At 45.7% G+C, this 107,525-nt stretch overlaps 1 protein-coding gene across 2 annotated transcripts; it reads left to right on the top strand.

Moving 5' to 3' along the window:
• Positions 1–17,817: 17,817 nt before the first annotated feature.
• On the top strand, positions 17,818–85,520 carry PDXK (pyridoxal kinase). 2 transcript variants are annotated; one of them, XM_068155167.1, is made up of 12 exons: positions 17,818–17,953; positions 50,388–50,442; positions 61,697–61,801; positions 63,685–63,768; positions 66,276–66,322; positions 68,883–68,968; positions 69,810–69,855; positions 72,620–72,731; positions 75,695–75,831; positions 76,590–76,656; positions 77,422–77,539; positions 84,644–85,520. In XM_068155167.1, the coding sequence occupies exons 1-11, from the start codon at positions 17,861–17,863 to the stop codon at positions 77,532–77,534; spliced, it is 945 nt and encodes a 314-aa protein (XP_068011268.1). In that variant the 5' UTR covers positions 17,818–17,860; the 3' UTR covers positions 77,535–77,539; positions 84,644–85,520. The 2 variants fall into 2 exon arrangements, with proteins under 2 accessions (XP_068011268.1, XP_068011267.1); XM_068155166.1 differs by having other exon boundaries at positions 77,422–85,520.
• Positions 85,521–107,525: the final 22,005 nt, after the last annotated feature.

Here is a 107,525-nt window from a genome sequence, read left to right as displayed (position 1 = left end):
TTCAGAGCTAAGTCCTGTAAAAGCCACATTTTGTTAGTATGTTTTAAATAACTGACATATTTTGGTTTCTGCTTGGTGGTACCTGTTGAGGGCCACAGTGAAAGCATGCTCAAGTGCTGCACGTGCTTTTCTTCTACCAGCAGGCAGAGATGCACGTTTGTAGTTCAGCTGTGAGGCCAAGTACCTGTCCTAGGTTAACACAGCCTGTTCTCACAATCTCCCCACCCCTGGCAGAGATGAGAAGATAAAGAGCCCAGGAGGCAGAGATGGTAGTTTTGATAAGGACAATTTACTACTCTATTGCAGGGATATCAGATTGCACAAAAGAAAACAAAATACCAAAGTATGCAGCAGGGGAACCAACAGACCTCAAACCTGCAGCAACCACAAAACAATGAAAAGGCAAGGGGCACAGCCCAGCCTGGAAGCCAGGAGGCGGGAAAAAAGCCCCACAAACTCAGAACTAGCTATAGAGTATACTTCAAGTCCCGTAAGTCCCAGTGAAGCCCTTTCTGTCATGCAGTGAGCATAATGTTAGCATGGTGTAGAACAAGGGCTTGCTCTGTGCTTGTGGTGGGGGGGCAGGGTAGCCCCATCCCCTGTCCCTTCTAGTGGAGCCAGTCAGCTTAAACCAATACAGTACCTCATGCCACCTTCACATTGCATAGGCTCTTACTCTGGTGGAGTGCTGCGCAGCCAAGCTTATAGTGCCTGCCCTGAAGGTGCTATACAAGACATGGTAAGATTCAGCTCCCCTCATGGTTCTTTATGGGATCTATGAAAGCAGGTGGGACCTGTATTGGCATTTCAGTGATCCATACTGGCTGGTGTTTCTAAGAAAGCAGAAAGTCTCTGTGCACAACAGTCTGCAAAGTAACACAAGCATGTTTCACATATTCCCCCCATGCAAATCAAGGAGCAATGTAGTGCCTTTTCCAGGACATTAGTTGCAATTGAGTTGAGTGCCTGTGCGTGAGAATTAAGGGGAAGGCCAACAAGGCTGACATCCTGGTTGGAGTCTGTTGTAGACCACCCAACCAGGATGAAGAGCTTGATGAATTATACTATAGGCAGGTAGAGGCTGTCTCAAGATCACCAGACCTCGGTCTTATGAGTGATTTTAACCTGGCAGATACCTGCTGGGAACTTAGCAAAGAGGAGGCAGTATAGAGGATTCTTAGAGCATATGGAGGATAGCTTCTTATCACAGCTGCTCCATGAGCCTACCAGGGGTAGGGCACTTACAGCATGGCCAAGGAATCAGGCATAGCCAGCATGGATTTAGGAGGGTCAGGTCCTGCCTAATCAACCTGATCTCCTTCTATGATCAGGTGACTGCCTGGTGGATGTGGGGAAGGCTGGATGTAGTCTACCTAGACTTCAGCAAGGCCTTTGACACTGTCCCCCATAGCAAACTCCTGGCCAAGCTGTCAGCCCGTGGCTTGAACAGCAGCACTGTGCACTGGGTAGGGAACCAGCTGGAGGGCCAAGCCCAGAGAGTGGCGGTGAAGGGTGCCACATCCAGCTGGCAGCCAGGCACTAGTAGTGTCCCCCAGGGGTGAGTGCTGGGCCCCATCCTGTTCTTCATTGATAATCTGGACCAGGGGATTGAGTCCATCATCAGTAAATTTGCAGACAACACCAATCTGGGGGCAGGAATGGATCTGTTTGAAGGCAGGAGAGCTCTGCAGAGGCACCTCTACAGGCTGGACAGATGGGCAGAGTCCAACAACATGAGGTTGAACACATCTAAGTGCCAGGTTCTACACATTGGGCACAACAACCCCATGCAGAGCTACAGGCTGGGGTCAGAGTGGCTGGAGAGCATCCAGGCAGAGAGTGACCTGGGGGTCCTGGTTGACAGGTGACTGAACATGAGCCAGCAGTGTGCTCAGGCGGCCAAGAAGGCCAATGGCATCCTGGCCTGCATTAGGAATAGTGTGGCCAGCAGGAGCAGGGAGGTCATTGTGCCCCTGTACTCAGCACTGGTTAGGCTGGATAGCACAGGTTTAGGCTGGATGTTAGGAAGAAGTTCTTCACAGAAAGAGTGATTGGCCATTGGAATGGGCTGCCCGGGGAGGTGGTGGAGTCACCATCACTGGAGATGTTTAAAAAGAGACTGGATGAGGCACTTACTGCCATGGTTTAGTTGATTAGGTGGTGTTGGATGATAGGTTGGACTTGATGATCTCGAAGGTCTTTTCCAACCTGGTTAATTCTGTGATTTTGTGATCCAGGGGGCAGTGGTCAATGGCTCAGTGTCCAGATGGATATCAGTGACAAGTGCTGTCACTCAGGGGTCTGTACTGGGATCAGTGATGTTTAATTTTTATCAAAGATGTAGTGAGATGGAGTAGACCATCAGCAAGTCTGCAGATACCACCAAGCTGACTGGTGCAACTGACATGCACTGGGGATGTGATGCATCCAGAGGGACCTGGACAAGCTCAAAAAGATTAATGAGATTCAACAAGGCCACGTGCACACTGGTCAGGGCAACTCCCAGTATCAATACAGGCTGGGGGATGATGGGATTGAGCCATGAGAAAGAGGACTTGGGAGTACTGGTGGATAAAAAGCTGGGTGTGAGCCAACCACATCCTGGGCTGCATCAGAAGTGTCCAGAAGATTGAGAAAGGTGATGCTGCCCCTCTAATACACTCCTGTGAGACCTCACCTGCAGTACTGTGTCCAGCACTGGAGTTCTCAGCAGGACAGGAAAGAGCTAACAGAGCAGATCCAGAGGAGGGCCACAAAAATGTTCAATGGGCTGGAACATCTCTCTTGTGAGGACAAGGTGAGAGAGTTGGAGTTGTTCATCCTGGAGAAGGGAAGACTCTGGAGAGACTTTGTTGTGGAATTTCAGTACTTAAAGAGGGCTTATGAGAACGATGAAGACAGACTTGCTAGCAGGGCCTGCTTCATCAGGACAAGAGGTGATGTTTTAAACTAAAAGAGGGTAGACTCAGGCTAGCTAATAGGAAGAAATTTTTTTACAGTGAGGATAAGACACAACAGGTTGCCCAGGAAGGTGGTAGAAGCCCCATCCCTAGAAGCAATCAAGGTCAAGTTGGATGGGGCTCTGAGCAAGCTGCCATAGTGAAAGATGTCACTGTTTAGTGCAGAGGGGGCAGATTAGCTGACCTTTGAAGGTGCCCTCCAACCCAAACTATTCTATGACTCTAAATTGAACTTTTCATCTTTTTCTCCCTCTTTTCCCTGAAATTGCTCCAATTGTGTATTCTCTGTTGTAGGACACAAGCTCAGCTGTTTTGCATGTATAGAAATAGAGGCCAGTTTGAGGAGGAAAAGAATTTGCATCTGCAAAAATAGCTGCAATGTGTTGCAAGTAACACAGTGAATTACTGTAAACAAAATCCTAGAGATGGTCAAAAGACTTTTAACACCATTTTGTGCAATGGTTTTCTTAATATAGGCCCTTTACTGGCATGAAGGGGGGCTACAGGGAAGCTGGAGAGGGAATATTTCTAAGGGTCTGCGGTGCTAGGACAAGGGGCAATGGTAGAGTGAGACTGGACAGCAGGAAGAAATTCTTTACTATAAGGGTGGTGAGACACTGGGTAAGAATGAGTTGCCCAGAGAAGTTGTGGACACCTCATCCCTGGAAGTGTTTAAGACCAGGCTGGATGAGGCTTTGAGCAACCTGGTCTAGCAAGAGGTGTCCCTGCCCATGGCAGATGGGTTGAATCTAAAGAATCTTTATAGTCTCTTGCAACTCAAGTCATTCTACCTTTCTATTATTCTATGCCTTTTATTAGATTCAGAAGAGGAAAATCTTCAGTTCTCTAGAATGCCTTGTCAAAGAGGGCTTAAGAAACTTCCCAAACCTGAGTTTAGCACCATGTTCCTATTATCTCGGGAGCTGCATTAATTTACAGAAATTTACTCTCAAAAGAGATATGCCTGGCTGCAATCTGTAGAGCTGCTTACCTTCCTGAGAGGTAAGCTTAAGGTTTTAGCACCTCTCTATCATCTTTCTGATACTGACCCCAAACCAGGGGGAAAAAATACAGAAAGGTTAAAGAAGGTATTTGTGAAATTCTTTCCTACATAAGAAGTAGTTTGGTCCTTTCTTCTTGGAGAAGTGCTGTAAAGGGGTACTGGGGGTGCTGGTTGATGGTAGGCTGAACATGAGCCAGCAGTGTGCCCAGGCAGCCAAGAGGGACAACGGCATCCTGGCCTGCATCAGGAACAGTGTGGCCAGCAGGAGCAGGGAGGTCATTCTGCCCCTGTACACTGCACTGGTTAGGCCGCACCTTGAGTCCTGTGTCCAGTTCTGGGCCCCTCAGTTTAGGAAGGAGGTTGACTTGCTGGAAGGTGTCCAGAGAAGGGCAACAAAGTTGGTGAGGGGTTTGGAGCACAGCCCTATGAGGAGAGGCTGAGGGAGCTGGGGTTGCTTAGCCTGGGGAAGAGGAGGCTCAGGGGAGACCTTATTGCTCTCTACAACTACCTGAAGGTAGGTTGTAGACAGGTGGGGTTCGTCTCTTCTCCCAGGCAGCCAGCACCAGAACAAGAGCCTGCAGTGTGCCCAGGTGGCCAGGAGGGCCAATGGCATCCTGGCCTGCATTAAGAACAGTGTGGCCAGCAGGAGCAGGGAGGTCATTCTGCCCCTGTACAATGCACTGGTTAGGCCACACCTTGAGTCCTGTGTCCAGTTCTGGGCCCCTCAGTTTAGGAAGGAGGTTGACTTGCTGGAACGAGTCCAGAGAAGGGCAACAAAGTTGGTGAGGGGCTTGGAACACAAGCCCTATGAGGAGAGACTGAGGGAGCTGGGGTTGCTTAGCCTGGAGAGGAGGAGACTCAGGGGTGACCTTATTGCTCTCTACAACTACCTGAAGGGAGGTTGTAAACAGGCAGAGGTTGGTCTCTTCTCCCAGGCAGCCAGCACCAGAACAAGAGGACACAGTCTCAGGCTGCGCTAGGGGAAGTTCAGGCTGGAGGTTAGGAGGAAGTTTTACACAGAGAGAGTGATTGCCCATTGGAATGGGCTGCCCGAGGAGGTGGTGGAGTCGCCGTCACTGGAGGTGTTCAGGAGGAGACTTGATGGGGTGCTTGGTGCCATGGTTTAGTTGATTAGGTGGTGTTGGATGATAGGTTGGACACGATGATCTTGAAGGTCTCTTCCAACCTGGTCTATTCTATTCTATTCTATTCTATTCTATTCTATTCTATTCTATTCTATTCTATTCTATTCTATTCTATTCTATTCTATTCTAGAGGACACAGTCTCAGGCTGCACCAGGGGAGGTTTAGGTTGGATGTTAGGAAGAAGTTCTATAGAGAGAGAGTGATTGCCCATTGGAATGGGCTGCCTGGGGAGGTGGTGGAGTCACCGTCACTGGAGGTGTTCAGGAGGAGACTTGATGGGGTGCTTGGTTGTGTGGCTTAGTTGATTAGGTGGTGTTGGATGATAGGTTGGACATGATGATCTTGAAGGTCTCTTCCAACCTGGTCTATTCTATTCTATTCTATTCTATTCCATTCTATTCTATTCTATTCTATTCTATTCTATTCTATTCTATTCTATTCTATTCTATTCTATTCTATTCTATTCTATTCTATTCTATTCTATTCTATAGCATAGGCTTAAAATCCTTCCTAAAATCAGTTGTGTTGACTCCTTTTGAGGGCTTAAAGAGAGCAGAGTACTTACTAGCTACATCACAACGATCCTTTAGGATTTGTACCCATTCCTAGGAGACATCACAGTATTTTGGATTCAACACCAGCAGATAAATAACCAATGTCAGAACTGATTTTTCTTAAAAGTAAAAACCTCCAATGTCTTCAGCACAAGCATTTCACAAGGCTCCACATAGGTTACAGTGTTCCTTATTTACACTTCTCTTTCAGATGTTTGTCTTGCATAATCAAAGTAAAGCCCTGGGAGTTTTAAATGCTGCTCACCGTGTGGTTTTGACTGTGGGTACAAGTTCTACAGTCTTGGAAACTGTCTGTTGTTTGCATTCCTGCAGTGTTTGTTGCTGAAATGTGGCTGTTGCTGTCTCTATGGTCCACATTCCTTGAAGACTAACAGAACTAACACAATCTTGAATGTAGTATCACAACCATATGCATACAAGGTCAGAAAGACAAATAATTAGAATGGAAAAAGACTGAAACTGGAGTGCAGGATCTTAATGATTAGAAAGACAAACTTCTCCTCAAAGCCCAACAAGATTTCTGGGTGCATGATCTCTTAGAATTTCCTTCTGCTGCTGAAAGCTTTAGTTTGATGAAGGCTTGGTCAGGCTCCAGCCTGGATCCTTCTCTGTGGTTCTCCTCAGAGGAGATTACAGTACTAAAATAGCTCTCTGTGAAGGAAATCTTGCTCTTTACAAAGTGGTGGGGATGTGGAAGGAATCCCTGATTAAATCCTCTCCCTTTGAGACAGATTTGTGAAAAATGTGGAAGTGCCAAGAGCTAGGATCTCCAGGGAACTGAGGTTCAGGGAGTGGATCTCATTGCTGTCTCAACCCGCATTTTTGTAGGCTTTGCCACTATGGTAAACATCTGGGAGGCATCTGCTATAAAATGAAGGCTGAAACTGTAAACACTTGTATAATTCAATAATGTCTGCTCGTGTCTGCAGAGTAATTTTGTTTCTGAAAAGAAAGCCCTCGGGTCTTTCCTTGCCATTAATCCCTTTGAAAGGAAGAATGGGAATCATTCATGAGGTCTGCACTGCCTCCAAAGAGACTGACAGAAAACAGAGAGTGTTCACCGTTTCTTGCTTAGAAATCTACTCAGGAGTGGCAAGGGGGAAGGAGATTAATGTTTGATATTTGCAGGCTGCAAAACTGACTGTTGAAGGTCTGAACTCCCAACACTGTTATTTGCTAAGAATGGGAAACATTGCATTGTAATTCCAGGCACAGGAATTTGCAGTTGACCATTGGCATGTTTAGAGCTTGCACATGGTACAAAAGTTTTTGCTGATTCCTTCTAAGCAGACAAGGTCAATGATGCTAATTTGCCAAGGAGCCTACCATTGCAGCTGGTAATGACTGGCAGCTCATGTATCTGCCAGGACTAGAAGACAATTTTTAGTCTTTGCCCATCTATCTCATGCAGTCTTCATCTCTTTCCTGTATCAGTGTAGCTTCTTTAAATAGTGCAGTGGTTAGTTGCTCTGGGGACAAAACCTTTGCTAGTAAACCTACCTCTATCTTCCAGGATGTTTTTTGCTATGTGGTGTTGGTAATTTTTATGTGAAAAGTTTTCTCCTCTTTCTTCATTCCCCAGATGACAAATTAGGGAAGATGAAAAGTCCCTTATACTAATTAATCATAATAATTTTGTATGAAGCATTTTGCTTTCACAGAGGTGAGAGAGTGAAATGAGTCCAACAACATTCTGTTTTCTGGCCCTCCCTTTCCAGAAGCCTGAATCCAGATTCTGTGGCTTGCACACAGTTGTGTTGCTCATATTATTCTAACAGTCTGTAGTTTGAGATTCCTCAGTCTGTAGTTCAAGATTCCTATTTTGTCTCTTTCTTTTGCTAGAGTTTTGGGAAGCTGCCTTGGAATTATTGCTGCTTCCTGAGAGACTCTTAAGTTGGGTTTATCTTCAGTTCCAGGAAATAATTGTTTTATTATTCATGCTCCAAGAATCATAGAGTCATAGAATTGTTAGGGTTGGAAGGGATCAGCCAGTTCCAACCCCTCTGCCATAGGCAGGGACACCTCACACTAGAGCAGATTGCTCACAGCCACATCCAGCCTGGCTGCAAAAACCTCCAGAGATGAGGCTTCTACCACCTCCTTGGGCAACCTGTTCCAGTGTCTCACCACCCTCATGGTGAAAAACTTCTTCCTAACAACCAATCTGAATCCACCCATTTCTGTTTTCATTCCATTCCCCTTAGTCCTATCACTACCTGACACTCTAAAAAGTCCCTCCCCAGCTTTCTTCTAGACCTCATGAAGATACTAGAAGGCCACAATTAGGTCTCCTCAGAGCCTTTTCTCCAGACTGAACAGCCCCAACTCCTTCAGTCTGTCCTCACAGCAGAGGAGCTGCAGCCCTCTGATCATCCTCGTGGCCCTTCTCTGGACATGCTCCAGCACATCCAGCTCAGCTAATTATTAATTTCTTCTAAATTTCGTAACTTTGGCTATTTGCATGATTTTTTCTGCTGGAGGAGGGTCTGTGGAACGTAGGATTTTGCTATTCTATTTTATTAATAACCATGGGTGCTAAACTAACAATGTACTAGTAAATACTAAGCATAGCAAACTTAGGATCACTCTCCAACTCCTGATGAAAGTTTGGAATGAAGTCCTGGTCCCATTAATTTCTGCTATTTTTTTCCTACCATTACATCTTTGTACTGAGAAAGAAAAACCAGGAGCCCATCAGAACTTCCTGGCTTGTATTAGAAACACAGTGGCCAGCAGGAAAGGGGGGTGATCATCTCCCTGCACTCAGCACTGGTGAGGCCACACCTTGAGTATTATGTTCAGTTCTGGACCTTTCACTACAAGAAGGACATTGAGGTGCTGGAGTGCATCCAGAGAAGGGCAATAAGGCTGGTGAAGGGCCTGGAGCACATGACCTGTCAGGAATGTCTGAGGGACCTGGGGTTGTTCAGTCTGGAATAGAAGAGGCTGGGGGAAGACCTCATTGATCTCTACAGCTACCTGAAGGGACATTGGAGTGAGGAGGGGTCCTGTTTCTTCTGTTTGGTTTCAAATGACAGGACTAGAAAAAATGGTTTCAAGCTGTGTCAGGGTGGGTTCAGGCTGGATGCTAGGAAATATTTCTTCACAGAAAGGGTTATCAAACATTGGAATGGTCTGCCCAAGTCAGTGGTGGAGTCATCATCCCTGAAGGTGTTTTTAAGCAGCATGTGGACCTGGTGCTTAGGAACATGGTTTAGGATTGACCCTAAACCGGGTTGAAGGTTGAACTGGATGACCTTGAGGTCTCTTCCAATCAGATGTTTTCTGTGATTCTGTGATCAGCTGTTGCTGCTATTCACAATAGTAAAAGCTACCATAGTGGGGAGAATTCTCCCCTAACAGCACAGGCAAAAGCAAGAGCAAATTAGAAAGGAATTTCCAGCCTGGAAATCTCTCAAGACTCCTGAAATCTGTCCTCTGTTATCACTGTTGTGCTAATTAATGAAATGAAGCGAACAGGGAAAAAGCATGTAGTTTGTTTCTGAACTGACTGCATTTCATTCAGATTTTACAAGGTTAACTTGAAGTAGAAAATCTCATTGTGACCACTGAAGGAAAACAACAGAATGAAATTACCATTACCCAGGTAACAGAACTAGAAATAGATGCTGTATTAGTCAACTTAGCACGTTCTCCCCACAGCTTGAACTCAAATGCAAATCTGTTCTGTTTGGAGCGCAGCAGTGGCCTGACTTCCCACTGCTTTGTGTGCACATTTCCCCAGGGAATAAGCTGTGTAGCGACGTAGCTTTGCCAAGCCGATATCCCTAAGCAGTGGGAGCTGAAGCAAGTGACTCATGACTGCAAGACGACAGCATGTGATGTAAGACACGCACAGGGCAAACTGCTGAGGGATTCAGTTCGTGACTGAGAGGTTTATTTCCACTGCCAGGAAAGGCCCTGTTCTTTTCCAGCTGTTCCCATGTCATACAAAACAGAGACATGTAGTGTGGCCTCTCTGATCCAAAATCTATACCAAACAGTCTTCAAGGTTAAGTATGAAAAACTAGCCACAGAAATGTCTGCAAAATCAAAACATTAAAAGCAATGAAGTAACACTGATTCATAGAATCATAGAATACCAGGTTGGAAGGGACCTCAAGGATCATCTAGTCCAACCTTTCAGGGTAAGAATGTAGTTTAACTGAGACGGCCCAGTACCCTGTCAAGCTGGGCCTTGAAACTATCTAATGTAGGGGAATCCACTACCCCCCCTTGGGAGTTGATTTTAATGTCTAATAGTTCAAATGGTGAAAATATTTTTTTCTGATATCCATTCCAAATCTCCCCAGTAGCAACTTGTGCCCATTACTCCTTGTCTTTACTGTGTGACTCTTTGTTAAAAGGGAGTCTCCCTCCTCAGGATGGCTGCCCTTCATGTACTTGTACATGGTTATGAGGTGTCCCCTAAGCCTTCTCTTCTCAAGGCTGAACAAACCCAGTTCTCTCAGCCAGTTCTCTCAGCCTTCCTTCATGACAGGTCTTCCAGTTTTCTGATCATTCTTGTGGCCCTTCTCTGGACCCTTTCCAGCCTGTCCACATCCTTCTTGTATAGCAGGGACCAAAACTATGCACAGTACTCAAGCTGTGGCCTGCCCAGTGCTGAGCAGAGTGGGAGAATGACATCTTTATCCCTGCTTGTGATACCCTTATTAATGCAACTCAGCATCCTGTTGGCTTTCTTTGCCACCGCAGGATATTGTTCACTCATGTTGAGCCTTTTGTCCATCAAGACCCCCAGGTCCCTCTCCACATTTCTTCTCTCTTTCCCCCAAAGTACCTTAAAAATAAAGCAAAAGCAAAGTGAAAACATTTATATGCATTTCTCCAAAGCTGTTATCATGACCACATGCTACATTGTACTGTATTGCACTGGAACTAACTGCACCTCCTACCTCTTTGCTTGCCAGAGCAGGAGTTTCATCTGCTGATAGGAAAACATTGGCAAAGAGGAATGTGCACTTGGTCTGCTACCTCTTTAATGATGATGAATTCAAGAACAGAAAGGGGTAACTGGGATTAATCTCCTGCTAATGAGTACCCATTCCCAAATATTAGGTAGCACAATAGACACAAGCGTGAACATTCAAGCCAAAACTGCTACAGCTAGGCACTGTAGCTCCCTTAGCCAACCAACTATGGTACTATAATGAAGCTGGAGGTGGGGAGATTCAGGCTAGATGTGAGGAGGAGGTTCTTCACCATGAGAGTGGTGAAACCCTGGAATGGGTTGTCCAGGGAGGTGGTCGAGGCCCCGTCCCTGGGGATGTTTAAGACCAGGCTGGATGAGGCTCTGTCCAGCCTGATCTAGTGTGGAGTGTCCCTGCCCATGGCAGGGGGGTTGGAACTAGATGATCCTTGTGGTCCCTCCCAACCCTGACTGATACTATGATACTATGAAATGAGGTTTACTGCTTTGTTTTAATTGACTTAACCTTTTTTGTTAAATGGACACTGGAACTAAAATGTGCCAACCTCAGCCCCAACCAAAACATCTGTGTACAATTACTGGGAACTGTACCAATACAAGTGGCGTTTTAGCTTAGAATTTCACAATGGGGAGGGGGGTTACATTGTTTACAAAGAGTATTTTTAGCATTCTGGAGATGAGGATCAAGAGTGCCATGCTATAGGGTGCTGTTCAACTGTGGCAATTTGTGACAGCGATACAGCATTTTAAAGAGAACTTGTTATCACTGGCCTGTCTCACAGCTTGACACCCCTTGTGTGTTTTCCATAGCAGCAGTTCCATTTGCTTCAATAGAACAGTTCATGTGACGACTTCAGGATTGGGCCTTGCATATGGAGGCATGACCTCCTCCCTGAGGCCTCATTTTGCAAGAATGCTCAGAATATGTGGAGCTTTGGCAACCTGGGGATAGAGAACAGGCTTGAGTCAAGGTGTAAGAGAATGGACAGTCCACTGTTATTCTTCTCATTATGGAGGCCACAATTTTTACTCTTATCTGGTTCAGCTCTGCCACCTTCAAGACTTGTTGAGAAAAGGAAAGGCTATTTTATTTCCTGTCAATGCATAGGATGATTTAGAAAATTCAAATACAACTAAAAAGAATATCTGATTTAAGACCCTTCCTCTATTCATCTTTTACCAAGCTGAGTGTATTCTTGTGTGTCCCATATCTTTCCTGGTGTGCTTATGTAGGAAATCTGAACTTCAAGAGACCTTGGTGGTTGACATTTTCTGTTCTCCCTTTCCAGTACAAACTTAAATATAGCTATCAATATTTATAAGCATATTTCTTCTCCTAATTATGACAAACAAACTGAAGATGACACCAAGTTAGGGGCAGATGTTAGTCAGTTAGAGAGTCGAAAGGCTCTGCAGAGGGACCTCGACCGACTGGACTGATGGGTAGAGTCCAACAGGATGGCATTCAACAAGTCCAAGTGCCAGGTGCTGCACTCTGGCTACAGCAACCCCATGCAGAGCTACAGGCTGGGGTCGGAGTGGCTGGAGAGCTCCCAAACAGAGAGGGACCTGGGGGTGCTGATCGACAGCCACCTAAACATGAGCCAGCAGTGTGCCCAGGTGGCCAAGAGGGCCAATGGCATCCTGGCCTGCATGAGGAATAGTGTGGCCAGCAGGAGCAGGGAGGTCATTGTGCCCCTGTACTCTGCATTGGTTAGGCCACACCTTGAGTCCTGTGTCCAGTTCTGGGCCCCTCAGTTTAAGAAGGACATCGAAACACTGGAACGTGTCCAGAGAAGGGCAACAAGGCTGGGGAGAGGCCTTGAGCACAGCCCTGTGAGGAGAGGCTGAGGGAGCTGGGATTGTTTAGCCTGGAGAAGAGGAGGCTCAGGGGTGACCTCATTGCCCTCTAGAACTACCTGAAAGGTGGTTGTAGCCAGGAAGGGGTTGGTCTCTTCTCCCAGGCAACCAGCACCAGAACAAGGGGACACAGTCTCAAGCTGTGCCAGGGGAGGTTTAGACTTGAGGTGAGGAGGAAGTTCTTCACCCAGCGAGTAATTCATCATTGGAATGGGTTGCCCAGGGAGGTGGTTGAGTCACCGTCCCTGGAGGCCTTCAAGAGGAGATTGGACGTGGCACTTGGTGCCATGGTCTAGTCATGGGGTCTGTGTTGATAGGTTGGACTCGATGATCCTTGAGGTCCTTTCCAACCTAAGTTATACTGTGATACTGTGATACTGTGATAAAATCTCATCCATTTTCTGAAGCAATCTCTTCCTGTGCTTTTCCTAGTCCTTTGCATAACAGAAGTAAACCCTCCAGTATGGACCTCAGTGTATTCCCTTCTCTTCTTCCATAGCTCTGTGTTATATCTATCTGTTGGCCACTATTAGAGTTGAGCTTTCAGTAAGACAGAGAAACCATTTCCTCCTGGGTTGTGTGTCCTGAGCCTTGCATCTTGCTTACAGCATTTTTAATTCATGAAATGTCATTCCAAAAAGTTGGCAGTACTTCACCAAAGACCCCACCAGTACTGAATATGCTGTGAGAATTACTTCACATGTTTTGCAGATTAAACGATTGTTTGTGCAGTCCAAAAGGTGTTTGCCTTTATTGCAATATTGTGACATTGTTGACCCACGTTAAGCTTGTTATTAAGTGTAATCCCACGATTTCTTCATACATAGTGAGCTGGGATTCCAAAGGGTAACAACAGACCTAGGAAAGCAGCAGCCTGTGTAAGAAATGACCCATATAGGTCTTAGCCCTGTCTGCAGCAAAGGAGGTAGGCAAAGATCACAGTATCACAGTATCACAGTATAACTAAGGTTGGAAGAGACCTCAAGGATCATTGAGTCCAACCTGTCACCACAGACCTCATGACTAGACCATGGCACCAAGTGCTACATCCAATCTCCTCTTGAACACCTCCAGGGATGGGGACTCCACCACCTCCCTGGGCAACCCATTCCAATGACCAATGACTCTCTCAGTGAAGAACTTTCTCCTCACCTCCAGCCTAAACCTCCCCTGGCACAGCTTGAGACTGTGTCCCCTTGTTCTGGTGCTGGTTGCCTGGGAGAAGAGACCAACCCCTTCCTGGCTACAACCACCTTTCAGGTAGTTGTAGAGGGCAATGAGGACAAAGATGTGTATCTTCCTGGACTGTGGGCTGGCCAACAGTCATGTGTGTTATTGCCTCAGGTTTGCCACAAAGTGTACTGCTTTTTGGTGCACTGACAGGCTGAGCAGACAGCTGGGGGAGATGTGAAAAGGATTTAGTGGAGTTGTAGAAGGAGGGATCATAGAAAGAACAAAGAGCATTCATGGAAGAAACACTGACAGCTGTTGATTAACTCTGATCTTTCTGAATATCCTCTCTCTTGATCAAATTATGAAAATCTTCTGATAAAAATTAACAATTTCCAGAAAATATTCTGCTCTGACCAAAGAGATCTGGTTTGAGAGATCAGGTTGCCTTGAAAAATAAACCATACAACTTGCTACACCATCCAGTGACAAGGTCAGGAGCTTGAGAAGGTATCATCCCAGTAATACCTCAGCAGTAGCTGTAGTAGGAAGCCTAGGACAGCTTCTCTTTTGTCTATATTTGATATAATCTGGCCTATCCTTTTCTTTTTTCCTAATGAGGTCCTTGGTCAGAAATTAAATGGTTATTTGGAAGAGTACCTGGGAGACTTCTTTTATTATTATTATTTATTTTCAAACAGAATGGCCTTGAGAAGGATAACATAGCCAAATGTATAATGACTATAGAGCTGATGTCTGGTCTGGCAGTTTTTTCTCTGACACACACTGGGTTTTTATGAGGAAAGGGCCTGACTTCTCAAAGAACAAATAAACAAAATCAGTAGAATAACACTGCTCAGAAACCAGGTGCTCACATTTAGATAAGCTGACTTCTGGTAGGGAAGAAATGTTTTCTGGTCTTTGTTTTGCTTTGCAGTAACTTTTTCAGCGTATAAGCATGTAGGCTCCCCCATATTTTGAAAGTGTTGGGGCTTGACACCATTGAGTCACTTCCTTGCTTATTTTTGGTTGTGTATGCGGGTTCTACTTCTTAATCCACAAAAAAGACTTCCATTTTTATGTTCTGCTGGGGTTAGCATCAACAAGGGGTTGGTCTCTTCTCCCAGGCAACCAGCACCAGAACAAGGGGACAGAGTCTCAAGCTGCGCCAGGGGAAGTTTAGGCTCGAGGTGAGGAGAAAGTTCTTCACTGAGAGAGTCATTGGTCATTGGAACGGGCTGCCCAGGGAGGTGGTGGAGTCACCGTCCCTGGAGGTGTTCAAGAGGAGACTGGACGTGGCACTTGGTGCCATGGTCTAGTCATGAGGTCTGTGGTGACAGGTTGGACTCGATGATCCTCGAGGTCTCTTCCAACCTTCGTGATACTGTGATACTGTGAAGATTACAAGGAGTGCTTACCTTTGTTAGACCTGTCAAGTATATTAGGAAGAAGGTAGCAATCCTGCATAGAATGGGCTTATCCACTTGCTCAAAGAAACAGCTTGTGTTTCCCTGTAACAAACACTCTTTTGCCCCCAGCAGCTGCTGAGGAAGGCAGAGCTCTGCATTTGCACACTCTTTGCCTTTCTGCAAAGTACCTCAGCATCGCTACCCACACTGTAGTTTCCTCACTCGGGTGAACAAGCAGTTTGGTATCAGTTGTGCTCTGCGACATGGGACTTCCTTGAGCCTACTCCTTGCTTTGCCTATGTGTCCTATTAGGTGCAGGAAGTAGCAGCTGTTCAAAACCTAAGGGCAAGCATTAACAAGTGTATGAAATGTGCTTTCCTTCTTGGGGAAGGAATGTGCCCCATAGAGAAAAGAAGTGTGCCATTTTCTATGATCTGTAAAGATCATAGAATAAAGACAAAGGTCTCAAGCTGCACTAGAGGAAGTTTAGGCTCAAGGTGTGGATAAAGTTCTTCACAGAAAGAGTAATTGGCCATTGGAATGTGCTGCCCAGGGAGGTGGTGGAGTCCCTGCAGGTGTTCAAGAAAGGCTTGGATGTGGCACTTGGAGCCATGGTTTAGTTGTCATGAGGTGTTAGGTATTAGGTAATATGTTGGACTTGATCTCTGAGGTCTTTTCCAGCCCAGTTGATTCTGTGATTTGCTCATGCTTTAAATTCTTCAGAGTTTTGTCTCCTTTAAAGTAGATTTGACCTGCAGTTACCAGTCTGAACTCAGAACTGCAAATGGAAGCAAGAAGCCTTGCCCTTTTCCTCCCATGTGAGTTCAGAAAATGTCAACCTCAATCATGTTACCTGATTTGGACCAGGGCAAGACATGTGCTGGTTTGGAGAGGACAAGTGGGAATGGGCCAAGGAGTTTGAAGTAGAGGAGGAAGATGAAACAGAAGGGAGGGAGGGAGGGAGGCAGGAAGGCAGGAGAGGGGCAGGAAGGCAGAAGGGAAGGAAGTAGGAAAGAAGGGGGGCGAGGGTGGTGCAGATGGAAAGGGGGAATAGAAGAAGAAAGGATCTGGAGCATAGGTTCAGGTCATTCCCAATGTATATGGTGCAGATCATTGATTGTTTTGACCTTACCTATACTCCAAAGAGATGCACCAATTTCTACAAGTCAAGAAAATACCTACATTTATAGGTGACTCAAAACTGTTGTTAGTAAGGCCTGCCTAGAACAAACCCTATATTTTGTGACTGGAGTAATGACAGAAAAGAGAACACTATGTTCCCCCATTTTCCAGCAGATTACTTATGATGAGGAAAATACGCTTTCAAGTTGCTAAGGAATAATCATGCTATTTCAAGAATCAATTCAAAGCTATCCACTGAGAAGAACAAGAGGCATCAGGCATGATTTCTTGTTGTGAAGGGATCTTTGACTCAACCTGTGATGGTCAGCAATGACAAATGGCTGGAGGTAGATGAAATTCCCAAACACATTATCAAGTCCTACCTCAGCAGAGTCTTGATGTATTGTAGCACTTTGCAGCCAACACATCTTCTTTTACGTTTTGGCAGGCCTCTGAAGGGACTTTTTAAATGTGTGTCAATAACATACAGTTGCAGTCATTTCAAAGCCCAACTGCGGTGGCGGTGCTCTGCCAGGCAGGGGACCTGCAGCTTAGGCCAGGGTGCCAATGCCAGGGCTGCCTGTGGTGTCTGTGGCTTCACAGGGCTTTCTGGGCACCTGAAGAGGGGAAGTGGTAGTGCTTTCAGGATGCGTGCTCTGGGCTTCCCAGTACACAGAGGGGCAGGTGTGGCTAGCGCTGAGTAGCAGCAGGGAGCGCGGAGTGCAACTCTGGTTAGTGCGCAGGACGAGCCATGTGGGAGCGTTGGGTGCCTGTGTCCTAGCCAACGTTTGTGACTGTCTACAAGCACTGGAAGCTCATGAGAGGCATCAAGTGATGTCTCGTTATATAGGCAAGGGCAGGAGAGGCAACAAAAGTGGCGGGCGTGGCGTGCAGGACCGGGTGACAGGTCCACGTGCATGGGCTGCCGGTACCCCATGTGGTGTTCCGGACGGTCTGTAGAGGCTGGCATGTGGGAGCATCCGCCTGTACAAAGGGGCCGTGGTGCCTGCGGTATAGAAAGCCTGTGCTGGGGAGGGGGCAGTGACACTGGGGCAGTACCCATGCAGGTGTCAGCGTGCGCCTCACCGCAGAGCTGGGGGGGGCTGACCGGTACCAAGGTGAGGGGGCAGTCTCCCTGCTTCGGAGGGTGGAGGGGACGCAGCATCCTGCTCGCCAAAGGGCTGAGAGCGGTCAGGCGCGAGTATCGGGGCCGCTCTTTCCTACCGGATGCCGCCGGGGACAGCAGCGCCGCCCGCCGCGCCGCCCGGGGCAGGAGAGGCGGCCGCTGGGGCGCGTGACGGCGCGTGCCGCGTGACGGCAGGGCGGAAGCAGTGGCGACACCTGCAGTGAGAGACGGGGGGTGTGTGTGGGGGGAGGCAGTGGTGAGGAGCCGTTGGCAGGTGCCGCCAGTGGGCATCGTGCCGCGCCGGCTGCCTCAGCATCCCCCGGTCAGTGAAGGCTGTAGTCGGCCATTAGGTGTCCGCGGCCACCGCCTGACGGCCGCGGGGCGGCGGGCCCGCACGCGCCCCGCCCCCCGCGCGCCGGGGGGCGGGGGGTGTGTGTGACAGGAGGGGAGGGCAAGCGCGTGACGCCTTCCCCGCTCCGCCCCCCGCTCCAGCTCCCGGCGCCGCCACCTCGGCCCGGGGCGGGCGGGTTGTGCAGTCATGGAGTCGGAGCGCGAGTGCCGGGTGCTCTCCATCCAGAGCCATGTCGTCCGCGGCTATGTGGGCAACAAGGCGGCCACTTTCCCCTTGCAGGTGAGAGGTCGCGGACGTGCCCTCTGCCGCCGTCAGTCCCGTCGCTCTTCCTCTGTGGAGCGGCGAAGGGAGCCGGGCAGGTGGTGTATCGGCAGGGCTGCCCGGCGGGCGACGGGGTGGTGGGCGCCTCCTGCCAAGTGAGGGTAAGGTCAGGGGACGGCCGAGATCAGCCTGCCTGGGCGCCCTCCCCGCCCTCTCAAGTGCCATAGTGCGGGGCTGGGGCGGGGGGAGCCGGTGGCTGTGACCGTCCCGGGTGTCCGCGCACCCCGCCGATCCGGGGCCGGTGCGGCTGCGCCTCCCTCCGGCTCCGCGCCGCACGGCGCGGCCCGCGGCTCCCGCTAACGTAATTTCTGCCGGCTAGCTTGAGGCTGTGGTACGGCGAGCGGGCTTTAAAACGGTGAGGGGGCGGGGAAGCGGGGCTGAGTGCTTCTGGTGGGTTTGCTCGGATTCATACTGCGGCGCTCTGCGGGCGTCTGTGCCTATCGCCGAGGCATGTGCTCCGGCTTCGGCCGGGCGCCTCTGCTTGGAGGTGGCACCGCTGCTGCTGGCAAGCGCACGCAGCTTGGGTTTGGGTGCCGCGCTGGGGACGGGCGGCTGGGTCTGGTGGACGCACTGGTGGCTCCGTGCCGGTACAAAGCTAATCCTTGTGCTGGAGCTGGTAAACTCGCACCCGTCGTTTCCTGAGGATCCAGGAGAGCTGGCAGAGTATAAGGACCATTTAATGAGACTGTACAAAGCTGGGCCAGAGAGACTGGCTTCCATGGCCCAGGGCTTGAGGGTATAGCTGGATCTTGACCTTCATGGCTGTCATGTGCTGACTTCAGAGTTGCTTGCTAAGGTCTAGCCGACAGTGGGAAAAACATTGGTATGCTTTGGGATGAGACTTTGTAAGTCTCAGCTGTTCTCTCTCGTGAAGTGTCTGTAGCTGTAAGGGGCTAATGTAGGGCCTTCCCATCAGCAGGTGTTTGTTCCTTGACACATGTAGCTTGCTGTCTAAGAATCTCATTGCCAGAACATGATGTGTTGTGACATTGGTTATCTTGGTACATGCTTAACAGCCGATGGTGTAATCTCACTAGACACAGGAGATGGTATACTCTGATAAATTGGGCACCTGAGACTGGGCCTGCAACAAGCTAGTGCAACACCCCTGTATCACCATCCAATTACAATGCAAGCAACTCTCTTGAATGTTAGTATGTGATGAAGGGTGAGGTATATATGAAATCTGTGTGTTGTGAAAAAGCCTATGTGTGTGGAGACCCATGCCTGAAAGGCTGTCATGTTCTGCAGGCCAACTGTCCCTCCTTTCCTAGCAGAATGAGCTCTTAATTGTGCTCCTTCACTTCCTCTAGCTATCTTTCATGGTGGCAGAAGAGCACACGGTAGTACTTATTCCAGAAATCTCCAATCTCTTAAACTGCTGTCTTCATTTTAGTTCTGTGTCAAAGGTTCTCTTTACTTTTCTGTAACTCAACATTTCTGCACCCTGTGAGCCTCTGTACAACTGTCTCATGTAACCTGACAAATCAGTTCCTGTAATGTGTCTCTAGTTCCTTGCTGGTTTCAGTTTAGGAGGCTTTAACTGTGTCATGTTCCTTTAATGTATAGCATATGAAGAAGTTGCTGTGGCAACCCTTAATGAAGCTGTGCTTGCTAGAATCTTACTTAAACCCTGTTTATGCTAGAACATGGGATGTAGCAAGTTGCCACCAAGCAAAACTTCTGGGTTTTATGTTTTCTTGAAACAAGGAAAGGAATTGCAAACTTGAGTCTCTTTATTATATTTATTTTTATATAGGTAAAAATGAAACCTGATGCTAGCCCTGAGAATGGGTGCAAATCCTGCATGCTTATGTTATCCCCCATTCTCTTTTTTTTCCACTTTGGTCTTCTGAGCTATTAATAGTTAAATGAGGCTTCCTTCTGACCTCATCAGTATTGAGTTTGCAAATCAAGATGGTTATAGATAGGTGTGTGTGTATGCACATGAGGTCTGATGGGCTTAAGTCATAGGATCAGAGAATGCATTGAGTTCAAAGGGACCTTTAAAGATTATCTAGTCCAACTCCCCTGCAGTAAGCAGACACGTCCCCAACTAGATCACTTTGCTCAGAGCACTATCAAGCCTGACCTTGAATGTTTCAAAGGTGAGACCTCCACCACCTCCCTGGGCAGCTTATTCCAGTGTTCCACAACCTGCATAGTCAAGAAAGAGTGATTGCGCTATGGAATGGGTTGCCCGGGGAGGTGGTGGAGTCGCCGTCATTGAAGGTGTTCAGAAGGAGACTTGATGGGGTGCTTGGTGCCATGGGTTAGCTGTTTGGGTGGGTTGGATTGGTTGATGGGTTGGACACTATGATCTTGAAGGTCTCTTCCAACCTGGTTTGGTTTATTCTAATTCTATTCTAATTCTAAAGAATTTTTTCCTAATGTTCAATCTAAAGCTACCCTTTAGTTTTAAACCATTGCCCCTACAAGCCATTATAAACAGTCACTCTCCAGCCTTCATGGAAGTCTGTTTCAGGTACTGGAAGACTGCTTTAAGGTCTCCACAAAGCCTCCTCTTCTTCAGGCCAAACAATCTCAGCCTTCTCAGCCTGTCTTCATAGGAGAGGTGCTCCAACCCTCTGATTGTTTTTGTGGCTCTCCTCTGGACCTGCTCCATCAGGTCTATGTCTTTTTTGTCTTGCTGGGGACTCCAGAGCTGGACACAGTACTCCAGGTGAGGTCTCACCAGAGCATAGTAGACTGACAGAATTGCCTCTCTTGATCTGCTGGCCACACTTCTTTTGATGCAGCCCAGGATGTGATTGGCTCATGGAACAGGTCAGGAATCTGCATTCGGACAGCAGCATCAGAACAGAAACCAGACTTGGTTTCACCTGTTTGCAGATTTCTGCAAAAACATCAGTCATGCTTGAATGATTTGGTCTCTGGTGGAAGTCTGTGACATTATTATTTACTAGAAATAGCCAGCATAGCAATGTACACAGCAGAGAACTCTTGGTGTCTCTTTTTTTTTAACCAGTTTGGAATGGAATGGAATGGAATGGAATGGAATAGAATAGAATAGAATAATAAACCAGGTTGGAAGAGACCTTCAAGATCATCGCATCCAACCGATCAACCAATCCAACCCACCTAAACAACTAACCCATGGCACCAAGCACCCCAGCAAGTCTTTGTTTTGTCAGTTTTCCATTAGATGGAAAACTAAAACATTGAAGAAGTAGGTGGTAGGTGTGTGGAAAGACTGTGAAGTATGTGGTAAGCATTTGGTATATAGCATAGCAAACTCACTACCATGTAGTAGAGCAGTTATAATAATGGAAGTAATATTAGCTGAGTAAGAAATGATAGAACCCTTTACACCATTTCAAGTTAAAATACATTTGTTTAAGTAGTTTGAGATTCTGAATTACTTAATGGATCTTACAGGCAACACACCCCTGGATTTTCAAGGTAATGATATGCCAGGAAGTGTCCTCAGCTGTGCTTTGAATTCCGCCTTTGTCAAGTGTTTAAATAGTGCTTCCACTCATGGTTTTATATCTCTTTAGGAGTTCTGAAGTTGGTTCTGAATAGTTACACAATTATTTCACAATTATGTAACCTGAGCAGCTTTTGGTATCAATAAATGGCATGGTGGTTTAGGCTGGGTGCTGGCCTGGGTGCCACTGCACAGACCACACCTGGGAGGTCCCAAAGGGTGGTCACAGGAAACCAGGTATTCAATCCCACAATTCTTGCACCACTATAAAGTCCATGGCGGGGTCTGGCACTTCCTCTTTTCCTTCCTTACCACCATCTGGTAACTGGGGGAGATGTCTCCCGGCCATGGGCCTGGCTAGGCCCTAGGCCACAGGGTGGGGGGATGGGGCATCTCAGATCTAGCCAGATGAGACCAGATGAGACTAGGACTAGCCTAGCGGGGGGTGGGGGGTGGGGGGTGAAGGAGGAGCCCTGAGGGTCTTGGGTGCACCCTCAGGTGGGGATGGGATGTTTCTGGGTCTGTTTTGGGGTTTCTCTTGTCACTATGCTTCTAGCTTTCTGTACACACTCACTGTTCTCTATTTAAACTTTCCACTTTTGCAGTCCATTTGTCTGAGTCGTTATTTCTGCCCATGGTGGGGAGGGGGTTTGCCCCAGCCCACTACAAATGGTTTTAGGACTGTCTAGCATTTAAGAAAGGAAAAGTAGGAGGGTGTATGTTAAGTTAGAGGATTCCCACTCTCAGTCAGAGAAATAGTTTTAAAATACCAAAGAAAGTTTCTCCCTGTTGACTAGGAGTTATCAAAGTTTTCATGATACAAAATAATAACAATTATATTTCCACCATGCCCTTCACCATTACTTTTATCATACATGTTTTCTTCCTAAGAGGCATCTCTTACTTGCTAATTTTGAACACTGTTGTAATTCACCTTTTCTGCCCACCTTCTAGCTAGGTAGAATGTGGCAGTAAGGGAAGGATGCAGGACTGGCAAGCAGAGCATTACAGTCCTCCTCAACCATGGAGTGTATGCACAAGGGCAGGCTCATTTCTGTTCTGCACAGGTACTTAATTTTGACCATCGGGATAATTTTGTTAAGCAGATGAATTTCAAGTTCATATGCTATACCCGTTATAATATTAGTGCTTATGAATTGAGTATTCTGGTCTTCATGTTCAGTCCTTTGGGCTGCTATGAATTTTCAAGAAAGGGTTTGAAAGTAGGAGGAAGGGCAGGAGGAAGGCCCAGTCGGTTTCACCTGGGGATGGGACATCAGAATTTGGTTGCTGCTGGACTAGATCATATTCTCTTCTATTCTACTGACTGCAAGCCAGAGACTGTTGATCTTTTATTATGTACAGGTAACAGTGAAACCCAGAAAGTTCTGTATTTTCTGTTCTTAACCTAGTTTGGTAAATGCTGATGGAACATGATTAGCTGTCTCCTTTTTCATTTCCCCTCCCCACCTCCCCTGCTGAATAGAAATAGTTGTCTGCTCAGGAATTAATAAGGGCAGATGATTCTCATTCCTAGACTAGTCCTCAGTGATTCTCTTCTGCAAAGGAAACCTGTAAGTCTACACTTTCAGGTCTGTCTTAATTGTAGAAAAGATGGGAAAAGAGCTTGGTCAGCACAGATGGTAATTTCTTTGATATTTAAGGTTACTCTTGAACTATATTGTTCTGCCAAAGGTATAACCAAGATCAATCTATCTGTAATTAATATCTGCTACCCTAGAAGAAAGTGTAAGGCTTTTTTCTTTTGTCTTCTGTTGAGTAGCATACTGAAATGGATTAACTGTTGTACAGAAGGAGAGATAGAGAGCTGACTGCTTGTTCTGTTTTTCAAAGCCTACTTATATTGTATTAATTATGTGAGTCAGAAGGATGAATCAGTCAAGTCTGTACAGAATAACAGGACTAAATGTACCTACTGGCTAGTCCTTACTTCTGTTACAGGTCAAAGGCTGAAAAGGCCTAAACCTTAAACAAAAAACTAAATACAAAGATGAAAGCATGTATTTGCGCTTTGTAATGTCCAGAGATTTTCTAAATTACATATTTGAGATGAGAGTTGTAGCTCTAGATTCATGCTTCAAATGAAGCTTGTGGAGGAATGGTTTTCTTCCTTGCATATGTTTTTGTTCTTGTAACAAAGGTAAACAGGGGGCAGAGGGATTTTTAAAAAACCCAAAGTCATGACCACTCTGAGAAGGCTTCTGCATAGCTGTGTAACCTGCCTTTTCTTACTGTGTGGATTTCAGCAGAGGTGACCTCTCTGCAAGATGAGGCCCTGAAAAAGACTTGTAATCCGTAAAGTCCTAACGAGGTAGCTCCCCACCTGGCAGTCTGGATTTCTGTGGAAGGACTTTATCAGAATTTTCCAGAATTGCTTGTCCAGATTAACCCACCTCTGAGGAAAGAATTGCTCTGGCTCTCTAGGAGCTCAGCTGTACTGTGAGAACTTTGAACTTCTGAGATTGTAGGAGATAGATGTTTGACCTGTGTGGTAATTAGAAGGGGAGTGAGAGAGGGGTAAGAGAGGACAAGCAAAACATTGGGATTTTGGGTTTATTTAATAGTAGTTGGCATTTGTATACCACTGTAGTCTAAGAGATCTCATTCTCTCTTTTTTTCCCCCAAACTTCTCACAGAAGTCTCTTCAACTAGTAATGCGAAAGAATAAACATGAAAAATTAGAGTGATTTCAACCTGCCTAAAAGATGTGCAGCTGGGACTGCTGGTGTGCTGTGGACTCTAAATTGAGACAGGACTTAGCAAAGCCTCTAATAAACACAGAGCAGGGCTGACTGAACCATCATCATCTGTGGTTGTGTCAAAGTGTGTGACAGTGGTATGCATAACTGTTCCTACAAGTCACTTGATTGTGGCAACTCCTTAGAACAGCTTTTGTCAGGACAATACCAAAACTACAGCCATGAAAATACAGAAATGCTGAGGGATGTTCCCCACAGGTCAATTGTATATTACACTTGAAAAGCTAAAAAAAGGCACTTTAGAATGCATCAAAACTGTATTTTGCAGTTTGTGTATGAGGCCAGTTGGCATGTTAAACTTTTTACAAATATGATAAATATGAGGAGAGGCTGAGGGAGCTGGGGTTGCTTAGCCTGGAGAGGAGGAGGCTTAGGACAGACCTTCTTGCTCTCTACGACTACCTGAAGGGAGGTTGTAGACAGGTGGGGGTTGGTCTCTTCTCCTGGGCACCCACCAACAGAACAAGAGGACACAGTCTCAAGCTGCACCAGGAGAGGTTCAGACTGGATGTTAGGAAGAAATTCTACACAGAGAGAGTGATTGCCCATTGGAATGGGCTGGCTGGGCAGGTGGTGGAGTCACCATCATTGGAGGTGTTCAGGAGGAGACTTGATGGGGTGCTTTGTGCCATGGATTAGTTGATTAGGTGGTGTTGGATGATAGGTTGGACATGATGATCTCTTCCAACCTGGTCTATCCTATCCTATCCTATCCTATCCTATCCTATCCTATCCTATCCTATCCTATCCTATCCTATCCTATCCTATCCTATCCTATCCTATCCTATCCTATCCTATCCTATCCTATCCTATCCTATCCTATCCACAGTGATTATTATTGGTGGTAGAATTTGCTATCTTTTTCAGTATGTTGGAAAAACTGGAGCTATGCAGATGCATAGAGTGAGGTTTAACATAAACTGGGGTGTGTGCTGTAGTGAAGAAACAGTAGCTTCTTTTTCCCCAAACATAAATGTAATCTTTTGATGTAACACAACACAGCAAAGTGGAAGGATTTTGGAGGACCCCATTTGTTCTCTACAAGGACGTGCAAATATTTGATTTCAGAGCCAGCAAAACTGCCTTACCCTGCTTCACTCACTTCCCTTGGACTGAAAAGAAACAAAGAGTTGTCAAGAAACTGCACATCTTACAGGACTGGGAAACCTTGCCTAAAGGTGGATCTGTACTGTTTGTGTGGAGAATACCATGTTCTTGGAGTCAGTAGCAAGTGTTTACTTGTTTAAGACATTATTTTTTTATTAGTGGGAGAGGTCCTTAGCTTCTATTTTTAAGTCTTAAGATTTTTTTGGCTTACATTCTTGCAGTTACTGTCTTATTTCTACTCCAAATTAAACAGTTGAGAGAATATTATTTGCTGTATGAACAAACAAGGACAGATAATGTAGTAGTGCTCAGATATCTGAAAAGCAGATGAGCTTCAAGTCGAAGTTAATTTCATCTATGCAGTAAAATTTACTGACATGTATTAAAAATAAATATATACCTTGAAATAATGACTTGTATGTATGATGGTGGTATAAAGATACACCTGAGGAAAAAATGGTGCCATACAGAGCTACTCTGAAACCTCCCTTTTAGTCAAGTGTTCCTTTTTGACTTGTGTTCTCTATTGGTATTAAAAATGGTGGCCACCGTTCCTTGAAGAGCATATTGAGTCATTTTCAGTAAGGGATGCAACACTATCCATGGCTGACTGAACACATGCCAGGCAAGTATTTTTAGACTCTTTAGGTTGAAAAGATGCAAGTGGAAGTTCCACTTCACTTGCTTGTGTTGTGTGGAAAACAGGCTTGAGCTGGTGAAGCAGGATTAATGTGGTGAGTTGGACATTAGTCCTGGTATGTAAAATGCTCCTCCTTCTTAAGTTACTCTGTGTGGTAGAGTGTGCAGCTGTATAGTAATCTACAGAGGGGAGGGGGAAAAAAAGAAGGTAAATGATTACCATAATGTTTGAAACATGCCAGGAAGATTCATGTTGGCAGAAAACACATGTCCCAAAAGAAGCCAGCCTAGTTCATCATCTTGTGGTTTGGCAGCAGTGGGGTAACTTGTCATACCAAAACCCATCACCGTGCTGAACTACCTCAGTTGTTTCAGGCCTTTTTTAAGGGCTCCTATCTGTTGATGCTAATTCATCTGTGACACCTCTGAGCTCCAGTTCCCTTAACATCTGGAACAGTTACCCATAAAGCAGGAAAACTGTGATGCCAAAACCTCTTAGGTGATTCATTAACAAAACAAACAAACAAACTGAACCAAATACAATAAACCCCCATTCAGCTTCTGTCAGCCTATGTAAATTGTAAGCATATGGACTGGTTTGGGCCAAGTAGATGTCTGCAAAATGGCCTTCCCTGTGGCAAAACAAAAGCTGGAGAGCCATTTTCTGATCTCTAGATGCAGAAGTTGCCAAAAGCCAGGATTTTTCTGACCAGCAAAACTTTCCCCATTTTATGACAAACTTTCCCCTGCTTCCCCATTGTGGAGTCTGGTCATATTTTACCTCTCAGGAGAGGATCTGTGTGGAAATCTCAAGTGTGGATGACACTTGAGGGGAGGAATCCATGGCAGTCTTCAAGAGTAGCATTTATTGGGCTGAATTTGTTACCATAATTGAAACTGCTAAATAAGTGAAGTGCTGGTCTGTCCCACAGTGTCAGAGTAAGGTAACAATTTTTCCTTAAATTGGGCAGATTCCTACCCAATATGGTGAACTATATTTTCTTTAATACTCTCTTTTGTAGTTATATCTTAATATATTATTTATATATTACAGTATCACTAAGGTTGGAAAAGACCTCGAGGATCATCGAGTCCAACCTGTCACCACAGACCTCATGACTAGACCATGGCACCAAGTGCCATGTCCAATCTCCTCTTGAACACCTCCAGGGATGGTGACTCCACCACCTCCCTGGGCAGCACATTCCAATAACCAATGACTCTCTCAGTGAAGAACTTTCTCCTCACCTCCAGCCTAAGCCTCCCCTGGTGCAGCTTGTGACTGTGTCCCCTTGTTCTGGTGCTGGTTGCCTGGCAGAAGAGACCAACTCCTTCCTGGCTACAACCACCTTTCAGGTAGTTGTAGAGGGCAATGAGGTCACCCCTGAGCCTCCTCTTCTCCAGGCTAAACAATCCCAGCTCCCTCAGCCTCTCCTCACAGGGCTGTGCTCAAGGCCTCTCCCCAGCCTTGTTGCCCTTCTCTGGACACGTTCAAGTGTCTCGATGTCCTTTTTAATCTGAGGGGCCCAGAACTGGACACAGGACTCAAGGTGTGGCCTAACCAATGCAGAGTACAGGGGCACAATGACTTCCCTGCTCCTGCTGGCCACACTATTCCTAATGCAGGCCAGGATGCCATCGGCCCTCTTGGCCACCTGGGCACACTGCTGGCTCATGTTTAGGTGGCTGTCAATCAGCACCCCCAGATCCCTTTCTGCCTGGCTGCTCTCCAGCCACTCCGACCCCATCCTGTAGCTCTGCATGGGGTTGTTGTGGCCAAAGTGCAGCACCTGGCACTTGGACTTGTTGAATGCCATCCCGTTGGACTCCGCCCATATTTGTTACTGTGTGTTTTCATCCTGAATGTTAGTGTTTTTTTTATAGCTCCTGTACTCTCTAATTTTGCCTCCATCTTCTGGAAGAGGAAATTAAAACTAAGTGCTAACAGTATATATAAAATAAAGCCTGCTAAATTCTCAAAGTTTGAAACTGCTTTTGCAGAATTCTGTACTGGAGTTTATGATGATAGATTTAGTAAGGTTTGGCCTAAATCTAGTCAATTAAAATATATGTATTTTTTGTAAGTCTGTATCTTCATGGATTTTTACAGTATTTGCTTTAGGTGGTGACTGCTACTGAACAAGCTTAGGCTGAAGGAACACTTTTCTTTATCCATTCAGCTCTTCACTATAGTTTCTCTCAATTTTCTGGCAAATACAGTCCCTTGTTCCTATAGGTATAGGCACTGCATTACCTATGGTGGAGTCACCATCCCTGGAGGTGTTTAGGAAGAGACTGGATGTGGTGCTTGGTGCCATGGTTTAGTTGATTAGATGGTGTTGGATGATTGGACTTGATGATCTCAAAGGTCTTTTCCAACCTGGTTAATTCTATATTATTCTATTCTATGCAAGCCATCAGACACTCCAGGCAGCTAACAACAGTGAGGAGAAAAAATATGTTCTTTAAATGGTTAAAGCTGAGGCCAGAAGGGGTAGTTTTTCCTCCAGCACATTAACTATTTGTTGTTGCTGTTTGTGGACCAACACAAGCCACAACCTGTGTCACAGCCCATTCCTTTTGTAGTTGAATATTGTCAGGAGCTTTATGATGGGGCACGGTTGTTTCTGTTCTCTCTGTAGTTGATGGAAGAACATTGTGCTTCTGTTCATTCATACAACAGACAAACAAATATATGGCAACTTAGTGTTTAAATTAGAGAGGTTTTATATTGACACTTGTGCTCTAGGGTAGGCTTTTATGCTCTGCTGGCTTCAGTAGCTAGCAAAGCCAGCCTGAAAAATTCTTGTCCTTTGCTTACCAACACCAGCTGGCTCTTCCACCTGCACTGTTTTGCTGTCCACTTCAGCTCTTCAAGGTAAGTAATTTTGTGAGGCCATGTGGTAAACTGCTCTGAGAAGCCATCCAGGTTATAAATAACTTAAGAGGGAAAAGAAGAAAATGTTCATTTATATTGTGAGTCAATTTCCTGACCCAGTTCCCTACACAGCCCCACAGACAGCTCTTTTGGCATAACTGAGGTGCAAGAGCAGGAGCAAGCTCAGGTTCCAGCACCTGGCATCCACTGAAGGAAACATTCCTCAAAGCATGTCCTTATCTAAGGCATCAGCTTGCTCCAGAGGATTTGATGAGACATTTAAGTGTTCTTCAGAAGCATCACTCTTTTCCTGTGATGGCCTTGGTGTGGTCTTTACATACCATGTAACCTCTTTCAGGAAGTTGTTTCCTGTTCCATTTTTCCAAGCATGTGGTAACTTGTAGTTTAGCGTGTAAAGGTTTGGTAGGAGCGAGATCCATTCATAGTCTACTTAAGAAGGCCAAATACAGCTTATGTGCTGCTGGATGAGGGTAACTCCACCTTAGGTGTACACAATGTGCTTGCCACACCTTGCTATCAGAAGGGCAGAGAGCTAGCCATCCAAAATTTGAACAGCAGGACTAAAGGCAAAATAAAAATCAGAGAAAAATAATGTATTGTGGGACTCCCAACCCCTCATTTAAGTCACTAAAATGAACAAGAATTTAAGTCCGTGCCTGTTTGGACCAATTGCTGCTATGTCTGCCACTCCTACTCAGTGTTTGCAAACTTCCTTATGTAACACTGCATGATTCCAGTTGGCAGGAGTTTGCAGTGACAAGTATGGTGTTTTTGTCATGCTACATCCAAGTGTTGAAGGAAGCAGCCTGAAGATGGTGAATGTGAAATGTGCAGTGAACCAGTGGATTTTGAGAACTGCAGTTTCTCCATCTGAAGTCAGTATGTAAAGTCGCCATTGCCTCACAGGAAAGACAGTCTCAAGATTGGGAGGGTATTTTTTTTAGGTGGAAGGCAGTCAGACACCAACAGCAGCACCTTTCTGCTTTTTGTTTGTCCTTTAGTGGGAATAATGAAGGGGGAAATGGAAGCTGTTACTCCCTTGTCTTTCAGTTACCTTAGTCCTTATAATGATCTTATGGGCAGAATCCAGCAGCATGAGATTGAACACATCCAAGTGCCAGGTTCTGCACATTGGCCACAACAACCCCATGCAGTGCTACAGGCTGGGGTCAGAGTGGCTGGAGAGCAGCCAGGCAGAGGGGGACCTGGGGGTGCTGGTTGATGGTAGGATGAACATGAGCCTGCAGTGTGCCCAGGCAGCCAAGAGGGCCAATGGCATCCTGGCCTGCATCAGGAACAGTGTGGGCAGCAGGAGCTGGGAGGTCATTCTGCCCCTGTACACTGCACTGGTTAGGCCACACCTTGAATACTGTGTCCAGTTCTGGGCCCCTCAGTTTAGGAAGGAGGTTGACTTGCAGGGACGTGTCCAGAGAAGGGCAACAAAGTTGATGAGGGGTTTGGAACAGAACCCCTATGAGGAGAGGCTGAGGGAGCTGGGGTTGCTTAGCCTGGAGAAGAGGAGACTCAGGGTTGACCTTATTGCTCTCTGCAACTACCTGAAGGGGGGTTGTAGAAAGACAGAGATTGGTCTCTTCTCCCAGGCAGCCAGCACCAGAACAAGAGGACACAGTCTCAGGCTGTGCCAGGGGAGGTTTAGGCTGCAGGTCAGGAGGAAGTTTGACACAGAGAGAGTGATTGCCCATTGGAATGGGCTGCCCAGGGAGATGGTGGAGTCACCATCACTGGAGGTGTTCAGGAGGAGACTTGATGGGGTCCTTGGTTGCATGGTTTAGTTGATTAGGTGGTGTTGGATGATAGGTTGGACACGATGATCTTGAAGGTCTCTTCCAACCGGGTCTGGTCTATTCTATTCTATTCTATTCTATAAATTGGTATCAGTGTCTTGAAGATCCATCAGCTGATCCCACCCCAGATGGCAATTAAGACCTCCTGCCCACAGAAAGGTTAATAGAGCAACTATGCCACCAAATTTTTGACTGCAGTAAGGCTGATCCTGAATTGAACGGGTGTAATGTATGGAGTAATGTTGATGAGCATGTACATCGTGCAGGCACAAGAGGCTGTTTGTTTGAGCAGCCTATGGAAAAACCCACTGCTGAGGTAGAAAAGGAATTTCTCAGCGCTGAACAGAATGGCCTAGAGGGAATTTTGTTAAAGGCATGTATTTTATGTCATCTTAGTCTCTCCCATTGAATAGTTAGCAGTGCACAGCAATCAGTCTGTTAGTGTGGAAAGTAAAACTGAGTGACCTGGAAATACTTGTTCTGAATAGAATAAAATAAACCAGGTTGGAAGAGACCTTCAAGATCATTGTGTCCAACCTATCATCCAACACCACCCAACCAACTAAGCTATGCAACCAAGCACCTGTCAAGTCTCCTCCTGAACACCTCCATCAATGGTGACTCCACCACCTCACTGGGCAGCCCATTCCAATGGGCAATCACTCTCTCTGTGTAAAACTTCCTCCTGACCTCCAGCCTAAACCTCCCCTGGCACAGCCTGAGACTGTGTCCTCTTGTTCTGGTGCTGGCTGCCTGGGAGAAGAGACCAACCTCTGCCTGTCTACAACCTCCCTTCAGGTGGTTGTAGAGAGCAATAAGGTCACCCCTGAGTCTCCTCCTCTCCAGGCTAAGCAACCCCAGCTCCCTCAGCCTCTCCTCACAGGGCTGTGTTCCAAACCCCTCACTAACTTCGTTGCCCTTCTCTGGACACGTTCCAGCAAGTCAACCTCCTTCCTAAACTGAGGGGCCCAGAACTGGACACAGGACTCGAGGTGCAGCCTAACCAGTGCAGTGTACAGGGGCAGAATGACCTCCCTGCTCCTGCTGGCCACACTGTTCCTGATGCAGGCCAGGATGCCATTGGCCCTCTTGGCTGCCTGGGCACACTGCAGGCTCATATTCAGCCTACCATCAACCAGCATCCCCAGGTCCCTCTCTGCCTGGCTGCTCTCCAGCCACTCTGACCCCAGCCTGTAGCACTGCATGGGGTTGTTGTGGCCGATGTGCTGAACCTGCATTCCTGTGTCATCAAGGTTTATTTGGAAGACTATTTTTAGAGTGTTCTTATCCTTATCTTGAATTTGGCCTTTTTATGCTTCATGTGTATATATAGTTCATATTGCAAGCCTTTTTAGAAAAATCATGAACAAATTCACTTCAGTCTCAGGCTGTTCGAGTAATTTCTGTTCAGATGGTCATGATGTTACAGTTGGATCAGCCCATCTGCAGATCCTCAGTAAACACCAGTTTTCCAGAGCATTTTGATAAAACTTGCAGTCTGCTCTGGCAGAAGAGAGGCATTTGTTTGCTGCTCCAGGCTTCACTATTCCTTTTTGATGTCCAGTGCTGAAGTCAGCTTGTAGTTCCTGAACACTGGTATGCAGTTGCTCAGAGGTGGAAAGGGGGAATTGCTCAAGACACAGACATTAGGCTGAGGTGATCATCATGTCTTGGTTTTGCTGATGTGAAGCTAGTTAGTTTTGGGACAGAGGACTTGTGGCCCTAGAACAACAATGAATCACCAAATAAATGTGACTACAGCATATATAAAAGATCCCAGACTGCTGCTACGCCTACCTACCTTCATCTCATGCATGTTCTTCTGTAGCTGGGAACTACCACACCTGTGCCTGTCTTTCCCATTACTGAAACAACTCTTTTTTGTCAAGACTTTCTTCTTTCTAATTACCTGTTTTGCAGTTGTCTATTTCTGTCCTCACAATCTGAAGTGTCCTATTTGATAGCTGACTGCAGATTAATGAGTCACCAACAATATCTTCAGCACCCCCATTCCTAAGCTAGTTTATCTGCTCTTGTATTTTTACCCTGGCACAGTATCTACAGTATCTTAATGATTTTTCTTTGCAGTGTCTTTTCAAGTGTTGCACTAAAATATAGCTATATGTACAGAGTTCTCATTATCTGCTTGATATGGGTTATTAAAAGCTCAGAAAGAGAAAAAAGAGATTGGGTTAGTCAATAGCATTTACAGTTCAGTTTATCAGCCCACGCCAGCAATTATGCCTGCTCCACTAATTGCCAGGACAGGAGTTTTCTTCTTACCAAGTTCCCTTTCTCAAATTGATGTTCTAATTTCTACACCCAGTACAATGTATGCTTTTTGATTCAGCATCAAAGTGAAGGAGATGCAATTAAGTGAAAGAGCTGGCACACAACAAAAAGGTGCAAGTTGCAAACTGGGAAGTCCTTTCTCCCCTCAAAATAATGTGATTACAGAAATTCAGCCTTTTTATACATGTTTGTGTTCTATGTCCAGAGAAATACAGTGGAGCAATTATATTCACTGGATCTATAATAATGGTTGTGTAAGACAAAGCACATAAACATCAGTATACATATTCAAATGGCTTGCAATACAATGGATAGTGTTTCATGAGCTGAAACAAAAACTTTCTTATTGAAAAGTGTTGCTGTCATTACTTTGTTAAAAAACAAAACAAATAACAAAGTAAATAAACAAACAAACCCAACCCCCCCAAACTAAGCCAATAAACAAACCAAACCCAAATAAAACAACAAAAAACCCACCCCCACAAAACCCCAACATGTCCTGAAGCACCACATCTACATGTTTCTTGAACACCTCTAGGGATGGTGACTCTACCACCTTCCTTGGGCAGCCTGTTCCAAAGCCTCACCACTCTCTCAAGAAAGTAGTTTTTCCTAAGGTCCAATCTAAACCTCAGCACAACTTAAGCCAATTTTCTCACATGTTGTTAGTTACTTGGGAGAAGAGACCAGTACCAGCCTCACTACAACCTTCTTTCAGGTAGATGTAGAGAACAAGAAGTATTCAAACTGTGGCCTCACTAGGGCCGAGTACAGGAGCACAATCACCCCCCTACTCCTCCTGGCTCATGTTCAGCTAGTCATCTATCAGCACCCCCAGATCCTTTTTCGCTGGACTGCTTTCCAGCCACTCTTCCCCAGGCCTGTAGTGTTGCTTGACCCAAGTGCAGGACCTGGCACTTGGTTTTGTGAAACCTCATTCCGCTGGCCACAGCCTGGCCATCCAGACAGTTTTTAATCCAGCCAAGAGTCCACCTGTCTATGCCATGGGCCACAAATTTCTCAAGGAGAGTACTGCAGGAGACAGTGTCAAAGGCTTTACTAAAGTCCAGGTAGACAATGTCCACACCTTTCTCTCATCCACTAGGGGAGTCACTTGTTCATAGAAGGAGATGAGGTTGGTCAGCCAGGACCTGCCCTTCATGAACCCATGCTGTCTGGGCTTGAGCCCACTGTTATCCTTGAACATGCCCCCAAAACAAACTGCTCCATAATCTTCCCCAGTACTGAGGATAGGCTGACAGGCCTGGAGTTCCCCAAACCCTCCTTTCAGCTCTTTTGGTAGATGGGTGTCATGTTGGCAAGCACCTCCCCTGTTAGCCAGGACTGCTGATAGATGATGGAGAGTGGCTTGGCAAACTCCTACACCAGCTCTCTCAGCATTCTGGCCCCACAGACTTGTGAGCGTCCAGGTGGCATAACAGGTCATGAACTGCTTCCTTGTGGACTATGGGGAGTTGATGATGCTCTCCATCCCTGTCAGGAGGCTGAATACACAAAGGGTAATGGCAAAATATTAAAGACTGAGGCAAAGAAGGCATTAGGGACCACAGGCTTTTCCTCATCCTTGGCAGCAGTGTTCCCCCCTTCATCCCATAAAGGGTGAATATTTTCCTTGGCTTTCTTTTTTGTTGTTAACGTATTTGTAAAAGCCTTTTTTGTTATTCCTCATAGCACTGGCCAGGTTGAGTCCTAGGTGGGCTTTTGTGTTTCTGATGTTCTCTCTGCATGACCTAACCAGATCCCTGTACTCTTCTTGAGTTGCCTGTCCCTCTCGCCAGAGGTGGTCAATTCTGTTAATGACTTTCAATTAAGCGCAGTTTGAATATAGACAAAATTTGAAGGGATGGAATGGCTTTGGTTTCTGTGAGACAGTGATTTTGTAGACAAATACAGGTACCACTGGTTAACTTGATGTGTAGATTACAGACATGTTAAAAGTCAGCAGTTTGGGAATGTACCACAAGTTTTCTTGAAAATTCCTCCTGTGTCAGTGTAAGCCTCTGTAACTCCTTTGTTTATGTATGTCTTCATGCTGTAGAGCTTCCAGCTTTTGACTGATGCTTCTGTCAGTGTTACACTGCTTCAAGAGTAATTTTCCTGTTGATGCAGGGCCCACCATATGCAGATCCTGTTCACAGCAATAGAGCCATCTGTGATCTAAATATAGATGAGGAGGAAAGTCCTCTGGGAGGAAATAATTTTGCAGTGGAGCTCTTCAAGCCTTTGGTTTTGTTTTACTGTCACTTACTCTACAATAAAGACCCTCTGAAGTTACCCAGATGTGCCTTGTGTGGTCCTGAGCAGGCCAGCTGTTTGGCTCTCAGTATATACATTGTGGTTCTCGTGAGCTACTGGTTGATACTTTTGAGATACTTTTCCCTTGCAGGGGGCCACCAGCTGTAGTGTACCTGTCTACCATTAGCTTGTGGTTTTTGAACCAGCTCAATTTATTCAAGGCCTACACTGCTGTTGAATTTCCTCATGTTAATTGTATTTGTGGAGACAGAGGAGTAAGACTGTAATTGGGCAATTATTACTTATTTGTTAATTAAAATTCACAGTCATAGATAGGAAGTTTAGGATAAACTTCACACATTCCTAAGCTTAGGAAAAAAAATTCTCTGTGTTCCTGTATTTGTATTTTGGGTTGTGGTGGGTGGAAATTCCCCCCCCCCCCCCCCCCCCCCACATTAACTTTGCCAGACCAGGCCAGCTGGAAGCAAATGAAAGCTTATGTACAGGCAAAACTCCAATCTACAGTGCAATGCAATGAATATGTACAAACATACAACACTTACAGGTACTTACAATTAACAAACAGCACAAGAATCCCCCTGCTCAAAGACCAGGGGAAGCTATTAGCTTCTCCTTTTCTGCCTCCCCCCTACACCCCCTGTACAAAAGAAGGAATGAAAGGACAGAAGCAGAGGGACATTAAAACCAAACCAATGCAGCTAAGCTCAAGCAGAAGCAAGTTACTATCTCTCCTGAGTGAAGAAGTGAGAACTGTTTTGGTACAACCAGGCTTACAGAATTGTTTAGAATGATCTTTAGGTTCTTTTTCACACCCAAAAGTGATTTATTTACACTTTACTACTTTTCTGCTCAAGATCTGTGGAAGAATTTTAAAGGCATAGCCCAAAACTCCCACAGGGTGTATATATTTAAGATGCAGGATTTACTCTTATTAGTTTGTTTTGGTGGTGGTGCGTGGTGGGGGTTTTTTGGCAGCTTTTGTTTGTGTCTGTGTTGTTGAGTTTTTTTGATGTTGCTGTATCCTTTAAACACTATAAATCAAAGCTTTTCCCCATTACTTTGAAAGCTTGACTGACTCTTGAAACTGAGGACTTTTACTTCCTTTTTTTCCCCCTTTCTCTAAAGCCCATAGTCTTCCAGGCTCACTTGGGGAATTTGGTTTTGATGTGTTCTGTGTATGATAAAGCTAACATTTTCCAAAATTAAGAACTTTGAAGGAAGCAGAGAGTTCAGATGGAGGTACCAGCTTTGTGTCATGAAATAGAGATAAGGAACTCTTGAACATTTATTAGGGGACATAAATACTATGGAAGAAACATGTATATAGTTTACAAAGTCTGGCTGTACACAATCCTAAGGTTGGAAGAGACCTCGAGGATCATCAAGTCCAACCTGTCACCACAGACCTCATGACTAGACCATGGCACCAAGTGCCACGTCCAATCCCCTCTTGAACACCTCCAGGGATGGGGACTCCACCACCTCCCTGGGCAGCACATTCCAATGACCAATGACTCTCTCAGTGAAGAACTTTCTCCTCACCTCGAGCCTAAACTTCCCCTGGCACAGCTTGAGACTGTGTCCTCTTGTTCTGGTGCTGGTTGCCTGGGAGAAGAGACCAACCCCTTCCTGGCTACAAGCACCCTTCAGGTAGTTGTAGAGGGCAATGAGGTCACCCCTGAGCCTCCTCTTCTCCAGGCTAAACAACCCCAGCTCCCTCAGCCTCTCCTCACAGGGCTGTGCTCAAGGCCTCTCCCCAGCCTTGTTGCCCTTCTCTGGACACGTTCAAGTGTCTCAATGTCCTTCTTAAACTGAGGGGCCCAGAACTGGACACAGGACTCAAGGTGTGGCCTAACCAATGCAGAGTGCAGGGGCACAATGACTTCCCTGCTCCTGCTGGCCACACTATTCCTAATGCAGGCCAGGATGCCATTGGCCTTCTTGGCCACCTGGGCACACTGCTGGCTCATGTTTAGGCAGCTGTCAGTCAGCACCCCCAGGTCCCTCTCTGTTGGCAGCTCTCCAGCCACTCTGACCCCAGCCTGTAGCTCTGCATGGGGTTGCTGTGGCCAAAGTGCAGTACTCGGCACTTGGACTTGTTGAATGCCATCCCGTTGGACTCTGCCCATCTGTCCAGTGGGTCAAGGTCCCTCTGCAGAGCCCTTCTGTCCTCTGACTGACTAACATCTGCTCCTAACTTGGTGTCATCTGCAAATTTGCTGATGACTGACTCGACCCCCTCATCCAGATCATCAGTGAAGCTGTTAAAGAGGATGGGGCCTAGCACTGATCCCTGGGGGACGCCACTGGTGCCTGTCTGTCAGCTGGATGTGGCACCATTCACCATCACTCTCTGGGCTCGGCCCTCCAGCCAGTTCCCACCACTACCTTTTGGTCAGTGTTCCAGATTTTTCCTCTAACCTGAGCTGCAATACTGCTTTATGATTTTAGTTTCAAACTTGCCACCAGAGCCATAAACCCAGTACCCAAAGACACCAATGTGTACTTACCATGTTGCAGAATAGAGAGGTATTTTTAATTGCATTTCATTCTTGCAGAACTAGGTCATAGTTCTCTAAAGCTGTCTAAATTAAGTACAAACCACAGCATTCTAGTTAAACTGGTTCACTGGTCGTTTAACAGCAAAGGACATGCCATCTTTACTGACAAAGCTAGCATAGTTAGTAGTGCAAACATACTGTACCAGAGCTTTAGGATGGGTAGCAGGTGATGGTGTTTTGTGGGACTGTGCACAGGGAGTTCTGCAATGGGTAAAGTCAAGTTTTCTGTGTACAGCAGTATCATCAAATGATGGAATCACCCAGGCTCAGAGGGACTTTGGGAGGTCCCCAGTCCAGATTCCTGCTGAAAGCTGTCAGCACAAAGTCAGACCAGATTGCTCAGGATGTTGTCCTCTTGGATCTTGAAGGTCTCTAGGGGCATCAATTCCATAACATCTGTCTCAGCCCTCTCTAGACCCTTCTTTATCTGTGTCTGTACATAGAAGGCATTGGAAATTGGGGGTGGGGGTGGTGGGGGTATTTATTTGTTTCTAATGTTTAGTGCCCAAAAAAGCTATAAAACATAGTTCAATTCAGGATTTCATGTAATTCTCAAAGAATGGTGGTCAATGGCTCAATATGTAAGTGGAGACAGGTGACAAGTGGTGTTCCTCAAGGGTCGATGCCAGGACTGGTGCTGTTCAACATCTTTGTCAGCAGCGTAAAGAGTTGGATTCGAGGCACACTCAGCAAGTCTGCTGATGAGTCCAAGTAGAATCACAGAATGTATCTGATTGGAAGTGACCAGAAAGATCATGCAGTCCAACCCTCACCCCAGAACTGAAGGGTCAACACTAAACCATGTCCCTAAGCACCAGGTCCACACGCCACTCGAACACGCCCAGGGATGGTGACTCCACCACTGCCCTGGGCAAACCATCCCAATGTTTGAGAACCCTTTCAGTGAATAAATATTTCCTTATATCCAGCCCAAACCTCCCCTGGTGCAGCCTGTAACCATTTCTTCTAGTCCTGTCCCTTTCTACCAAGGAGAAGAGGCTGGCCCCCTGCTCACTTCAACCCTGTTGAGGTTGCAGAGAGCTCAGCCTCTTCTTCTCCAGACTGAACAAGTCCCTCAGATGCTCCTCATAGGTCACGTCCCACATGCTGCTGCCTAGCCCACAAAAGTAGTGTGGAGTGAAGAGATGCCATCCAGAGGGACCCTGCCCGGCTTGAGAGGTGTGTCAGGAGGACTTCACAAAGTCATGTAGTGACAGGACAAGGGGTAAGGCTTCAAACTAGAAGAGGGTGGCTTCAGGTTAGGTGTTGGGGATCGTTTTGAGCAAGAGGGCATATGGGTCCCAGGAACACCTGTGCAATTCAGGCCTTGAAGAATTCTCTGTTGATAATACAGTGGTGGAGTAGGAGATGTGGGAAAGTGCTGATTGCTTGGCATGCTGAAGTCCAGCTGCCCCTGAGAAGGGAGGCAAGCAAGATAAGGAGGAGGTGAGATCTGGGAAAAAGAGCAATTAGACTGAGTAGGAAAAATTCCACAGAGTTGTGAAAACAATGATGTAACCTTTTAGAGAGAAACCAGTAGTATGTGTTAAATTAGAATAGAATTAACTATGCATAAGATAAGACTATAAATGATGAGTGTGGAACAATAAAGTTGAATGATTACTGTCACTCATATTGAGTGCTGTCATCCCTGTCTCTGTTCTCGTCAGTTAGATACAAGGATGAAATTCTTCATCATGAGGCCATGAGGGTGGTGAGGCACAGGAAGAGGTTGCCCAGAGAAGTTGTGGGTGACTCCAGTCCAGGGAGTTTTTAAAGTCTGGTTGGATGGGACCTTGAGCAACCTGGTACAGCAGGAGGTGTCCCTGCTCACAGTAGAAGGGTTGGAACTATGTCATCTTTAAGGTCCTTTCCAACCCAAACCAGTCTACAGTTCTAATTCAAGTGGCGGTTTTTCTGGCACACTTAGGAGATTTATACCTTAAGAAATGTAGGGTTGGCTTATTTATTTATTCCCCCAAATGTGCTGAGTTTTCCTTGAGTGTGTAATACTTTTGAAAACTTACTTTTTTTTCCCTCCCTTTTCCCAACAGGATCATGGTACAGCTGCAATACAAACTCTAAACAGCAGCAGTTCAGTAACAGCCTTTCACTTGTCTCTAAGCATTTCTCAGAGTAAATAAAATCATTAAATGAGAATTGATATTAATATTTACTCTGAGGCAGAGCTAATCTTTGTAATTAATAGTTTTCTATCTCAAGAGGTGTTAACAATGAATTGCCAAACAGGATTAGGAGGTAAAAGTGAGTGCTTTTGTTTGTCTCCAGACCAGTGGTGCATAACACAGGTTACACAAATGAAAACATAAAGCTTAGCACTCATTAAAACTGGATTTGAGATGCTGCTTTTGCTTCCAGATCTTCCTCTTAATTTTGCTGTGGCTACATTCACAGTTTTCCACAATGTGAAATAGTTTTCTTTTGCTTGTTGTTTTACAATCCCTGTCTGCTTATACATAAAAGGTATGACATAAGACTGACCTCTTGAAGGAGATGTACGTAATCTTCCCTTTTCAGCTGTCTTGGGTCCTGGTTCTTGGTGGTGAAGAAATAGCATGTTTCCATGTGTGCATGACTGAAATGTTTTCTGAAAGGGAGAAGAAGAGAGACTAAATGTTAAATAAAGAACAAATTCATGTGTTAGCACAGTGGCCAAGTGGCATTTTTAGAGGTGAACCAGAACTGAAATCTAGCTATACATATAACCTATAACCTAACATATAAACTATACAGACTGAAGGAGTTGGGGGCTGTTCAGTCTGGAGAAGAGAAGGCTCTGAGGTCACGTAATTGTGGCCTTCCAGTATCTGAAGGGGGCCTACAGGAAGGCTGGGGAGGGACTTCTCAGGATCTCAGGTAGTGATAGGACTAGGGGGAATGGAATGAAGCTGGAGGTGGGGAGATTGAGGCTGGAGGTGAGGAGGAAGTTCTTCCCCATGAGAGTGGTGAAGCCCTGGAATGGGTTGTCCAGGGAGGTGGTTGAGACCCCATCCCTGGAGGTGTTTAAGGCCAGGCTGGATGAGGCTCTGGCCAGGCTGATGTAGTGTGGGGTGTCCCTGCCCATGGCAGGGGGGTTGGAACTAGATGATCCTTGTGGTCCCTTCCAACCCTGACTGATACTATGATGCTATGATATATAACTCAAGACAGTTTCTAGATGTATAGGTTGTTCTACTAGTAAAACAATTGGTGTCACTTGCAAAGTTTGAATCCTGAAGGATATCTGTTTTCTGGCTGGCTGTGGCATGGTGGCTGGACACAAGTTTAAACTCTGTGCTTTTAGGGAAAGGCAGGCTGTTGGTTGAGTTTTCCCAAAAGACCCAAAACCTTTGGATGTTTGTCCCTTCAGTTATTTATGAGGAAGAACTAAGCCAAATTTGAGCTCCTGAGTAATGTTGAAATGTGCCTTTCATGCTAGCTCTTCATTCAGATGCATTCTGCTCCAGTGTGTGTATTTTGATTGACTCTTCCCAATATTTTTCTGAGCTGTGTCGTTCAGACCTGCCAGCCATGCCTTCCACATACAAAAATCCTTTGGGTTTGATGGTTTGTGATTATTTTATTTTTAGAAATGTAACAGTTCTGCCTCATTTGCTTGAAAGTACTTCCAAAGTATTCTGGAATTGCCCGTCTTCCTCTGAGACTTCAGCTGCAGTATTTGCCACTATGTGATGTGATACAGGCAGCCTTAATTTGGGTCTTAAGAATAACTTCGTTTGACATGTGCTTAGTCTGGAGGCTGAGAGATTTAGGATGAAATCAGTTATCTTCTTTTTTTTTTTGCCTTTGAAGAGTGCTTATCATCCTTACCCAAACTGGCCATGGGTTTAGATTTGCAGCGCTGCAAACAAATGATACTTACACCAAATGACAGCAGAGGGAAAGCGTGGAAACCAGAAATTGTACTCTACTGGAGAGCCTGGAGAACAGATCATCCAAAATAAATATATTAATAGCAAGAGGAAGGGCAAGGACAACCTCCACTCCTTGGTGGAAGGAGGTTGACTTGCTGGAGTGTGTCCAGAGAAGGGCAACAAAATTGGAACACAAGCCCTATGAGAAGAGACTGAGAGAGCTGGGGTTGCTTAGCCTGGAGAAGAGGAGACTCAGGGGTTACCTTATTGCTCTCTACAACTACCTGAAGGGGGGTTGTAGACAGACAGAGGTTAGTCTCTTCTCCCAGGCAGCCAGTACCAGAACAAGAGGACACAGTCTCAGGCTGCGCCAGGGGAGGTTTAGGCTGGAGGTTAGGAGGAAGTTTTTACACCGAGAGAGTGATTGCCCATTGGAATGGGCTGCCTGGGGAGGTGGTGGAGTCACCATCGCTGGAGGTGTTTAGAAGGAGACTTGATAGGGTGCTTAGTTGCATGGTTTAGTTGATTAGGTGGTGTTGGATGATAGGTTGGACACAATGGTCTTGAAGGTCTCTTCCAACCTGGTCTGGTCTATCCTAATCCTACCCTACCCTACCCTATCCTACCCTATCCTATCCCAGAGGGTAATGGTAACATAGATAATGTGTGTCCCTGGCAGCTGGAGCCCTGGACACTTGGAGAGTATATGTTGTAACCTCCATTTCCAAAATCAGAGGCAGGAATATCACCACAGGACTCTTTCCATAGGGAGCGGGGCAGTTAACACAGGTGTACACTGTTTACAAACTGATACAGAGAAGCAACACATCCAGGTAGGTTTTGAAGATCTCCAGAGAAGCAGACTCCACAACCCCTCTGGGCAGCTCCAGTGCTCCATCACCCTCACAGTAAAAATGTTCTTTCTCATGCTGAGATGGAAATTCCTGTGATTGAGTTTATGTTCATTGACCCTCGTCCTGTCACTAGGTATCACTGACAGGAGACTGATTCCATCATCCTGACAGCCACCCTTCAGCTATATGTAGACATGGATAAGGTCCCCTCTCAGCCTTCTCCTGTCCAGACTAAACAGCCCCAAGTCTCTCAGTCTTTTCTCATACGAGAGATGCTGCAGTCCTTTAATCGTCTCATAACTCTCCATTGAACACTCAGTACTTCCCTGTCCCTCTTGAACTAGGGAGCCCAGATCTGTGCACAGTATTCCAGGTGAGGTCTAACTAGGACTGAGCAGAGAGGGAGAAGAACATCCCTCAACCTGCTGGACACACTTCTTAGTACACCCAAATATACTATTGGCCTTCTTGGCCAGCATGACACACTGCTGTCCCATGGATATCTTATCACCCAGGACTCTGAGGTCCTGCTCTGTGGAGCTGCTCTTCAGTAGGTCAACCCCTCATCTGTACTGGCATATGATGTTACTCCTCCCAGGGTGCAGGACTCTGCGGTTAACTTTGTTGAACTTCATTAGGTTTGTCATTGCCCAGCTGTCCAGTCTGTCCAGACCTTGCTGAATGGCAGCACAGCCTTCCAGTGTGTCAGGCACTCCTCCCAGTTTGGTATTCCAGCTAAGGGTACACTCTGTCTCTTCATCTAGGTTGATGATCAATGTGTTGAAGAAGGCTGGACCTAGCACTGACCCCTGGGTCAGAGTATAAATTGAAACTGTTGGTATCTCAGTAAAGGAATTTGTCACACAGTGTATGTAGCAAAGTGCTAGTTGTGGCTTCCACTGTGCTTTTTGAGCAAAGTGTAGAAAGAACTGTGCACTTCAGTGAGCAATAATAAACCATGACCAGACTGAATTTGTTCTCTGATGACTGAAAGCCACGAAACTACTGTATGGTTCTTACTTTATATTATGGTGCATTTCACATCTGTGAATTACAGCATTTTAATTGCTCATGAAATAAGGAGCGGCGTTGAAGCAACAATTAAACTGGCACATACATGCATATATTTACTTCAGAAACACAAAGAGACTTGTTTATGCAGAAAAACCATCAGTAATTTAAGTTGATTTATTTTTAAATGCATTAATTAAAATAAGTAATTTAAATGTGTTTCATGTTAACAAGCAGGAACTTGACAGAAATAATTGAGTTTAGTTCTCTGTGGAATTTCTACTGTCTAGAAAATTCCCACAGTAATGGTTGATTCTTCATAGAATGGCTTGAGTTGGAAGGGACCTGAAAGATCATCTAATTGCAATCCCCCCTGCCATGGCCAGGGCTACCACCCGCTAGACCAGGTTGCTCAAAGCCTCATTCAGCCTGGTCCTAAACACTTGCAGGGGTGAGGCATCCACAACTTCTCTAGCAACTTGTTCCAGTGTCTCACCACCCTCATAGTGAAGAACTTCTCCCTAATGTTCAATCTGGAGTCCTGTGTCCAGTTCTGGGCCCCTCAGTTTAAGAAGGACATTGAGACACTTGAACGTGTCCAGAGAAGGGCAACAAGGCTGGGGAGAGGCCTTGAGCACAAACCCCATGAGGAGAGGCTGAGGGAGCTGGGATTGTTTAGCCTGGAGAAGAGGAGGCTCAGGGGAGACCTCATTGCCCTCTACAACTACCTGCAAGGTGGTTGTAGCCAGGAAGGGGTTGGTCTCTTCTGCCAGGCAACCAGCACCAGAACAAGGGGACACAGTCTCAAGCTGTGCCAGGGGAAGTTTGGGCTGGAGGTGAGGAGAAAGTTCTTCACTGAAAGAGTCATTAGTCATTGGAATGTGCTGCCCAGGGAGGTGGTGGAGTCCCCATCCCTGGAGGTGTTCAAGAGGAGATTGGACGTGGCACTTGGTGCCATGGTCTAGTCATGAGGTCTGTGGTGACAGGTTGGACTCGATGATCCTCGAGGTCTCTTCCAACCTTGGTGATACTGTGATACTGTGATCTACATCTCCCCAGCTCTAGTTTAGAGCTGTTGCCCTTTGTCCTATCACCACATGCCCTATATAAAAAGTCGCTCTCTAGCTTTCCTGTAGGCTCTCTTCCAGTGCTGGAAGGCTGCTGTAAGGCCTCCCTGGAGCCTTCTCTTCTTCAGGCTGAACAGACTCAACTCTTTCAGCCTGCCATCATGGGAGAGGTGCTTCAGTCCTCTGATTATCTTTGTGGCCCTCATCTGGACCCTGCCCAATAGATCCACGTCCTTTCCTTCTTGTTTTAGGGCCTCCGGAGCTGGATGCAGTAGTCCAGGTGGGGGTCTACAAGAGCAGAGTAGAGGGGCAGAATCGTCTCATTGACCTGCTGGCCACACTTACTTTGATGCAGCCCAGGATATGTTGGCTTTTCAGGCTGGAAGCGCACATTGCCAGCTCACGTCAGGTGCCTCATCAACTAGCACCCTCAAGTCCTTCTCCATAGGACTGTTCAATCCACACATTACCCAGCCTGTATTTGTGCTTAGGATTGCTGCAATTCAGGTGCAGGACCTTGCACTTTGTCTTGCTGAACTTCTTGAGGTTGGTACTGACCCACCTCTCCAGCCCATCAAGGCCCTTCTGGACGGCATCCCTTCTCTCCAGCTTCTCAACTGCACCACACAGCTTGGCATCATCAGCAAACTTGCTGAGGATGCACTAGATCCTACTGGCCATGTCACCAGCAAAGATGTTGAACAGCACCTGATTCATTGCTGAAAAAATTGTTGATATTCAGTTAAATGCATCATTTGGGGTGATATGTGATATTTTGTGTAATATATGAGAGAGAGACTTTATCTTCTATGTATGATTTATCTAATCCAGTACATTTGCTCTGATCTCAGTTTTTTAGGTCCTCATATATGAAAACCCTGGCTTTCTAATAGGTAGGTTGTAGGAGAAAGCTGGTGACTTTCACTTAAGATACAATAAGTTCTGGTTAGGGTAGAACATTTAAATTAAGTAAGTTTAAACAACTCCCTCATTATCAGAACTTTTATTTAGCCCTGCCCAAGAAATGAAAAATACTTAAGACTTCTGTTGAACATATCTCCTTTTGTAAGCAGGGAAAGAACTCATCATTCAGTGAATCAGGAACTTCAGATACGCAAAGATGATAGTTACTAGGACTCGGTTTTAATTGTGGTTGAGGGAGGAAGCTAACATTTCCTTACCCACTTTAAATGATCAAGTTGTTAATTTTTGTGTAGTTAATTTTAAGACTTTTTTTCCTCCCCCTGAAGCTGCAGGAGAGATGATTGCTGCTATTAGCATTTCAGTATGTATTGGGTTTAGGTTGTCTTCTGATGAGTAAATGCCATGAGGCTTTTCAGTTCAGTTTGCCTTGGAAGCAAACTCACATTGGCTGAACTTGACTTCATCATGCCTTTTGACTAATTTAATGCTTTATACTAAGCCTAGACATTAGCAGCTTAGCTCTCTTTCCAAAGGTAGTACTAATTATGTTTTCTAATTATACTTTGTTCTTTAAATGTCATTTTATGTCTTTTAATTACTCTTTGTTTTGATAAGAATCTTTGTAAAAGGAAAGTTCTTGAAGTATCATAACTGGCTTATTTTGAGGGTTGAATCTGAGCTAGAAAACTGCATAATTGCATTTGTTAGCTTATCATCATAGAGAGTTCAACCCAAAACTTTAGGGCAAATTAGGAACTATGACAGTGGACTAACACCAGTAAGTCATTATTTTGGAGACTTGTTAGCCTGTTTCTTAGTATTCTCATCTGTGTAAATACCAAGCTTCCTTGATGAATTTGAGTTGTCCATGACTTATCCTCAAAAGCTTTATTCAAAAGAACTGTTTAAAACTCTAGAATAGAATAGAATAGAATAGAATAGAATAGAATAGAATAGAATAGAATAGAATAGAATAGAATAGAATAGAATAGAATAGACCAGGTTGGAAGAAACCTTCAAGATCATCGTGTCCAACCTATCATCCAACACCACCTAATCAACTAAACCATGCAACCAACCAAGCACCCTATCAAGTCTCCTCCTGAACACCTCCAGTGATGGTGACTCCACCACCTTCCTGGGCAGCCCATTCCAATGGGCAATCACTCTCTCTGTGTAAAACTTCCTCCTAACCTCCAGCCTAAACCTCCCCTGGCACAGACTGAGACCGTGTCCTCTTGTTCTGGTACTGGTTTGTTGGGGATTGTTTTGAGCAAGAGGGGACATGGGTCCCAGGAACATCTGTGCAATTCAGGCCTTGAAGAATTCTCTGTTGATAATATAGCAGTGGAGTAGGAGATGTGGGAAAGTGCTGATTGCTTGGCATGCTGAAGTCCAGCTGCCCCTGAGAAGGGAGGCAAGCAAGATAAGGAGGAGGCGAGATCTGGGAAAAAGAGCAATTAGACTGAGTAGGAAAAATTCCACAGAGTTGTGAAAACAATGATGTAACCTTTTAGAGAGAAACCAATAGTATGTGTTAAATTAGAATAGAATTAACTATGCATAAGATAAGACTATAAATAATGAATGTGGAACAATAAAGATGGATGATTACTATCACTCATATTGAGCACTGTCATCCCTGTCTCCGTTCTCGTCACTGGTTGCCTGGGAGAAGAGACCAACCTCTGCCTGTCTACAACCTCCCTTCAGGTAGTTGTAGAGAGCAATAAGGTCACCCCTGAGTCTCCTCCTCTCCAGGCTAAGCAACCCCAGCTCCCTCAATCTCTCCTCATAGGGTTTGTGTTCCAAGCCCCTCACCAACTTCGTTGCTCTTCTCTGGACTCGTTTCAGCAAGTCAAACTCCTTCCTAAACTGAGGGACCCAGAACTGGACACAGTACTCAAGGTGTGGCCTAACCAGTGCAGTGTACAGGGGCAGAATGACCTCCCTGTTCCTGCTGGCCTCACTGTTCCTGATGCAGGCCAGGATGCCATTGGCCCTCTTGGCTGCCTGGGCACACTGCAGGCTCATGTTCATCTTACCATCAAGCAGCACCCCCAGGTCCCTCTCTGCCTGGCCGCTTTACTCACTTTTAAAATTGCTTGCTAAGCTAGCCTAATCCTTGGCCATCTCCAAGAGCAGTATTTTCCCTTCTGCTGTGTGAAGAAGATTAACTACCTAAAACAAATGAAAAAGTCACAAAATCATACAGCAAATCTTGCTGAGAAATCAAATGACAGCTAGTGCTGGTAGAGACAGTAAAGAAGGATTGCTCTTTCTGGTGACCATCAGCTGGCAGAGTGCTTATCCATGTTGTGGAACAGCCCTTGGGCATACTTTTCTTCCCTAAAAGCATAAAGTGTAAACCTGATTAGTTAGTAAATCACAGTATGTTCTATAGTGTCAGGCGTTTTGGAGAGGCGTGATCTAAGTATGGCACAGAAATGGATTCACAATTGTTGCCAAGATGTTTGAAGGAAATATGAACTTCATAGGTGTGTTCATCATGGGGATGAATATTGGGTAAGGGTCTGGTTAAAGGCAGGACTTGTTTGTTTCTTTGAAGAGCATGTGCAAACATCAAGGTTAAGGTTATAACATGTTCTCATCCCTCTAATTCTTGGGTCTTTAAAGTGTGCTAAGATGAAACAAGAAAATGTGAGAGTAAAAGCTGAGGTTAATTTTTAACTTGGTCAAACTGAGACAGCCCACCTTTCTATCTATCATTACTGTAAGAGTGCTTTGCTTTCTGGTTAGAGATGAAAGAAGAGATTTCCTCCATGAAGACCTTTGTGAACTGTGAGCTGTGAAATGGCAGAAATCCAGTTCCTGCAGGCAGAGCAAACTACCTGTTACAGTGTGTACCTCCATCTTGTAATGGCCCAGTGTTTGAAATAAGGGCCTTACCACTGAACAACTTTCCTCAGAGAAAGGTCTGGGTTGGAAGGGACCTCCAAAGGTCACCTAGTCCAACCCCCTCTGCATTAAGCAGGGGCATCCTCAACTAGATCAGGCGTTCTTCATGTGTGAGAGAAAGTGTGTGCATAGGGAAAACCTAATGTCTGGCACTACACCTGCAGAGATTTTTAATAGATGTGAAGGGGTTGCCTTCGTGACAGCAAAGGGAGAGGCGTGTGTCTCAGTGCAAAACGTGACTGCCAGGCGCTCTGTTTGTTCCCTTCTCCCTCCCCAGCAAATTGCCTGAAAGTAGATCACAAACAGGGATGCATTGTTACTATTATCTCCTGGTGTGACTCACTGAGCCATATATAGCAGCTCATCTTTTGAGGAGAATTCTTACTCAGAGCATGTAGGTTGTGGAAGCAAATATGAAATGTCAGACCGTTATGTCACTGTTGCATTAGAATTTCCTTCATGGCAGATAACAAGGTCTAAAAATGGCTTGAACAGCAGCAGTGCCTATCTGTATTAAGCAGGTATTGCCAGAATAAAAATCCTCAGTAGTTTTCTCCTAATTCAGTGCTCTTATTTCTATGATATTTAACTCTTTTTGGGCGACAGGATTATGTTCCACTGTGCCAGCAAATTCTTGGCTATTTCAATATGTGGATTTTTGGTAATGCAAGGTGGCTTTTGGAACATGCTTTAGGCTTCTTCCCCCCCTCCCCCCCTGTCGAGGGTTGGAAGGGTAAGGCCAAGAAGCCTCTTCCCTCCCCCCTGTAAAGTAAAGGGAAAGAAAATTGAAGGGAAAGGAAAAAAAAACTCACAGCTGAATTAGCAAAGCAGTGGAGCTGTATATTTACAAAGCAATGTAGGATATGCAGGGGAATACATACAAATTTACAATATTTACAATATATACAAAGATATACAACAGAGTAGCACAGAAATGAGAGTTCCCCCCTCTGCTGAGGGGGGTTTCCCACCTCCGCTCTCCTCTCTTTCCCCCTTTCCCCAGAGTGGGTTAGAAAGAGAAAGAAAAGAGAGAAAAAAGTTAGAAGCAGTTTGTGTTAATTGGAAGGGAGTTAATACAGGCCTTATAGCTTATCGGTTTCAAGGCCGAAGCCTTGGCAGAAAGCCCAGGAGCTGCAAGCTGCTGCCCAAAGGAGAAGCGGAAGCAAGACTGAAGATAGAGTGCTGGAATGCCCAGGATACCCTCCTGCACTCCCAGTTCAGAAGGTGCTTCCTCCCACTTTACCAATGAAATTAGTTTAGATCCTTCTTTTCATTTACCAACTTCCGTCCACCATATTCCCTTTCTTAAGGGGACAGCCCCAACCGGTGACACCCCCCTTCTTTGTGTTTTTGAGACCTCTCTCTTCTTGATAGCCTAATCATGCCCCAAATTAAGTCTCTATGAGTTCTCTCTGTTGTCTTTTAGTTGTAAAGAAACTGCTTGTGACAGCCAAGTATGGCTCAATGTTGATCTCTTTCAGGATTCTTCTGTCTTCCTCTTGGAAATACTTGCTTTCTGGAATACTGACAGTATCCTTCCCCTGGATTTTGCAGTACCTTGGTACCTGGAAATTTAGCCTGCTTTTCTTGCCAAGAAAGAGTAGCCAAGGCTTTGTTCATGACTTCAGTGATGACTGCTGGACCAACTTCTGTGTCCTTATCCTCAGACAAACTCAACTCTGAAGATCCAGAGCTCTTATTTTTCTGGTGCAGTTGCAAATGCCATTGTTGTTGCCCATCTGCTGTTGTAGTAAAGTACTCTGTTGTTTGTTTATGTTTCTTGGATGTTGGTTCAGCTTTCACTTTAAAACAGAGCTCAAGATTTTAAAATATGCAGTGGGAAATAAGAACCCTTTCTCATGTTTTGTGATCTTGGTGGTGTATTAATAAAGCTATGTTAGTAAAAGAAATATTCCTGTGTTCTGTTCCAGGTCTTGGGATTTGAAGTTGATACGGTGAACTCTGTCCAGTTCTCAAACCACACAGGTAAAATTTTACATGTGTCCTCAGCTAGCACTCCACAGTTCCTCAGCTCTACTCAGTGTGTGGCTCACCTCATCAGAGGACAGTAAGAAGAAAATGAGTCTTATGTTTTCACTCACATTTTCAGGATATATGCTGGCCTGCACAGGTGACTGCAGTACTGTTTTGTGTTCATTACTGGCCCTGTGACACTCACATTACCAACCCAAAGATCAGAAGAATACTGAGCTACAGGCAATGTTTCCTGTCTTTGTGCCCAACCAGATGGCTAGCAAGTACTAGTATCCTATAATTAGATTCTGGAGAGAGGAAGTGGATGGGGTGTTAATATATTTGGGTGCATTTACTTGGGTTCTAAGCGTGAACATGGTGCACTAACATAATGCTTTCAAACTTCCTAACACTCACAGTGCCAGAGGACTTTATTTTTCCAAAGAAATCAAAGATCTGTGTCAGCAAAACCTTTCACCCATAAAGGGGTCACAAGTGACTTGCTGGCTTTGGATCAATCATATACTGTCACTGTGGTAGCAGGCTGGTTGAGGGGAGAACTACTCTTGATGAATAAATTCTAACAGTGTCATTAAAAATAATACAGGTACAAATTCTGAGCTTTAACAGCTTGGAAAAAAGCACCAATGTTCTGATTTGGGGGGGGGGGAAGTATTTGAGGTACTTTCCTAGTGTCTTACAGGTAGAGCCCCATTAATAAACTGTTGGTTTTTGGAACAGAGAGCAGACCATGAAGCCTCTGTCCTCTCTTCCTATATTGAGCTCAATTCAGCTTTCTAGAATACATAGAATAAACCAGGTTGGAAGAGACCTTCAAGATCATCGAGTCCAACCCACCAACCAATCCAACACCACCTAAACAACTAACCCATGGCACCAAGCACCCCATCAAGTCTCCTGAACACCTCCAATGATGGTGACTCCACCACCTCCCCAGGCAGCCCATTCCAATGGGCAATCACTCTCTCTGTATAGAACTTCTTCCTAACATCCAACCTAAACCTCTCCTGGTGCAGCCTGAGACTGTGTCCTCTTGTTCTGGTATTGGCTGCCTGGGAGAAGAGACTAACATCCACCTGTCTACAACCTCCCTTCAGGTAGTTGTAGAGAGCAATAAGGCCACCCCTGAGTCTCCTCCTCTCCAGGCTAAGCAACCCCAGCTCCCTCAGCCTCTCCTCATAGGGCTGTGTTCCAAACCCCTCACCAACTTTGTTGCCCTTCTCTGGACTCGTTCCAGCAAGTCAACCTCCTTCCTAAACTGAGGGGCCCAGAACTGGACACAGTACTTGAGGTGTGGCCTAATCAGTGCAGTGTACAGGGGCAGAATGACCTCCCTGCTCCTGCTGGCCACACTGTTCCTGATGCAGGCCAGGATGCCATTGGCCCTCTTGGGTGCCTGGGCACACTGCAGGCTCATGTTCAGCCTACCATCAACCAGTACCCCCAGGTCCCTCTCTGCCTGGCTGCTCTCCAGCCACTCTGACCCCAGCCTGTAGCACTGCATGGGGTTGTTGTGGCCAATGTGCAGAATCCAGCACTTGGATGTGTTCAATCTCCTGCCCTTGGACTCTGCCCATCTGTCCAGCCTGTCAAGGTCCCTCTGCAGAGCCTCTCTACTCTCCAGCGGATCAACTCCTGCCCCCAGTTGCAAGGTGTTTCTATCAAGGAAGAAATTTAGTGTCACCCTGGGGAGAAGAAAGGAATGTTTCAAAGGTAGCTGGAAAGCCACCTCTGCTTCTTGAGGAAAGGCACAAAAGAGTTAATAACTAAGCCAGGTGTGATGGTCTTCTGTAGCCCAGGCAAAAAGCTGCTTATTCTGCTTACACCCTTTGGCACAGTACAAAGGTTCTGTCATGATTTTAAGAAATACCTAGATGTGACCTAGGTATTGAGTTTGATATTTAGTGATGTTTATTTTTTGATAGCTGGGTAAAACTGTAGTAATAATCCAGAAAATAAATAATGGTTTTTTTTTTTCATGTGAAATAACTCAGTGCTCAGCATGGATGAGCACCTGTTGTTAGTTGGCTTTCAGTTTCAATATTGAATCAGCTTTATAGGGTGTTCAAAGAGCTATAGAGAGAGTTGGTTTTTTTTTTTTACCTTAAACAAAATTTGTCTGAAGGCAGGACAATAAAGAAGGAAGATATGGGGTTTTTTAATGGTATCACAGCTGGAGAAAGGTTACCAGTGGTTTATTCAAGTTTGGCAGACAATTAAGATAATAGAAGAAGGAAAAAATGAGCAATACTTCACCACCACCATCCAGAGGGCCTAAATGAACATCCCAAGTCAATGTGCACTTGCAGCCTGGAAAGCCAATCAGATCCTGGGCTGCATCAAGAGAAGTGTGGCCAGCAGGTCAAGGGAGGTGATTCTGCCCCTCTACTCAGCTCTGGTGAGACCCCACCTCCAGGGACAGTGACTCCACCACTACCTCCATGTTTCAGAGCAGCCTTCTATGTGACTTGGCAATTCTGCAGGGTGAATTATAGACTTGTGGATCAGAAATTAAACCTTATTCCAAGAATACCTGGAGTACTGCTTCCAGTTCTGGAGCCCCTACTACAAGAGGGATCTGGAGGTGCTGGAACGGGTCCAGAGAAGGGCCACAAGGATGATCAGAGGGCTGGAGCACCTCTCCTGTGAGGACAGACTGAAGGACTTGGGGCTGTTCAGTCTGGAGAAGAGAAGGCTCTGAGGTGACCTCATTGTGGCCTTCCAGTATCTGAAGGGGGCCTACAGGAAGGCTGGGGAAGGACTTCTCAGGATCTCAGGTAGTGATAGGACTAGGGGGAATGGAATGAAGCTGGAGGTGGAGAGATTCAGGCTGGAGGTGAAGAGGAAGTTCTTCCCCATGAGAGTGGTGAAACCCTGGAATGGGTTGTCCAGGGAGGTGGTTGGGGCCCCATCCCTGGAGGTGTTTAAGCCCAGGCTGGATGAGGCTCTGGCCAGGCTGATCTAGTGTGGGGTGTCCCTGCCCATGGCAGTGGGGTTGGAACTAGATGATCCTTGTGGTCCCTTCCAACCCTGACTGATACTGTGATAAGTCCAAAAATATCTCAATCACAAATCCTTAAAATATTTGGGACTTCTGTTTTTATCTCTTGGTGTTTAGGAGTTGCTTTTTTTTTATCTTTTCCTTGTAATCTTGATTATCTTAGGAAGCCTGTTTAAAAAATCACAGAGATTGCCTTACAACTTCATGATTTTGGGAAGCAGAGCTGCCCCACAAAGAAAATTAAAGCCCCCACAATAGAGTAAGTCTTTGACACTTGCCATATGTGAGTAACAGGAGGTTGCCTTTAGAAGTATTGGTCATTTGGTTGGAAGAGGAAGGAATAGAAAGAAAAGGAAGGGAATGGATTCTCTGTTACGACAGGTCTGGGTTTCTAACACTGCAGTTTTCTGATGAAATCCTTTTTGCCCTTTCTCAAATTAAAGTATAGATTCTAAGCCCACTGCTTTGCACCTCCTCTTCAGGAGAGGTGTGTAGAAACATGTTGGCTTTATAGGATGACTTTTCCAGGCTTCAGCATTAAACACCAGCTTGCACTAGCACCTGGGTATCAATACTCTGCTGCAGGTATTGGAGAACAGAAACTGCCATCCTGGACTGTAAGCTGTCTGGAGCAATGCCACAATACACAGAAATCATATGGGTGAAGATAATGTGGTTTTCCTAACAGAAACAACATCTCATGAAAACCCTTTCTTTGGTCATCATTAAAGATGGTAGGGCAAAATTCTGCTTCAAAAATCTAGCTGTGAACTTCAGTTCCTAAAAGATGGTGCATACAAGTCCAAGTGCCAGGTGCTGCACTTTGGCCACAGCAACCCCATGCAGAGCTACAGGATGGGGTCAGAGTGGCTGGAGAGCTGCCAAACAGAGAGGGACCTGGGGGTGCTGATTGACAGCTGCCTAAACATGAGCCTGCAGTGTGCCCAGGTGGCCAAGAAGGCCAATGGCATCCTGGCCTGCATTAGGAATAGTGTGGCCAGCAGGAGCAGGGAAGTCATTGTGCCCCTGTACTCTGCAGTGGTTAGGCCACACCTTGAGTCCTGTGTCCAGTTCTGGGCCCCTCAGTTTCGGAAGGACATTGAGACACTTGAACATGTCCAGAGAAGGGCAACAAGGCTGGGGAGAGGCCTTGAGCACAGCCCTGTGAGGAGACGCTGAGGGAGCTGGGATTGTTTAGCCTGGAGAAGAGGAGGCTCAGGGGTGACCTCATTGCCCTCTACAACTACCTGAAAGGTGGTTGTAGCCAGGAGGGGGTTGGTCTCTTCTCCCAGGCAACCAGCACCAGAACAAGGGGACACAGCCTCATGCTGTGCCAGGTGAAGTTTAGGCTGGAGGTGAGGAGAAAGTTCTTCAGTGAGAGAGTCATTGGTCATTGGGATGTGTTGCCCAGGGAGGTGGTGGAGTCGCCATCCCTGGAGGTGTTCAAGAGGGGATTGGACGTGGCACTTGGTGCCATGGTCTAGTCATGAGGTCTGTGGTGACAGGTTGGACTTGATGATCCTCGAGGTCTCTTCCAACCTTGGTGATACTGTGATACTGTGATACTAGAGTGACATAGGGGGCAAGGTGTCTTTCTTTCCCTGTCCTCATTTTCAAATGTGGTCTTGTCAGCAAAAGATAAAATGCAGAGAGAATTTATGACTAAGAGGCTTTCTGATGAGTCATTATTGCCTTTTTTTCCTGCCCTGTTTTGGATTTAGTAAGATATTTCTGCTGAGTCCTGCTCAGAATTATTTCTCTTTAGCCTCTGATAATCCTGAAATTTGGAAAATGTGCTTTGAATTGGTCCCCCTGGGAGAACAGTTTGTCATGTTGCTTGGGGAGCTGTTTTTATGATTAGAGTGAGTGACTCACCCTTGAATGGCATCATGCCACCTGTACATATAAAAGAAGCTGTCATGCGACCTACAAAGATTCTGTGCTTTTTATTCTGTTTTACTACATTGTTTGCAGAAGTGTCTCCTTGTCTGATGTAAAAAGCTAGAATGGTTTTTTTATTGTCCTGTTAGTTGTTTTGTTATTGGGGGGGTGGGAGGGGATTTTTACTTCTCCAGTGATTTGGATTTTGGGGTTTAATCGGGCAGTTAAATGATAAGCATAAAATGTGCTTACTTTGCCAGGCAAATCCTGCCTTTGCCACTGCTGCAGCAAAACAGCCTGAGTTTTGGTTTCTGTTCCTTTTTCAGCTAACCACTTTTGAGTTCCACTTAGTGAGTGTGTGGTGGGCGGTTGGGTTGGCTGGGAAGCTTGATACATAAGAAATTATAATTATGTCTTGTTAATGTGCTTCTTCACAGTCTATCACCCATCTGCAGGCATTCACACCTGTGCAGTGTGGGACAAAAAGAAAAGATCTCCTCTGGTGCCTAGCACTGGTAGTGTTTTACTCCCACACAGACCAGCTGGAAAAAAATAATTTAAAAAAAATAAAAAAGGAGACTTTCAAACTGTATTTCTGGTTTTGTTGAAGGCCTCTGTCTCGGTCCGGAGACGCAGTTCTTTTAAATATTCCCATGCTGTGAAATGAGAGGCACAAACGAGGCCAAAGTATCAACAGCTAGACTATTTATTGCATAAATAAAGTGGACATAAGAAGGGGAGAGGGAGAAAATAGAGAGGGAGAGAGAGAAGAGAGAGAGAAGAGGAAAGGAATTATATTACCACACCCCTCACCCCCCCAAGACAGTTTGAGTCTGTGGAGGAAAGGTGCTGCAGGAGATGTTGGGTTGGTACAGGAATGGTGTTGAGGCTCTGGCTGGAGAAGAGCTGTGGTCCTCTGGGGAGATGTTGGGTTGGTACAGGAACGGTGTTGAGGCTCTGGCTAGAGAAGAGCTGTGGTCCTCTGGGCAGCCTCTTTTCTCCATGAGTTGCAGCAGGCAGAACTTTTCCTCCTCAGCGGCATGGTCCTTCTCCTGTGTTTTCCTTCATCTCCGTTTTTCTCCCACAGTAGCCAGTAGTGGCTCCAGTCTTTTATACAGTTTTTTAGTCATTAGGTATGTGTCCAAGTATTGTCCCCAAGGAATTCAGAGGCAAGGAAATCATCCTTAGGTAAATGTCCAGGTATCATTCCCCTGGAAATATTTCTGTGTGTTTGGGCAAGGTTCTGGATGGAGGGGGGGCCTCCGCCTTCTCTGTCTCCATCCAGACAAACCCCCACACTCCTTACACATCAGGAAACAGGTGGTGAATCCATTGTGTCACCCTTCCCAGGGTACTTGATGGGTGGAGATTATCTTGCCCTAAAGGTGTGATGGCTGGGTCCTTGGGTCCATTGTTGTAGTCCAGTGTTATTCACGATGCAATCACAAGCTGATTTGCATCCAGGATTGGTCTTTGCACCTTCCTTCCAGTGGCTCTGCCCAACACATATCAGCAATTGTCTGGGCAAGCAGCAAGTGATTTTAGCTTTGTTGAGCCACACCAAGAGAGACAAACTTTTAGTCTCTCACAGCCTCCTCACAGCTGAAGACCAAAGTCTTGTGTTTAGACCAGGTAGTCTGCCTGAGTTAATTTTGTGACACAGCTGAAATCCGTTTTCCTGTTGATCCTGAGCCTTAAGTGCTAGGACCTTTGTTCCTTTTACCCGTGTGAAATACATGGTTACTGAAGTTGCTTGGAATAGTTTTGCAGAGAGCATCACAGGAGGAGCTCTCAAACCTCAGAACAGAACGTTCTGGGCTGGAAAACAAAGAAATCTTACACGCCTTGCTGTACTTAAATGGTAGCTAATGTTTGGTTTGGGTTTGTTTAGTGAGGATGTTTTGGTTTGGTTTTGTTCATGTGGGTGTGGGGGGTTTCTTTTGTTTTGTTTTCTTCTGATAGGTGTGGGATTTCTATTGCTTTTTTTAACTTGTTTTTGGAAGTAATTAATATGCTTAAAATTATATCAGGTAGTGATATCAGGTAGTGATAGGACTAGGGGGAATGGAATGAAGCTGGAGGTGGGGAGATTCAGGCTGGATGTGAGGAGGAGGTTCTTCACCATGAGAGTGGTGAAACCCTGGAATGGGTTGTCCAGGGAGGTGGTCGAGGCCCCGTCCCTGGGGGTGTTTAAGAGCAGGCTGGATGAGGCTCTGTCCAGCCTGATCTAGTGTGGGGTGTCCCTGCCCATGGCAGGGGGGTTGGAACTAGATGATCCTTGTGGTCCCTTCCAACCCTGAATGAAACTATGAAACTATGAAACTATGAAACTATATTCCAAAGAAGAGGGATAGGGGGGAAATTACCAGGGAGGGAAGGCAAGAAATGTAAATCCATCTCAGGTGCAGTATTAGCTGACTCTCTTGGTTGTGGTTTTGGTGTTTTTTTCTTTGTCATGCCTCTGAACAATGACATTTCCTTGGAGATCGATGAATTTTAAAGAGATAAGTGACAAAAGGCATCATATCTTACCTGCTTTTTCATTCTCATCTGGTAAAAGCAAATGCAATAAAAGACCATAGCACAGATAGGCAGAAGGGGTAGAAAGTAGTTTAAATATTTATCTGTGATTAAAAGTATTACTAAAAGGGAGACTGATTGACTCAGTCTGTGCCAAGAGCAATTTTGGAGAGATGGTATCATGGCTTGCAGCGTTCTTTCTGCTCTCTCAGTTCAGCACTGAGAGCAACTATTTGGTGATTTTGTAACCAAAACAAGGAGGACTCAGCTTTCTTCTATGCAAGATACAAGCCAAGACCTCACTTTAATATCCAAAATAAAAGAGTAATAATTTGATCCAGCTGCTATGCCTAACCAGCTCTTTATTCTCCAAGTGGGATGCAGTTGTTTTGCCATGTACTAGCTTGATACTAACTCTTCAGTTTTCTTGACTGTAGTTCTCATATACTGTGTGCAAGTAGCCACACACTGTGAGGCTTTGTTGGATTGTTGAGTGTCACAGTGGAAATACACTGCAGAGTTGGAGTTACAGCAAGGGAACAGTTACACAGAAGATCTTAAGTTTTCTCTTGCTGTTTTTCAGATATTCATACTCCTAGCATATGAAGCTGGCTTTCTTTTAGGCCTTGCAAGGCAGCTCTGGGTATTGTGTCTAACAGAGGAAAGCAGCAATTCCTGGTTATCATCCTGAACTCCAACCACTTGTGCTTGACTCTAAAGCCAGTTGGATCTCACATATTTAAGGTCACTGTTGGCATTCACTGCTAACCAGTTTTGAGTTCAGAGCTATGCAGGGGGGGATTTATGGTCCACAGTATCTATCTGGATCTTTTGCCTTTCCCCTTTCAAAATAGTCCCTCTTTCTGGGACCCCAGGTATCCATCCTTAAGTTAGTGGCACTCTTTTTTTTTGAACAGGAGTAACTGGCTTTTCCTTCTGTCCCTCTGCAGAATCTACTTTTTGGTTGTATATTCCCCTAGGAGAGTAGAATAACTACAGGGTCGTGGGATTTGCCCCTTGTTCATTATGTCACATGAAGTTACCCTGGGGAAAGGGCTCATGTTGATTTCTGTCTTGCTGTCGGTTTTGATTTTGTTTGTTCCTTCTTGAACATAATTCAGTTCCTAGTGAAACAGTGATTCTCTGCTGAGCCTCCCTTGAGAGCTTCCCTAGGGCTTTTTTAGCCTCCAGCCACCCTGTGATTAGACTTTGAGTTGTGTTACCAGGTAGTAAAAACGATCCTTTACATACCCTTGGAAGTCATTACTACAGAGTTTGGGCAATGTCCCTACCCTCTGTGGGTAATTTAACAATTCCTGGGCTAAGCTGGGCTGTTGTTTCCATATTTTTCCCTATTTCCCTCCCTCGGTGGAGGATCTGTGTGATACAGATCCGGTGCACTGACTGTTTAAGACAGCTTGACATAGGAAGCTTACCTCTTAGTTAAATAGTGAATGTGCAAGATCCCTCTGTAGGAATGGCTCCTGAGAGTGTCTAGATTGTCTGGACAAGCAGTCATAGTTATTTTTTATGGCCATGTGTAAGGTGAATGACTGCTCTTCTAACTGACCTTGATTCTGGGTGAAAGCTGCACTCAGTTTCACTGATGGGCACAATGAGGTAAAAAGGACTCTGTTGTGTCCTTGCATGGGCTTCTTTGCAGTGCCAGTAGAGGATGGGGGAAGAGGAGAAGGCAGATAATTTCTCTGTGAAGCTACAGATGTGGTAGAAAAAGTATTTGTCAAATAAGGCAAATACTTGAGTTGTAGTCCCTCGCAGAGACGTAGGTGTGCCTAGCTGTTAGGCATTGCCATTTTGAGCATCACTGTGTTCTGCAGTGGAACTACAGCCCTAACATGGGAATCCCTCACTTGGTCTGTATCTTCCCAGAGACTTTTAAAAAGCATTTACTAGAGAGAGAATTGTAGTGGCTGATATGAGTCAGTCCCCCAGCCAGCTGGCAGTGAGTTGTGTTTTAGAGGATAGGCCTTTGTGAGCTGAGGAGAGCAAAATGATCCATCTGCTCACCCTCCTGTGGGTGTATTTGCATTCATAAGAAGGAAAACTGAAAAAATGTGCTTATCCTAGGCTCTAGGCACCTTTTGGCTGTTACTCTAATAACACAGTTTAGAGTGATAATCAAAGCCAACAGTTTTCATCACTCAATTTGCTAACTCAAAGAGCAGATGTTAAACAAAATAGCATTACCTTCTCGCAGGGGTAGTGTGGAAGAAGGTGCCTCCCTTAACATTTCACTTGTCCTCATTCCAGTTAGCAAAACTAGAAGCTTTTTAAAAACTCTGAATTGAGGGAGGTTGGAAGAGTTGAATTGGGGAGCCTTAATCTAAAATCCTGAAGGAAGTCTCCTCCTACACAAGGGAATGATGACTGCCTTCTAGATGGGCAGGCTTTGGTGACAAGGTCCGTTTCCATTTTTCAACAAATGTTGAGAGTCTGCCAAGGGTGATTTTCCTGTTTTATTGGTTTTCTTTTTCCACCCCTTGAAACTGGCAGCCATGGGACTTGGCCTGTTGTTTGCTGAAAGCAGTAAGTTCACCTTCTCCCAAGTAACTTTACCTGTACTCTGCACTGGTTAGGCCACATCTTGAGTCCTGTGTCCAGTTCTGGGCCCCTCAGTTTAAGAAGGACATCAAGACACTTGAACATGTCCAGAGAAGGGCAACAAGGCTGGGGAGAGGCCTTGAGCACAGCCCTGTGAGGAGAGGCTGAGGGAGCTGGGGTTGTTTAGCCTGGAGAAGAGGAGGCTCAGGGGTGACCTCATTGCCCTCTACAACTACCTGAAGGGTGGTTGTAGCCAGGAAGGGGTTGGTCTCTTCTCCCAGGCAACCAGCACCAGAACAAGAGGACACAGTCTCAAGCTGCACCAGGGGAAGTTTAGGCTGGAGGTGAGGAGAAAGTTCTTCACCGAGAGAGTCATTGGTCATTGGAATGTGCTGCCCAGGGAGGTGGTGGAGTCCCCATCCCTGGAGGTGTTCAAGATGGAATTGGGTGGTGGCACTTGGTGCCACGGTCTAGTCCTGAGGTCTGTGGTGACAGGTTGGACTCGATGATCCTCGAGGTCTCTTCCAACCTTAGTGATACTGTGATACCTTTCATCCATTTCTCAGTCGAGCATACTGTCTTGTAATTCTTAAGAGATCATTTAAGGATCAGAGTACATGTATATTACCTGTTTATATTGCATTTATGATAATCATTTGCCTCTTCCAGTACCCAAAACTATGCTGTTTTTGTAAGGAAATCTATCAGCTGACATTGGATGTTTAATGAGCATCCATGGCAATATTCTGCTGTGGTTACTCCATTTGTTACATGCAGGTCCCAGTGGGCACTTTATCTGCTGTGTGCAGCAGTGCTGCATGCCTGTCACCAGACAGATCCACAAACCTGATCAGCCATGTTATCTAATTGTCACTCTTTCTATATGTTTTAATAGTATGAAATACAAACCCCCACAGATTATACTGACATCTGCCTCCAGTGAAGTCTAAAATACATGTTTATCCCCCCTCCACACAGGAAAGGGATAGTTGTATGGGCTACATGAGAAAACTTGCAGGAGGCTTGTGTGTGCTCTACTTGATTTGTTGATACATGGACAGTCTCAAACTTCTGTATAGTCACTCTAGATCCTTTGGGAAACAGAGATGCTAAGAGAAAGTTAAGCATGCTAACTCTTCTGCTGGCAACAGTGTTTTACAGAGAGGAGATGGAAATGCTTTCTGGTACTTATATCTGATACAGCTCCTCCAAGTGTATAATGCCTGTGATCCTAAATAGAAAATCTAGCTCTTGAAAGGTTGTCTGGCTTTTACTTTGCAGGTTATGCCCACTGGAAGGGTCAAGTGTTAAACTCAGATGAACTTCATGAACTGTACGAAGGACTTAAGCTGAACAAGGTCAACCAGTATGATTATGTACTCACAGGTAAGAAGATCCTGTTCTTTGGAGTTCCCATGGGATGTAAACACAAGTAAAGAAATATAAACTATTTCCCTCCTTTGATTCCTCCTGCAATTTCATCTCTATATTATAGTGGCAACTGCTCATGCTGTTCAATTTGAAGCAGCCAGCCTTCTTCAGCCCAAAGGTTGGAACTGAGTGGGCAAATTGATCCCCTGGTATGGTTTACAGACTGGTACCAGCCAGTCAGGAACAGGCTGAATTAATGTTGTGGGAGTGTCTCTGCTGAAAAAAGGCTGAGGAATGTCAGAATATTAGTTTTTAATTTATTATCAAGACATGAGTTTAAAGTTAGGAGAAAGGGTTCCAGTGCTGGCACTCCACAGTACTCTCACATGATTTTAAAGACAATTGTCTGCCCTTGTTTTTTCTGCTTTCAAAGAAGTAGTGCTTTGGATACAGAGCAAAGTATAAGCAGGGCTGGATTTTGGGTTTGACTGTGTCCTATCTCTTTTTTGGTTTGTTCTTTTTTGCTCTTGTTACTGTGTAGGTCCTCGTGAGTGGATACAGTTCCACAGGACGTAATGACCGTGGCAGAGTTTTCCTGGTGCCAAGTGTTTATAAATACAGGCAGAGAACTTCCTTTAGAATGCTTTATAGAAAAGAGAGGTTCTGTGTGCAGTTTTTATTAAAAACTGTTTCTCATCCAGTTCCTGCTTCTCAAATGTGGATTACTGACCAGGTTTCATGTCAGCAAGAGCCATGCATCTGGTTAAGATTACAGTATTATTCTTTTATAGCAATGAACAGTCACTTTTTAGAATAGAATAGAATTAACCAGGTTGGAAGAGACCTTTGAGATCATCGAGTCCAACCTATCATCCAGCGCCATCTAATCAACTAAACCATGGCACCAAGCACCCCATCAAGTCTCTTCTTAAACACCTCCAGTGATGGTAACTCCACCACCTCCCTGGGGAGCACATTCCAATGGCCAATCACTCTTTCTGTGAAGAACTTCTTCCTAACATCCAGCCTGAACCTCCCCTGGTGCAGCTTGAGACTGTGTCCTCTTGTTCTGGTGCTGGTTGCCTGGAAGAAGAGACCAACCCCCACCTGGCTACAGCCTCCCTTCAGGTAGTTGTAGAGAGCAATAAGGTCTGCCCTGAGCCTCCTCTTCTCCAGGCTAAGCAACCCCAGCTCCCTCAGCCTCTCGTCACAGGGCTTGTGCTCCAAACCCCTCACCAGCTTTGTTGCCCTTCTCTGGACACCTTCCAGCAAGTCAACCTCCTTCCTAAACTGAGTGGCCCAGAACTGGACACAGTACTCAAGGTGTGGCCTAACCAGTGCTGTGTACAGGGGCAGAATGACCTCCCTGCTCCTGCTGGCCACGCTTTTTAAAGGTAAAGAGAATGATACTGCCAGATGTGATTGATTTAATGGCATCTGCGTGTAGGAAGGTGCTTTCTACACAGGGTGAAATGGAAACTTTCAGTGTATGGATTATAATTCCAAAACAGTTTAACTTGAAGGGTGTGGCATGTCTGAAGAGTTATTGTCAGCTCTGTTTCAGGGAATATGTCCAAAGTAAAGGAGACTAAATAGAAGACAGACTGAACTGAGATTAAGAAATTAATGTCAGCTTAAATGGTTTCTTTGTGATTGAGCAATAGACAAACAGCCTTTCTTTCCTTAACAGAACTCAGACAGAAGACATTTCCAGGAACAGCACACTGAATTGCAGGAGATGTTAGTATGCAACATGTGTAAATAATGTTTCAATACTTCTTTAGCTGAAATACTCCTTTTCTATTTTGCTTTCAACTCTTGGCAGAGGCCCCAACTCTTTTTAAAGCAACATTCTTGAAAATCTACTTCAAAAGTGTCCTTTTTTTCTTACTTCAAAGGGTATACAAGAGACACATCCTTTCTTGCAATGGTGGTGGATATTGTCCAGGAGTTGAAGCAACAGAATTCTAACCTAGTGTATGGTAAGGATGTGTATTGTCATTCTTTCTGACTCATCATTTTACATGTCCAGAATTCTCATGTTTTTGGGATGAAAATGTTCTGGTGTTATCCAGCATTTCACAACCACCTTGTGCTCTGATCTGACTGGGAGCTGATGAGGCTCCAGTGAAACTGTGTTTCAGCATTGCTGAAGTGTTGACGGGGTTGGTTTTTTATGCCTTTCAGTATGTTACTTTCATTGTGCTACCCAGAGGAGAATGTGCCTTGAGGACTGCTTGTCTGTATCAAAGAGAAGCTTATAAAATCCCAGCCAGCTGCTGCTGTTCACAGTTCAGAGGCATAGGCTGTAGGTGCTGATAGCTGAAACCTCTCCTTGATTTCCAAGCCCATTGAAAATGGGACAGACCCTTGAGTTGCCCTGCTGTGGTTTCAGAAGTGTCTTACTGTGCCTTACAAGCTTCATAATTGAGCTTTTCTAACTCTGGTGCCCTTTGCTAAGGTTACCTAGGAGCACTTAAAGAGCAATAGACTAGCAACTGCTGTCACTAACGTGTCAGTCAGGCTTAAACTTCTAAGAGAAGACTCTTCTTTTTTCCTTCCTGACTCTCTGAGTGAGTCAGGAGTTTTGAACATAACAAGCACAGGCTTGAATTGAGCAAAGTGCTTACAGTGAAAGGGCAAAGTCATGGGAATTTAGTGGGATAAAAAGCTGTGAATGATCATAGAATCAATAAGGTTGGAAAAGACCTCAGAGATCATCAAGTCCAACCTATCACCCAATACCTCATGACTAAACCATGGGACCAAGTGCCACATCCAATCCCTTTTTGAACACCTCCAGGGATGGTGACTCCACCACCTCCCTGGGCAGCACATTCCAATGGCCAGTTGGGTTCAGTAAACTGTACAGTCAGGAAATAGCAAGAAGGATGTGAAGGATTTGCAAGGAGCAATACTGTGGAGTGTGATATGTGTCTTAAAATCAACAGAGCACAGTTCTTACATACAAACATTCCTCTGCTGCATTTTTCTGAGCTCAGGTTCTGTCGCTTTTTAGCCTTTTTTGACACTTGCACTGTCAGATTCTCCAATCTGCTCACTAGTAAGTGAAAGCTAAAAAATTCCAAGTATGAGCAGAAAGAAGAAACAACTATCTGTATAGTGCAGGAAGTGGTCAGATGTTCCTGCTCACTGCAGGGGGTTAGACTAGATGACCTCTGGAGGTCCCTTCCAGCCCAAACCATTCTATGGTGAGAGCAGACATAGGCTTCTAAGACTCTTTGTATTAAATAAACAGACTAAAATGTAAGGAGAATACTCTTAAAATATAAACCAATTTGCCACTCCTTTTACTCACAGAAACTTCCTTACCTGTTGTGTGGACACTGATATGGTGCCTTTGGATTTGTCTTTCTTTCTTAGCTTGCTAAAAGGTCTTCGTGCAATGAGCAATGTTACTTTTAAAAATACAAGACTTAACTGTTTCCAGCCTCACTTTGAAACTAAGAGCACTTGGAATATGTTGCTATTGCTGCTGCTGATTCAGATCCTATGCTAAATGTGTTAGTGTTATTACACCAAGTACAAGTTTGTCTACTTTGGCATGGATTTATTTTCTCCTTTCTTTGTAATATGTTTGGGCTTTTTTAATGTGCACACACAGCATTTTGGGGGGTGGGGGGTGGGGTGGTGTTTGGCATGTATTTTTTTATGCTAAAGTGAAAATAGGACTCTTTTCAGAGCTGTTAGCTTCTTCCATGTTTCTTCCCCACCATGAATTATTACTCCAGAGTTTTGGGTTGGGGGGTGAAGGGGAGGGTTCTCTGCATTTTCCATAGCTAAAGCCCTTTTACTCCCAATAGTCAAACTCATCCTCATCACCTTCAGATATCAGAACATGGAAGCAGGTAGGAGAGGGTGACTGCAATGACAGAATGGTTTGGGTTGAAACACACCTTAAAGATCATCTACTTCCAGCTCTTCACCATGGGCAGGGATATCTCCCACTAGACCAGGTTGCTCTAGGCCCCATCCAAACTGGCTTTGTGGATGCCCCATAGAGGGGGCATCCACAGCTTCCCTGGGCAACCTTTTCCAGTGTCTCACCACTCTCACTGTAAATAATTTCTTCCTAATATCCAGTCTAAGAGTCTTCTGACATTGTCTACCCCTCTTGCCACCCACACAGGGCATCCCAGGAGGACAGTGGCAATCCTTTTTGCAGATGCTGCAGGGTATGGGCACCCCTCTGCACAATGCTCCCACACTACCCAGACACATCAGACATGCAGCTCCCAGCTTGTTTCCTCCTCTGACAGTTCCTTAAGACACATGGCTTACTCTTTCAGAATGGGCAACCACCAGTTATAGATTTTGGGTGAAGGGTGCTGCAAGAGCTGTGAGGGTATGTAGGCTGTCAGGTGCTCAGTGCTGTTATATAGCCCTTACTGTGGCCTAAACCTTATCCCTCCTACCAGGCTCTCTATAACTGTACCCCATTTCTCAAGCTAGATTTATTCTCTTACAGTATGTGATCCAGTGATGGGTGACAAATGGAATGGAGAAGGTTCTATGGTTAGTACCTGAATGTGTGGATTCTCTGTATAGTGAGTATTTGCTATATAAAGCTGTATAAAGATGTACTAAGTTAGTTATTTAATTTCCTATAAGTATTTCTTTAATTATTTAATACGTCTAAAACAGCAAAACTAAGCTGCTTCACCTGGGCATGGTTCTGGATCCCAGCATCAAGTTTGTACATTTAATTTCCTGAGTTTAGTATCTGGGAAGGATGATGGCTGCATTGCCCTAGGACTATTTCTAACTCTTTGCTGATACAACAGGTAGAATACAGACCCTGTCCACAGGAAAATATCCCCCCTCTCTCCCTCACTGGATTCCCCTCATTTTCTGGCACAAGCTCTCTTTTGGCTGGTAGCCTGGCTGGCATTGTCAGTGGTGGTGTGAATTGACATAGCACTTGAACCTAAATTGAGATGACTTATTGCACATGAGATCCAACAGCTGCTAGGCATTGGGCTGTGATCAGTGACAGAAAGGTTCTGTGTGCCAATACCATACTGCATACTGACAAGGAAACATTTTTTGATCAAAATGAGCAAATAATTTCAGTAAAAATGGAATGTGTCAAGACATCAACAATTACAGTGTTTTATGGTTTCTTCTGCCTCCAGCTAGACATGCACTATGAATTCCTCTTTGTCCTTGTACCTTTTTACAGTTTACCTGCTCATAAAACATCACATGAAGCAGCACTTAGTAATAAATTTGCCATTGCTTTTGTGTTCTATTCTTTCATTTTACATCTGCTGCAATATTTATTGCCCTTGGCTCTTTTCTAATGAGAGAGATCTAGCAGCTGTAGGGTCACCTTGGGAAACTTTAGCTGTTGGGAGAAGTCATAACAATGTGCCTACCTATGTCTTTTGGGTAGAAGATAAGGTACATGGAAGAAAAGAACACTGAACATGCAACCCACCAATGACACCCCTGCCATAAAATAGTAATAAAGTCCTTGTTTTCAAATGTCTCAGTTTAGATATAACTTGGTCTAAAGACAGAGTCACCACTTCACTGGCTGCAGGAGTGAGCTCAGTATCAGTATGATGAGTGTTCAGTAGCGTCTAGTGGTCAGCACTGTCATGGGGTTGTACCTGTTGTTGTAGACTGGGAATGGGAGGCAGCAACACGTGGACACCCTGCCCTGCAAAGCTGCTGAGGCCAAGAGAGAAAATAAAACATGGGCAAAAATCTCCATGTAACAAATGGGGTTCTGTCAGAGAGTATCAGCTGCTAGTAAACAATGAACTTCTGAACTTTTTATTAAAAGCTTTGTTAAATTGAACTACAGCAGGACTCAGAAAGGTTGGGGAACCCATCTAAGCCAAACTCCTGGCAGAGCTCTGTTGAGAGCTTTTCAGCTTGAGCCTGTTACGTCTGAGTGTGTCACCTGCTGAGACAGCCAATCTCCCTTTGCTGATGGCCTATATTTAATTAATGAAGATGGGGTAGAGGGGGAACAGAAGGGCAGAAAGGGGATCTTTGACCTTTACTACTTGAAGAGCTGATCATGCCACATAGTATGCTAGCATTTTGCTAGTCTTGGGTGCAACACAGGCAAATTATTTTTCATGTCCATATTGGAACTGCTTTATAGATTAAGTTGTACCAAAAAAATACACATCTGATTCCTGTTCACACATATTGATGTACAGCACGCCCTAGAAATACTTCACTGAAAGAAGGCAGGGAAGCAATGCACAGCATGGATGTTACTTGTTCCTAAGCCCCACAATGCAACACAAGGTGGGCACATCCTGCTGCAGCAAAGGGCCAGTACAACAACAAAATTGTTTCTTTTGGAGGTAAGGGCATGAGAAAAGGGTTCTCCATCTTGGGAACTGTATTTCCTTATGCTGTGCTGTCAGTTTGGTGAGTGGGGACCTGGAAATTCTTCATCCAGGCACCACTTTTTATTGCTGCTAGTTTAAGCCTGTCTGCTTAGCAGTGCTTCCTGTTGCCTCAAGTGAAACAAGGGCTGTTGGTTGTAGTGTCACCAGCTGGAGGACACACTGTCTGCCACTTTTCAGTTGCTGCTGCATAACTATGGAATCATAGAACCATTCAGGTTGGAAAAGACCCCTGGGATTATAAAGTCCAACTGCTGACCCTCCCTAAACCGTATGTCCACACACCACATCTAATTGACCTTTAAACACATCCAGGGTTGGTGACTCAACCACCTGCCTGGGCAGCACATTCCAATGCCTGACCACTCTTGCTGTGAAAAAATTTTTCCTCATGTCCAGCCTAAACCTGCTCTGTTGCAGTTTGAGGCCTTTCTCTTTTGTTCTGTTGCTAATTACCTGTGAGATGCGACCATCGCCCACCCCTCTACAAGGTACTTTTAGGTAGTCGTAGAGAGCAATGAGGTCCCCTCTTAGCCTCCTCTTCTTCAAACTAAGCTGCCCAAGCTCCTTCAGTCACTTTTCAACAGCATGCTAGGACCTGTCAGGTTGCTCAGTGACAGCATGAGTGGTAGTTGGAGGGAAGAAGAGTTGCAGTCCCACATCTCCAATGCTGCTGACATTCAATACTGTTTCTTCTCCCCTAGTATGTGCCCAAGGATCTCCTCCCAGTCTACAGGGACAAAGTTGTACCTGTTGCTGATATCATTACTCCTAACCAGTTTGAAGCTGAGTAAGTACTTACTTCTTTTTAAAGCCAAATCAATGTGGGGATAAAAGCAGGGAAGACCGATACTCATTCTTCTGTTTGTCTCAGTACAGTGCTACCCATGTGTATAGCATATGGATTTCCTGTGTGTTGGGTGTTTTAGCTGCTACACTCAAGTGGTGCTTTTCAGCAAACCTCCAACTGCCACATAGTCAATTAAAAAAACATCTGGGAGTTATGTGAGGAGAAGATTTCTCATGTTTTTCCAGTCTCTCTTTTTTTTGGTTGCCTCTTATCTCCAGAGGCCTGTATCTAGGGCAGGTTGAAAAACAAGAAAGCCCTCACTTCCCTTCCCCATCCTTTCCCTCTCCCAGGGAAATTCTTACTATATGTCAGAATATCAAAACTGAAACAGTTTGACCCAGACCCCCAAAATATGATTGAGGAATACCACCATGGCAATGTTTCTAAGGAGTTAGGAATTTAAATGCCTCCTGCCCATTCTGTCTACATAGCTGTGACTCTTTGGTCAGGAGATAATCTGTTATGGTACATCACAGGCTGTCCCTTAAGGGGACCCTGGGAGCAGCTGCATGGAAGATGGAGAAAAGATGCTTATGAGGGAATTCTGTGATACAGGTTTCTCTAAAGGAGGCAGGTTAGGACTGGTGTGAATCTGCTTTAGAGGCATTGTGTATCTGTGCACATAACTTCTAAAGGCAGAGATCTGATACAGCAGACCATGCAGCTACAAACCATTTAGGCCTGTATGGTGCAGTCCAAGCTTTCCTCCTTTCAGAGAGTTGACAAAGCAATCACTGCCCTGAGAACTTGTGCTCTTTTAAGATTTGTGTTTCATTCTCAGGTTGCTCACAGGCAGGAAGATTCACACAGAAAAAGAAGCTTTAGAGGTAAGTAAGCAAGGAGCTGGATGTGTAAGGTCTCTGTGTTCCTGCCTGCAGTGCTGCAGTTTGGCCATTTGTCTTTAACCTTGGAGTCACTTTGCCCTTTATCCTTTTCATGTGTTATTAAATTGTGCACTCCAGGTGCAAAACACTCTGTTCTGGTGCCAGACTGCTGAAGAAAGTTCCCAAGAGAACTAGAGATAAAGGCACTACCGTGGTAACAAGCAGATCTCTGTGAGCTTGTTTTCCTGCGGTGTAGCAGCAGCAGCGCACATGGCCGGGGAGCACCCGCTGTCCGCTCTGTGGAAATGCGCTGGTTGGGGTGAAAGCCTCGGGTGACCCTGGGCGTTAGAAATCTGCAGGAGTTGCTCCCTCTGCTGTCCACAGCTGAGTCGTGCAAGAGTAAAGCTGATGGGGCAGTCGTTTCTGGTTCTTCCGTACAGACTGTTTGCAGGAAGAGAGCTTACTAGCAAACTCTCACAGGTGTTGATTGAATACCCTCTGAATCCCTTCCTGAAACTGTTTGCTGGTGCTCTGTTTAGTCAAAGGGGATGAGACCTGGGTTGCAAAAAGATAGAGGACACAGATGAGAAATCAAACTGGGAGTGATGCATGGCCTTAAGGTAGTTCCTGGTGAAAGACAGAGACATTTATAGCATTGACAGCTGCTGTCATCACCACAGAGAGATGATGGATGGTCCCCAAATACACTGTACTGATGTGTAAAGATTGATCCTTTCACACAAATGGAAGGAAATAAAAAAATGCAGGATCTGGTAGTGAAGGATAAAATGGGAGCATGATTTTATTGGTGGCTTGAGAGGGTTTGAGCAATTTTTGTTGACTAGTCAAGTGCTTTCAATAATGGACTGATGTTATTTCTTCAGGTTTGGTTTTGATCTTCAAAGGATCACAAATTGTTTAAACAAACAGCAGCTGCAGTGGCACCCTGCAGAGTAGCTGGAGTCTGTCAGCCCACATGTTTGTTGTTTTCTTTCCTCTGGCATCTTCCTGTAGCATGGGTTGATGCAGGGCAGGAAGCAGCTCCAAAGATCTCAGGCCTTTTAATCTCCACCACGCTCCTGCTGCACCATCCTGGTTTTACATTAACCCACTGTGCTGGGCAAGGGTGGTGAACTGTGCTTCATGCCACTAGCTGCTAACTGCAACTCAGTTCTTCTCCTCACTTGCCAGTGGAACCACAGACTTGAGAACACCACCACTAGCTGAGCAGTCATTAGTTTAGGGTTGCATATTTCAGCTGCAAACACCAGTGGCATGTGCTAAGCAACTTTACAGGTTTGTTTTCTCACAGTCTGTCTGGTTCATGTTACAGCTCTTATTTGGGTTTTTAAACAATCTGTTCTGAACAGGTGGAGTTATATTTAGGAAGGGAAATATTTTTAAAGTAGTTGCTTGCAAGGTATGATATTTGAATAAAAGAATCATAGAATGGTCTGGGTTGGAAGGCACCTCCGAAGGTCATCTAGTCCAGCCCCCTCTGCAGTAAGCAGGGGCATTCTCAGCTAGATTGGGCTGCTCAGAGCAAGCTGTCTCTCCAGCTGCATGCCCCATCCAGGTTTATCCTTCTGAGTAATAATCCATACTAGAATTTGCCTCTTGTGGAGGTGATAGGAATTCTGGCACTGGTGTGTGTGGTGACATGCTTTCATTCATTTCTTCAACAAGACTAGTCATAACTGTATCCTTCTAACATAAGAGTAAGTGTGATGTAATGTTAATGCAGAAGGGGCTAAGCCCCACAGCTAGAAACACTGGTGATTGGGTTTGAGGTGAGTTGTGACTGAGAGAGGCAGCTGAGGTTAGTGTTACTCCACAGGATAATTGTGTCAGCCTGCGCTGGTGGATTTACTGCTTCGGTAAAACCCGGCCAGTGCATGTGCAAAGAAGTCTGACAGTTGAAGGCTTAGACTAAAAAAAAAGCAAAGCAATAGAGAATTTAAGGTAGCAGAACTAAATCCTTATCATTCAACTTGTCATGAGTCATAGCTAGTCTGGAGAGGATTTTTGTGGGTTTTGGGTGCTGTTTTTCTCTCTGGAAAAAACCAGTTTTTCCTCCCCTGTATTTTATGCTGAACTCATTATTGAAGTTACTTAGTCTTCTGTCAAATCAAAATCACTTCTGTGGAAAGCAATTGTGGTGTAAGAATTAGAGTCTTAGTGAGTTTAAGTGAGTAACACACAGAGTGGAAATACACCTGTAAGGGTAAGTAATGTACAGGGGCAGTTTGGGGTTTGAAACTGAAGGAGAGAAGATCGAGACAGGCTCACTTGTACAGCCAATTTGGCTCTTCGTTATTGCCAACTCTTTAAGTAGTAGCAGAATAAGTTTTCATGGCCTGGAATTGCTACCTTTCTAGCAAGGGTTTCAAGATAGCCAGCTCAGTTGCATGTGCCTGCATATTTGTTCTCTTATTCTTTTGATAAGATGTTCTAAAAACATGCAGACAGAGGTTCTGATCGCAGCTGAAACAGAGGATTCTTTTCAGAGGAGTATCCAAAGATAACACAAAGAGAGTTGCTTGTATATTTTAACAAGTGTGTTATGCTGAAATGTGGATGTTTTGAGTCCCCTCTTTCAAACAAATTCCTCTAACTCAAGTGTACTCTTTGAAGAGAAACTTTTTTCTCTTCACAAAAGATGCCAAAATAAGATGCTTGTCATAAAACCCCTCAGCACTATGAAAGAGGCAGGGTTTCATCAACAAGTACTCCAGTCACTGATTCCTGCCTTTTTGCTCTTGGAAAGGTAATGGATATGCTCCATGCCATGGGACCAGAGACTGTGGTGATCACAAGCTCAGATCTGCAGGCTTCTCTGGGAAATGACTACCTAATTGCTCTGGGAAGCCACAGGAAAAGTAAGCCATGAACTCCTGCCTTAAAATCTGCTTTCTTTTAACCTGTTCCATGCTGTTCCATGCTTTCGGTTACTCTTTCTGGGAAGTTGTTGTATCAGGCCCATCTGTAGTGGATGGAAGGAATTTAGATCTCTAAATGAGCTTGTCCTAGTATCAGTGGTTAAGTGGGGAAGGCAAACTGGGAGCAGAGCTTGATCACAACACAGGGAGAGCCCTGCCCTTGCCAACAGGGTACAGGCCCACAGTGTCTGGATAATTTGAGCAGAACAGGGGTGGTGATGGCAAGCATGTGCCATTGACAGTCCACTGATCCTCACAGAGAGGTGAGAAAAGCCAAGCCTGAAATGAATTTGGAAAATCCAAACAGTTAGACAGCAGAGCTGTGCACAGGTACACCTACAAGATAGCTTAGCAAAGCTGCTTGTACCGAGTCCTGAACTTCTGTGCAGCTCCTGGGCAAATGGGCAGAGGGTACGTGAATAGCATAGCATAGCATAGCATAGCATAGCATAGCATAGCATAGACCAGGTTGGAAGAGACCTTCAAGATCATTGTGTCCAACCCATCAACCAATCCAACACCACCTAAACAACTAACCCATGGCACCAAGCACCCCATCAAGTCTCCTCCTGAACACCTCCAATGATGGTGACTCCACCACCTCCCCAGGCAGCTGTTTAAGGAAGTTATCCTCCACACACCCTAGGAGCCTCCAGTAATGCTCCCTCACTGCTGTGGTCTGTTTCAATTTCCCTGACATCTGCTAGAAGTCCCCAGTGAGAACAAGGGCTAGTGAGGTGAGACTTCGCCCAGATGCCTAAAGAATATTTAGTCTCTTCATCCTGGTTGGGTGGTCTGTAACAGACTTCCACCAGGACATCTGCCATGTTGGCCCTCCCTCTGATTCCTACCCATAAACCCTCAACCCTAGCATCACCATCATTAACCTCAAAACACTCCCTGAATCAAAATTTCTCGGCTGATATCTACAGCTGCTCATGTACACCCAGGGCAACACAGCTGGTGAGGGGTTTGGAGCACAAGCCCTATGAGGAGAGGCTGAGGGAGCTGGGGTTGCTTAGCCTGGAGAAGAGGAGGCTCAGAGGAGACCTTACTGCTCTCTACAACTACCTGAAGGGAGGTTGTGGACAGGTGGCGGTTGGTCTCTTCTCCCAGGCAACCAGCACCAGAACAAGAGGACACAGTCTCGAGCTGCACCAGGGGAGGTTTAGGCTGGATGTTAGGAAGAAATTCTTCACAGCAAGAGTGATTGGCCATTGGAATGGGCTGCCTGGGGAGGTGGTGGAGTCACCATCACTGGAGGTGTTTAAGAGGAGACTGGATGATGAGGCACTTCACAGTATCACAGTATAACTAAGGTTGGAAGAGACCTCGAGGATCATCGAGTCCAACCTGTCACCACAGACCTCATGACTAGACCATGGCACCAAGTGCCACGTCCAATCTCCTCTTGAACACCTCCAGGGATGGTGACTCCACCACCTCCCTGGGCAGCACATTCCAATGACCAATGACTCTCTTGGTGAAGAACTTTTTCCTCACCTCCAGCCTAAACTTCCCCTGGCACAGCTTGAGACTGTGTCCCCTTGTTCTGGTGCTGGTTGCCTGGGAGAAGAGACCAACCCCTTCCTGGCTACAACCTCCCTTCAGGTAGTTGTAGAGAGCAATGAGGTCACCCCTGAGTCTCCTCTTCTCCAGGCTAAACAATCCCAGCTCCCTCAGCCTCTCCTCACAGGGCTGTGCTCAAGGCCTCTCCCCAGCCTTGTTGCCCTTCTCTGGACACCTTCAAGTGTTTCGATGTCCTTCTTAAACTGAGGGGCCCAGAACTGGACACAGGAGTCAAGGTGTGGCCTAACCAATGCAGAGTACAGGGGCACAATGACTTCCCTGCTCCTGCTGGCCACACTATTCCTAATGCAGGCCAGGATGCCATTGGCCTTCTTGGCCACCTGGGCACACTGCTGGCTCATGTTCAGGCAGCTGTCAATCAGCACCCCCAGGTCCCTCTCTGTTTGGGAGCTCTCCAGCCTCTCTGACCCCAGCCTGTAGCTCTGCATGGGGTTGTTGTGGCCAAAGTGCAGCCCCTGGCAGTTGGACTTGTTGAATGCCATCCTGTTGGACTCTGCCCATCTGTCCAGTCGGTCGAGGTCCCTCTGCAGAGCCCTTCCACCCTCTAACTGACCAACATCTGCTCCTGACTTGGTGTCATCTGCAAACTTGCTGATGACTGACTCAACCCCCTCATCCAGATCATCAGTGAAGATGTTAAAGAGGATGGGGCCCAGCACTGATCCCTGGGGGACGCCACTGGTGCCTGGCTGCCAGCTGGATGTGGCACCATTCACCACCACTCTCTGGGCTCAGCCTCCAGCCAGTTCCTAACCCAGCACAGAGTGCTGCTGTCCAAGCCACGAGCTGACAGCCATGTGCCATGGTTTAGTTGATTAGATAGTGTTGGGTGATAGGTTGGACTTGATGATCTCAAAGGTCTTTTCCAATCTGGTCTGGTCTATTCTGTTCTATTCTGTTCTGGTCTGGTCTGGTCTAGTCTATACAACCCAGAGATACTCAAGATTATGGTTTGGGATGCTCCATCTAGGGTTCAGCAGTCTCCATAAATAAGCAGTTTGCTGAGCAAGCTGCTGCTGCTGTCTCAATGAAGATAGATTGTTGTCAATCCAAAGATAGATGGCTGTCAATCCTTCACGTTCCCTCTGAAGTGAAGTATGTGCAGTATGTAAGCTGTAAAGACTATCCCCACCGGGCAAAGTTCTGAAGGGGTGCATCTTTTAAAAGAGCTGGTACAAAGTTTACAGTATCCCTTAGCATCTATATGCTCCAAACAACAAAGAAATTCACATCTGGTGATCACTTTTAAATTGCAGTCAATGCTGCTATATTGATTTCTGGGTCTGTTACTTAACTCTCTCTCTGTGTTGCAGCTAAAGCAGATGGTACCAGGATAACACAAAGAATTCGTGTGGAGTCTCCTAAAGTAGATGCTGTCTTTGTTGGAACAGGAGACTTGTTTGCTGCTATGCTTCTGGCATGGACACATAAGCATCCAAACAATTTCAAGGTGTGGGAGAAGATACTAATTTTTCTGGGAGTTTAGACTAGGTGGTGGTGGGTGGTGGGTGGGTAGCAGTGGGCGGTGGGTGGTTGGTGGGTAGCAGTGGGTGGTTGGTGGGTAGCAGTGGGTGGCGGTGGGTGGTGGGTGGGTAGCAGTGGGTGGTGGGTGGTTGGTGGGTAGCAGTGGGTGGTGGGTGGGTAGCAGTGGGTGGTTGGTGGTTGTTCTTATTAGCTTTATTGTTTATTTGTTTGTTATTACCATTATTATTGCTGTTAACCTATGACACATTATTTGAAGCCTCTCTTCTGTTTTGTTTTGGTTTTTCCCTCACCTCAGAGGGGGAAAAAACCCAAACCAGCATTTCTCTTTTGCCAAAGCATTTTAGCTACTAAAACTTTGTATTGGTGACATTTCAGTTAGATGGGTTTGGTGACTTTGCCAGATAAGATGTGATTCTCTCTAGGGAGAGAGACTGCATGCATGCTTTTAGTTTTTACCCTCACTTCATAACAGGCATTAAAAATCAGTAATTAAATCTGTTTCTCTCCCTTAAGCACATGGAGTCCTCAATGTCTATGATTTCTAATGCCTGTTTGGGGAGAATTAATCTTCCACTACTAATCTTCACTACTTCACATAGCTGTTATCCCATTTGCATCTTGTCAGCCATGTTTGACTCTTAGCAGCAGTGTTTTTACAGGAATAATACTGATCTAGGCAGCTGAAATTTTACTCAAAGCTATATACATATGATATTAATGCAGATGGCATGTGAAAAGACTGTGTCAGCCATGCAACATGTTCTGCAAAGGACCATCAAGAGTGCAAAAGGTAATTTTTTTCAAGCCTTATTCCCTTGTTCTGTCTGGATTTGCATCAGAAGCAGCATTCAGCTTTCTGAGTTTCCTGACTAAAGGCAGCAATCAGTGCAGAAGCAGTCAGAGAATTTACAGAGGGAGAGCTTGTTAGTCTTGTCAGTGTATGTCCCTTATTGTGTCACCCAAGCCTATTTCTGACAGTACCCAACTGAAGATGTCACTATTCAGCTTGTAGTGGGACTGCTGTCATACTGGCTGAGCTTGGCTGCTTTGTAAGACAGTGGCAGAAGAACCTGAGGAAGCGCTGAGTGTGGACGAGAGCTTCCGTTTTAAGCATAGCTTGCTTACTTTGAGTGCAGGTGCTTAGTATTGAGAGGGATTTATCAAGTACTAACAAACTGTTTGCTCTGATGGGCGTGTGAGGAGTGATTATTATTTTATTTTAGGATCTTCTTTCTGCTTCTCTGCCCTTGGAGTTCCCATGTCTTTCAGTTCCCAAGGAGATCCAGGTGGGGTCTGTGGGCTCTAGGAGCATGTCTGTGTCAGTTTCCAGTTAACAGAGCTGTGTTTCTTTCTTGGAGAGAGGTGCAGAGCAGGGGCACAAAAGAAATCACAGTGCTAACCTTCATCTTCCACCTTGGAAGCCTTTAGCAGGGGGATAGTAAGGGAGATTGGGGAGGAGAGGAGGGCAGAAAAAAAAAAGAGGAGTAACACAACAGTGTAACTTAGTTCTTTTTCTGCTGCTATTTCTAACTGTATTCTGGTGTCATCTTTTTAGCACAAGCTGGAGAAGGAAACAAACCAAACTCAGCCCAGCTGGAACTGAGGATGGTCCAAAGCAAAAAGGACATAGAAAACCCAGAGATCATAGTGAAGGCCACCGTGTTATAAAGGCTGTATGTCTCCAGTAACGCACAATGTATCGATGTCCTCATTTCTTTCCTGTAAATTGTAATATTTGCCTTAGATCTGTGACAGAAACCTGACTTTCATGAAATAGTGCCCAGCATAGGCAGATATCCACTCTCAAACATATGTGCTGGCCTTGCTCAGTTTTAAACACAAAACAGCTAGTGTGCATTGAAGCGTATTACCAGGTATCAAAATGGCTGTCAAATTCACTTAGTCTGTGTAATTACCCAGGGCAAGAGAGTATGGTGTTCCTGCCTTGCCAAAGACCTCAGATGTGAATTTGCTAATGGAATGCTTGACTGACTGGAGACTATATTTCAAGGTGGCATCTAGTGCCAATGGAGCTCGCTCTATGCTCCCTTTTCTTGGAGATACCTGCTTACCTACTCTGGTATTCAGTATCTCAGCTGCTATGAAACTACGCAGGGTTAAAACTACACACAAAGTTCTGGTTGTGTGTAGGAGTACTTCGAAGATATTTGGCATTTAAGTACTCTGAAGTGACCTTGAGGTGTCATTCATGTTACTTCTAACTGCTCCTGTTTCCTTGTCTATGAACAGCTGCACAGTTTCGGTTTTTGCAGGTACTGGCTGCTTATTTCTACCGTCTGTAGGTGCCCGTATGATTTTCTTCCAAAGCTGCTCCATACACATCTTCATTAATAAGATAATCTTCTTTATGCAGTAGCACTGATTAGAAGTTTGTAGTTCTACCTCCAAGGCCAGGCTTGAGTCTTTGTTTAGTTTCTAGCTCTAAAGCACAAGCATTCTGTAAGGACAGAAGAGAAAGCAGCTCTTGCCCTGAAAGCTGGCTACCCTACTAAGTTCTTCATGGGTGGAAGTATTTACAGCCTCTGTAAGGCACTTCCACCTAACAATACTGAGCACTATTGGCAGGCTTAGCAGTGAAGCCATGTGGTAAAAGGAACATTTTTAGTGTAATGAGCTTTAATAAGTTACCTACTTTTACCAGATGCAGAGAAAGACAAAGATGTAGTTTTGACTAGGGATGACAGAAATTCGCTGTTGTTGTTATTATTAACACATATTTATTACAAAATTCTGCTTAATAAGGCTTCAAAATGGGATTCTGCCATTGTGTGCTTCAGCATCCTGTGCATCACAGCCACATGCATTACACCAGCAGGGCAGATATGCTTATAGGTACTGACCCCTTGTACTTCCATATATGATCTCTGTACGGGACTGACGTTCTTGCCTCTCCCAAGACGAGATGGAGTGTGGGGTTGTACATCAGGTTTCAGTTTTTGAGCACCGTTTGTCTCAGACAGCATGGGGAGAATAAAATTGCAGAGCAGCTTGCAGTGACATGAAGCAAATTTGCTTTAGAGGAAAGGGATGAGTTTTTCTTGGTTACCTGAGCGTGCTCAGGAAACTCACTCTTGTTTATCTCCCACATACCTTTCCTGCATCTTCCTCATCACACCTTCCTAACAGGCAGTGTCACTTGCATAGCTTGCGAGTCCCCAGAGAGGTGATTTGGAGATTGCTTTGGCTACTGAAGTCTTCGCTTATCCCACCATTGGTGGCTTTTTCTGACACTGTAAAACTTAATTGGCTTCACCTAGTAGAAGAGTAATTTATCCTTAAAGTGAATTTTTAGCTGAAGAGGTTTTCCTCTTTTGTAGAGTGAGAATTACTAATGAATCCATCTCTGAAATCCATCATGTTTAATATCTCTGAAACAAATGAAAGTGAAGAGACAAATACGTTTTGCAGTAAAGAGGCAGACTTCAAGGCTGTCATTCCACCAACTAATAATAATAGTAACATTGTTTTCTCTCCTGCATTTGGCATTAAATATGAAAGGAAAAAAAAACAAAGCCAAAACAAACCAAAAAACCAACATGGAGAATTTACTGTGTGTGGGGGTGTCAGCATAAATGAGTTACAAAGTGTGGTGTGGCTATGTTGCCACAGCTTTTAGTAACCACTGCCATGAAGTAATTACCAAGCAATACTAATTTTGTGAGCAGTTGGCTAAAATTAGCAGTCAGGAACAAAGATGAGCCCATGGCTGGTGAAAAGATGTGAACTCTCTTTAACACTGTGTATAAATATCTGATGAGAGAAGCAGTGAAGAAGGAGCCAGGCTCTTCTCAGTGGTGCCCAATGAAAGGACAACACACAATGGGGACAAAATTAAATGCAGGAAATTCCATTTAAACCTGAAAAAACCAAAATGTAGCTCACGGATGGTGATCAAACATTGGCACAGACTGTCCAGAGAGGTTGTGGAGTCTCCATCCTTGGAGATACTCAGAACCTGATGGAATGTGGTCCTGAGCAACTTGCTGTACCTGACCCTGATTGGGCTAGGTTGGACTAGGTGACCTCCAGAGGTCTCTTTGAGCCTCAGCCACTCTGTGATTTTGTGGAGTACAATGAATTGCCTTTCTTGCTGCATTCTTTAATTTATGCAACTAGTATTATTATCTTTTCCCTCCTGACACACCAGCTTCCAAATGGGCTGAGAAATAGTTCAGTACTGATCATTTGCCTCCTGTTTTTTTAGACACCTTCCTTTTTTTGCTTGGGCAGTTGTGCCAGGAATACAGTTGCCTTTTTAGAGACAGCTGCTTTCAGCAGAGACATTTAAATGTTGTATCTGCAGTCAAAGAGGAAAGGGTTTTAACTGTTTTTAACATTGACCAGAGCAGTGCTGCATGCCATATTCCAAACGTAGCTATGAGTTTATCTTTATAAGATTAGACTATTTCACATGGGAGTGTACAATCTCTACTGTCCTCTTAGGAAGAAACTGTTAAAATATTGAACTTCCCTGCCTGTATATCACATGGCCCACTTTGTGGGATTGTAGAATCATAAAATCAACCAGGCTGGAAAAGGCCTCAGAGATCATCAAGTCCAAACTATTACCTAATACTTAACACCTCAGGACAACTAAACCATGGCTTTGAACACCTCCAGGTACAGTGACTCCACCACCTCACAGGGCACATTCCAATGGCCAATCACTCTTTCGGTGAAGAACTTCTTCCTAACATCCAGTCTGAACCTCCCCTAGCACCGCTTGAGACTGTGTCCTCTTGTTCTGCCACTGGTTGCCTGGGGGAAGGGACCAACCCCCACCTGTCTACAACCTCCCTTCAGGTAGTCGTAGACAGCCTTGCCCAGCTGTATCCAGTTTTGTAGCTTCTATGGGTCACATAGAAAGATCTTCAGACGGCCAAGAATTCAGTGTATTCCAAATGCAGTTCACATGACATTTGATTTCTGCAGTCCATGGCTCCAGCACTGATCTTATCTGGGTCTGGAAGTGGCTCCTGATGCACTGTCTGTGATAGGCAGGACTGCGGATTGCACAACAGCCCCTGCACCAGCTTCATTGCCAGCCATGTAACATGACATGGCTTGGGAGCTGTATGGGGCTGAATGGAGAGCCACATGATGGCCAGCCCTGCACTAGTACAGTGCAAGATTGAGGCTCTTTGGTTCGTTCCAGCGGGGAATCAACGGGAGAGAGATGCTCACTTACTTTTTGTAAGCAGCAATCAGCATGCACTTCCAAAACGTGCTGTCACAGACACCCTACCTGCTGTAAGCATGTACTGCAGAAAAGCCCTGTGAGCAAGTGCTTAGCACCTTTTTGTCCCCCCATTAAATAAAACAGACTTTCTGCAAGGGAATTGAGGGAAAGGCAGGAGCTGGTTTTCTCTGAAGTAAAGAAGCCTAGAATGTAGGAAACTTAAAGCTACCTTGCAAACAAGGTTTCATCTGTAAACCATAGAAGGGAAAGTGGTGTATTTGTTGGAGCAGCTCATATCTGTCAGGTGTGATCCTTTCTCACTGCTCCAATGAACAGGTTGGTTCAGTAATTCACACCTTCCTTAGAATCTGTGGCATATCCATGTTAGCAAAAAGAAAGGGTAATGATGCTAATGTGCTGGGTCTGCAAAAGTTCCTATTTTGCAGTGGCTGCATTCTCTAGCAGTGGGCTGCTAGCTGCTTCTGCTTCTTCTGCTTAAGTCCCTGGGAGCTGCTTATGTGCTGTTGGTTTTAAATTCCCACTGACCTGATCTACATTAGGTCAGGTTTATGTCTTCAGTGAAGAATTGGGCTTGAAATCTCTTGCCAGGAACAAACACCAGAAATGATCTGTAAATATATTCTGTAGCTAACTTTCTGTAGTCCTCACAGGCTGGAAGGTATTTCTAAATGTCAGGGTATAGATGCTTAATACTTGGATGCAGTTTGATTGGTTCAGAGTCACAAATGCTTTTTCATGATGTTTGCAGAGCAAAATTCAAAGACTCAGCACAGTCCTGTCCAACCTTTTATTCCCTCTTCTGCCCACGGATAGGGTATCTGTATCTGTTTCTGAGTTCACACTGTCTCTGTAGTGCAGTTGAAAATTGTATCGATGTTAGGCAGCTGCCCACTCTTTATTTAAGGGCTTGGAGGAGACTTATCAGGGCCCTCTTCCACATGCAGACCCTTAGGTAAAGAAAAATGGTTAGTTTAGGTCCAGTTTACAGAAGAACAAGCACTTTAGCCAAGAGAGTGGAGTCAGTAACTAAGGGATAATCTTCCGTGACCGTCCTAACAGCATGAAAGGCGCCTGTACCCCAGCAGTCCAGCACTCATCGGTTAGGGGGCTGCTAACTTCACTGCCACACTTGTTGCCCATATGCACATGTGAAGTTAGCAGCTAAAGACACTTCTCATGCTGAAGTACACATACACATGGGAGCAGTGAATGCTTTCTGTTTCCACCCAGTCAACTTCCTCGCTGTTCTTCTCACTCACTAAAGCCATCTGTGTTGGATCCCTTTGTCCTGGAATGAACTGTGCAGTGTATGTGGTCAGCCATTTTGGTTACTGCAGGTGCACTCATCTGTGGAGCCATTGTGCAGGAGAGACCAAAAGTCATTTTTACAGATGACCTACTCTATTCTGGGCCTGGATTAGTCTCCAGATGCTTAGTATCCCCATGTACATCTTAGGGAGACGTGCATAAAGACATTGTGCTAAAACCAAGGTGTGGTGGGTTGCTGTTCACACGTGATAATGTTTCTGAAACCTGCAGTCTGAATTGCTAACATTGATGTTTGTTTGCTCTTGTTTTTTATCATAAGTGGAAGAAATCTATAATCAATGTGTTACACAAAAGACTTGGAGGACCAATGTTTCCAGCTACTCGTACTGCCTTTGGGTATCTTAACTGTGTCTTGATTGGACGCTGTTAATTTGTTGTCTGAGACTCTTATGGTGATTGTATTGATTTATTTTATTTTAAGATATGTGGCAAGGAAGATTGTAATAAAAGCATCTACACTTTACTGTATCATGCACACACAAACTGTTAGGTCCTGGTTTTGAACGTGTTAATTGTTTCAGAATTAAACAGCACAATAACAGTTTCATAGACTTGCTGAATAATGTGAGTGTAATTAGAAGTTCCCTTAGATAGATCCTAGTATAGAGAAAGGGTGGTTAGCAGAAGAGCACACATTTGTGCACTCTAATCATCTCACTGTGAGATAGTAGCTCTGTGGAAATGAATAACATCCTTTGGTGTCTCACTTTTTAAATTGGCTTCATGGGAAGAGAGCTGTTGGCATCCTGCACTACTGCTCTTGTATGCCTCTGACTTGCCTGTGTAGGGCCTCTTGGTGGTGTGCTTTTTGTTCCTGCACACAAGGTGAGAAGAGGGGCTTGGAATAAGAACCACAGCTCACTTTGAGGTCTGTTTCTTGTGCAGCATTTAGCTGCACTCCCCTTCACAGAGTAAGTATTTTGCTGCACAGGTTAGAGCAGGCAGGACTGTACGGTAGGAAATTGTTCCTGCACGTCAGAACAAGTGCTTCCACCAGCCCTGCTCAGTCTCTGCTGTGGCAGTGTTTTACAAGAGGAAGAGAGCAGGTACCCAGTTTAATCAGAGCCCTGCTTATTGGAGAAGGTGCTACATTGTTGTGCTTATGCCCAGTGGAGAAGTTTGGCTCGTATTTATACTAAAGAAAACCACCTCTCCTGAGCAAAGATTCCTGACCGTTCAGAGAGTACTTTTAGAAGCTAAAATATTAGTGCTACAGGTTTGGATCACACAACATTCCTTCATAAATGGAGACACAACCTGTTCTTTTACATCCCCTTGCAGCCTTATTGGCTTGTTGACTACTCATTCATCTCCTGTTAGACTCAGAGGGTAAGATTATTCACAGAGCTGTTCTTCATGAAAGACATTTGCTTCTGGTAAGTGAGAGCCTACTGCTGAACAGTTTCATAGCTTTCTAAAACACAGCCATTAAAGACACTTGCCAGCCATGGAGACTAAGCTTTGATATGTTCAGTCACAGCCCCAAGAATAGCTCTTCTCTTTTAAGTAAATGAGTAAACCAGTGAACTTACCCATGCGTGCAGGAGCAGATGTAAGGTAAATCCATGAAGTTCAATCAGAAACTGGACAGGTGTCCCCTAAGCGCCTGTTGAAGGGCAGAGAATGCAGAGCGCAAGGCAGCTGCTGTGGTCGGCAGGCTGCTTCAGGAAAGCCTAAGCTAGTTCCCAATGTTTTCCTGATGGGAAGAATGTGGTCTGGCTTTCAAGAACCTGCTTCACCAGGAAACCAGTGCCAGGTGACAGCCCCAGTGCCACCAGCCACCAGTTTTGGTGCTTTTGCTTCTCCAGCAGCAGTGGCCCTCGAGGCCAAGGGGATGCTCTCAAGTATGCTCCTAAATAAGCACACGCTCCTGACTCGGTGCCTCCACGGGGCAACCCACAGTGGTAAACCCACAATTGGCAGAGCGGTGAATAGGGCAGCAACACAATTCAGACAGAGAAAACCAGCAATATGAGAAGGCTGTGCCATATGTTCCCACTGAACTCACATGTACTCCTTACCTATAGCCCTTGTGGTTGCATTGCTATGTAGGAAAATCTGTGTGTAGAAGAGTGTAATATCTGTACTCTGTGCGTGCGTGTGTGTGTGTGTGTGTATGTCAAAGCTTTCTTTGCAGTCTGCTGGGGGTGGGAAATGGAATTTGGGGGCTGGCTGTGTAGGCCTTCAGGATGTGAGCAGAAGGTCTTAAAGAATTCTATTTTTATAGATTGTGCTGAAGCTTTGGGTCCCAGCCACACTCAGTCTTTTCCTCCAGAAAAGCCAGACGGTTTGGAAAGAGAGTCGGGTGGCTGTGATACACTATGGATAGTACAACCCCACCAGCCCTGGACAAACTGAGTAACTTAATAAAAGATGCCTTTTGAAGTAATATTTTTTTAGTGCTGAATTGTTTAAAATGAAGAAATGTTTATGAGCAAACTTTCTATGTACTTTAAAGTTCGTGTGGTGCTTTGTACTGACTAGGTGGACCTGTTACATGTTTACACATCTTACTGATTGTCCTCGAGGTGTACGTAGTAGCTCAATGACTTTTATGCCAGAGAAGCAGTGAAGTTCTGTGTAATAGCAAAGCATTTAATTTCTCATGAAACTGTAGGCTTCTTGTGGTGTTTGTGTATATTTTCTGGTTGGCTTTTTCCAGGTCGTATTCTTTCTGCAGTAAGGCTTGTCTGCTTGATTGTAGAGGCAAGGCAGTAGGATGGTAGATGCCATTGTTTATAAAGAAAACCCTAAATATTGCTACTTTATCCATTATGGAATCAGGGAAGTTGTGGCATAAGCCTGAAATGTAGTTTTTGGGTTGAAGTACGATATCAAATACCTTCTTGGTGATGCCAAATGGCAGGACGAGGGGCAGTGGGTGGAGGTTGAGGCATAGGAAGTCCTTCACTGTGAGGGTGACAGAACACTGGAGCAGGCTGCCCAGGGGGGTTGTGGAGTCTCCCTCTCTGGAGATATTCAAAACCTGCCTGGATGCACTCCTGTGTGATCTGGTAGAGGTGGTCCTGCTCTGGCAGGGGGTTTGGACTGGATGATCTCTCAAGGTCCCTTCCAGCCCCTGAAATTGTGTGATCAGAATGACATATAGAGCAGGTTAAAAATGGGTGAGGAATTGTTTAATTAAATGACTGGAGGGTCTTACAGGTGCTTAATCACAACATATACATGGAGAGGGCAAGAGACTGGAACAAAAGTAGCTTGTTCCCATCTTAGGAACCCTCCCAAGCTAAATTTGTAGCTTGTGTTGAATGCATGCAAGGCCGAATGGGAGAAGGTAAAGATTTTGTCCTTTGTCAGTTGGGATAGCGTGAAGAATTTTAGTAGGGTGATCTGAGTTTCAATTCATCAACATATTAGCTTTCAGAAGAGCTGAGTCCCCAGTAAATCCCATTCAGTCAAAAGGCAAGCTGTTAGCATGTTTGACAGCCAGAGCATGACTCTTCCATCTTGCTGTACTTGAGCCTTTGTTTCTTATTGCTGGGACGCCAAGGCTAAAGCACGACCACGCACGCTTTCATGTTGTTTTGCTTTGATTTGGCTGTCGTCTGGGGGCTCTCTAGACATTGCAAAGATCTGCAGCATAAATCACTTTGCAGAGGATGGCCTTCTGCTGAATGCTGTGCTCCAACCATGACAGTTGGTGATCTGGAAAAAATGAACATCATTTATTATGCGTCTTGGGGAACATGGCAGCCTCCTCACCACACTTCTCAGCAAATCACTACTGCAAAAAGCAGAGGAGAATTTATCAGCAGTTTTTCTCTCCAAGTTCCTGCATTCTGGGTATGTTAAAATAAGCACTTCTGCTTTGCTGAGTTAGCAATAAAAATGCCACCAGGATAAATATTGCATTGTCATGGACAGAGGCAGTGGAAGGGAACAGCTCTGTTTTGCATGCTTCACTGTGCTTGGATTTTCCTCCCCTGGAAATCACTGGGTGCAATCTACCTGTGGTGGCTGCAAAGTGACTCTTCTGCCTGCACCTTCCCCAGGGGAAAATGCACCTTCCCCAGGGGAAAATGCAGAGGTGTTGCTCTGAGCAAGTGGGAGATTAGGTCTGTGTGAAGTTGTTGGCCTGTTCATTTCCAAGTTCTGGTTTAGCACAACTCTGTATGCACTTGAAAGTGTGTGATGAACAGCACACTGCTCTCCTGGCTGTGGTGTAAGGTGGCAAGGTCGTCATTCTCCTCCCTCTTTTAGAAACCTAGTTTAGCAGTGCAATTTCCTTAGACTTCATCTATCATCTGTGAGTTCTGAAAGTGAGCTATTTGGATGGCTTAGGCTAGGTTCTTGTTCTCTGGAAAAGAAAGGTAGAGAAGTTTTGGCTGCTATGGTATATCTATCATGTCCAGCTCAGCTACACCATAAAACTACCCATCGCTTGTGCTGGCCTTGGTACTTGCCTGGGCCTGTAGCAAGTGAAATGAAGGAGCTAGAACCAATGGGGAATTTATCCAGCCCACTCCCCTCTTCTAGTTCTGTTAACCTTCTCATCCTGGGACCAGGTAAGAGCTTGTGCTACTGCTAGGGACCCTGTTGATGGGGCTGGACAAAACTGGGGAGAATGGGGTTGTCTCTTTTCCTGGCAGTGAGATGCTGGCTGAACAGAACCTACCTGCAGAGCTGCACCGTTAGTGGTAAAGAGAGTTAACTCTTTGTCAGGTAGGTACTTGAACACAGATCTGCAGATTCAGTAATCTGAGTTTGGTGTTCTCAGTCCTACCCATCCTTCATAGCACAGAAAGATTATAGTACTTCAGGGTTTTGTGTGAGTGTTTTTGATGATCTCTGTGATGCTTGTGCCCAGCAGAGCAGAAAACAGTGTAGAATAAAGCAGTTTTCTAAGTATACATAGTAGGAAGATTCAGCTGGGGTAAGTTTCAAGTCTGCTTTTGCAGCACTTGCCTGGAGTCAGAATTGTCCAGGTCTGTCTCTTTTCTGTCCTGTCCCCTTTAAGTAAGGAAGAAATCACATAAGTAAGTAAGTAAGTAAATAAATGAGGGAAGTTACCAAGGAATTTAAGTGGCATTATTATTTCTTTTTGCCTACTTATCACCCCAGAAGTCTCCAGTGCATGAGGGATTTTCAGGAGGCTGCTTTGCCAAGCCATGTTATACAGCCTGGCACAGCTGGTTTCGGAACACAGCATGCTGCTTGTGACACACTTGTGACAAATGGCATTGGGACACCACCTGTGCTGTGGGATGCATGTAGCACAGCGCAAGTATTCACCTGCCCTCATGTGCTAGATGTGACACACGCCTCGCTAGGGAGGGGAATGCTAGGGCTTGTTGCTGGAGATGCGATGTTGGAAGCAAATGCTGGAGGGTTTAGCACCATCCAGTGATCTTGTCATTTGCTGTTGGTGATTGCTAGTGCAAGGTATCCCTCTCATTGTTGTTTGCTTTCTGGAAGATGGGAGGGTAACAGCCTACATGCCATTTCAGTATGCTTTTAGCTGGCTGAATGGGAAATACAAATCATGCTGCTGAAAAATGGAAGGGAGGGATCGCCATGAATTTGCCCAAGATCTAAGTCAGAGGAGAAAAATTTCTCTCTCATTCAGAAGTGACTCAACACTGACCAAATGAGTGCCATGTCCTCAGTGGGCAGTAGCACCTGGAAGAGGCCAATATTTAGGGTTTTTACCCAAAGCACATTTAGTCCTGCTCTACTGTTTAGTGAAAACGCCCAGTGCAGATGCCACCGGAGCCTCATCTCGTGGAGTAATGCTGTAATAAAGAATGTGGTTTTCTTGTGAAAGTCTTAACCTCTTCCTATGAAAGCAGTACATAACTCAGTATTTTCATGGTGTACAAGTGAAATGTAATTTTTTTTTTTTTCAATAAAATACATTTCCTTTCCTAAATGGTTGGATTCTTTTTCTTTTCTGTAGTGGTTTGAGCCTTAACTGGGAGTTGAAAGCCCAGATGGGGGAAAGGCTGAGAATCTCTCCCCCATTCCCCTCTCCTCCCTCCAAACAGAGAGGGGGACAAAAAAAAAAGGTAAGGAGCAAATCCACTAAACAATAATCTGGAGTCGGCTTGGAAGTAGAGAGGTGAAGAATTTTCCTTAAAATACATATATAACAATAACAGAAAAGGTTCACAAGGGCAAGGAACAAGGATGGATGGGAGTGGGACAGAAAAGAATAATAAAAAACCAGTCTTTCTCTGAGGAGGTGCAGAGGCAGCAGGGAGAAGGATCAGGTCTGGCCACGTGGCTGAGGAGCAGGAGAGCAGCTGCAGTAGCTCTCATCCAGCAGAGGCAGGAGCCAAAAAGGAGATCCAACAGCTATGTCCTGCTTTTTATACCCTAGCTGGGCAGGGAGGGGGGAGTGGAACAGACTCAGCTTTCCCAGGGGAAACGCCCTGCAGGGAGGGTAAAGTACCCACAAGCCCTCCCCCCTGCTTTGGGTTTTTGTTCTCAGAAAGGGGCGGTAACCCACCACATTTTCCTTCATGGTGTTTCTCTGTCCCCAGTTAAACTGGAGTGTCTGGCTCTACAGGAGATGATAGCTGTCTAGTTGAGTCCTTTGTGTCTTCTCCTTGTGTGTATTACAGCAAAGCCTGACCTCACTGCCAGAGATCATGCAATTTATTTCTTTTTCTTGAGCTCCATGAGCAGCTCCTCTTTCAGACAAGCTGCTCGGCTGCTCCCCTTGCTTGACTTAGGACTCAGTGCAATTGCCTGCTCCTGTGCTTCTAAAAGGTGTTTCTTAATGACTGACCAACACTCATGGACTCCAGAGCCCTCAAAAGCAAATTCCAAGAGTACTCTGCTAAATAGTTCCCTGAACTGCTTAACATTTACTCTCCTGAAGTCCAGGCTAGCAACACTGCTGGCTTTTATTTTTTCTCATTACACTGAAAACTTTAAACCAAACTATTTCCTGATCGCTGTGGGCAAGACAGCCACCCACCAACACGTGCCCCACGGCTCCTGGAGAAGAGGAGGCTCAGGGGTGACCTTATTGCTCTCTACATCTACCTGAAGGGAGGTTCTAGACAGGTGAAGGTTGGTCTCTTCTCCCAGGCAACCAGCACCAGAACAAGAGGACACAGTCCCAGGCTGCACCAGGGGAGGTTTAGGCTGGAGGTTAGGAAGAAGTTCTATACAGAGAGAGTGATTGCCCATTGGAATGGGCTGCCTGGGGAGGTGATGGAGTCACCATCACTGGAGGTGTTCAGGAGGAGACTTGATAGGGTGCTTGGTGCCAGGGTTTAGTTGATTAGGTGGTGTTGGATGATAGGTTGGACACGATGATCTTGAAGGTCTCTTCCAACCTGGTCTGGTCCTATTCTATTCTATTCTATTCTATTCTATTCTATTCTATTCTATTCTATTCTATTCTATTCTATTCTATTCTATTCTATTCTATTCTATTCTATTCTATTCCATTCCATTCCATTCCATTCCATTCCATATACCAAAAAAAAGAGGAGTGTCTCCTGAAAAAAAGGAGTAGCTCATGCTCACACAGGAAGTCACCAGGGCACTCAAGTCTCTACCTGAACCAGCCAGCAGCCCGGATTGCTGACAGCTGGGTATCAAATGCTGTTCTTGCTGTGTCTTCAGCAGACTCAAATGCTGCCATCCTGGTGTAGGGACTGAGCTATCACATTGCTCATCATTTTGAATGGACTGAAGAGAGGGAGAGGCAGTGAAGCTGGCAGGCCACAGGATCTATGACAGGACCAGGCAGTGAGGGGGGAACAAAGTGAAAGGAGGAAAAGACATAGCAGGGAGGTGTGATTCCAGGGAGCATTTTTTTGGATGTAACTCAGCTTCTAAACAGGGAGTTCAGAACTGCTGCAGGAAGACCACTTGCTGCTTTTGAGCTCCACTCATTCTCTTCGTGCCCCAAGGGAGTTACTGCAGATGAAAGGAACTGGAGGCCTTGAGTTCTTGTGGCAGTCATGGACTGTGGCCCCCCAAAGCTGAGCCCTGTCCACAGAGCTGGCTGGTTAGTCCTGCCATAGAAACATGGTGGATTCCTGTTCTTGTTTTCCTCTGGTAAATATGGTTAGCTTCAGACACAACAGAAGATTGTTGCAGGCTGCACAACCAAGAGGAAATGTTAGGAATTAGTAAGAGCTGCCACCATCTCCACACCCCTTTGCCCCACTTTTATTCCAAAGACTAGCTTGAATAATAAGCAAATAGGGGTAAAAAAAAAGAACAGAAGGGCAAGGCACAGCACTGCAGCCTTTTAAATGGAGCTGAATTATGAATCAGGTCCAGCAAATGGCTTCAGGAAGGCTGGAAAGCCATGGCATTATTCATAATACTCATTAGCTCTGCCTGCTAAGACAAAGGCAATTAAATCTGCTTTCAGCAATACATTAACTGCAGGGAAGCCAGGGAGGAGCTAACAATCCCTTTCACTAGTACCCAGCATCTCGCATTTCACAGCTGGGTCCCGGATGCTGATGGCAATGATACAGCATCAACTCACTCCTGTGTCTTCAGCCTGGGCTCCTCCACCTGGAGTTTTTAAGCTATGTTGTTGATCCAGCAAGCCTGCCTGAAGGCAAGAACACCAATAAATTACTAATGCTAGTGAAAGCCAAGTTTTGTGTTTAAACAAAGTGCCAATAAATTAGCACTACAAAAGCACAGGTGCCCATGTCAGTAAAAACAAACATGCTGAAATAAGCTAAGGGCCACTCTTAGACATCATCAATGTTACTGCCTGGAACTAATTCTTGAGACTTTGTCTTTCTTGCCCCACTGGCACAATTCAGGTCCTTGCATCTTCTGAGCGAGCAGCTGGCTCAGCAGCTCTGGCTGCAGCAGGCTGTACATTCCTCAGTGGGGTCAGAGTGGCAGGGGCAGGGAGCAAATAGGTTTTCAGCTGTAAAGAATTTTCCAAGCACTCTGCTAGTTAAATGGTTCAAAGCAGCTGAGGATGCAGCTACATGGCAGTGAAGGTGGACCCAGCACAGGGCTGCTGCAGGCATGCCAACCCATGCCCATTAGAATTTCACAGTATCACAGCATTGCTAAGGTTGGAAGAGAACTCGAGGATCATCGAGTCCAACCTGTCACCACAGACCTCATGACTAGACCATGGCACCAAGTGCCACGTCCAATCTCCTCTTGAACACCTCCAGGGATGGGGACTCCACCACCTCCCTGGGCAGCACATCCCAATGACCAATGACTCTCTCGGTGAAGAACTTTCTCCTCACCTCCAGCCTAAACTTCCCCTGGTGCAGCTTGAGACTGTGTCCTCTTGTTCTGGTGCTGGTTGCCTGGGAGAAGAGACCAACCCCTTCCTGGCCACAAGCACCTTTCAGGTAGTTGTAGAGGGCAATGAGGTCACCCCTGAGCCTCCTCTTCTCCAGGCTAAACAATCCCAGCTCCCTCAGCCTCTCCTCACAGGGCTGTGCTCAAGGCCTCTCCCCAGCCTTGTTGCCCTTCTCTGGACACCTTCAAGTGTCTCGATGTCCTTCTTAAACTGAGGGGCCCAGAACTGGACACAGTACTCAGGGTGTGGCCTAACTACCAGAGCCTTGCTTTGAGCTGAGAAAGAAGCTCATGGTGAGCTGTTTCAAGGAGCTGATCCTGCTGAAAACTACAACTACTGATATGCGGGGATTACTTTTCAGCTGGACCAGTTCTCTGAGTTGCCATGCTGCCAGGAGCAGCACAGGCACAAGAGGACAAGGTCAAGGGGGGAGAGCAAGGAGTGACTGCCCACAGTATTTTAGTGCTGGTGGGGACCAACACATCAGACCCGGTGCTCCAGACGTCAACCAGAGCAGTGTCACTGAGCTGTTCAACCTGACCTCAGGCCAGAGTCTTCTTCTAGTTTTCATTCACCAAAAATCTCCACCTCTTTTCTCCCTCCATCAACAAAGCTGACATCAGCCCACACAGATAAGCAGCACATGTGAGGATGGACATCTAGACATGATGTGGTTTAGAATCATAGAATTGTTTCAGCTAGAATAGAGCTCTAAGTTCATCAAGTTCAGCCACTGACCTAACACTACTGTGGTCATTAAACCATGTCCTCCAGGCCCTGCCTTTGGGGAATATTGTGAGAGAACCTGGGTGGAGCTGACTGACTTACACTCTCTCCTGGGACTGTTAAATGGCTTCTTGCAGAGCAGAGTAAGGCATGAAATAATAATGATGCAATAGCTGAGAAATAAAGCAGCTGCTGATTTATTAGCTCAGAAATATTTGACTTTGTCATGGCAAAGTACTCTGGTGGTCACCAAACCTGTGCTAACCAGCTCCTCCAAAGCACCAAGCAGGCAAATGGATTCCCTGATTTGGTCCTAGTGCCCCAGTGAGTACTTGGGGAGCTTCTTTCTCCCTGGTCCTCCCTTCCTGGAGACCCCAGGAGCCACTCAAATACACAGCCTATGAGGGCTTGAAAAGGGTCAAGGAAAGTCTGAGAGAGCAGCAGTGTAAAAAGTGGTTTCCATTTGAAAATTAAGTGACTCATAATTCAAGGCATTAACTCATGACCTCAGTGATTATAAATTGATTTTGGTCTCAATTCATTATTAAAAGATGGAGATTTTCTTCATCTTTTTCTTTAAGGTATTTACACCACCTCAAAGTCATGGGATCAGCTTGAAGAAATGAAGGGAAGGGAAGATGGAACAGCCAGAAACCACCACAATGTGCATCCTCTCACCAGTGCCTAGACATACACATAAAAGATACCTCCAGGGATGCCTCTTGGAAATGCTGTGGCTGCAGCCAGCAAGTTCTGCTTGGGTGCTACAATAACACTGCCCAGATGATGCCCAGTGAACAGAAATCTCTGCTGTTCTTTCACTGCCCACTCAAAAGCATGGAAGTTTTTTGAGCTCACCCTCTTGAGCTCTTACGTGCTCCAAGGTGGTGGTGGGTGTTTTGTCCCATGCCTGAGCCAGGAGCCAGCATGGGAAGCTGAAGCCCAGCAGTTTTAAATAAATGCAGGGCAGAATTATTCATGGCACAGAGAAACTGGGGAGTCAAAAAGTGTAACCGAGTTACAGTGACTACATCTGTGTGTTAGCACCTGAACTTGAGTTCAGTCTACACAAGAAGCTTTTCTCCTCTTCATGTAACTGAGCTACCTGATCCCTCTTTCAGGCTCTACAAAATCGCTGGACTTGCTCTTCAATAACACCCTGGCACTGGCCAGAATTCATGCCACCCAAAGCAGGAAAGCTGATGAGGGGTCCAGGGGATTGTGGGACCTGTGTTTGCTTCCTTCTCTCAGGTAGAAGGATGTCTCATCCTTTATAGGAAACTTGGTAGACAATAAGCTGACCCGCTGCTCAGCACAGCCTTTCATTCATTCACGAAACCACCCAGCTTCATTACCTTCTCCAGTAGTAACACCTCACTGTGTGGCAACAAGAGTAGTGACACAGCAACAGCAGAACACCCTGAAAATAGTATTTACTGGGGTTTGCTTTGATGTGGCACCATGGTACAGCGTGAATGACGTTCTTCATTCTTGTATTCTTGATATATCACAGTATCACAGCACATCAGAGGTTGGAAGGGTTCTCCAGAGATCACCGGGTCCAACCTCCCCTGCCAAAGCAGGATCACTTAGGGTAGTCCACACAGGAATGCATCCAGCTGGGTTTGGATTATGTCCAGACCAGGATACTCCACCACCTCTCTGGGCAGCCTGTTGCAATGCCCCATCACCCTCACTGCAGAGAAGTTTCTCCTCACGATGAGGTGAAATCATCTATGTTCGAGCTTGCCCCTGTTGTTCCTTGTCTTTTTAGTGTGCACCACCAGAAAGAGATTGCCCCCCTCCACTTGAATTGCAATCGTATTTTTCACATTCCTGCTCTCCCATGCCCTCCCTCCTGCTTTACCAAGGTATGTGGATCTTCCAGAACCTCTGCACCATGCTGTGAACTGGGAAGGAACCATTCTGCCTTTCCAGCTGTTTTCTGAGTCAGAGAAGGTCTGCGAGTCGCCTGAGCCCACGCGGGAAACGTGTTAGGCTGTGGCAGGGAGCAGAAGCCCTGATGTCAAGCAAGTGCCCTGCTGCATGTTGCAGAGTTTGTCCTCTCTGCTACTCTAGCCTCAGAGGGAGTCCTTGACTTCTCTCTTTGTTTCACCACCTTTGCTTGCTGAAGATGTATTTGTTGTCAGCCACTGGTAATTCCCTGAAGGAGCACTTAGCTCCTGCTCTTCTTGAATCACCACCACCCAATCCACTGTAATTTCATACAATTTGCCTGCAGCTCCTTTTCTGATGTTCTCCAAGGACTCATTCACTCTACCTCGAATCTGGTGGTGTTTACTTGTTCTCCTTCCTTTCCCTGCTTTGCATCCTCACTAGAAACTGAGACAAGGAAACGCTTTGTGAGCTGATTTTTCCCCCCAGTTGTCATTTTGAGTTAAAAAATATCCACAGAGCAAAGCCATGGCAATTTCTAATGTAGTAATAATTTGCTAAAGAAAGGAATTAGCAATTGGTGCTCTCAAATGTTAAACTTGTTAGCTCTTTAATTACTGTTAGCTGGGTTTCTTGAAGACCTCGTTAACTAAGCATCTGGTTTTATAGATGCAGTTCTTGAGGTCTCAGATGGTTCCTGCAATTATCTAGCCACAAGAGGAAACTTATTAACATATCCAAATAATTAGTTGAAGGGAAGTAAATTCCCTCTGTTTTGTAAAAGTGGAATGATTGCTCTGTTACCTGGGCAAAGGACCACAGCAGACCTGCAGTGGGACAGGCATTACTTTTTTCTCATTCCTTAACATAATGTTGTGCTGGCAACTCAGGCAGGCCCTCAGCCTCTGCCAGTGTAACCCAGAGGCTATCTTGCAATACAGGATTGGCCACTTTCTTCAAACCTTTAAAAATCTAAGCATTTTAATCACCATTCCCTCAGGTCTCAAATATATGTGGTGGACAAGGAGGTTATTTTCTGTATCAGCTCATCTTCCCCCTCACCCCTTACACCAGTGTGGAGAAGGTGAGATTGTGTTGGCTGTATTGAGGAATAAAAGGTCAGGTTTAGAGCCTACTTTTCCATTCTCCCTCCTTTGCACAAACCATGGGGTTGGTGAAACACCCCCTTCACCTGGCTCTCTGGCAAGCAAAAGGCCCTCAGTAATGTGCCTCAGCATGCTGAAAACCTTGTGACATGCTGTCAGAGTACCTTCACCTACCTTTTCCACTGAGCCTCAGAAACTGCCTTTCTGCCTGTTTTCCAGGCACTGAAGCCTCCTCATCCTTGCTAACCATCCAGCTCTCAGCCATTCCTCTCCCTTGCTCTTTGCACATAGAGCAGTTCCAGTGAAGGCAAAGCTCAGCCACATCAGCATTTACAGGTGGTGGGATGACACCTTCTTTGAGGCAGCAGTGACCCTGTCTGCCTATGAACCCCATAAAATGGAACAACCACAACAGCTGCAGGGTAAAGAGCTTGCCTGTGATGGTCTGGGACAGGAGTGGTCCTCTCCTGGAGCTGTCTCCTGTTTCCCTGCTGGTTTTCAACTCCATAGTGGTAGCTCCCACACCAGCTGTTCACTAAAGCTTTGTTTTGAACAGCTCCCTGGTTCTGCTGTCCACATTTCCCAGCCCTACACTTACACCTACAGATAGTGTCATATCTGCAATTGGTTCCATGCCCAAATGATAAATGTAGAAAACCATATTCCCTTCCCATCAGACAAGGAGCCTGTCTGTGCAGTTTTTACTGGGCAAGACCAGGCACACATTTAAGAAGAACAACAACAGAAGCAGGCTGGTGGTGTTGTCCCCAGGATATTCAAAACCCTCAAAAGATGGAAAAGTGTTATCTGCTGTTCCATTCCTCACTTGGGTGAAATTACACCTAAACCAAGTGGCTGGTAGAGTAACCATATGCCATGGGTTGAGCTGAATCTGCTGCTTTGTATTCAATGCCATGCTGCAATCATGCCAGCTTCAACATGACAGTGCTGGCTGGAGCAAAGTATCATGGGGCTTGAACTTCAGATTGTAACATGAGAGGCTTCCTGTTCCAGCTCCTGTTCCAAACCTGGTTTCCAGGTTTTGGGGTGTTGGTCCTTTCTGCTGGTGTGCTGGGTTGAGGCAGCCCCCTTCCCCACCCCTGGCAACAATAAACACTCAGACAAACGGATTGCAAAAGTGATGGAAAGTTTAAATAGAAAGCAGTGAACTTTTACAGAAAGCCAAAAGCGCAGTGACAAAGAAAAATCCCCAAACAGACCCAGAGAGATCCCATCCCCACCTGAGGGTACACCCAAGACCCCCAGGGCTCCTTCTTCCCCCTCCCACTGCTAGGCTAGTCTCAGCTGGCCAGATCTGAGACTGCCCATCCCCCCGTGGCCTTGGGCCTAGCCAGGCCCAAAGCCAGGAGACATCTCCCCCAGTTACCGGCTGACGGAGGAGGAAGAAAAGAGATAGTGCTAGACTCCGCACTGCATCTTATAGTGGTGCAAAGGATTGTGGTAGGAAATACTACATAATTTCCTGTGTCCAGCCCTCTGGGCTGGACTTCTGGACACAGGAAGTAAACATTGCAGGGGGGCACCCAGCTCAAACTGTAACAGCTGGGCTAGCTGTGGGGCTGGGGCTGGGGAGGTCGCTGGCTTCTGCTGCTACTTCTGCATTTTGCTGTGCTTCTCTACAAATAGGCTAAGGGAGTTTTGCATTGTGTTATCTCATTAAATTCCTTATCTCAATACAGAGGTTTTTTTTTTTTGTCTTACCTTTCCTCCTGCCTGTGTGAGAGGAGGGGGACTTGTGAAAGCTGGCTGTGTTAACCCAGGACACCACACCATAATGTACCAGTATACAGTACAGCCAGACAATAGCAGGAGTCCTTTCCTCTGAAGTGACAAGCACCACCAGAAAGAGCACATCATGTACAGCTGCATAAGGCTGCATATGTAACATAACTAGAGCCAGGTCTCAGCATATCAGCCCCAACTGCCTCCAGAAAGCAAATGCATCAACATGGCTAACACATTATTGAAAACAAAACAAAACGTTAATAAAACCTACAGACAACTCTTTTAAGAAGCCTTAATTGAATCCTCTCATTCTCTTGTTTCTCATTAACTCAACCCTTTCATGCCATACGCTGAGGTGCCAAAATAGACTGTGCAAGTTTAAGACAGCCCACTCCCACAGAGCCCACCCCCACCCAGATGGAGAGGCAAAGTCACACAAAAATCCCTGGCTTGAGATAAGGAGTCTGATTAAAGGATTACAAAGTACAATTACCTTAGCCTGTCTTGCAGAAAAGCACAGCAAACAGCAGGGCCAGCAGCAGAATCCAGCAATGAAATGACCCTTACTCCCCAAGCCTGCAGCCAGCCCAGTAGAAGAGACCAGCATCCCTTACCCAGAAACTAGAAGCAGCAGCTGGAACAGGAATTAGATGTATTATATGAAATAAAACCTCATGTTCTCAGCAATCACTGTAAAATATTAGGCATCAAACACACCAAGTTATTACTACATTCCAGTTATTTTTTCATTATGTACAGAACAGAAACACAATACAGAATTAAACAGGTTAGAAAATACCTTTGAGATCATTGAGTCCAACCTATCACCCAACACCAGCTAATTAAATAAACCATGGCACTAAGTGCCCTATCCAGGCTCTTTTTAAACACCTCCAGTGATGGTGACTCCACCACCTCCCTGGGCAGCACATCCCCATAGCCAATCTCTCTTTCTGTGAAGAATTTCTTCCTAACTTCCAGCCTAAACCTCCCCTGGCACAGCCTGAGACTGTGTTCTCTTGTTCTGTTGGTGGTTGCCTAGGAGAAGAGACCAACCCCCACCTGGCTACAACCTCCCTTCAGGTAATTGTAGACAGCAGTAAGGTCTCCCCTGAGCCTCCTCTTCTCCAGGCTAAACAAACCCAGTTCCCTCAGCTGCTCTTCATAGGGCTTGTGTTCCAGACCTCTCACCAGCTTTCTTGCCCTTCTCTGGAGCCCCAGGCAGAGCCTGTGAGAACTTCTCTGGCACCCTGGATGTTACCTGTAGGCTCTGAAGCAGGAAGCCTGTGTCCTTGCACACCTTCTGCATGCTGGTTTGTGCATGCTGCTCTCTGTCTGATGCCCCTTCTTTAGAAGTGGAGCAGCTAATTACCTCCTGCCACTTGTTATTAGATAAATCCTGATGCCTCTCAAACCTATTTCTTTGGAGGTGTAATTTTGGGAGGATAGTGGCAGATCATTTTGACATCCCAGGAACTATTTGACCCTAAATTAATTAGAAGTACTCTCAACTCTCCCCCTATTTTAGCAGCTTTTTGATATATTTCAATGACCTACACCCTGTAATGATCACTTCATTCAAGATCTAATTTACTAGAAGAACTTCCTTCAGAATACTATTATGGACAGAAAAGCTTTTAATCAGGGCTGCTCCTTAGCAGCAGCAATCAATCTCACAGGTAGCATGGGCCACAGCTCTGTCTCTTGATGCATGTGCTCATTAACAGGGAATTTCAGAGGCGAGTTTAGGCTTTGTGCATTCGGTGTTGTCATAGACTGAGTATCTTGCTGAATGCAAACACTGTTATCCAGATTTTACTGGGCAAACTGGTTTTGGTCCGCAGGTTAGGGGCAGCCCTGCTGGAAAGCAGCTCCACAGAGATAGACTTTGGAGTGCTGGTAGACAGCAAGTTCTCCATGGGACACTATGTGCCCTCGTGGCCAAGAAAGCCAATGGTATCCTGGAGTGTGTCAAGAGAAGTGCATCCAGCAGGTCTAGGGAGGTTCTTCTCCCCTTATACTCTGCCCCAGTGAGACCACACCTGGAATACTGTGTCCAGTTTGGGGCTTCTCAGTTCAAGAGAGACAAAGACCTGCTGGAGATAATCCAGTGGAGAGCCATGAGGATGATTAGGGGACTTGAGCACCTCTCCTACGAAGAGAGACCTTGAGTACTGTGTCCAGTTCTGGGCCCCTCAGTTTAAGAAGGACATCAAAACACTTGAATGTGTTGAGGGCAACGAGGCTGGTGAGAGGCCTTGAACACAAGCCCTATGAGGAGAGGCTGAGGGAGCTGGGATTGTTTAGCCTGGAGAAGAGGAGGCTCAGGGGTGACCTCATTGCCCTCTACAACTACCTGAAGGGTGGTTGTAGCCAGGAAGGGGTTGGCCTCTTCTCGCAGGCAACCAGCACCAGAACAAGAGGACACTGTCTCAAGCTGCGCCAGGGGAGGTTTAGACTCGAGGTGAGGAGGAAGTTCTTCACCGAGCGAGTCATTGGTCATTGGAACGGGTTGCCCAGGGAGGTGGTGGAGTCATCGACCCTGGAGGCGTTCAAGGGGAGATTGGACGTGGCACTTGGTGCCATGGTCTAGGCATGGGGTCTGTGTTGATAGATTGGACTCGATGATCCTCGAGGTCCTTTCCAACTTAAGTGATACTGTGATACTGTGACTGTGAGACTTGGGCCTGTCTAGTCTTGAGAAGACTGAGAAGGGATATGATCAATGTGTATAAATACCTGAGGGGTGGGTGTCAAGTGGAGGAGGCCAAGCTCTTTCAGGCGGTGCACACTAATAAGACAAGGAACAAAGGGTTCAAACGTGAACACAGAAGAATTCACCTCAGCATGAGGAGAAACTTCTTTACAGTGAGGGTGATAGAGCCCTGGAACAGGCTGCCCAGAGAGGTTGTGGATTCTCCTTCTCTGGGGACTTTCAAAACCCACCTGGATGCATTCCTGTGCAGACTACCCTTAAGTGATCCTGCTCTGGCAGACCTGATGATATCTTAAGGTCCCTTCCAACCTGTAATGTACTGTGATACTGTGATGATGGGCTGAGTCAAGGCAAATGCAGAGGAATCTAATGCTTTGGGTAGACTTCCTTTTTCAGCTGATTATTTTGGGGGATGGGATGTGTGAGTATATGGATATGAGTGTGTGAAAAATATTTTGATGGAGGTTGAACAGGTTTGTGTGATCCAAAGAGGCCTCCTGGGAGGGGCTGGAATGCTGCCTAGAGGGGATTTAGCATGGCTAGCTGGAAAATGTGTTGATTTCCCCAAAAAGCAGGAATTTGTGTGGTCTTGTTAAGAAATGAACTGACAAATCATCTAATGCTGCTCTCTTTTTCTTCTCACAACTAAAACAACCTGAATACCTCACTTGGTCAAAAAGAACAGCGGATGACAAAAGGCTGGGGTGCTGGATTTATCCAGAAGCCTAATAGCAGTCTGCTGTCCCCAGGGATGTAAACCCAAGCTTTTCCTATGGTGACTGTCAGAGAAGTGGCTGAGGGACTCAGAATTTACAGACTTCCCAGCCTGTTTCCCCCTTACATGTACACCTCCCTGCATCATACATCCCATGGTCATTGACATTAGGTTCTTCATTTCTCTGGGCAGACAAGTTAACATTCAGTAGCCTATTAAGCTTGCACACTGTCCTAAAATTTTCGAAGTTCAGGCTGTGTCCAGTTTCTGCTGTCTTTGGAGGACACCCTGCTAATTTATTGTAAGACCCCTCTGTTATTTGCATGTAACAGAAATAAGGTTCAATTAGTGAAATTCCTAGTCTGGTCCTTTCTTTGTCATCTGAAATTTGTCTAGCAGCATCTTCACTTGCAATGGCACCTTTCAGCTCAGTCCCATCTGTACAAGGCAAGGCACACCAGTGGAGATTTCCCATGGCTTGTTATACACGAGTTTTACAACAGGGACACCTATCTAATACAAATTTTCCTCCTTCCTATTACATATTCACAGGGCATGATTCAGCAAAATAGTTGGTGAGGCACTGGAACAGGCTGCCCAGGGAGGTGGTGGAGTCACCATCCCTGGAGGTGTTCAAGAAGCTGTAGATGTGGAACTTCAGGATATAGTTTAGTGGTCATAGTAGTTGGGTTATGTTTAGATTCAGTCACAGACAACAGACCCAAGGTTGGGAAATACCTCTAAGATCATCAATTATAGCACATCAACCCAACACCACCATGGCCACTAAACTATGTCCCAAAGTGCCATGTCTACGAGCTTTTTGAACACCTTCAGAAAAGACACTATATGGAAAAGGAGGAAGAACAGCTGGGACACCAAACAAGAAAGAAGAACTGTCCCTCAGCTTTTTAGGATGGTCTTCCTTGCTGCTCGTTGCATTGGCCTCTCTTTATCCACACACGAACTTCTCTGGCCTGCCTTCTTACAGCACCTGCAAGGAGGCAGCTGGCAGGCCCTTTAAGTGGCTTTCAGGACCAAACACATCCCCACCACAGTGGCTAAGGGAAGCAAAGTAGGAACATTGCTAAGGCCTCTTCCCTCCCCTTCATGTCTGATCTTAAAGGTGTTTTCCAGCCTTAATGATTCTATGATCTGTGTGTCAGTGCTTGTACTGATAGTCACCCAACCCCCTCCTCACATTATTCTTTTATGGCACCAAGGTCACTTTGATGGTTTTTCAATTTTTTTTTCTCACTCAGCTTGTTTCCTCTACAAGATAAAATGTTCTGTCAACATCCCCTAGCTTCTTTCTTATCTATCCTTGGTTTACATATTTGAACCGTGCAGGTGGTCTCTGAGCTGATTAGCTGCCTTGTAATTCCAAAACAATACTGTTCAAAAACATCTTGTGGCTCATTTGTGACAAACTGGTTAAAAACACTCTCCAGGTCTCAGGCTGGGAACAAAGAGAGGAAGAAGGAAAAATACCATAGTCTTGCTCTTTGAAAATGCAGCCAGGCTTGAGGCCTGGCCTTTGAAATGCAAGCCTGAGGTAAATACCTTTGAGCTGTTGTATAGGGATGAGCTCCCCACTTCTCCCCTGGGACACCCCTTCAGCACCTCAGTGCAGCAGAAGCCTTGCCAGTGGATGTGAATAAACAGAGCTCATGACAGTCCAAGGCCCATCCTCCAGCAGCCCCTAAATAAAAGGGTTTGTTCGTCACTTTGGCACATGGCATAGATCCGATGCACTGGTATTCACCCAACATCTTTGGGTGTTTTACCTGCTGTGTCTCTAAAAATGTCTGATTCAAATCAGAGGTGCTTTTAGGTTGTTAAAGGCTGAATAGATTTTATTTTCTATCTTGAAATGAAATATTGGACCTATTAGAATCCCACTTTGAAATCTGACAATAGATTTGGTGAGGTGTGGTGGTTTGAGCCTCCCCAGCTGGCAGCTAAGCACCTCACAGCCACTTGCTCACTCATACCCACCTCTGATGGGATGGGCAGGAGAGAATGCAATGAAGGACTCGAAGGTTGAGACAAAGGGCAGGAAAGGCTCACTCAGCAGTTAAGGTCATGGACAAAAGACAAACTGGATTTGGGGGGGGGAAATCAGTTTAATGTAAACAAAGCAAACACCAAGTTGCCAATTGAGTCAAAGTAGGACAGTGATAAATATAACCAGATCTTAAATAAATACACATTCCCCCCACCCTTTCCTTCTTTCCAAGCCCAGCTCTGCTACTTCCTCCTCTACAGTGGCACAGGTGACAGGGAATGGGTGCATCCTTGGTAAGTTTGCAGGTGACACCAAGCTGGGTGTAGTGGTTTGAGCCTTAACTGGGAGTTTAAAGCCCAGATGGGGGAAAGGCTGAGAATCTCTCCCCCACTCCCCCCTCCTCCCTCCAAACAGAGAGGGGAAAAAAAAGGGTAAGGAGCAAATCCACTGTGGTGAAGGCACATTATGCCCCAATACTGAATCTTGTCCCAGCATGTGGGCAAGTTCCCCCTCCTCCTGGAGGAAGACAAAAGCCAAGGCATTAGCCAGGCTTGCACGCACCCAGCGCATGCAGCACTTGTGCTTACACCAAGTATGGGCATAATTCTAGCTTCACGCTTTCTATAGGCTGAAGCCAGTTGTTTATGAGAGTGCCCATTGGTCAAGCCCAGCCTCGAGGAATCTATAAGTATCACCCCAGTTGGTGAACACGTTGCCCCCTCATTTACTTTGTCTCCGTGCCTGCTCGAGAGAGCAACTCTCGAGCTGCAGCCTTTGCCATTGAGCTTATTGTTGTTAGCTTCTGTTATACATGCATGCATACTGGAAGCCTCTGCATTGTTGAAGAAGCCCAGAGGGAGGACCTTCGCTGAGCCTGAGGAGCTCATCATTGCTACAACCAGTCGTGCCGATCGGAAGGGCCCATCGTGCCACCGGAGGACTGGACCAACCCCCGCGGGTAAGATCTGCCCAGTTGCCGGGGAGAAGGGACTTGATCAATACCGAGTGCCGCTCTCTCAGAGCCGCCGAGTGCCGCTCTGAGCCCTGTGAATTCCGGGGAAAACCAGAGCGTTGTTCGTGCTTGTATTGCACCGGACCCGGGACCACTACGAGAGTCCTGTTGCTCCTTTAACCTCGGTAAAGAGAATCCGCCGCCTAACGCAGCCGCATTCTCCCCCTGAGGCTGTTTGCATCAGCCCCGAGAACCGGCGTGGTTGGGCCGACCCCCGTAGCTTCGCCTGCTTCCGTCGTTCGAGCCCACCTACCGGCCACCGTCGTCCCGCCCTGCCGTGCGAGCCGACTTCTGAGGGCCGATCCCACGGACCGACCCCGCCCAGGACCGATCCCTGTTGTCTGAAGGGGATTGAATATTGTCCACGTGCTTTCCACCCACTAGCACTCAGTTCAAAGTATCCGCGTCTAGCAGAGTAAGCGCTGACGCATAGAAAGATTATAATACTGCTGTGTATAGCCAGAAGCCGCCCGCGTCCCGCCGAGTCTCCATCTAGTGGCTAAGCGGCGGAACTGCACCCTTCGTTATATAAATATAGAAAGGGTTTATAGATAGTTCAATTACGTTATAATCATAACACTAAGCCAGTTGTGGAATGTATTTCACGAACGTGCACTAGAACATGTATATAAGTTGGTGATTCGTCGGTTATTAATAGTTCGATAATTAATAAAATAATATTTTTCATAATTCATATTTCATATTCATAAATTTAATAACCTCTTCACCACAATATGGCGCAGCGAGCAGGGTGCACAGCTGTGAAATATTTCCATAACTTGGGATACAAAATTACAGCCCCAGACTTGGAATGGGCAAAATTAAATTGTAAAAATATAGATGGCATTTTCGCAAAGCTAAGCGAACCCAGCAGCGAACACGCTGTCCTGATGGCATCTTGTATTATACAGATGCAGGAGGAAATTAAATTCTTTGACCAAAAAGTTTCCCAATTGGAAAGGGAACTGGCGAAGTCAGAGGCACAAAGCCAGAGACTTCATGATTTATTTGAGCTGCACATAAAAGAGACCATGTCTGTTTTCAAGTCTCAATGGCAATCACATGCTACCTATGAAGTAGCCAGGGCACATGACACACGAGAGCCAGGCTCTCCTATTCTGTCTGTTCCAGCTGACAGGCAGAAGCTAGCTGATTTTGATTCAGCAGCTGCTCAGCATCAGCGCATGAGCAATGTTAGCTCACCCACACCAGACAGGTCAGCAGCTACAGCACCGGTGCAGCAAGCCAAGCTAGGCTCCACACCGCCGGATGATAACAATGAAGCCACCAGCTTCAACCAGCAACGAATCCCCAAGAAGAAGGTGAGATTCAACTTAGCATCACAAGATGACTCCAAAGCCAGCAGCGGACCGAGTTTCCCACAGCATGGCAGACCAAGGGATAACCAGGGAAACAGAAGCTCCTGCAATAAGGTAGCCAAGCTGAGTCAACAACAGCTTGCACAGCATCCCAGCAAGAGAGCTTACTGCGATCTCAGAGACACACAGAGCACCACATCAGACTCAGATTCTGGATGTGAGTCTAGCTCACAGCATCACCGCAAACTGCGGAAAAGCCAAGCTGCTATAGAAGCCAATAAGGCTGAACCCCGCAGCATCCTGAAACCTAAGCTCCAGGAAAAGACCTCCGAAAGGGAGAGTTCCAGAAGGGACCAAAGACCCAGCAAGGAGGGACACCGGCAAAAGGTATATACTGCCAGCCGTAAAGTGACACCGCATGGCCAGAGAAGGGAAGAACAACGCTCTCAAGCATCCTCTTCTACCAACCCAGGCAGACATAAATACTGCACTGGAAAACAACACTCACGAGGTTCCTGCAACCCCAGTAGAGGGAAAGAAAACATGCAGAGTGACAGGGAATACTCTAATTCACGAGATTCACCTGACTCACTAGATCCATGGTGTTGGGTACTCCTCAAAATGGAATGTCCCGAGGAAGTTGTATTTGGCTTGGAACCAAGGATGAGAAAGAAAGTAGCAAAAACGGTACTCACTAAATTGATAAAAGAAGCAGTGGAAAGAGATTATTCTTCATTTCAATACTGAGGAAGTCCTGTCATAGTGACAGAGCCCATCCTATCAAGGGGGTGGGAAATTGACAAACTCCATAGACACTTTGATAGCTCCAGTGTCATATGGGAATCAAACCCCATCACTCAGTCAAGGGGGTGGTGGGAGATAATTGAGAGTACCAATGTTGGTTTCGGAACAAACATTTGTTCCACACTGCTAAGGCAGCACGGTCTGTTAAGAGTACAGTTTAAAGTTTGTATAATGTTCATGTAGTGCTAAGGTATTGTAAGTCACTATATTTGAAAATGTAATCTACCAAACAGGTATGATATAGTTTAAGCTATATGGGATAAACCTTGTTAAGGGTAATCCATACTCGAGGCTTATACATGCCCATGGGCAAGGGGGTGGTAATGTGGTGAAGGCACATTATGCCCCAATACTGAATCTTGTCCCAGCATGTGGGCAAGTTCCCCCTCCTCCTGGAGGAAGACAAAAGCCAAGGCATTAGCCAGGCTTGCACGCACCCAGCGCATGCAGCGCTTGTGCTTACACCAAGTATGGGCATAATTCTAGCTTCACGCTTTCTATAGGCTGAAGCCAGTTGTTTATGAGAGTGCCCATTGGTCAAGCCCAGCCTCGAGGAATCTATAAGTATCACCCCAGTTGGTGAACACGTTGCCCCCTCATTTACTTTGTCTCCGTGCCTGCTCGAGAGAGCAACTCTCGAGCTGCAGCCTTTGCCATTGAGCTTATTGTTGTTAGCTTCTGTTATACATGCATGCATACTGGAAGCCTCTGCATTGTTGAAGAAGCCCAGAGGGAGGACCTTCGCTGAGCCTGAGGAGCTCATCATTGCTACAACCAGTCGTGCCGATCGGAAGGGCCCATCGTGCCACCGGAGGACTGGACCAACCCCCGCGGGTAAGATCTGCCCAGTTGCCGGGGAGAAGGGACTTGATCAATACCGAGTGCCGCTCTCTCAGAGCCGCCGAGTGCCGCTCTGAGCCCTGTGAATTCCGGGGAAAACCAGAGCGTTGTTCGTGCTTGTATTGCACCGGACCCGGGACCACTACGAGAGTCCTGTTGCTCCTTTAACCTCGGTAAAGAGAATCCGCCGCCTAACGCAGCCGCATTCTCCCCCTGAGGCTGTTTGCATCAGCCCCGAGAACCGGCGTGGTTGGGCCGACCCCCGTAGCTTCGCCTGCTTCCGTCGTTCGAGCCCACCTACCGGCCACCGTCGTCCCGCCCTGCCGTGCGAGCCGACTTCTGAGGGCCGATCCCACGGACCGACCCCGCCCAGGACCGATCCCTGTTGTCTGAAGGGGATTGAATATTGTCCACGTGCTTTCCACCCACTAGCACTCAGTTCAAAGTATCCGCGTCTAGCAGAGTAAGCGCTGACGCATAGAAAGATTATAATACTGCTGTGTATAGCCAGAAGCCGCCCCGCGTCCCGCCGAGTCTCCATCTAGTGGCTAAGCGGCGGAACTGCACCCTTCGTTATATAAATATAGAAAGGGTTTATAGATAGTTCAATTACGTTATAATCATAACACTAAGCCAGTTGTGGAATGTATTTCACGAACGTGCACTAGAACATGTATATAAGTTGGTGATTCGTCGGTTATTAATAGTTCGATAATTAATAAAATAATATTTTTCATAATTCATATTTCATATTCATAAATTTAATAACCTCTTCACCACATCCACTAAACAATAATCTGGAGTCTGCTTGGAAGTAGAGAGGTGAAGAATTTTCCTTAAACAATATATATATATATATATATATATATATATATATATATATATATATATAACAACAACAGGAAAGGTTCATAAGGGCAAGGAACAAGGATGGATGGGAGGGGGAC

This window comes from Melanerpes formicivorus, unplaced genomic scaffold, assembly GCF_026170545.1.
Source record: "Melanerpes formicivorus ecotype bairdi unplaced genomic scaffold, bMelFor1.0.p_v2 SCAF_30, whole genome shotgun sequence".
NCBI classification, from domain to species: Eukaryota; Metazoa; Chordata; class Aves; order Piciformes; family Picidae; genus Melanerpes; species Melanerpes formicivorus.
Note: the sequence above shows the minus strand (reverse complement) of the source record. Positions and strands in the feature narration are given on the sequence as shown.

What these genes read in the sequence shown, in the direction of transcription:
- PDXK (XM_068155167.1), top strand. Translation starts at nt 17,861, where the DNA reads ATGGAGTCGGAGCGCGAGTGCCGGGTGCTCTCCATCCAGAGCCATGTC. An exon ending in GAATTCTAACCTAGTGTATG is followed by an intron (nt 63,769 to 66,275) that starts GTAAGGATGTGT and finishes ATTCTCTTACAG; the next exon opens with TATGTGATCCAGTGATGGGT. An exon ending in AGCATCCAAACAATTTCAAG is followed by an intron (nt 75,832 to 76,589) that starts GTGTGGGAGAAG and finishes ATATTAATGCAG; the next exon opens with ATGGCATGTGAAAAGACTGT.